This window comes from Dipodomys merriami, unplaced genomic scaffold (genome assembly GCF_024711535.1).
Source record: "Dipodomys merriami isolate MVZ:Mamm:240054 unplaced genomic scaffold, mDipMer1.0.p SCAF_645, whole genome shotgun sequence".
Taxonomy (NCBI): Eukaryota; Metazoa; Chordata; class Mammalia; order Rodentia; family Heteromyidae; genus Dipodomys; species Dipodomys merriami.
In genome coordinates, this window is record NW_027206230.1 from 232,067 (window position 1) to 376,245 (window position 144,179).

The window sequence follows — 144,179 nt, forward strand, 5'->3', positions numbered from 1 at the left end:
TCATTTCTGTGTTAAGAGGAAATGGCTGTAGTTTTTCACCATTAATTATAATTCTGGCTGTAGGTTTTCCATATACAGCTTTTATTGTATTGAGGAATGTTCCATAGATACCTAATTTTTCCAGAACCCTTATCATAAAGGGGTTTTGGATCGGGTCCAATGCTTTTTCTGCAGCTGTTGAGATAACCATGTGGTTTTAATCCTTGCTCTTGTTGATATGATAAATTATATTAATTGATTTGTGTACATTGAACCAGGTTTGCATCCCTGAAATGAATCCTGTATGATAGTGGTGCATGATTTTTTGGATGAAGTGTTGAATTCGATTGGCCAAAATTTTGTTGAAAATTTTGTATCAATGTTCATCAAAGAAATGGGTCTATAGTTCTCTTTCTTTCATGATTCCTTGCTTGGTATTGGGATGAAGGTTATGATGGCTTCATGGAATGAGTTTGGTAGTGAACTTTCTCTTTCAATTTCATTGAAGATTTAGAGGAGTATTGGTGTGAGCTCTGTTTTGAAGGTCTTGTACAATTCTGCTGTAAAATCCATCTGGTCCTGGGATTTTCTTAGATGGGAGGTCTCTTATTGCTGTGTCTATTTCAACGCTTGATATGGGCCCCTTAAAATGTTTTAACCCATCTTGTTTTAGTATTTGCATGTTGATAATTGCTAGCAAAAGTTCCATTTCTGCCAAGTTTCAAACTTATTAGCATAAAGGTTTGAAAATATTCCCTTAAAATGTTCAGAATCTTGGTTGTTTCCGTGGTGATGTTTCCATTCTCATCTCTGACTTTATTTATTTGGGTGTGTTCCTTCATTTTCTGATAAGATTTGCTAAGGGTCTGTCAATTTTGTTAATTTTTTCAAAGAACCAACTCTTTGTTTTGTTGATTCTTTCTGTTTTTTGTTTATTCTAATTCTTTTAACTCTGATTTAATGTTAATTATTTCTTTCTATCTATTGAATTGGAGTTTATCTTGCTGCTCTTTGTCAAGGTGGTTCAGATGTCTCATTAAATGGTTGGTTTCAGATATCTCTAATTTGTTGGTGTAGGAACTCAGAGCTATAAACTTGCCTCTGAGTACTGCCTTTTCTGTGTCCCAGAGGAGCTGGTAATTTGTGTGTTCATTTTTGTTGAATATCATGGACATTTGAATTTCCTTTCTAATCTCTTCCATGACCCCCTGTTTATTCAACAGTGTGTTGTTCAACCTCCATTTGTTACAAGACTTTTTTGGTGGCTTTTGGTGTTGAGTTCTAATTTTATTCCCTTGTGGTCTGACAAAATGTAAGGTGTAACTTCAGTGTTTCTGAATTTGGACAAGTTTGTTTTGTGACCTAAAATGTGATTTCTTTTGGAAAATGTTCCATGTGCTGCAGAGTAAAACCTGTATTCTGATGTCTGTTAAATCTAGTTGATCTATGCAGTTGTTTAGATCTGTGGTTTCTCTGTTGATTTTTTGCCGATTTGATCTATATAGTGGGGATAGCGGTGTGTTAAAATTCTCAACAATTAATGCCTTTGGATCTATGTGAGATCTGAGGGAAAATAGTGTTTCTTGGATAAATTTGGGTGCTCCATTGTTTGGCGATTCCATATTTAAGATTGTAATATCCTCCTGAAGTAGAGAACCCATAAGTCGTATGTAGCCACCTTCTTTAACTCTTTACACGAATTTTAATTTGAAGCATATTTTATCTGATATTATTATTGCAACTCCTTCCTGTTTATGGCAGCTGTTTGCTTGGTAGATTTTATTCTAGCCTTTCATTACCAAAATGTGTTTGTTTTTATGGGCAAGGTGTGACTCCTAAAGGCAAGAGATAGAATTATCTTGCTTTTTAATCCAACTAGACAGATTGTTTCGCTAAATTGGAGCTTTAAGTCCATTAATGTTGAGAGCTAGGACTGAGAGGTGTTTGGTAGCTCCTGCCATGCTATCCACCTCTGTGGGGGCTGTGGAAACTTGGTTCTTCCTATGGTTTTCGATTCTCAGTTTGGGTGTGGTTTCTTAGCCATTATTGTGGTCTTGTTGGTTTTCTATGTGTAGGTCATCTTTAAGTATTTTTTGTAGGGCTGGTTTGGTAGAGATATATTTTTCAGTTTTTCTTTGCTATGGAAGGTTTTTATTTGACCTTCGGTTATGAAGGAGAATTTAGCTGGGTACAGTATTCTTGGTTGAAAATTGTTGGTCTTCAGGGCATGACATACAGCCTTCCAGGCTCTTCTTGCTTTAATTATCTCTGCTGAAAAATATGAGATGATTCTAATTGGTTTTCCTTTATAGGTGATTGATCTTTTCTCCTTGACATCTTTTAGGAACTTATTCTTGGTCTTAATTGATCCTGAGTGGATTATAATGTGACAATGGGAAGTGTTGTTCTGGTGTGGTCTATTTGGGGTTCTACAAGCATCTTGTATCTGAATAGGCCTAACTTTTTGTATGTTTGGAAAGTTCTCTGCTTGGATCCTGATAAACAAATTTCCTAGACAATTAACTTCTGTCTCTAGCTGTTCCTCTACACCAATTGTCCTCAGAGTAGGCCTACTGATTGTCTATTCCAAATGTTGAATAGATCTATCATGTTTCTTCGATTTGTCTTGGATAGTTGTATGTTCTTTTTAATACCTAGGCTCTCTTCAATCCCTGAGATTCGATCTACTGCATTAAATATCCTACTTTTTTTTTTGATTCTCTACATTCTTTTTTTATTTTTTTATTTTTTTTTAAATTTTATATTATTTTATTTGTGAACATACTGTACAGAGGGGTTACAATTACATGGGCAGGATAATGCGTACATTACTTACCAAGCATTGCAGCCTCCTCCTTTGATTTACCCTTCACATCCCTTCCCCGCCTACCCTCTCCCCCCCAATCTCAATCCTTCTCCTTCTCCCCACTTCCCCACCCCACCATTCTCTACATTCTTTTTTTTTAATTTAATTTTATTTTATTTGAGAACATACTGTATAGATGGGCTACAATTACATGGGCAGGATAATGCATACATTTCTTACCAAGCATTGCAGCCTCCTCCTTTGTTTACCCTTCACCTCCCTTCCCAGCCTCCCCCCTTCCCCCACTCAATTATACCCCCCTCCCCCCCCCACAGACATTGTAAAGTTGGTTTTGACATGACATTTTGTACTTCTCATGGTTGCAACAGGTCCACCTGAATCCTTAAACGACTTGTTTGTCCCCATCTCCTCCACATGTTATACTGACATCAAATATAGTGAAAGCGGGGGTTACACTGTGGGGGAGGGACATACAAAGCAACAAAGAAATAATCTTATAAATGCGTTAGAAACACATGCATGAAAGAAACGAAAACATTAAAATACATATTTAAGGGTTCATTTTCCTAACATCACATTATTTGACCTTTTCCGCTTGACTCATACCTATACTACATATTGCAAATAAGGGAAACCATGGGACCTATGCTACTTTGGGCCTGGCTTACTTCACTTAATATAATTTTTTCCAAACCTTTCCATTTCCTAACAAATGGGGAAATGTCATTCTTTATGATGGAGTCATAGAATTCCATTGTGTATATATACCACATTTTCTTGATCCATTCATCTACTGAGGGGCATCTGGGTTGGTTCCATATCTTAGCTATGGTAAATAATGCTGCAAAAAACAAAGTTGTGCTGGTAGCTTTAGTGTGGTCTTGTTTGTAAACATTTGGGTAAATGCCCAAAAGTGGGATTGCTGGATCATAGGGGAGATCTATGTGAAGTATTTTGAGGAACCTCCATACTGCTTTCCCAAGCGGTTGAACAAATTTACATTCCCACCAACAATGAAGTAAGGTTCCTGTCTGTCCACATTCCCTCCAGCATCTGTTGTTGTTAGAGTTCTTGATTTTTGCTGTTCTAACTGGAGTGAGGTGATATCTCAATGTTGTTTTGATTTACATTTCTTTTATGGCTAGGGATGTTGAACATTTCTTCATGTGTCTATTGGCCATCCTTCTTTCTTCTTCAGAGAAGCTTCTCTTTAAGTCTTTCGCCCACTTATTTATTGGGCAGTTGTTTCTTTGAGGATTTGTTGTTGGGTGGTTCAATTTTTTGAGTTCCAAGTATATTTTAGATATGAGACCCTTGTCCGTTGTATGGCTAGTAAAGATCTTCTCCCAATCCGTGGGCTTTCTATTGATCTTGCTAGCTATGTCATTTGCCATGCAGAAGCTCTGCAACCTTATGCAATCCCATTTGTCCAACCTTTCTTTGATTTGTTGTGCTTCCAGGTCTCTATTCAGAAAATTTCGGCCTGAGCCAAGGAGACCTAGGGTTTCTCCTATTCCATCCTGTAATGTTTTCAGAGTGTCTGCTTTGAGTTCAAGGTCTTTGATCCATTTGGAGTTGATTCTGGTGCAGGGTGATATATAAGGATCTAGCTTTAGTTTTCTACATGTAGTTAACCAATTTTGCCAGCACCATTTACTGAAGAGGCTGTCTTTCTTCCATTCTATTGTTTTAGCTTCCTTATCGAAGATTAGATGGCTATAGGTCTGTAGGTTCATTTCTGGGTTTTCAATTCTATTCCATTGGTCCTGAGGTCTGTTCTTATGCCAATACCAAGCTGTTTTGATTACTATGGCTTTATAGTAGAGTTTGAAATTTGGTATTGATATTCCTCCAGCAGTGTTCTTTCCATTGAGGAGCGTTTTTGCTATTTGGAGTCTTTTATTGTTCCATATGAATTTTTGGATTGACTCTTCTATTTCCTTGAAGAAGGAGTGTGGAATTTTGATAGGTATCGCGTTGAATTTGTAGATAGTCTTGGGAAGTATTGCCATTTTCACGATGTTAATCTTGCCAATCCAGGAGCATAGGAGGTTTTGCCATTTTTTAAGTTCTGTGTTGATTTCCTTTTTCAAGATTTGAAATTTTCATAATATAGGTCCTTTACTTCTTTGGTTAAGTTAATTCCTAGGTATTTTATTTTTTGTGGGACTATTACAAATGGAGTTGCTTTCCTAATTTCAGCCACACTTTTCTCATTGTTGGCATATAGAAAAGCCATTGATTTTGGGGGGTTAATTTTATAACCTGCTACTTTGCCAAAGTTTTGAATCAGCTTGAGTAATTTGGGAGTGGAGTCTATGGGATTCTTTAAATACAAGATCATGTCATCTGCAAAGAGGGAGTGTTTTATTTCTTCTTTCCCTATTTGGATCCGCTTTATGTCTGCATCTTGTCTTATTGCTGTAGCTAGGCATTCTAATACTAGATTGAAGAGAAGTGGAGAGAGTGGGCATCCTTGTCTTGTTCCTGAGTTAAGAGGAAATGGCTTTAGTTTTTCACCATTGAGTATAATGCTGGCTGTAGGTTTGTCATATACAGCCTTTATTGTATTGAGGAATGATCCATGGATTCCTAATTTTTCCAGAACCTTCATCATCAAGGGGTGTTGGATCTTGTCAAATGCTTTTTCTGCATCTATTGAGATAACCATGTGGTTCTTATTCTTGCTCCTATTGATGTGATGAATAATATTATTTGATTTGTGTATATTGAACCAGCTTTGCATCCCTGAAATGAATCCTGTTTGATCATGGTGTATGATTTTCTGGATGAATTGTTGAAGTCGATTGGCCAAAATTTTGTTGAGAAGTTTTGTATCAATGTTCATCAAAGAAATGGGCCTATAGTTCTCTTTCTTTGAAGAGTCCCTGCCTGGTTTTGGGATGAGGGTTATGATGGCTTCATAGAATGTGTTCAGTAGTGAGCTTTCTCTTTCAATTTCATTGAAGAGTTGCAGGAGTATTGGTGTGAGCTCTGCTTTGAAGGCCTTGTAGAATTCCGCTGTAAAACCATCTGGTCCTGGACTTTTCTTAGCTGGGAGGTTTCTTATTGCTGTTTCTATTTCAATGCTTGATATGGGCCTGTTAAGCTGGTTTAACTCATCTTGGTTTAGTTTTGGCATGTCAATATTTACTAGGAAAAGGTCCATTTCTGTCAAGTTCTCAAACTTATTAGCATAAAGTTTTGAGAAGTATTCCCTTATAATGTTCTGAATCTTGGTTGTTTCCGTGGTGATGTTTCCATTCTCATCTCTGAGTTTATTAATTTGGTGTGTTCTCTCCTTTTTCTGATAAGGTTTGCTAAGGGTCTGTCAATTTTGTTAATTTTTTCGAAGAACCAACTCTTTGTTTTGTTGATTCTTTCTATAGTTTTTTTGGGATTCTAATTCATTTAATTCTGTTTTAATTTTGATTATTTCTTTCCGTCTACTGGATTGGGGTTTATCTAGCTGCTCTTTTTCAAGGAGGTTTAGATGTGTCATTAAATTGTTAGTTTCAGATCTCTCCAATTTGTTGATGCAGGATCTCAGGGCTATAAACTTGCCTCTGAGTACTGCCTTTGCTGTGTCCCAGAGGAGCTGGTAATTTGTGTGTTCATTTTTGTTGAATAGCATGAACATTTGAATTTCCTTTCTAATCTCTTCCATGACCCACTCATGATTCAGCAGTGGGTTGTTCAGCCTCCATGTGATACCGGACTTTCTTTGGTGGCTTTTGGTGTTGAGTTCTAATTTTATTCCCTTGTTGTCAGAGAGAATGCAAGTTATAACTTCAATGTTTCTGAATTTAGACAAGTTTGCTTTGTGGCCTAAAATGTGGTCTATTTTAGAAAACGTTCCATGTGCTGCTGAGAAGAACGTGTATTCTGATGCTGCTGGGTGAAATGTTCGGTAAATGTCTGTTTAGTCTAGTTGATCTATGCAGCTGTTTAGATCTGCGGTTTTTCTGGTGAGTTTTTGCCGAGTTGATATATCTAGTGGGGAGAGTGGTGTGTTAAAATCCCCAACAATTAATGTCTTTGGATCTATATGAGATTTGAGGGAAAGTCGTGTTTCTTTGATAAATTTGGGTGTTCCATTGTTTGGCGAATAGATATTTAGAATTGTAATATCCTCCTGAAGGAGAGATCCTTTAATTAGTATGTAGCGACCTTCTTTATCTCTTCTCACGAATTTTAATTTGAATCTATTTTATCTGATATTAGGATTGCAACTCCCGCCTGTTTATCAGGGACGTTTGCTTGGTAGATTTTGTTCCAGCCTTTTACATTGAAAATGTGTTTGTTTTTATGGGCAAGATGTGACTCCTGCAGGCAGCAGATAGAAGGGTCTTGTTTTTTAATCCAACTCGACAGTCTATGTCGCTTAATTGGAGAGTTCAGTCCGTTAACGTTAAGAGATAGGACTGAGAGGTATTTGGGAGTTCCTGCCATGTTATCCACCTTCTTGGGGGCTGCAAAAACTGGGTTCTTCCTAAGGTTCTTGGATTCTCAGTTTGGGTGCAGTTTCTTGGCCTTTGTTGCGTTCTTGTTGGTTTTCTATGTGTAGGACATCTTTAAGAATCTTTTGTAGGGCTGGTTTGGTGGAGATGTATTGTTTCAATTTTTCTTTGCTATGGAAGGTTTTTATTTGGCCTTCAGTTATGAAGGAGAGTTTAACTGGGTACAGTATTCTTGGTTGATAGTTGTTTGTTTTTAGGGCATGGCATAGGTCATTCCAGGCTCTTCTTGCTTTGATTGTCTCTGCTGAGAAATCTGAGGTAATTCTAATTGGTTTCCCTTTATAGGTGATTACCCTTTTCTCCTTGACAGCTTTAAGGATCTTTTCCTTGGTCTGGGTTGATCCTGTGTGGAGTATAATGTGACGGTGTGATGTCCTATTCTGGTCTGGTCTATTTGGGGTTCTAAAAGCTTCTTGTATCTGAATAGGCCTATCTTTTTGTATGTTTGGGAAGTTCTCTGCTAGGATCCTGGTAAACAAATTTCCTAGACCATTAACTTCTGTTTCTAGGTGCTCCTCTACACCCATTATCCTTAGATTGGGCCTTCTGATGGTGTCTTGCAGGTGTTGGATAGACCTCTCATATTTCTTTGACTTGTCTTGGATGGTTGTATGTTCTTTCTCTATAATATCTAGGCTGTCTTCAATCCCTGAGATTCGATCTTCTGCATGGTCTAACCTGCTGTCAAGACTCTCTACTTTGTTTTTTATCTCTTTTCCTTCTAATTGGTCAGCTTGATGGCTTCAAGTTCTTTGTTGAAGCTCTGTTTTAGGTCTTATATGAATTTCTTTACTTCCTTAATTTGGTGTTCAGTGTTTGTTCTCAAATCACTTAGTTGATTGGTTATGGTTTCTTTGGACTGCCATTCCTTCTGTTGGGTTCCATTCAACATTCCCTTTGTGGTCTCCCTGACTTCCTTCAGCTCTTTGTTAATGGATTCCATGAATGCCTTTAGTGATCTTTGTGTATTCTCTACCTGGTCTCTCAATTCCAGAATTACTCTTTGATTAGCTTCCTCCCGTCTGTGGGATTCCTGCAGTTCTCTTTCTTCCCGTTTGTGGGATTCCTGCAGTTCTCTTTGAGTGTTCTCTGCCTGCTCACGCCATTCCTCCCTTTCTCTTTGAGTATTCTCAAGTTGTTCACGCAAATCATGTATCAGTTTTTGAGTGGCTTCCTCATGCTTATGATATTCCTGTATAAACTTCTGGGATGCCTCCTCTCTCCCTATCACGCTCATACAGAGTCCTTTGTACATTGTCAAACTCCTCATTTATCATGTTTGCTATTAGTGTTTGTATAGCTATTTTGGAACTCTCCTCTGGATTATTCTTTATGTGTTCTAATCCCTGATTATCAAGATTGGGAATTTAGATACCCGAATTTGCCATTTTTCTTGTGTTTTTCCGGCTTACTCGGCCCATTTGAGATGAAGATTGCAACAGTTCTGTGCTAGAACACTATCTTAAGGCAACCATCAACCAAAGTTTGTGTTTGTACAGTCAATAGTCTACAGATACAATCTAGTTCAACAGATACATCTATTCAACCTCAAACAACTATATGTTAAAGGACTTCGAACCACAAAAAAGAATTTGGAAAACCAGAAATTATTAGGATTAGGGAGAGATGTGGGTAAAAAATAGGAATAGATTGGTTTGGGGAGGCACAGGGAGAGTTAACTATGTCCTAATCACAATGCAGGAAATGGGTTGGGTAGGATGCAAGTAGACAGAGAGAGAAAAAAGAAGAGACGGAAAGGGGAATGAAGAGAGACCAGAAAAAAATAGAAACGTAAAAATTAATGTTATTATAGAGGTGAAAAGACCGTTTATTTAGAAAGGAATGTGAATATGTTCAGAGAAGGGGAGGGACATAGAGGAGATGTGAAAAACTTTAAGGATGGGAAAGGGAGAAGAAAAGATCAGTAGTTCAGTAGAGCTAGACAAAAAACAAAAAGATAATTAAGAAAGAAAGAAAAAGAGAAAGAAGACCAGAAAAGAAAGGAAAACGCTCATTCACATATTCCTAAAATAAAAATTATAAGATGAGAAAAAAACAGTTAGTGGAAAACAATTATTTTTTCAGAAGAGGCAAAAATTAAAGATTAATAAAAGTTTTAGAAGGGAAAAAAAAAAAAAATATATATATATATATATATATATATACGTATATATATATAAGGTAACAAAAAACAAAAAACAAGCAAAAAAAAAAGAAAAGAAGAAGAAGAAAAAAAAACAGAAAAACAGAAAAACAAGTCTTTTGTTTTTTTTTTGGGAGGGGAGGAGTGGGAAGAATCCTGTATCTCCTTTTGTCTGTAACCAGTCTCTTGTTGGAGTCTCTGGTCAGCTTGAGGTCCTGTGGCTTGATTGGTTTCTTAAGTCAGTTGGAACAGGCAGAAAAATGCTCTGCTTTACCCAAGATTTTGAGATCCCCCTCCCGGGTTAGTTTTCTGACAGGGTGATCTGATTTGAGAATCACAAAAGAGGGGGATGTGGTGATGAGGCTAGTTTCTGGGTAGAGTTGAGGCCTTTCAGCAAACAGTAGCTTTTCCCTGGGGCTATTTTGTGATAAAGCTCACAGCGCCCAGCCTGGAGCCATTCTCAGGGTTTCTGTTTTTCAATTGATTGTGGTGGCTGCTAGAGGGAGGGGCAGCCTCTGGCTGTGGTTACCCTGTGAGGCAAGGCACTCCAATGGCTGGCGCCTGAGCTGGGTGACTTTTCCCTGGATGGAGCTGAGTCTGGCAAGTCACTTCGCCGTTAAGTTCTTGTGACCTGCTAAATGACTCGTTTTATTCCAAGGCCTGAGCTGGAGCTAGCAGCTCCTCGGAGCTTTGTCGGTATCCAAGATGGAGATTACCGGTGCTGGGGGGGGAGGGGTGTCCTTCCCTCCTCTGCTCCCTGAGAAGAAGTGAGGACGTCGGGCTTGTACTCACGCCAAGTCTTGGATCCTGGGTTGTCGCTGGTCTGCAAACAGCACGATGAAGATGTCCGCTCCTTGTCGGTTCTTGTTGGTGTTGAGTAGAATCTGCTCGTCCGCTGCGTCTGGCTCCTTCGTCCCGGACTCTCTGTGTCTCAGGTATGACCCCGCGGCGGTGGTCGCTGCCGCGACCCTGCCGCCGCAGCGGCAGCTGATGTGTTTCCTTGGCTTTCCCTCTCTTGTCTAACTCTCTGTCCTGTGATGTGTGATGGCACACTTGGTGTGATTCTCTGGCTTAGGACTGTTCACTGGAACTCTAAAACTGCTTTCTATGCAAGAGCTTGTTCAGATTCCAGCTTCTCCTCCTCCATCTTCCCCCATTTATCTAACGTACTGTTAATCTTTCTACTTGGTTTTTTATTTCTTTTCCTTTTAATTGGTCAGCTTTGTAGGCTTCAGATTCTTTGTTGGAGCTTTGTTTTAGATCTTGTGTGAACTTGTTTACTTCCTTAATTTGGTGTTCTCAAATCACTTAGTTGATTGGTTATGGTTTACTTGGATTCCCATTCCTGCTGTCGGGCTCCATTCAGCATTCCCTTTGTGGTCTCTCTGAATTCCTTCAGATGTCTGTTTTTGGATTCCATGAATGCCTCTATTGATCTTTGTCTATTCTCATACTACTGTTACAATTCCTTTGCTACTCTTTGATTAGCTTCCTCACGTTCATGCAATTCCTGTAGTTCTCTTTGACTTCTCTCAGCCTGCTCACGCAATTCCTGTGTCTCTCTTCGTCTGTTCTCTTCCTGCTCACACAATTCCTTTCTTTCTCTTTGACTGTTCTCAGCCTGCTCACGTAATTCCTTTATTTCTCTTTGTTCTCAACCTGTTCACGCAATTACTGTATCAATCTTTGAGTAGTTTCCTCACAGTCACGAGATTCCTGTTGTTTGGTTTGCTTCCTCTCTCTCCCTATCAGGTTCAAACTGAGTCCTTTGCAAGCTTTCAGTCTTTTCATTCACCACGTTTACCAGTAGTGTTTTTAGTTCTTTGTGGGACGTCTGTCTAGATTATTCATTAACTGTTCTGTCACTGGATTATCATGAATGAGAGTTGATATACCCACACTTGCCATTTTTCTCCTGTTTTCCGGCTTGTTCTGCACACTTGATATGAAAGTGACACCAATTTTTTTCTAAAACACTATTTTAAGGCAAGCATCAACCAAAGTCCTGTAGTTGCACAGGCAAAATGGCTGTAGATTCAACCTAGTTCAACAGATACAATCTATTCAACATCAAACAACTATGCATTAATGGGCTAAGAACAGCAAAGACGAATTTTTCAAATCAGAAAAAATTATGTTTAGGGAGAAATGTGGGGTAAAATAGGATTAGAAATATGTGGAGAGGTTAAAGTAAATTTAACCAAGTCCTAATCTCAGAGAGGGAAAGGGCTTGGACAGAATGACAGGAGAGAAATTAAAAAGAAGAAAATCAAAAATGGAAAAAGAAAAATTTAAATTTAAAAAGTGAAACACTTAAAATTATGTGACTTTAAAAAGTGATATTGAGAGAAGAAAAGGATAGGATGACAAGAGTGGGATGATAGAAAGGAGACATGAAAAACTAAAAAATAAAAATTCTTAAAAGTATTTACTTGAAAATTATATGTTATAAAGATATAATACTTCTATTAAAATGTTAAGCCTGTTTCTGGGGGTTTAGCCCAGAGGAAGGGCACCTGCCCAGCGTGTGCAAGGCCCTGGGTTCGGTGCTCAGCCCTGGGGGAATAAAAAGACCAAAAAAAATTAAGCCTAAAAGTTTGTGAATTAAGTAATACATTTCTGGATTAATTATATACACAATAAGGGATAAGTTCTAATAAACGATGATGGGTATTTATCTGGGGATGAGGCAAAACAGCAATTAAGTCACGCAAAAAAAAGAAAGACAAAAAAATACAAAAATTTAAAAAGGACCAAAGGTCAATAGCGATTTTTTCAAAAAGCATACACACACAACACACACACACACACACACACACACACACACACACACACACACACACACACACACATACACACACACACACCTAAAATAAAGATTAGGAGAAGAAGAAAAAAATGATTAATAGAAAACAATTAAAAAATTTTAAAAAATGGTACCAAAAAGAGTTCTTTAATTTTTTGGGGGGCGAGGGGTGAGGAATGAGAAGATCCTGTGTCTCCCCTTTGTCTGTAACCAGTCTCTTCGTGGAGTGTCTGGTCTGCTTGTGGTGTTTGGTTTTCCTGTGGCTTGATTGATTTCTTACATCAGTTTGTTTAAGCAGTCAATAAAATGCTCTGCTTTATCTAGGATTTTGTGATCCTCCTTCAGGCTAGTTCAGTGGGAGGGAGATCTGCTTTGAGTATCACGAAAGAGAAAGATGGTGGTTTTCTCTAGTTTGGAGATGCTATGATGAGGCTAAGTTCTGTTTAGGGTTGGGGCATTTCAAGCAAACATTATCTTTTCCCTGAGGGGCTAGCTCCTGAGACACTCCCAGAACCCAGCCTAGATCCATTCTCAAGGAGTATGTTTACTGAATTTCAATTGATTGTCTAGGCTGCTGTAGGTAGGGGCATCCTCTGGTTCTGTTAACCCAGTGAAGATAGTCACTCCTCTGGGGGGGGGCAGAACTCTCTCTGCTTGCGCTAGGTGAGTTTCTCCTCAGTGCATCTGAGCCTGGAAGGTCAGGTTTGATTCCTGTGACCTGCTAAATGACTCTTTTCTTTCTTCCAAGGCCTGAGTTGTAGCTAGTTGCTCAGCCTGGCCATTCTCAGTATCAAAGATGATGTCTGGTGCGGGGGAGGGGCAGTCTTCCCTCCTCTGCTCCATGAGAAGGAGTGAGGATGTCAGGATTCTACTCAGACAGGAGTCTTTTTTTCCTGGGTATCACTGGTCTATGATCTGCAGGATGAATTTATCTGCTACTTGTCAGTTCTTGTTGGTGTTCAGTAGAATCCTCTCACCCACTGCATATTGCGCTTTTGTCCTGGACTCTCTGTTGTAGATATGGTGGCTATGGGTGCCATAGCTGCTGCCACAACCGCAACTACTGTCAAGTGCTCAGATCTGTCTTCTTGCCTGGATCTTCCCTCTCTAGCCAAACAATGTGTACAGTGATGGCACACTTGGTGTGATTATCTAGGCTAGTACTGTTCACTGGAACACTAAAGCTGCTTTGTATATGAGAGTTTGTTTAGCCTCCAGGTTCTCCTCTACCATCTTTCTCTGACCTCCATGAAAATCTTTATATTTTATGTTGATTGGTTATTATACAACAATTACTTTTAAATGTACATGTAGTATCTAAAGATAGCCATATGAATATTCTCATGCAGCTCTTATTTATCTGTTATGTACTTTCAGTATTATGATATTTCTCTCTCTCTTATACTTTCTCTCATTTCCTCACTTTCTCTTTCATGCTTCATATCTGCTACTTAGAATTTCTGGTGGTCTACTATTATCCTTCAGGATCCACTAGTTTGTGGGAACATGATAAAGACAATCAGTTACCCTTGACTTATTTAAGAGTTACAACAGTGATGTGATATTATTTGCCATTCTAAATGGTAAAACAACAGATCTAGGAATTCCTTTTCACTTTTATTACTATTATAAATTTTATCTCTCTAAGAATCATTGGTATGGATAAGATAATTTTAACCTGTAACCTAAAAGTACTTTTTCTTTTACAAACAACCTTTTGCTTTGAGTATCAGTGAGTAACTACATGTAATGAAACAAAGCTATCCTATCGAACGTAGACTGAAGTTGTTCACAGGGATGAAAAACAAGATAATGGAGAAGTGAGTACAAAGGATACCCATCATAGAGCACAGGTCCTCAGAGTAATTTACCATGTACACTTTGTGAGAATGACAATGTGTTAGGAACTATAGATTAAATCACTGAACACTTGATATATATGCAAATATGTGTATATATATTTATATTATTTATATAAGCATATATGTATTTGCCCTTATATATGTACACATGAATGTTACTATACTCACAAATACACACATACATATACCCATGTATAAATGCACACATGGAGAAAGAAACATAGTTATAGTCAACACAAGTTTCACTAGATGTTGAATATGCCTTAGACGGAATGCTTGGAACCAAATATGTTGAAGATGTATTTGTCTCTAAGAGTTCTTTTACCACTCCTCTTACCTCTTAAAACTGGTACGTTTTAAGACATGAGATTCGACTTGCAAAATGCAGTACAAGTGATAACAAGTCATTCAGAAATCTCAGTAATAAAGGTCATATGGTGTCTCCCTGCTCCCCACGGAATGCTTGCTCTTGTAGACACTCTCAACAACCAAAGTAGTAGGAGAATATCCTATCAGTGTATATACTATCAGAGGGGGTTGGAGGGAGGATTTGGGTGATGTGAAAGGGAGGGATGGTAGGGGAAAAACAAAGGATTGGGTAACAATGCTCAATAAGACATGTACTCAATACCTTCCTTATGTAACTGTAACCCCTGTGTACAGTGTCTTTACAATAAAAATATATATTAAAAAGATACAAGGAAAACTTCTGTACTTATGGGAAGTTGTATTTATCACTCAATATCAGTAAGGTATTGGTTTTAGGACCACAGGCATATTAAAATTTTGGATCCTCAAACATTTTACTTGAACACAGTATATTATTTACATTAGAATGTTTCCACAACCTAGTTCAGTGTAATTGCTATGAAACGTTTTACTACATTTTATGTTTGAAATGGAAAATAAAAGTATTTGCACTATCAAAAGAAACAATTTTTTTTCTTTTTTTTTGTCTTTTTTTCTGCATTTTGTGGATGGTATTGGGAGAGCAGTTTTGAAAAGCTCAAATTTCATCACCAAGAGCTGTCTGCAAAATGTAAAAGGATCTAATACAGCATCTTGAATAATATGGAACTCCAAGGAGAAGTACTTGAATTGAGACATTATCAGAAACTAACCACGCAAGGAATTTTTAGAAGCACAGCTGCTAGATTTCTAATGGAGAGCTTTCATAACCCTTTCTAAAACACAAGTCAGAACCTCATTGAAGTGTAGATGGTTTTCCCTCACCTTTCTGTCAAGCTCAGTCATTATCAATCAACATACAGCTAATATTGAATAATCCTCTGATAACAAAATGTTGATGGAATGTCCATCCAGTTTAGGTTAAGAGCGTTAACCTAGTAATGAACTAGCTGGTAAGTAAATCTGAAACTGTTATAGGCTATAGGGGTTCAAGAAAAGGTAGGATCAATGGATACTACAGTATTTTCCCTGATAAGAGAATTTGAGGGCAAGTTATTTTATAATGGTTCATGTTAGGGAACAAGATAACTTCAGAGGAAGAGTCAGAAAATTTGTGGGAATCAGGGCCATCTGAAACTCATTTCCAGAATGCAAACTGATTAAAACTAGAGTATTTTTCTTAAGCATTAGAATTGGACTCTCATTAGGGTGAAAGTTAGGTTTCATTTGCAGCTGTGGTTAGTGTTAGCATTAGGGCAATGGAAAGTTATGGTCAAACTCGAACTATCTTTGAATAACAAGTCATATTAGAATTAGGATGAATGTGAAATAGGAAACTGCTAATTATATTAAGATTAGGATATGGTTAGTGTGAGGGTTAGCCTCAATATTCCAGTTAAGGTTAGAGTTACAAAAATGGCAAGATAACGAGTAAAACTACAAATTATTTTTAGAGAGGTGAGTTGAATCAAAGTTAGGATGAATAAATCTAATGTATTTTTATGGCTTTTAGAATCCAAAGGCTATCAGTTCTATGGTTAGGGTTACTGTTCTAGTTCAGGTTAGATTTAGGCTTAGGTAAGGGTAAGCTATAAGGTAAAACTGAGATTTCTGCTAACATTTTCAAGTAAAATAAATGTGAAATTTAACAAAAATTACAGAGTTTTCCTAATTTTACTATTCAGGGTTCAATAGGGTTAAATTTAGAGTTAGGTTTCTAGTAAGGTTTAAATATATAGTTAGGGTTAGGAACTAGAGTATAATGTAAGTAAACCTGCAACTTCTTTTTGGAGATAGGGAAGTTCAGTAAAAGTTAAGATCAGTGGAAACTATGATAGCTTTCATGATATGAAGACTTGAGGTTAATATTCATAATAGGGTATGATTTCAGAGTCCAAGTCAGGGAATCTGTAGGATTTGGAAAAAAGTGCAAATCATTTCAAAGACCATGAGTATCTGTTAGGATATATTTTCCATTAATTTTAGGATTGGGTTTCTATTATCATCAAGGTTATTCTTAGGGTTCTGACCAGGATTAGAGTTAAGATTATGGAAATGGAAGGTTGAGAACTTGAGTGACTTACTTCCTTTGTGTCTGTATATGCAGTATTCTAAGGCTTGGACTCAAGGCTTGGGTTCTATCCATGAACATTTTGCTGTAGGTTAGCATTCTACCACTTGAGCCATGATTCCACTTCCATATATCTTTGGCAGTGAATTGGAGATGAGAGTCTCACAGATTTTCCTATCCAAGCTGACATTGAACTGAGATCCCAAGATCTCTGCCTTCTGATTAATGGTAGGATTAAACTCATGAGCTACCAGTGCCATGGAAAATGCCTGACTTTTATTGATTGTTTTTACTTTTGTTCAAGATCAACATTGAATTCAATATTTGATAGCATTGTTCACTAGGTAACAAGCTGCCACTTGAGCCATATCTCCAAAAATGATTATCTTAAATAGCTGGAAATCATTAAATTTTCTTCAGTTGATATGAATCATTAGTGCTGTTCTAAAACTTATCCTAAACATTTATAGACCCTAGAGGTGATCTGAGCAGATTCTCACGGTTTTCTTCTAATTGCATAATATTTTAGGAATATGATATTTTAATTATTATTTTAAGTAGCAAAGGAGTTATTAAACAAAGCAGTTTCTGTGTACAATATACCTTGTTCAATGCCAACCATTTCAACATTCGCATCTTTCCTCTATGCACCTCTTCCTTCACTCTTCTTAATTTTGTAGGATATTTACTGGATTACTCTCTGCACTTACCCCCTTTTCTCCTGGTCATTCTTGTACTTTTCCCCCTCCACCCCTGTTTTAACTAGCCACTTACATATGATGCAGCAACTCTAATCCTAGGCATTTACCTGAAAGATTACAAACCAGGATACAGTAAATATTTCAGCACAACCATGCTTACTGAATCAGCCCAGATACCCCTCAAGAGAGAAATGATTCAAGGAAATGTAATGCACACACACACACACACACACACACACACACACACACACACACACACACACACACACACACACACACACACACAGAGGAAATCCTACTTACCCTTCAGAAAGAGTATTGTACCCTTTGTATCTCTCATTTCTCATTTCTTCTGCCTGGTATCCAATTGTTGTCGTACTGTCCCTGTACTGCAGTAAGTGCCACATGCAAACTGATGTAAAAGATTTTCAGAGATTTGGCTAGCCATAGATTCCTAAATATGAGTTCTATGCTCATTCTCTTTGTTTATTCATGCCTTTGAGTAGTGATTGCACAGATTCATTTGTACTATTTGCTACACAGAAAAGAGATGAACGCACATACATGGATATTCATACATACATGGATATATGCACGCATATGGGTATATATTAAATACTTGAATTCATTTTATGTTTTTGAGAATTACTGAGCTAACAAAAATCACATGCATTTTACTTCCTAGTCAATTCTTTCAAAGCCTAAATAACTTTGTCTCCTTTGAATACATAATTTTAAAGAGAATATCACCATCTCTAATCTTTCAATGGCCTTGAAATTAGATGTTTCAATGGGAAAAAGTTATTTAGCCAGTCCCAAATTGTGCCTTTTCCAAGTTATCAGATATTCAATCTATCACATGCCCAAATAATAGAGAATGGGAACAGGTCTGCATTGAGTACTCACAGTAGACAGCTCTCTGGACTTTCTCAGGAAGAGCTTTCTGCCATTGTGGGATGGATAGGGCTGGATAATATACAAACAGACAACATAGATTGAAAGTATTGTGCTAAGTTGACACCTGAAATATTGTATGTTTCAACTGCATAGTATTGGTTTTCATGAATTAGTTAATCAGGTTCTTTACACCATATGATGTTACTAGACTGTGGAATGCATGTTTATTGCATTTACTTTGTAGAACTTATTTTGAAATTTGGTATAAAACGTTCACCATTTTTTTTAATATGGATTACTCCTAGTTGTCAATAGTGAGGAATTGCCCTGGAACTTTGTAATTTGAAGTCTTATGTTGCCATATGTCATATCCTATTTTCCTTTTACAGAGTTGGTAAAAAAAAATATGTAATTAATTTTATTTTATTTTATTTTGGGTCTGGTCGTGGGGCCTGAGCTTTTGGACTGCGTACTTTCCCTCAGCTCTTCAGCTCAAGGCTGGCACTCTACCACTTGAGCCACAGCGCCACTTCTGGCTTTTTTTGTGCTTATGTGGTGCTGAGGAATCGAACCCAGGGCCTTAAGCATGCAAGGCGAGCGCTCTACCACTGAGCCAACTTCCCAGCACTGTAATTTATTTTTTATTTTTATATATTATCTATTACAGAATTTGAACTCAGGGACTGGGCACTGCTCCTGAGGTCTTTTGCTCAAGGTTAGCTCTCTACAACTTCGAGCCACAGTATCAATTTTAGTTTTCAGTGATTAATTGGTGATAAGTGTCTCACAGTGACTTTTCTCAACCTGGCTTTGAACTGTGATCCTCATATACCAGCCTCCAGATTAGCGAATATCACAGGCATGAGCTACCTCCACCCAGTTATACGTAATTTAAACTGTAGTTTTCTGAAGTCTTTCATCCTACACTGAATATTTTTTCTTACGAGGTTTCTAATAAATATGTAATCAATTCAATTTTGAAAAGTACTGTGTACCTCACACTTATTTGTGGCATTTCTGAAATCCAAGTTTCTCTGTGTGTCAGGGTGGATACTTTTGCCTGTAACAAGTATGTTGAACACATAACCTCTGGCTACTTAAAGAACAAAGTATGAGAAGCTACAGTAGCCAGATAAAGAACTTCCAGGATAATTCAATGGCAACTCATGTACTCTCTCTGTAGGGGAACAGGCAGCATAGAAAAGAAATTCTTATATTTGAAAGTGATTGAGTGTGTGTGCACATAGGTGTTCACTTATTTATCTGTTATTATAGTTTTAGATATATTCACTAGTATAAAACAATATTTCATATATATATGCAATAACAGTTTCCAAAATCCAGGGAACCACCTCCATGGGCACCGCTTTCCTATGTTGCTCTCTGGGTAATAAGAATGAAACGTGGAATTGTCTTGTTGTAGAGAAATTGCTCAGAGATTCAAGCATTTTTCTTTTAATAGGTTGCTTGTTCCTAACCCTAAAATTAGGAAGTCTGTTGATATGTATGTTTAATTATAATATATTTAATATATTATTTAAAATGTATAATTATTGTATATTATAAAATATATTTCATATAATACCTGAGAATATTATATATTTATAAGAAAAAATACAACAAACGTATCAGTCCATACTTTCCTAGCCATGATTAGCTTCAGTACAGTTAAGCACATTACATCTCAACAGGAAAATTCTACTGAAGTTCTGATCCCCTTGAGCTAGATAAGGAGAATTCCTGTAAAAGAAGCCTCTCCTCAACTATGAGAAAAGATATGTTTGGAAGATTAGTTTAGTTTAGTGTTTTTTTTTATTTTTTGGCCAGTCATGTGGCCTGAACTCTGGGCCTGGGCCCTGTCCCTCAACTCTTCAGCTCAAGCTTTGTGCTCTATCACTCGAGCCATAGCGCCACTTCTGGCTTTTTCAGGTTATGTGGTACTGAGAAATCGAACCCAAGGCTTCATGCATATCAGGCAAGCATTCCACCACTGAGCCACTAATCCAGCCCAAGTTTGCAAGTTTTTGAGAAAAGGAATTTGGCATTTGCTTTGCATCCTTGATTAGTCATGAATAGATATTATTTGGCTCCAAATTTTGTCTCCTTGCAGGTTCCCTAAACAGTTATACATCAGCCTCATTCCATCACATATCTTTAAGTCCTTCTTTTATTTCTTTTTATCATTTTTGTTTCCTAAAGCTTGATTGTTGATACTAAAGCTTGAACTCATGGCCTAGACAGTGTCCCTGAGCTCAATGCTAGTGCTCTACCACTTGAGCCGTGCACCACTTCTGGCTTTTTCTGTCTGGACATGCTTTGAATCATAATATTCAGATCTCAGCCTCCAGGGTAGCTAGGATTACAGGTGTGAGCCACCAGTGCCAAGCAAGTCCCACTCTTTTAGATATTATTCTAAAAGCCTTCAATCCAAGGTCACTCCTAAGATTGTAAATGGAACTATGCCAATAGTTCCTTTAATTGTTCTGGCTATGGTGTTTCTTTTGCAAATTATATTGAAACTATTCACTGTTCTCTTCCTAATCCATGATTCTAGATGTGTTAGTAATAATTACTTAAATTTAGCTGCTATAAACCCTAAATCTCTCAATTATTAATTTCATTTAATTCTTTCAATATGATTGTTTTTCAATACAAATATGAACTTATACTCACTTTCTTGAATCTACCCCTTGGCATGAGCTGTGCCTGGGCCTATTCTACCTCAAATGCAAGAGGTTGGCAAAAGAATAGCCTACAGTATTCCTGCTTAAGTGTCAGGACAAGTAGTTGAGTGCCTAAAAGAAGCAATGCATTCCTGGCATGGGAAGGGGTGGGAGAGACAAGAGCCTAGAGAGCAAACTGGCAGTCACAACATTTAACAACTACTCCTTTGGAGACACTGATCTCCTGCAAAGTGGCAGTGATATAACTCACTTAGTGAATTTTCATATATGAAGGAAGTTGTCATATCTCACTACACAACTCACTTGTAGTCAAACAGAGGGCCATTCTTTTGTGTCCTCCTTAGGCCCAGTCTCATTTTATCACCATCTTAGACTTTGCCCAGACTCTATTCCTACCAGAAGGTCCCTGATGAGGAGGAATGTGTGGTATCTTGGCCTTTGATTAGCCCGATGGGGACTGAGGCCACTTTTAATTTTGTTCCTTTTCATTCTGACAAGGCTGTGGTAGGTGGTGGGAAAGCTCATTCTCTGAATTGTTCCCTATTACCAAATCCCTTCAGAGAAAGTCAAGGAATGACAAATTCTGCCTGAGGAAGTGAGTTTCTCCATTTCCAAAGAGGTCAATTAATATCTGATTATGAGGCCCACTTGGTGGTCCTTCCCCAGATCCTCTAAACAGGAGTGGATGTTACCTCAGACACCAGGCCATCCTCATATTTCTTCAGCTCTTTCTCATGAAAATAAAGGTCACAGGAATTGAGTTGAGAAACAAGGAGAAATGAGAGTAGCAGAAGAATCATTGGCATTGGGAGCAATTAGAAACACTGTGTGAAAAAAGGGCTCAGAAAATCTAGGATCACTCACATCATTTGGGAATCACATCACAGGATTTGGGAATAAAATAAATAAATTACTACCTACATTAGTAACTCCACTGCTCTGGCTACATTACAAGTGTTCTCTCAAATGGTAGCTGTACTAATTTGATGAGGAAAAAGGAGCACATAGTTTCCTCACCAAGTTCTACTAAGTATCTTCTTCCATAACCGAGGTTGTTCTTACCCTGTACTTGTCGGTTACTTTCCTTTGCTGGATTCAATCAATGACACTTGAAAGTGTTATCATCTTCAGACATGTAATTACATTTTGTTTTAATCCATTTGTTATAATATAAAACAAATTTTTGGGAAAATATGTCTATGCTATATTTTATTCCATGCCATATTTATTTGATGTTAAGTATTATTTTAATAGTTTCATTTTTAAAACCTGAAGAAAATATTTTGTTACTGTTAGCACCAATTAGTTGCACCTTTTTTTGTATTTTTTCATATTTGTATTTGTTATTAAGCTTCTAACAATGTCTTTTCCCCCTACTGTTGCGTTCTTTTTTTTTTTTAATTGTATTTTATTTTATTTGAGAACATACTGTACAGAGGGGCTACAATTACATGGGCAGGATAATGCATACATTTCTTACCAAGCATTGCAGCCTCCTCCTTTGTTTACCCTTCACTTCCCTTCCCCGCCTCCCCCCTCCCCCCACCCAATTATACCCCCCTCCCCCCCACACAGACATTGTAAAGCTGGTTTTGACATGACATTTTGTGCTTCTCATTGTTGCAACAGGTCCACCTGAATCCTTAAACGACTTGTTTGTCCCCATCTCCTCCACATGTTATACTGACATCAAATATAGTGAAAGCAGGGGTTACACTGTGGGGGAGGGACATACAAAGCAACAAAGAAATAATCTTATAAATGCGTTAGAAACACATGCATGAAAGAAACGAAAACATTAAAATACATATTTAAGGGTTCATTTTCCTGTTGCGTTCTTAAAAGTGCTTCAAATTATAAACTCTATATGATGATCTCTATGTGTTCATTTATAAATTTAAATTTTTATCTAATATGCACATTTTATATGATATTTTCATCCTATTGTAATTGCTCTGAAATCAATATGGAAGTCCTTCATTAACAAAAAAACGCAATGCCACAAAACCAGTGAAATTAAGATTAGGTATCTATCCAAAATATTTAGCAATGATATAGTAGAAACATCCACTTCTCTTATATACCAAAACATGTTTATAGCTATGAAAGGTGCATTTTCTTTATTCTCTCTTTATGGAACATCCAGGTTGATTACACAGCTTGGTTGCTATGAATATTGCTGCCATGAACATATATGTTCATATTGATTTATATTCTTTCAGTATGTATCCAATTTGCAATAATGGTCTTCAAGATATTTATGTTTTTTGTATCGTGTAAACTTCCATTATGATCTCCATATGGGTTTCACTAGTTTACAATGCCACACCACCAAACACAGTTCCTGATTTTTTCAACCTCTCCAGCAGTTTTTTTTATTTTCGTGGTGATAGCTCTTCTGGTGTGTAAGATGGGATCTCAGTGAATTTCCTATTTATTTTCCTATGTATTTCCTCTGTGGATAAGAATCTCAAACATTTCATTTATTTACTAAACATATTGGTATTTCGTTCTTGATCAGTGTCTTTCTTTGTCTTTTGGTATTTGATCAATTTTTAAGTTTATAATATTTGATTTTTTCCCATTCCAAATACTGACTTTAATAAAAAGATTTTTTTCATTACAGTGGTGTATTGCTTGGATATTTTGATTTTGTGAAGGCTAAGAGAATTTGATATTGTACTCTCAGTCAAATTATAAGCCTGTAAAAATGACGTGAACCTGATTAAATGAAGTTCTTTCTGCACATTTTCTCCCGTACAGATTTCTCTGATTCATGAAATGTGTATTTTGTGTCATGCTGGATGCCTATCTAAGTCTGTGTTTGGATGATTCAGTAAGAATTGCAGAATTCGCCACATAGATTTTGGAGCAAAGGCTTATAGCTGGTAACTGGGCAATGATTCATAAGGCAGCTGAGGCTGAATCTGTGATCCCTTCTACCTGTGTTCAGTTCCCAATCTCTTGTAATACACTCCTCACTTCCCATGCGGTGGTTTCCCATTCTATACAAAAGGTTTCTGGAGCTTCATGTTATTTTGGCCTCCTAGTAGGCCAACATGAGGGGAGTGAAAGCAAGCAAGGCAGATATGTCAGAGGAATTTACTTTTTTTAATTGTGTAAATGCCATACAGAGAGGTTACAATTACATGGGCAAGGTAATGAGTACATATCTTATCAAGCACTGTGGCCTCCTCCTTTGATTCCCCTTCCTATACCACCCCAACTCACCACCCCCACCCCGTGGTCCCTCCTCAGACCCCCCTCCCGCTAAAGTTGTAAAGTTCGTTTTTCAACATAACGTCTTTCACATCTCATTGTTGCAATGGATCCACCTGTACCCCAATTTAAACAATTTCTTTTTTCACTTCCCCTGCACAAAGTATTCCAATATCAAGTGCAGTGAACACAGGGGGCATACAGTGGGGTAGGGACATAAAAAGCAACAAAGAAATCAACTTATAAATATGATAGAAACAATCACAAGAAAGAAAAAAAATTGAATTCTTATCTTGGGGTTCATTTCGCCTAACATCAACTTATCTGACAGTTTCTTCTTGTCTCAGACATGTACTAGTTATTGAAAATAAGGGAAACCATGAGACCTATGCTTCTTTGGGCCTGGCTTACTTCATGTAAAAAAAATTTTTTGGTCGGTTTTGGGGCTTGAAATCTGGGCCTGGGCACTGTCCCTCAACTCTTCAGCACAAGGATAGCACTATCCCACTTGAGCCACAGTGTCACTTACAGCTTTTACTGCTTATGTGGGGCTGAGGAATCGAACCTAGGGCCTCATGCATGCAATGCACGCACTCTACCACTCTGCCACCTTCCCAGCCCTGGCAGAGGGTTTTTATCTGTAGATCCATCACACTTGGGAGCTTCTGGCTGAAAATTCCAGAAAGACAAAAGTGAAGAAACACTTAAGAGAAAATGTAAAACAGAAAGCCACAATGTTTAACCCTATAACAAATTTCTAGGATAAGGAGACTCACTAATTGGTGTCACCTGAGGAGAAAAAGGAAATATTCAGGAAGAATGAGAAGGAAGTGGGAGGGAATAGAGAGAAAGAGACCTAGACTACCTAGAGCTGGGACCTCAATGTGAGCTTAATTTTACTGGGGAAACCAACCCCAAGGACGCAATACCTTACAATTTTGATTACTCTCTCTCTCATGCTACAAAGCCTATTCCAGATCCACTTCCACTCAGCATGGTGTCCATTCTGGGAACCAGACTGAATGCTGAAGGTTCCCAGGGGATGGAAAGACTGAAAACCACAGGGTTAATGCTCAGAAAAGATACATGCCATCAATTCTCACATGTCATTTGTCAAAGTAAGTTCTACAACCAAGCCTGGTACCAATGGGGATGGGAATAGATATTGAAAGCATTATAATAATATCTACTATTATTATCATATAATAATCTAACATCTATTGTTTCATCAAAGGTACAGAGATAGCGTTTCTCCCTTTTTAGGTGTATGGGACAGGGCATTCTATAGAAAGTTTGTCCATTGGGGGCTCTCTGAATCTTTTCTCCCAAGATTGTGGCTATGAGGTTTCGGGGAGGAGAATTAGAGTAGAAAAGTGAGTTCTCAAGCTGGGTACTGATGGGTGACACGTATATACCAAGCCTGAGGTCTGAGGATTATGATTTGAAGTCAGTCTGGGCAGGAAAATCCATGAGACTCATCTCCAATTAAACAAAAAGAGCCCGAATTGGATCTGTGGGTCAAATGTTAGAGCATTATCTATGAGTGGGTGGGGGAGACAGATTCTTGACCCTGAATTTAAACCCAGGATTGGGGGATGGGTGGAAATGTATTCTCAGTGCATGAAATCAAAGGTGTATGGTCAACATCACTATTGATGTTAACTTTGGGGTAGAGTTGATCAGTTTTATTCTGGAAATGATTTGTTCCACTCTTCTCTGTCCTGTATTCTTTAAAAGAAACAGCTTTGAACAATCTATACCTAAGATGTGTGGATTGCACAGAAGCACTTGTTTCATTTTTTTCTACTTACAAAATGGTACATAAATAGTGTACAAAGGAGTTTTAATTTAATATGTCGGTTTGTGAGTACATCTTGATCGATGTCATCAATTTGATTATTCTTCTCTATCTCACACAACCCCACCCCCTCCATTTACGTGGTCACATTTTCACACCTGTGCATTGAATATTATAACTGGATTCTCCCACTGCACCAGTTTGGCAAAGAAATTTCTTCATTGTACAGGCAAGGAAGATGAAGCTGAGGACTACATGCCCAAGACACCATAGCTATTACTTTGCATCAAGATTATTTGACTTACAAAATCTTCACCAAAAGAAGCATGATAAAAAAGAACATGGCCAGGAACTATAAGCATCTATCTTTGTGTGTGTATGTGTGTGTGTGTTTGTTCTGGTGCCTGAGTGCTGTCCCTGAGCTGCTTTGCTGACTGTTAGCACTCTACCACTTGAGCCACAGTACCACTTCCAACTTTATGGTAGTTAATTGGAGGTAAGAATCTCATGAACTTTCTATCCTGGCCTCATTTTAACCCACAATCTTCAGACCTCAGTTTCCTGAGTAGCTAGGATTGCTGGTGTGAGCCACTGGCAGCTAGCAAAACATCTATTAGATAAACATGTGGGGCAATTGGTCATTTGATACTGGTGACACTCAACCTTGCTAATTAGGAGGCAGAGATTTACAAGAATGATATCATGACCAGTTTTGACAAAAAAATTCGTAAAAAAACTACAACAACAAAGAAAGCTAGATATAGTGTAATTTTCCTGTTAACTCACTATGTGGAAGCCATAGGTAAGAGATCATTGCTCAAGGGAGGCTTGACCTGAAAAATAATCTAAAGTGGTTAGAGCCTTAGCACCTTCAAGCACCAGTAGTGCCAAAAGAAAAAGAAAAGAAAAAAACAGAAAATGAAAGGAAAGTATAAAAAGGAACTATTTGCTCTTCATTCGTGGTTTCATTTCATTGGATACAAGAATTGAGAGTATTTTGTTTATTGTTTTAGGATTCAGGCCTCTCTAATATAAAAGCATTTATTTCAGGTAAATATTGTATTATTACTATTTATTAACTTATTATTAGACCTTTAGGTTTGGAGATTGAAATAATGGCTTTGTATATATTAGTCTAGATCTACAACTTAGCTGTACACAAGCTCTCTTGTATAGATTTGAAAATTGTTTATTATTAATTCTTCAATAGTTAGCTATTCTACTTTTCATCTTATATTTTCTCTCCCACCTTTTCCCCTATGTATTTTAGTTTATGTGTTCAAAACTCCTCAATTTTATCTTCTAAATTTAGAATTTTGCTTTTGAGTTTACAGAGAAGTCAGTTATTTGTGACATCTTTTAAAATTATATACAGACATATGTATTTCATATATATGATTGCTTCTTATAGTTCATTGCAATAGGCAACATTTATCTGACCCTGTGCACATAGCTATTGAGCCATTGTGATCCTCTCCTAAGATAGCTTCCCTTGTTCTTCCCATGTGAATGCTTAGAGTGCTGTTAATCATATTCAAGTGTAATTATTTGTCTTTTACTATCTATTAGATAAACTTGTGGATGTATGGGCATATCTAGTTATTAGAAATGAGGAAAACCATGCAGCATATATTTAATTGGATCTGGCTTATTTCATTTCATAGCATTCCCCCCCCCCCGTCTTTCCATTTCTTCAGAATGGGGTAATGACATTCTTTCCCATGGAAGCACAATACAACAGAATTGAAGATCCAGAAATGAATCTACTCCTATAGGCATATAATCTTTGATAAGGAAGTCAGAAACACAGGGTGGAAGAAAAACCGCCTCTTCAAAAAATTGTTTTAACTGGCTGTACAGAGAAAACTGAAATTAGATCATTTTATATCCTCCTGCACCAGAATCAATTCCAAATGTATTGAAGAGCTCAATTTAAATCCAGATGCCTTAGGAGTCTTACAGGAAGAGTTAGGGGAAACACGGGGGCTCCTTGGCATAAGTCAAATTTCCAAAGTACGTCTAGATAAATGGTATTACAGCAAACCAAATCAATCGTCAGGCTCAAAAGCCATGAAAAAAAGAGATAGTGTAGCACAGATTTATTAGGTAGCAAACCTACAGATGAGAGCCTCAGCCAATGATAAACCCTTTCTCCCGTTTCTAACTAGGTTAATTATTCTGGGTTTACATGAATATAAGTATTTTCTGATGGGGATTAGTCAGAAAACAACTAATGCTAAGACAGAGATAGTATGTAAAATGAGTTGTAGCTGGAGAAAGGGAGGGATTAAGGCAAGAGTGTCTAGTTCAAAGACTTGGCTTGGTGCCAGCTAAGTAAGGTATAGCTACACAAGGGAAGGGGAGTAAAACAGGAGTGGTTATAAACAAAAGCACTGGTCTGAAGCCTCAAAATAAGGACTGCAATCTGTGTGGACAAAACAGTCTCTAACAGTAAGTTTTATTTAAATTAACAAGCATGATTTTAATTTTTTGCAGAGTGGGATGGTGTATAGTCACAGGCAATTTCTCCTATGTCACGTAATCCAATCTACTCTTTCACATGTTACCCAGTAGCCAGGTTTCAACACAAATGACTACAATGAGATTGTACAAGTGACGCTGTGACTTTCCCTCTTATGAATTAAAATTCTGTCAAATGATTTATGTCTTCCAGATGTTTACACATTTCTCATGATCTTTTTTACTATTTTGTCTTCATTATTGATAATCATAGTACATTTTGTTGTTTTCTTGTGTGTATATGTCATTTTTAGTGCTTGAACTCGATGTTTAATGGTCTCCCTTGTATTTTTTGCTCATGGCTGATGACACTCTATCCTTGAGTCACATGCTCACCTTCTGTTTCTTGCTGGATAATTGGAGATAAGTTTTCACATTTTTGTCTGTTTGGACTGACATTGAACTAAAATATTCAGGTCTCAGCCCCCTGAGTTCTAGGATTGTACATATGAATGGCTGACACCAATCTTTGCTTTACTATTATTTTAATTATGTGGTAGAGGAAAGTGGAAGTATATTTGTGTTAAGTGTGCAATTTTCAAATACAAGTTTGAATCAACTTGATATAATATAACTGTTATCAATTTTACCAGTTAAATCATGAATATTACACATTACACAGAAATATAATGGAAAACAAAAGGCATAATTGTTTTCTTAAAACAGTCAATGAAACCATAAATTACTTTCACTTTACAAATTATGTTTTATTTAACTTAAATTAGATGGACCCATTGCACATTGAGATGTACAAGTCGTTATGTCCAAAAATGAACTTTACAACTTTGTTGGGGGGGGTAGCGGGGAGAATTAGAGGGGCAGGGGGAGGATGGGAAGGGATGGGAAGGGGAAACAAAGGAGGAGGTTAGTATTGATAAGAAATGTACTTATTATCTTGCCCATGTAATTGTGACCCCTCTGTACAGTATTTTCACAATAAAAAATAATATAAAAAATAAAAATAAATAAACTGCAAAAAATTTGGGCAGGGTGCTAATATACATATTTTTCCATCATCACCTACCACATCCTCCTTCTTCCTTCCTAGAAAAAACACCCAATCAAAAAAGGCATAGATATTTTGCTCTTGACCTTAGAAATGGAAGCAGAATGTTATGGATGTCTGAGATGTTCATTAATAGTGTTTTACATAGTAATGTCACATGCAACAACCTATGAGTTCTGCAGGTCTTAACACTACTTCCTTAGTGATGTAATTGGAGGTCAGCTTTATTGGACATAGTATTGTTTTCCACTTCCTTTCCTACCACCTGACCTAAATTATAATACATATTAACAGAAAGAAAAAGTAATGCCAACTTAAGAAAGTCCCATTGGAACAAGACGTTATGTCGAAAAGGGAACTTTACAACTTTATGGGTGGATGGGAGGATCGATGGGTAGGGATGGTAAGGGGAAACAAAGGAGGAGGCAACAATACTTGATAAGAAATGTACTCATTACCTTGCTCATGTAATTATAACCCATCTGTACTGTATTTTCACACAAAAATTATTAATATGAAAAAAATTCATTTAGGGCTCGGGGAATATGGCATCATTGCATGAAACCCTGGGTTCAATTCCTCAGCACCACATAAACAGAAAAAGAAACACTGGAAATGGTGCTTTTCCTCAAGTCATAGACTTCTAGCTCAAGAACAGTTCATGGTCCCTGAGTGCAAGCCCCAGGACAGGAAAAAGAGTCATTTAGCTAGTAAATGCAAAATAAAGAACCCATACTTGGAATATATTATTGCTCCTTCCAAGTGATACCTAACAATAGTTCTTAATTCATGTACATTACTTATATTAGAATACCGTGTTGAACAAAAAAAAGTATTGTTAATAGGTCATGGCAATTAATGCCAGGAATGTGCTTGGATGTCAGGGGAAGTTTAATTCTGGAAATTGAAAGATTCCAGGATTTTGTGTGCTCAGTGCTAATCAGAAAGGGAAAGGTATCTTTGTGGCCAGTCATGGCACCAAAAATGCATATGCTGGTTAACATTTGTGACAGAAGAGAAGGAATAACTCCAGATGGAAGGAATAAATTATAGTAACTAAGGTATAGCAGAAACCGTTCTAGGAAACCATTTTTGTTTTTTGAAGAACTAATTATAAACTAGGTTTATTCCTCATTGCTTTTATTATTCTAATCACTTAGGCTCTTCTTAATCTCTGTGTGATAAGTTGTATATCCTTCTATGCTGCTCTTTCATACCTGATCTCCTTTGCTTTCTAAAAATCTCAGTCTTTCTCTATTTCTCTATGAACAATTTCTGATACTAAATCCACATATACTAATGTAAGAGTCCCATAGCTCATGAGTCATTAATGTAACAACATGGAAAAAGAGGGCATATTTATTGCTACCTCAATTTTTCTGAAAAGCTGCAATATCACATCATTTGATTTAAATTTCCATTCTTTGTCTACATAGTGTCATTAAGTGCACATAAATGCAAATATGAGCCAGGTGCTGCTGGCTCATGCCTGTAATGCAAGCTACTCAGGAAGTTGAGACCAGAGGATTGTGGTTCAAAGCCAGCCTGTTCAGGAAAATCCATGAGACACTTATCTTCAATTAACCACCAGAAATCCGGAAGTGATGCTGTAACTCAAGTGGAAGAGCACTGGACTTGAGCTGAAGAGCTGAGGGACAGCACCCAGGATTAGAGTTCAAGCCACACGACGAACAGAACAGGTGTAAATATGAATTTAAGTTCCCTCAAAAGGAATGACAAAGTCAATAGTAATCTTCCCAAGCAGAGAAAATAATTGCAAAATGACTTTACACTCGCAAAAATGTTTCAAGTTTAAAAGTCGATACTCCTGGAAAGATAAAACATAAGAATATAAGGAAGTCTGGGAAGTTCAGGTTGCATCAAGCCTAGGCAGAACAGTCTTTGTGACATTATCTAAAATTAACCAGCCAAAAGCTGTATTGGAAGAATGGCTCAAGTAATTGAATACTAGTTATGAGCAAGATTGCTGAATAAGAGCTTGAGGTTTTTTCATACACACATACAAGCATGCATATACACACAGAGGCACTTATATGTGTAAACACACATAAGAAACAACTTTCAGAATGTGTAGAAAAGTTAGAAAATATATACTGAGTAAGACTAGAACAAGTGATAATTTTTAATATTAGAAAGTCCTCAAGTGAACTTTCCCCAAAAAAGGTTGAGACTATTACATAGGTAGGGACCAGAGATAATATAGTCAACTAATTATTATTAAAGTGATCAGATCCATGGAGGAACAAATCAGAGACCCCTGCAGGTGCATCTGAAAATGTTCATAACCTCTGTCAAATTCTAAAATGTCTTTGAAAATTGTACATAAACAGTTTAAGCACTTAGTCTAGTGGATAAGATTATCAGAGAAGTTCAGAATTGCTAGCCTGTTTCTAGATTAAATAAACCATCACACTATGGCAGGGCAATGTGATACAAGCCTGGAAATTTAGCACTCAGACTAAGACAGGAAATTAGAGAATGGAATTACATAGCGATATCTTCCCTGGAACAGGTAGTATAATTTTCTCTCAATAAAACAAGCCTAACAACAAGAAAGAAATATACAGTTTGAAGTTTGAGCTAATTTTGTCACTATGTTTTGAGAAGTCACGTTTCCTATTGAAATGCAACTCATATCATCCTCTGTTGTGTTTTAACTGCTCTCTTCATTTCAGAAAATCCCTAGATGCAAAATGGCTCATGATTCCCAACTAAAAATTTGAGAAAGTAAGCATTATTCTGTTGGATTCCAAAGAAATGATTAAGGATTACAAAAACTAAAGCCTGGAGAAATGGCAAAGCTCATCTAATGTAGGACTTTGTAGACCTGGCTAAATTAGAATTTAGATATAAAATAAATATATTTTGTTTGTAATTTCATATTCGATAGGATACTACAAAATGGTTTTCAAGTAGAAGGTTTAATTTAGAAATGCACAAATGATTCTGGCATTCTATTTGCCTGGAATATTCTTTCAATTGAGGTATAATTAGAACTTAATAGATAATACCAACAGTTCATGTATAACATGATAATGTGAATAATCTAGACAGTTGCCAACAAATGGATGCTATTAATTTATAAATTTAGAAAAAGCAATTTTTGAGACATTGGTGTAGCATGGTGTGAAGAAAGTAATTGTGTTACATCTTTTTTTCTTCTACCTATACATAACACAGGAAGACATTTCCTTAATTACGGACCTCTGTATACAATTAGAAAAATGCTAGGTTTGAGGTTTGTTTTTATTTTGTTTTTGTTGTTTAGTTTGTCCTAGGGCTTGACCTCTGGGTCTGGGCACTGCCCCTGATCCTGTTTTTGCTCAAGGCTACATCTCTTCCACTTGAAATTCAATGCCACTTTTGTCTGGCTTTTCCTGAGCAGTTTACTGGAGATAAGAATCTAAGAAAACTTCTTTCCTGGGTGAGCTTTGAACCATAAACTTCAGATCTTAATATTCAGATATTCAGATCTCCTGAATATCTATGATAGATAAAATAATAATAATTGTGGGGCAAGTGTGCAGCAAAGATGGTGCTGAGAGGGAGTTGAGTAGGCAGAGACCGATTTGTTTATATTCAGTGCATAAATAGCTCCTGGAAGCTTAGGTGCATGATAGGGTGTGACCATTATAGTGATTAGTTGGTTCCTTTTCCTCCCCATGCCACCTGCTCTTTTTTGCTTTTAAACAGTGCTTGCTGTGTGTTAATAAACGAGTTCCTTCTTGACTTGCTCCCTGCTGTGTCTGATTGTCTCCTGGGTTAAGGGAAGCTTGGGAACAGGCAAGCGGCGCACTTACCTTTCCTCAGACCCCGTCCATCTTTCATGGGATGAAGACCCGACATCAGGAGCCCAACTCGGGCAAGAAAGGAAAATATACCGGCTGACGCTAAGCGGTCTCTCAGGGTAAGTAAAACCCTTAGTATGGGTAATGCTATTTCACAGAAGAAGGAGGAAGAGGCAACATTAAGCCTAGAGGGAGTAAAGGGGGACTTGGGAAGTGAGAAGGTAAAGGAATGGGTCAAATTTGACTGAGAATGCACTGAAACATGCACAGTGGAAGTCAAAACAAGGGTGAAGGTTATCCCCTCTGACTTGGGTGCCCTGACTTTCCTAGGCTTCCACCCTATTCCCCCGATTGTGCCTTAGGAGACCTGTGAGAAGGAAATGCAAGACCCAGACCCATACCGACCTTCCATTGAGGGGCTGAGGGCTGCAGAAGAAACCTACTCGGAGGCCTGCCCAGTAAAGGAAGTCCCACCTGGGAGCCCAGAACTTGGGCCACAGGATTCATTTCCCCAACATATCCAGTCAATCTTTCACCAGGAGCTAACAGGCCCTTGGATCTTAAAGAGATCCGCAAGGTGGTGGTGGTGAATGGCCTGAACTCTCCTTGGGCCCATACCCAATTACAGGACATTGCTTATCACCCATGTGTCCCTAAGGACTGGCTGGATGTGGCCAAAGCCATCTTCACCAGTTCTCAATTTATTAAATGGTGTGCTTTCTTTAAGGAGCCATGCAGATTGTGGGCGGAGAATAACTGGCAAGTTCAAGCTGCAATACCTATTACTTATGCAGTTTTAACAGGGATGGGGGAAGGGTACTCCACTGGGGTCCAACAGGCCACAATATTTGTCCTGTACCATGACCAGGTGAGGCAGGCAGGACTTGCCGTGTGGTAAAAACTGGAGCTCATCAGGTTTTGAAACCTTTGACCTCTCCTTGTTGGGCCCTGGGTGGCTAGGTTTTGATCACAAGGCCTTTGTGCTGAGCAGGAGCACAGTGCAGAAGCCCAGTGCTTTAACATTTTGTGTAACAACATCACTTCTGGTCTGTGAGTGTGTGTGTTTGTGTGTGTTTGTGTGGGGGGGTGTGGGTGTGTGTGTGGGTGTGTGTGCATACACACACATGCATGAGTCCTGGCGCTTGAACTCAGGACCTGAGCATTGTACCTAGTTTCTCTTGTAGAAGGATAGCCTTCTCCCACTGGGACCACAGAGCCACTTCAGAGTTTTTCCTAATGATATGGTCCTGAGAAATCAAGCCCAGGGTTTCATAGATGCAAAGCACTCTATCCCTAATGCACTTTCCCAGGCCTCTACCTCAGGTTTGTTAGTGTTTTCTGTCCTTTATTCTTGTTGCTGTTGTTGTTGTTGTTGTCACTTGTAGGAGTTGAAGTCTGGGCCTGGGTGCTTTCCTTGAGCTCTTCAGCTCAAGTCTTGTGCTCTACCATTTGAGCCACAGCGCCACTTCAGGTTTTCTTGTGGTTCATTGGATCGAAGTGTCTCAAAGACTTTCCTGCCCAGGCTTGATTTGAACCATGATCCTCAGATCTCATTCTCCTGAGTAGCTAGGATTACCTGCTTCCACTTCAGGTTCTTAGTGGTGAATTGGAGATAATAGTCTCATGGGACCTTTTGTGTTTGGGAGATTTTGGAACCCAGATCTTCAGATCTCAGGTTCCTGAGAAGGCAGGATGACAGACCAGCTACTGACCCCTTGACCGTGGCTTCTGCTGCCAGGGGGTCCATGGTTCCAAGTGGTGAAGTGCTAGCCATGAACCCTAGAGGTAAGGGTCAGCACCTAGAACCCGAGTTCAAGGTTCATGACAAAAAAAAAAAAGAAAACATTTGTCCGCAGAAGACAACTCACACTAGTCTTCAGTAATACATAATTTTGTACTTGCCATGGAAACATATCTGAGCCTCAATATTCTTGTCTGCATAATCATCTCAGTTGTGGATCCCTTACAAGGGCACGATGTAAGAATGCACCCTGTGAAGGACACAGTACATGTCACTCTTTGCAGGACTCAGCACACAGCATCTTGTGAAACACTTAGCACCTAATGCAGGACTCAACACACTGCACCCTGTGAAGGACTCAGCACATAGCTCTGTTCCACAAGCTGTCATTAAAATTAGGGTGCTTTCATCAATATCACTCTTCTTTAAGGAAAATTTCACAAACCATACAAGTTCATATCTAATGGTTTAATGGGGTGGTTTTTTAATTGGGGGAGGTAGTCATGGGGCTTGAACTGAAAGCATGGGGATACTGTTCTAATAATATTTGCTCAAGGCTAGAGCTCTATGACTTGGAGACACATTTTGAAGAGTCTCATAGACATCCTGCCAGGACTGGGGTTTAAACACCCCGAGCAGCTAAGATGACGGGCATAAGCCAGGATGACATGTGTAACCCATGGAGCTGGTTTGCAGTGGTTTACATTTGGCTATGTCAGGTTAGGTGGCAGCTGTCAGTACCACACACCTAGCTTGCTCTGTAATGTGGTATTTGAAGTTCTGTCCTTCTATAATTACAGTTAGAACATCCTACCTTTTTTTGGTGGCAGTCCTGGGGCTTGAGTAAGAGTTTATACACTGTCCCTAAGAATTTGTGCTCAAGGCTAGCACTCAATTTGTTGAAAGATAGCAGAACTTCCTGTTTTTCTATTTATGTGGCACTGAGGAATTGAACACAGGGCTTCATGATTACTAGGTGAGCACTGAACCACCGAGCCCCAGGAGTGAACAAGGTATAAATAGATAGAGATTTCTGTATATAAATATTGTAGACACAAAAAGAGAGATATTTGCATATTATTAAATTATAGATAATATTAGTACTAATTCTTAGGTATTAAATTATATCTCCATTTAATGATGTGTCCCAGGTAACAATTAATAAAGCATCAATTAATAATTACTCAATATCAGTATTGTTTATCATATATGTACATATATCCATACATATAATTAATATTTCATAGAATGAGACAGATGTCCATATATTATTGAATTGTGCATCATGTGTTACTACCAATTATTAGGTATTTATGTCTCCATGTACTTTTTATTCTGTTAATGCTTAATAAAATATTAATTAAACTTAATGTACTTCCTATAATTATTGTGTCTAATTTTATCCTAGAATGATTCACTACTAATTCAATGTTTATCATTTACTGTAGTGACAATTCTTCCACCTATGACATTTTTATCTTTATTACATCCTATTACATAGCATATACATTTGCACACAAATTATACATCCTACCTAACACTGAGCACTTATACAGAAAAGGAAAACATGTGTCATACTCGGCTTCTCACTCCAAGATTACATTTTTGGCAGTGCTGGGATCTCAACTCACGGCCTAAAAGTCTCATTTCATGAATGGGTGACTGCCAGCACAGCAGCCTCTAGCCAAATCAGCTGCCAGGCGGTCCCCAGTCCCTGACATCCTGCCCCGTATGTTGACTCCAAATTGTGCTTAGTGTAGTTATACATTTTATTTTTTTGTTTTATTCATTTGCAATTTATTTTACTCACTGCTATTATGCATGGAATGTTTGCAGCATTTATTACATAGGATATAGATTTGCCTATGTATGAAACTTCATACCTGACACCCGGGACTTTTACAGAAAAGGAAAACGTGTCACCATGGGCTTCTTACTGCACAATTCAATTTTTGTGAGTGCTGGCATCTGATGTCATAGCCACAAAGCCCAATTCATGAATGGGTGAGTGTCAGCAAACCAGCCTGGGGCATATGGAACTGACAAGCAGTTCACAACTCCTGAGATTAAGCACCAAGGGTTGACAAAATAAGAAGAGACTGACATGCAGAAGGTAGTACACAAATAGATATAGATATTTATAGAGTGACAAAGATGTCTATAAATTATTTGGTTATATAGCCTACATTCCTACCAATTTTGGGGTATTTGTTAGGTCTCCATGTAATTAATATTATTCTTTTCATACTTACTGAATTATTAATAAATTAACCACTGTCCCTAAAACATTGCATCCATATAATTAATAGTATTCTCTTCTTTTTTTACTTATTTTATTTTATTTGTGAACATACTGTGCAGAGGGGTTACAATTACATGGGCAGGATAATACGTACATGTCTTACCAAGCATTGCAGCCTCCTCCTTTGTTTACTCTTCACATCCCTTCCCAGCCTCCGCTCTCCCCCTCGTCCCAATCCTTCTCCCCTCACCCGCCCCCCCAGAGCACCGACGTTGTAAAACTCATTTTGGACATGACAACTTGTACTTCTCATTATTGCAACAGGTCCACCTGTATCCTTAAACGACTTGTTTTTCCCGATTTCCTCCACAAGTTATACTGACATCAAATATAGTGAAAGCAGGGTTATACTGTGGGGTAGGGACATACAAAGCAACAAAGAAATAATCTTATAAATGCGTTAGACACACATGCATGAAAGAAAAAAAAACATAAAAATACATACCTAAGGGTTCATTTTCCTAACATCACATTATCGGAACTTTTCCGCTTGACTCATACATATACTAGATATTGCAAATAAGGGAAACCATGGGGCCTATGTTTCTTTGGGCCTGGCTTACTTCGCTTAATACAATTTTTTCCAAGTCTTTCCATTTCCTAACAAATGGGGCAATGTCATTCTTTCTGATGGAGGCCTAGAGTTCCATTGTGTATATATACCACATTTTCTTAATCCATTCATGTGCTGAGGGGCATCTGGGTTGGTTCCATATCTTAACTATGGTAAATAATGCTGCAATAAACATAGTTGTGCTGGTAGCTTTAGTGTGGACTTGTTTGTAAACATTTGGGTAAATGCCCCAAACTGGGATTTTTGGGTCATAGAGGAGTTCTATGTGGAGTCTTTTGAGGAACCTCCATACTGCTTTCCAAAGTGGTTGAACAAGATTACATTCCCACCAACAATGAAGTAAGGTTCCCTTCTATCCACATCCCCTACAGCATCTATTGTTGTTAGAGTTCTTGATTTTTGCCATTCAAACTTGAGTGAGGTGGTATCTCCATGTTGTTTTGATTTGCATTTCTTTTATGGCTAGGGAGGTTGAGCATTTCTTCATGTGTCTATTGGCCATCCTTCTTTCTTCTTCAGAGAAGTTTCTCTTTAAGTCTTTCACTCACTTGTTTATTGTTCAGTGGTTTCTTTGAGGATTTCTTGTTGGGGGATTTAATTTTTTGAGTTCCAAGTATATTTTAGATAGGAGACCCTTGTCCATTTTATGGCTAGTAAAGATCTCCCATTCCGTGGGCTTTCTATTGATCTTGCTAGCTATGTCCTTTGCCATGCAGAAGCTCTGCAACTTTATGCAATCCCATTTGTCCAACCTTTCTTTGATTTGTTGTGTTTCCGAGTCTCTATTCAGAAAATTTCGGGCCTGAAACAAGGAGACCTAGGGTTTCTCCTATTCCATCCTGTAATGTTTTCAGAGTGTCTGCTTTGGCTTCGAGGTCTTTGATCCATTTGGAATTGATTCTGGCGCAGGGTGATATGTAAGGATCTAGCTTTAGTTTTCTATAAGTAGTTAACCAATTTTGCCAGCACCATTTATTGAAGAGGCTGTCATTCTTCCATTCTATTGTTTTAGCTCCCTTATAGAAGATTAGATGGCTATAGGTCTGTAGGTTCATTTCTGGGTTTTCAATTCTATTCCACTGGTCCTGAGGTCTGTTCTTATGCCAATACCAAGCTGTTTTGATTACTATGGCTTTATAGTAGAGTTTGAAATTTGCTATTGATATTCCTCCAGCAGTGTTCTTTCCGTTGAGGAGCGTTTTTCCTATTCGGGATCTTTTATTGTTCCATATGAATTTTTGGATTGTCTCCTCTATTTCCTTGAAGAATGAGCTTGGAATTTTGATAGATATCGCGTTGAATTTGTAGATAGCCTTGGGAAGTATTGCCATTTTCACGATGTTAATCTTTCCAATCCAGGAGCATGAGAGGTTTTGCCATTTTTTAAGTTCTGTGTTGATTTCCTTTTTCAAGATTTTACATTTTTCATCATAGTGTTCCTTCACTTCTTTGCTTAAGTTAATTCCTAGGTATTTTATTCTTTGTGGGGCTATTACAAATGCAATTGTTTTCCTAATTTCAGCCACACTTTTCTATTTGTTGGCATACAAAAAAGCCATTGATTTTTGGGGGTTAATTTTATACCCTGATAATTTGCCAAAGTTTTGAATCAGCTTGAGTAAATTGGGAGTGGAATCTATGGGATTCTTTAAATACAAGATGATGTCGTCTGCAAAGAGGGACAGTTTTATTTCTTCTTTCCTTTTTTGGATCCCCTTTATGTCTGCATCATGTCTTATTGCTGTAGCTAGGCCTTCAAATACTACATTGACGAGAAGTGGAGAGATTGGACATCCTTGTCTTGTTCCTGAGTTAAGAGGAAATGGCTTTAATTTTTCACCATTAAGTATAATGCTGGCTGTAGGTTCGTCATATACAGCCTTTATTGTATTAAGGAATGTTCCATGGATTCCTAATTTTTCCAAAACCTTCATCATAATGGGTGTTGGATCTTGTCGAATGCTTTTTCTGCATCTATTGAGATAACCATGTGGTTCTTATTCTTGCTCCTGTTGATGTGATGAATAATATTAATTGATTTGTGTATATTGAACCAGCTTTGCATCCCTGACATGAATCCTGTTTGATCATTTTGTTTGATTTTTTTGTATGAATTGTTGAAGTCGGTTGGCCAATATTTTGTTGAGAAGTTTTACATCAAAGTTCATCAAAGAAATGGGTCTATAGTTCTCTTTCTTTGATGAGTCCCTGCCTGGTTTTGGGATGAGGGTTATGATGGCTTCATAGAATGTGTTCCGTAGTGAACTTTCTCTTTCAATTTCATTGAAGAGTTGGAGGAGTATTGTTGTGAGCTCTGCTTTGAAGGCCTTGTAGAATTCCACTGTAAAATCATCTGGTCCTGGACTTTTCTTAGCTGGAAGGTCTCTTATTGGTGTTTCTATTTCAAATCTTGATATTGGCCTGTTATGCTGGTTTAACTCATCTTTGGTTAGATTTGGCATGTCAATATTTGCTAGGAAAAGAGCCATTTATGTCAAGTTCTCAAACTTATTAGCTTAAAGTTTTAACCAGTATTCCCTTATAATATTTTGAATCTTGGTTGTTTCCGTGGTGATGTTTCCATTCTCAAATCTGAGTTCATTTATTTGGGTGTGTTCTCTTCTTTTTCTGATAAGATTTGCTAAGGGTCTGTCAATTTTGATAATTTTTTCGAAGAACCAACTGTTTGTTTTGTTGATTCTTTCTATATCTTTTTGGATTCTAATGCATTTAATTCTCATTTAATTTTTTTTAATTGTATTTTATTTTATTTGAGAACATACTGTACAGGGGGGCTACAATTACATGGGCAGGATAATGCATACATTTCTTACCAAGCATTGCAGCCTCCTCCTTTGTTTACCCTTCACTTCCCTTCCCCGCCTCCCCCCTCCCCCCACCCAATTTTACCCCCCTCCCCCCACCCAATTATACCCCCCTCCCCCCCCCCACACCGACATTGTAAAGCTGGTTTTGACATGACATTTTGTACTTCTCATTGTTGCAACAGGTCCACCTGAATCCTTAAACGACTTGTTTGTCCCCATCTCCTCCACAAGTTATACTGACATCAAATATAGTGAAAGCGGGGGTTACACTGTGGGGGAGGGACATACAAAGCAACAAAGAAATAATCTTATAAATGCGTTAGAAACACATGCATGAAAGAAACGAAAACATTAAAATACATATTTTAGGGTTCATTTTCCTAACATCACATTATCTGACCTTTTCCGCTTGACTCATACCTATACTAGATATTGCAAATAAGGGAAACCATGGGACCTATGCTTCTTTGGGCCTGGCTTACTTCACTTAATATAATTTTTTCCAAACCTTTCCATTTCCTAACAAATGGGGAAATGTCATTCTTTCTGATGGAGGCATAGAATTCCATTGTGTATATATACCACATTTTCTTGATCCATTCATCTACTGAGGGGCATCTGGGTTGGTTCCATATCTTAGCTATGGTAAATAATGCTGCAATAAACATAGTTGTGCTGGTAGCTTTAGTGTGGTCTTGTTTGTAAACATTTGGGTAAATGCCCAAAAGTGGGATTGCTGGATCATAGGGGAGATCTATGTGAAGTCTTCTGAGGAACCTCCATACTGCTTTCCAAAGTGGTTGAACAAGTTTACATTCCCACCAACAATGAAGTAAGGTTCCTTTCTGTCCACATCCCCTCCAGCATCTGTTGTTGTTAGAGTTCTTGATTTTTGCTGTTCTAACTGGAGTGAGGTGATATCTCAATGTTGTTTTGATTTGCATTTCTTTTATGGCTAGGGATGTTGAACATTTCTTCATGTGTCTATTGGCCATCCTTGTTTCTTCTTCAGAGTAGCTTCTCTTTAAGTCTTTCGCCCACTTATTTATTGGGCAGTTGATTCTTTGAGGATTTGTTGTTGGGTGGTTTAATTTTTTGAGTTCCAAGTATATTTTAGATATGAGACCCTTGTCCGTTGTATGGCTAGTAAAGATCTTCTCCCAATCGGTGGGCTTTCTATTGATCTTGCCAGCTATGTCATTTGCCCTGCAGAAGCTCTGCAATCTTATGCAATCCCATTTGTCCAACCTTTCTTTGATTTGTTGTGCTTCCGGGTCTCTATTCAGAAAATTTCGACCTGAGCCAAGGAGACCTAGGGTTTCTCCTATTTCATCCTGTAATGTTTTCAGAGTGTCTGCTTTGAGTTCAAGGTCTTTGATCCATTTGGAGTTGATTCTGGTACAGGGTGATATATAAGGATCTAGCTTTAGTTTTCTACATGTAGTTAACCAATTTTGCCAGCACCATTTACTGAAGAGGCTGTCTTTCTTCCATTCTATTGTTTTAGCTTCCTTATCGAAGATTAGATGGCTATAGGTCTGTAGGTTCATTTCTGGGTTTTCAATTCTATTCCATTGGTCCTGAGGTCTGTTCTTATGCCAATACCAAGCTGTTTTGATTACTATGGCTTTATAGTAGAGTTTGAAATTTGGTATTGATATTCCTCCAGCAGTGTTCTTTCCATTGAGGAGCGTTTTTGCTATTCGGGGTCTTTTATTGTTCCATATGAATTTTTGGATTGCCTCCTCTATTTCCTTGAAGAATGAGGGTGGAATTTTGATAGGTATCGCGTTGAATTTGTAGATAGCCTTGGGAAGTATTGCCATTTTCACGATGTTAATCTTGCCAATCCAGGAGCATGGGAGGTTTTGCCATTTTTTAAGTTCTGTGTTGATTTCCTTTTTCAAGATTTTAAAGTTTTCATCATAGAGGTCCTTCACTTCTTTGGTTAAGTTAATTCCTAGGTATTTTATTTTTTGTGGGGCTATTACAAATGGAGTTGCTTTCCTAATTTCAGCCACACTTTTCTCATTGTTGGCATATAGAAAAGCCATTGATTTTTGGGGGTTAATTTTATAACCTGCTACTTTGCCAAAGTTTTGAATCAGCTTGAGTAATTTGGGAGTGGAGTCTATGGGATTCTTTAAATACAAGATCATGTCATCTGCAAAGAGGGAGAGTTTTATTTCTTCTTTCCCTATTTGGATCCCCTTTATGTCTGCATCTTGTCTTATTGCTGTACCTAGGCATTCTAATACTAGATTGAAGAGAAGTGGAGAGAGTGGGCATCCTTGTCTTGTTCCTGAGTTAAGAGGAAATGGCTTTAGTTTTTCACCATTGAGTATAATGCTGGCTGTAGGTTTGTCATATACAGCCTTTATTGTATTGAGGAATGTTCCATGGATTCCTAATTTTTCCAGAACCTTCATCATAAAGGGGTGTTGGATCTTGTCAAATGCTTTTTCTGCATCTATTGAGATAACCATGTGGTTCTTATTCTTGCTCCTGTTGATGTGATGAATAATATTAATTGATTTGCGTATATTGAACCAGCTTTGCATCCCTGAAATGAATCCTGTTTGATCATGGTGTATGATTTTTTGGATGAATTGTTGAAGTCGATTGGCCAAAATTTTGTTGAGAAGTTTTGCATCAATGTTCATCAAAGAAATGGGTCTATAGTTCTCTTTCTTTGAAGAGTCCCTGCCTGGTTTTGGGATGAGGGTTATGATGGCTTCATAGAATGTGTTCGGTAGTGAGCTTTCTCTTTCAATTTCATTGAAGAGTTGGAGGAGTATTGGTGTGAGCTCTGCTTTGAAGGCCTTGTAAAATTCCGCTGTAAAACCATCTGGTCCTGGACTTTTCTTAGCTGGGAGGTCTCTTATTGCTGTTTCTATTTCAATGCTTGATATGGGCCTGTTAAGCTGGTTTAACTCATCTTGGTTTAGTTTTGGCATGTCAATATTTGCTAGGAAAAGGTCCATTTCTGTCAAGTTCTCAAACTTATTAGCATAAAGTTTTGAGAAGTATCCCCTAATAATGTTCTGAATCTTGGTTGTTTCCGTGGTGATGTTTCCATTCTCATCTCTGAGTTTATTAATTTGGGTGTGTTCTCTCCTTTTTCTGATAAGGTTTGCTAAGGGTCTGTCAATTTGTTAAGTTTTTCGAAGAACCAACTCTTTGTTTTGTTGATTCTTTCTATAGTTTTTTTGGATTCTAATTCATTTAATTCTGATTAATTTTGATTATTTCTTTCCTTCTACTGGATTGGGGTTTATCTTGCTGCTCTTTTTCAAGGAGGTTTAGATGTGTCATTAAATTGTTAGTTTCAGATCTCTCCAATTTGTTGATGTAGGAGCTCAGAGCTATAAACTTGCCTCTGAGTACTGCCTTTGCTGTGTCCCAGAGGAGCTGGTAATTTGTGTGTTCATTTTTGTTGATTAGCATGAACATTTGAATTTCCTTTCTAATCTCTTCCATGACCCACTCATGATTCAGCAGTGTGTTGTTCAGCCTCCATGTGATACCGGACTTTCTTTGGTGGCTTTTGGTGTTGAGATCTAATTTTATTCCCTTGTGGTCAGAGAGAATGCAAGGTATAACTTCAATGTTTCTGAATTTGGACAAGTTTGCTTTGTGGCCTAAAATGTGGTCTATTTTAGAAAACGTTCCATGTGTTGCTGAGAAAAACGTGTATTCTGATGCTGCTGGGTGAAATATTCGGTAAATGTCTGTTAAGTCTAGTTGATCTATGCAGCTGTTTAGATCTGCGGTTTCTCTGTTGAGTTTTTGCCGAGTTGATCTATCTAGTGGGGAGAGTGGTGTGTTAAAATCCCCAACAATTAATGTCTTTGGATCTATATGGGATTTGAGGGAAAGTAGTGTTTCTTTGATAAATTTGGGTGCTCCATTGTTTGGCGAATAGATATTTAGAATTGTAATATCCTCCTGGAGGAGAGATCCTTTAATTAGTATGTAGCGACCTTCTTTATCTCTTCTCACGAATTTTAGTTTGAAGTCTATTTTATCTGATATTAGGATTGCAACTCCCGCCTGGTTATAGGGGCCCTGTGCTTGGTAGATTTTGTTCCAGCCTTTAACTTTGAGAATATGTTTGTTTTTACCGGCAAGATGTGACTCCTGCAGGCAGCAGATAGAGGGGTCTTGTTTTTTAATCCAATTAGACAGTCAATGTCGCTTAATTGGAGAGTTCAGTCCGTTAACGTTAAGAGAAAGGACTGAGAGTTGTTGGGTAGTTCCTGCCATGTTATCCACCTTCTTGGGGTTTGCGAAAACTGGGTTCTTCCTATGGTTCTTGGATTCTCAGTTTGGGTGCAGTTTCTTGACCTTTATTATGGTCTTGTTGGTTTTTTATGTGTAGGACATCTTTAAGAATCTTTTGTAGGGCTAATTTGGTGGAGATGTATTGTTTCAATTTTTCTTTGTTTGGAAGTTTTTTATTTGGCCTTCACTTATGAAGGAGGGTTTAGCTGGGCACAGTATTCTTGGTTGATAGTTGCTTGTTTTTAGGACATGGCATACATCATTCCAGGCTCTTCTTGGTTTCATTGTTTCTGCTGAGAAATCTGAGGTGATTCTAATTGGTTTCCCTTTATAGGAGATTAATCTTTTCTCCTGGATCGCTTTAAGGATCTTTTCCTTAGACTGAGTTGATCCTGTGTGTATTATAATGTGACGGTGGGATGTCCTATTCTGGTCTGGTCTATTTGGAGTTCTAAAAGCTTCTTGTATCTCAATAGGCCTATCTTTTTGCAAGTTTAGGAAGTTCTCTGCCCAGATCCTGTTAAACAAATTTCCTAGACCATTCACTTCTGTTTCTAGGTGAGCCTCTACACCCATTATCCTTAGATTAGGCCTTCTGTTGATGTCTACCAAGTGTTGGATAGATCTATCATATTTCTTGTACTTGTCTTGGATGGTTGTATGTCCTTTCTCTATAATATCTAGGCTGTCTTCAATCCCTGAGATTCGATCTTCTGTCAAGACTTTATAATATGTTTTTTATCTCTTTTCCTTCTACTTGGTCAGCTTTGATGCCTTCAAGTTATTTGTTGAAGCTTTGTTTTAGATCTTGTATGACCTTTTTTACTTCCTTAATTTGATGTTCCGTGTTTATTCTCAGATCACTTAGTTGAATGCTTATGGTTTCCTTGGACTCCCATTCCTTCTGTTGGGTTCCATTCAGCATTCCATTTGTGGTCTCCCTGACTTCCTTCAGCTCTTTGTTAATGGATTCCATGAATGCCTTTAGTGATCTTTGTGTATTCTCTTCCTGCTCTCTCAATTCCTGTATTACTCTTTGATTAGCTTCCTCCCATTCGTGGGATTCCTGTAGTTATCTTAGAGTGTTTTCAGCCTGTTCACGCCATTCCTGCCTTTCTCTTTGAATATTCTCAAGCTGCTTATGCAAATCGTTTGTCAGTTTTCGAGTAGCTTCCTCATGCTTATGATATTCCTGTATAAACTTTTGGAATGCCTCTTCTCTCTCCCTATCACGCTCATACAGAGACCTTTGTATGCTTTCAGTCTTTTGATTTATCATGTTTGCCAGCAGTGTTTGTAGAGCTATTTGCGAATTCTCCTCTGGATTATTCATTATCTGTTCTGTCCCCTGATTATCGGTATTGGGAATTGAGATACCCGGATTTGCCATTTTTGTTGTGTTTTTCCGGCTTACTCTGCCCATTTGAGATGAAAATAGCACCAGTTTTGTGCTAGAACACTATCTTAATGCAAGCATCAACCCAAGTCTGAATTTGCACAGACAATAGTCTACAGATACAATCTAGTTCAACAGATACATCTATTCAACATCAAACAACTATACGTTAATGGGCTATGAACCGCAAAGAAGAATTTGGAAGACCAGAAATTATTAGGGTTAGGGAGAGATGTGGGTAAAAACATAGGAATAGATTGATGTGAGGAGGCTCAGGGAGTGTTAACTAAGTCTTAATTTCAAAGCAGGAAAGTAGACAGAGAAAAAAAGAAAGGGAATGGGAAAAGAAAAGAGACCAAAAAAAAATAGAAAGGTAGAAATTAATCAAAATATGTAGATTCGATAACAATCTATTTAGATAAGAACATGAATTTATTGAGAGAAGGGGAGGGATATAAAGAAGATGTGAAAAACTTAAAATTGCTTAAAATATTATATAGGTATAAAGAGTTAGTACTGCTATTAAGGAATTTAAGTCTTAGAGGTTTTGACTTGAGTAATAAATTTGTGGATTAAGTGTGTTCACAATGGGGGATAGGGTCTAATAGTCAACTAAGGGTTTATCTGAAGATGTGCAGGACAAGAATTAAGTCACATAAAGAAGAATGAAAGAGAGGAGAAGGTGAAAAGGATAAGAAAGGAAGAAGTAAAAATGAGAAGTTCAGTAGAGCTAAACAAAAAACAAAAAGATAATTAAAAAAAAAAAAAAAAGGAGAAAGAAGACCAAAAGGAAAAGCAAAAACGCACACTCCCGTATCCCCAAAATAAAAATTATAAAAGGACAAGAAATTTCTGGAAAACAATTTTTTTATGAAAAAGGCAAAGATTAAAGATTGAAAAAAGTTTTAGAAAAGAAAAAAAATTTTTATATAAGGTACCAAAAATAAAAACTAAAAAAAAAAGAAGACGAAGAAGAAGAGATAAAAGAAAAAAAATCTTCTTTGCTTTTTTGTTGGGGAGGAGTGGGAAAAATCCTGTATCTCCCTTGTGTCTGTAACCAGCCTCTTGTTGGAGTCTCTGGTCTGCTCGTGGTCCTGTGGCTTGGTTGGTTTCTTAAGCCATTTTGTTAGAACAGGCAGGAAAATGCTCTTCTTTACCCAAGATTTGGCGATCCTCCTCCCAGGCTAGTTCATTGGGAGACAGATCTGCTTTGAGTATCACAAAAGAGGGGGATGCAGTGTTGAGGTTAGGTTCTGGTAGCTTTTCCGGGGCTGGTTTGTGAGAACCTCAGAGAGCCCAGGCTGGAGCCATTCTCAGGGTTTCTGTTTACTGATTTTCAATTGCTTGTCGAGGCTGCTAGAGGGAGTGGCAGCCTCTGGCTCTGATTACCCAGTGATGAAACCCACTCCTGGGGCTGGCGCCCAAGCTGGGTGACTTTTCCCTGGGTGGAGCTGAGTCTGGCAGGTCACGCAGCCGTTAAGTTCTTGTGACCTGCTAAATGACTCATTTTATTCCAAGGCCTGAGCTGGAGCTAGGAGCTCCTCCGAGCTTTGTTGGTCTACAAAATGGAGATCACAGGTGTTGGGGGGGGAGGGGTGGCCTTCCCTCCTCTGCTCCCTGAGAAGGAGTGAGGACGTCAGGCTTCTACTCACGCCATCTTAGTTCCTGGGTCGTCTCTGGTCTGCGAACTGCAGGATGAAGATGTCTGCTCCTTGTCGGTTCTTGTTGGTGTTGAGTAGAATCTGCTCACCTGCTGCGTCTGGCTCCTTCATCCCGGACTCTCTGTTGCTCAGGTATGGCGCCTGCGCTCTCCCGCCACCGCCACAGCTGCTGCCGCCGCAGCGGCTGTTGGCAAGGGCTCAGAAGTGTCTCCTTGCCTGGGTTTCCTTCTCTGGCCTAACTGTCTGTCCTGTGATAGCACACTTGGTGTAATTCTCTGACTTAGGACTGTTCACTGGAACTCTAAAACTGCTTTCTATGCGAGAGCTTACTTAGACTCCAGCTTCTCCTCTGCCATCTTCCCGGACTCTAATAGTATTCTCTTAATGTGTCAAAAAATATTCATTAAAATCCATCAGCCTCCTAAAATCAGTCTCTAATTTTATAGTAGTATCATTCAGGAACAACAAATTCAACCTTGACATTAATTTCCATCAGTATTCCTGTGAATAGGAATGAGACTCTTAGGATCTCACTCCATTGGTAGGGGTCAGAACTGGGCTTCGAACACAGAGCCTATTTTGCCGTGTTGGCCTATGGCTTCCCTGAAAGCCCATCAGACTTCAGCAATGCCAGGTTACAAACACTTTTCAGCTGTGTCATTCAGACCCAGGATGATCACCTTGAAAAGAAAAATGTTGCCGGGTGTTTTTTTTTTTTCTTGTCAGCCTTTGAGGACCCAGGTTCGGCTGTGTGTCCAGTGGCTGCAACCCAGCGTAGAGTGATCAAAGCTGAGGCAGAGTTGACATGCCCTGAGTTCAAGCCCTGTCCTTGACAAAATAAAAATACACACACACATACAGACAGACAGATACAGACATACATTAAAAATATTTTAAAATTTATGAAGCTCCTTGGAATTCAGGCCATTTTTCTGCCAGGCCTGGGATTTGAACTCAGGGTTTTGGTAAATCTGCATCAATGTGGGGGAAGGGGAAGTTCACCGAGCTGGAAGACAAGAAATTCTGGCCTGATCCCAGGGGCTGAATTCAAGCCCTAGCAATCAAAAAAATAATATTCGTATACATTTTAAATACATGATTTATATTTACATACACATGTTTTCTGCATATGGCAGTTACTGTAGTTATTCATTTTATTTTGTGTTTTATTTATTTATTATATATTTTAGAGAGTATGATTACATGTATAACATTTTTTACATCCTATTACATAGGACACAGATTTGCTTATGTATTATACATCATTCCTTAGACCCAGCACTTTCACTGATAAGGAAAACAAGTGGGACAATTGGCTTCTTCCACCAGGATTAAGTTTGGGGGCAGTTCTGTGATTTGAACATCGGGCCTAGAAGGCCCACTTCATGAATCGGTCAATGTTAGCACACCAGTCTGATTCAAATGAAGATGTAGGGCAAATTTGAGGACCTGAGATCAAGCCCTAGGAGTGGTCAATATATAAACAGATAGATGTGTAGATTCAAGTGTGTGTGTGTGTGTGTGTTTGTGTATGTGTGTGTGTATTTACATATGTATATGCATCTATAAATAAATTTATACAGAGACAGATAGACATTTATGTAGATTCTAATGTATAATTCTATATAAAGAGTGATGTCCCTATCTTATTTTTATATATTCTATTACTACCAATTATTTAGTCTAAAATTATGCCTCCATTAATTAATCACGGTAGGAAACTCAATAAAGAATTAAATTAATCAATGACCTATATTTATTTCATACAATCTTATACTAGAATGACTAGCTAATTAGTAATTTAATTAGTACGTTACAAACATTCTATTATTGTTCCTATAGATAGGAACGAGTTCTCTAGGATCTTCAGCCCTGTAGGTGGCAGTCCCAGGATCGAACTCAGGGCCTAGGTTTCTGGGTTGGGCTCAGGCTTCACTGACAGCCCACCAGCCTTCGGCCATGCAAGGTCTCGTACAATTTTCAAGCCGAGTCATTAAGACTGAGGATGGTCACAGTGCTAAGGAAACAAAGGTAAAACTGTTGTGTAAAACTTCCTGGTTTTTCTTCTTCCATCTTGTTTTTTTTTTTTTTTTTTGCCAAAGCTGGGAGTTGAACTCTGGTCCTAGGATCCCTGGATCATCTGTGGGTGTAAAAGCTGCACCCCAGCCTAGGGTAATCAAGGCTGAGGCAGAGTTGTGATGACCTGAATTCAAGCCCCATGCTTGCACCACCAATAAAGTTAAGGTCCTGGCTAGGAATTTGGGCCATTTTATCTGCCAGACCTGGGATTTGAACTCAGGGACTGGGTAACTCTATTTTGCTCTGGGTGAAGTGGAAGCTAACCTCCTGGAAGAAAAAAATTCAGGAGCATTTCCCAGGGTGTGAATTCCAGCCCCAGAATAGGCAAAAATAATATTTATATACATGTATAATGTATATCATATATATGTGTTTGCATAGATATTGCATATTGTACCTAGGACACAATATTTCCACAAAAAGGAAAACAGGACAATATTGGCTTCTTACTCACCTATTGTCTTCGGCACTGCTGGGATTTGAACTCAGGGCATGGAATGCCCAATTAATCAAGGTGTCATTGTAAGCACAGCAGTCTCAAACAAATTCACTGCCAGGCAGTTCCCAGGACCTGAGTTCTAGCTCCAGGAGTGGCCAATATATAAATAGGTAGATTTGTAAATTGCTGCAAATAAATATATATATATATATATGTATATATTTAGAGAGAGAGATGTATATATATATATATATATATATTCCACTGTATATTTAAACATATAAGTATAATGATAGAATGTGAGATGTCTGTATATTATTAAATTACATGTAATATATTACTAATAATTATTAGGTATTACATTATTGTTAAATTACTAGGTATTAGGAATTAAATTATGCCTCAATTTAATGATGTACATGGATTAAGGCACAATAAAGTGCTACCTTGTGTAAAAGGATCTCAGGGACAATGTCTAGGCTCATAGTTCAAGTCTCAGGACCTGCACCAAACATAAAAAAGAGCCAGTAACTCCATGTGTCTATGTATGTATGCATGTAATTCTATCGGTGAACATACAGTCGTTACGAAGAAAGGCAAACAACTAAGACATTTGCTTTGAATAGAATGATATCATAGAACAGAGAGTGATTCTTAATGCATGATCCTGGTCAAACAAAATTAAGACCCAGGCTTGGAATTTGCACCATTTTTCTGGAAGGCCTGGGATTTCAATTCAGGGTATGATTAACTCTCTGGCACTGTGGGGAAGGGGAAACTCACCGTCGTGGAAGACAAGAATTTCACATCAGTTTCCAGGGACGGAATTCAAGCCCCAGCATTGTTAAAAATAATATTCATACATGAGATCTATTTACATACATGGGTTTACTCCATATGACATTTGTTACCCTTATTTATTTTTATTTATTTTATTTAGTATTATTACATATATAACATTTATTTCATTTATTACATCTTATCACATGGATTTATTTGCATATGGATTATACATCATATTGAGACCCAGGACTTTCACCAAGAAGAGAAATAAATGCATCAAAATTGGCTTCTGACTCCACATATAAACTTTTGGCCATGCTGGAACTTGAACTCACAGCCCACAATGCCCAATTCATGAATGGGTCAGTTGTAGAACAAAAGCCTTTGGCAAACTGAGCTGCCAGTCAGTTCTGAGGACCTTCGATGAAGCAATAGCAGTGGTGAATACATAGATAGATAGATAGATAGATAGATAGATAGATAGATAGATAGATAGATAGATAGATAGATAGATAGATAGATAGATAGATAGATAGATAGATAGATAGATAGAAGGACAGACAGACAGATAAATAGATAGAAAGATAAATAGACAGACAGACAGATGTGTAGTTTGCTATATATTTGAGAGAGACAATGTAAGGATATTAAATTATATATATATTATGAATTATTAGTTATTGAATTATGCTTCCACTTAATGAAGTATCATGGTTGAATACTTATTAAAGCGTCAGTATTCCTTAATTAGGAGAATCATACCATTGTGCTAGTATGGAAGACATAATCCAATAGTTTTTGTGTGGCATTCTATAAGAGAATCATGAAATAACTTCAAATTTAATAGTTGCTTTTATAACATTCCAGTAAGCATTCCTATAGATAGGAATGATTTTCTCAAGATCTCCCGCCATTTGTAGGTGGCAGTCCTGGCATTTGAACTACAGACCTGAGTAGTTTACTTTGAAATGCAAACCATTAGAATGACACTGTGAAGATTTCAGATTTCCGATGAAAGAAAAGTATGAGAAGAAAAAAACTCAGGTTTCAGCAATCCTGCCTGTAATCCTAGATCTTCAGGAGGCTGAGACGTAGGGAATGCCGGTTTGAATTCAGCCAGGACAGGAAAGTCCACCACATTCTCATTTCTGAGGGATCACAGGAATACAAAATCTCCATGAGTGGGGAGAACACTATCCTTGAGCAAAAGGAGCTCAGGGACAGTGCCTAGGCTCATAGTACAACCCCCGCAACAGCCAAAAAAAAAAAAAAGCCAGTAACTCTATGTCTCCCCATGTATGTATGCATATATTTCTATCAGTGAAGATCCAGAGTCCCTATGATGAAAGGCATCCAGCTAGGAAATTTGCTTTGAATAGAATGATTCCATAACACAGAAATTGCTTTCAAGACAGTGCGTGTTCCGGGGCTCCCTTTGCTGTTCCCATTTTAGCCTGAGGTTTTCTCCTCACCAGGGACTGCTGGAGGAAGTCTGCCTCATTGTTGGAACAGGCAGACAAAAGCCCTCACTCCTGTACTGCTGTGTAACAAAAAACTCCATCAAGGCCAATTATTGAGGAGGAGTGTGGGCTGGCTCTGAAGGCCAGGAGAAAAAGGCCTCTTTGTACCCCCGAGCTGTCTCTCTCTCCAGTGCTGTTTTGACAGGAAGTCTTTATTTGTGCCACCTCCCATAATAGGCCAAGTTCCCTGCACTTATCCTGTCTTTGTTAGACTATGTTCTAGTTTTAAAATAACCTGCTACAATTAATTCAAGGGTCCTTCTGGCAGACAACTAAGGAGCTGAACCTAATGAAATGACTCATTATTGGCAATGGTGCCTCCCTAGGTTTCTGGAAGCTTGCTAAATCTAAGCACATGTGTAATATCACAATGCTTCCTGTCATCTAGGGCTGGTGAAGCTCATCAGATTTTGAAACCTTTGACCTCTCCTAGTTGGGCCCTGGGTGGCTGTGTTTCAGGGTTGAACACAGGACCTGGGTGCTGACCATGAGCTCAGAACAGGAGCTCAGTTCTTTACCATTTGGTGTCACAGTTTCACTTCTGGCATCAGTGTGTGTGTGTGTGTGTGTGTGTGTGTGTACATGTATGTGTGTTCATTCACTTGTCCTGGAGCTTGAACTCAGAACCTGAGCACAGTACCTGAGTTTCTCCTGTACAAGGATAGCATTCTACCACTTGAGCCACACAGCGACTTCAGGCTTTTTTCTAGTGATATGGTACTAAGGAATCAAACCCAGGGATTCATACATGAAAAACACTCTACCACTAAGACACATTCTCAGTACACCACTGCAGGTTTCTTTCTTTCTTTTCTTGGAAGTTGGAAGAAATGAAATCTAGGCCTGGGTGCTGTCCTTGAGCTCTTCAGCTAAAGCCAATTGCTTGAGCTACAGCACCCCTTCTGGTTTTTGGTGGGTCAATGGAGAGAAGTGTCTCAAGGAATTTTCTGCCCAGGCTGGTTTTGGACCCATGATCCTCAGCTCTCTGCCACCTGAGTAGCTTGCATGACAGGCGCGAGGCTTCCACTTCAAGTTTCTAAATGGTGAATAGGAGATAAAAGTCTCATGGGACCATTTGTGTCTGGGATAGTTTTGAACCCAGATCGTCAGATCTCAGCATCCTGAGTAGGCAGCATGACAGTCCTTAGCTACTATACGCCTAGACCCTAACACTCTGTTGCAAGGGGTCCTTGGCTTCACGTGGTAGGGCACTAGCCATTATCCCAACAGGTAAGTGTCAGTGGCTAGGTCCTGAGTTCAAGGTTCATGACTGAGAAACTTAAACCAAAAAAATTGTCTGCAGGAGACAACCACTATAGTTAGGTACATACATAATTTTGGCCCTGACAGGGGCAAATCATTATCTTACTTGTGGAGCTCTTACAAGAACCAGATGAAAAAATGCACCGCGTGAATGACTCAACACACAACATCTCATGAAGGACTCATCACATAGCTGTATCGCACATGCTGTCATTAAATTAAGGTGCTTTCATCAGTATCACCATTCCTTCAGAAACACCTCACAAACAGTCCAAATTTAGATTTTAGAGGGATGGGGTTTTGGGGGGAGGGCATCAGCCATGGAGTTGCACTGAAAGTTTGGGCGTACTGTCCTAAGATCTTTTGCTCAAGACTAGAGCTCTACCACTTTGAGCCACAGCTCAGAGATTCACAGACATCCTGACAGGGCTGGATTTTAAACCCACCAGTGTCAGATCTCAGTTCCTGAGTATCTTGGATGACAGGGGTAAGTAAGCCAGCAGCATCCGCTTCTGTGGAGCTGGGTTGCAGTGGTTTACCTCTGGCTAAGTCAGGTTAGACAGCAGCTGTCAGCATTAGACTCCCTCCTTTCTCTGTGATGAGGTATTTGCAGCCCTATCCTTATATAGTTGCAGTCAGAACATTCTATCTTTTCCTTTTTATTTTTTGTTTTGGTGCCAGTCATGGGTCTAGAGGAAGGGTCTAGACACAGTCCCTAATTTTTTATGCTCAAAGTTCGTGCTCAACTGTTTGAGCGACAGCACAACTTCTGGATTTCCTATGCACACAGTAGTGAGGAATCGAAACCAGGGCTTTCTACATACTAGGCGAGCACTCTATCACTCAGCCCCATTAGTGACAAGTGTATAAACAGATAAATGTTTAGACTTGTAGATAGATAGATAGATAGATAGATGGATGGATAGATGTATATAACGTGAGATGTCTCTATATTATGAAATTGCATATACAATATTACTACCAATTATTGGAAATTAATTATTCCTTCCTTTTTTAAGCATCATGATTGAATACATAATAAAATATTAATTGAAAATCATTCAATGTTGTATAATTGTGTATAATTTTACAATTTAATCATACACTAACTACTAATGTAATTGTTACTTTTACAAAATTCCATTCGCACAGATGTATATTGGAAAGTGTTTCTTAGAATCTCCTGCCATACCGGCAGTCCAGGATTCGATTTCCAGGCTTAAGTTACCGGTTTCAGCTTGGCTTCCCTAATAGTCATCCAAATATCAGCAATGTAAGGTCATGTACACTTTCTGGGCATTGTCATTTAGACCCAGGATAGTCACAATGCAAAGAAAAAAAAAAGTAAAACCACCTCTTTGAACTTCTCAGTTTTATCCTTCTCCTTTTTATTTTTATTTTTGCCAGCCCTGAAATTTGAACTCGGGACCTATGATCCAAGGATCGGCTGTGGCAGAGATACCAAGACCTGAGTTCAAGCCCGGTGCTTGGCCCAAAACATCATCCTCATCCTCATCCTCATCCTCCTCCTCCTCCTCCTCCTCCTCATCATCATCATCATAATGCCCTGGCTTGGAGTTTGCACCATTTTTCTGGCAGGCCTGGGATTTAAACTCAGGGTCTGGGGAATTCTGAGGCACTGTGGGTGAAGGGGAAGATCACCGTCCTTGAAGACAAGCAATTCAGACAAGTTCCCAGGGCCTGAATTGAAGCCCCACCACTATAAAATATAATAGTCATATATTAGATCTATGTCATATGGGTTTACTCCATATGGTATTTATTACCCCTATTTATTTAGTATTATTGTACACATAACATTTATTTTATTACATCATATCACATATACTGAGACCCAGGACTTTCACAGAGAAGGAAAAAAATGTGTGAAAATTGGCTTCTTACTCCATGAATAAATTTTTGGCCATGCGAGGATTTCAACTCACAGCCTACAATGCCCAATTCATCAATGGGGTCACAGTCTTAGCACACCAGCCTCCAGCAAGCTGAGCTGCCAGGAAGTTCTGATGACCTATAATCAAGGCACAGTACCAATATAAACATGTATATATATATATATATATTTATATATATACATATATATACATACATATATATGTGTATATATACAGAGGGAATATGATATTATAAAATTATACATATAATTACCAATTATTAGTTATTAAATTATGCCTCCATTTAATGAAGAATCATCGTAGAATACTTACAAAAGCATTAAGAAAGTATCAGTCAATATTCTTAATCATACCGTGGTTCTAGAATGGAAGATATAAATTCAATAATTTTTGTGTGGCATTCTAAAATAGAATCATGAATTAATTTCAAATTTACTTTTTACTTTTATGACATTCCATTAGCATTCAAATGAATAGGAATGAGTTTGCAGGATCTCCCTCTATTTGTGGGTGCCAGTCCTAGCATTCGAATTCCAGGCCTGGGAAGTTTTCTTCTAATGCAAACCATTGGAATGACACCGTTAAGATTTCAGATTGTCACGAAAAAAAAGAACAACAAGAACAGTAAGCCAGGTTGTCAGTGGTTCCTCCCTGTGATCCTAGCTCCTCAGAAGGCTGAGATGCCAATTTGAATGCAGCCTGGGCATGAAAGTCAGCGACACTTGTATTTCTTAAGAGATCACAGGAAAACAAAAGAAATAAACAAATAAAATCCCTGAGTGGTTCAAGTTGCAGAGCACTACCGTTGAGCAAAAGGAGCTCAGGGACAAGGCCTGTATGATGGGCTTTCAGCAGGTTGCCCATGCCCAGCCCCCCAACCTGGGCAAGTTGGAACAAGCCCTCAGAGAGCACTAAGTCTGCAGCTTGAACAAAGCATCCTTCCCTGCCATTTAAGAACTGAAGCCACGAAGGCTTTGCCTGGGCTAGTGTGTGCAACTGGTGTTGAGAAACCTAAGCAACTCTATTTTACTGAAGACCCCAACTCAGTTCTGCCACCCTTGACCTATTCCAGCCACAGACAGTCCTGGGAACACTAGATGCCAGGATGTGGAGATATCTGAAATAGCCTTGCACAGACAATTTTGGGAAACACGTGGTGTTTGCTTAAGGCAGGATGTCAAGGTATCAGAAACTCCAGAACAGCCCCTTCTGGGGTTTGGTGACCATTATCTAAACCAGACACCCTGCAGTTTAGCACATATCCTCTTGAGACTTCCCTGTGGCACAAGCCAACCAGTTTAAAGTATGTCAGCCCCCTTGATTTAACCAACAACTTGTTTCTGTAGTTCTCCAATCAAAATATAGAATTGTTTTCTGATTTTCCCACAGTGTGTAGTGATTTGTTAGAAAACGCTATGGTGTACGCAAAGTCCCTGCCTTCCCTAAAAATATATAAAAGGTGCTGTAAACCTCGGTTGCTGCTATGTAAGTCTGAGGGGACCAAGCTTGAGCTTGCAATAAAGACTACTTTGCTTTTACATTGGTGGTGGTCTCTGGTGGTCTTTTGGTTAAGGATTTCTGAATTCAGCTTTACAGTGTGTGCAATGGTTGCATTATGTTCTGGCTGAGATGTCCCTTCAGAACACCTAGCAGCCAGCCACTGCCTCCAGGGAAACCACAGTTCCTAGGCTGTAGGAGTTGTCAAAGGTTGTGTCTCCATTTCCTCTATCTCCCTGTAGGATGTTAGCCCAGACCTCTGGGGCCTGGTGGCCATCACTCATTCATTATTCCTTATTGCAGAGTCTCAGGCTGGTCCCAAATTCTGACAAAGATAGGAAAGAGTCAGCGATTTCTGTGTCAAAAGGGGTAATCCAATAAATCCCACCGTCATAGCTTCTTTTAGAAATGAGCCTTGGTATGCGAATGTGGCTTACTTGTAGAGTGCTTACTTAGCACACACAAAGCCCTGAGTTTGATTCCTCACTACCACAGAAAGAGAAAAAGCCAAAAGAGACACTGTGCTTAAGTGATAAAAGTGCTAGTCTTGAAAAAAAGCAACTCAGGAACATCCCCAGACCCTGAGTTCAAGCCCCAAGATTGACAAAAAAAAAAAAAGTCAGCAGAGTGAGACATATTCTTCTGGGACTCAGAGGAGGGCCGTTATGGGTAAGAGATAGAGGGCAGGTGCTGGTGGCTCACACATGTAATCTTAACTACTCAGGAGGCTGAGTTCTGAGGATGCCAATTGCATGCAGGAACGGATATATGAGGCTCTTTTCTCCAGTTAAACCCCAAAAGCCAGAACTAGAACTGTGGTTCAAGTAGTACAGTGCTAGTCTTGAGCACAAAAGCTCAGGGATAGCGTCCAGGCCATGAATTCAAACCCCAGGACTGGCGTGCGTCTTTATGCGCATGCACATGCGTGGATGCACATGCACGCATGCACACATGCACACATGCACACACACACACACACACACACACACACACACACCACCACCACCACCACCACCACCACCACCACCACCACCACCACCACCACCACCACCACCACCCCCACCACCACCACAATAGAGCATTTTCCAGTCAGCCTGCACAAGTTCCATCTGTAGGAACTCAATATTTGTTTTAAAAGGGGGAGAAGGGAAGGAAAAGCTTGCTCCAGGAGGTGATATAACCAGTGCCAAAATTCCACAGGAGCTCTAAGATGTGGAACAAGACAGAGAGCCTCAGGCAATAAGTACAGCTTGGGCAAAGGTCCTGAGGTGTGTTGTAGAGCTGGTGGTGTGGGTGGAATGAAGGTTCCGTGGCTTCAGACAAGTCTGGCAGAACACTCAAATCTGGGACAAGATTTACACTTGAGTCACCGTTAGGGCAGAATGGGGTCCAGGGGAAGATTAGCATGTCTTTTCACCAAGGACCCCAGCCATTTTCTTTGACCAAAAGCCTATTTTTCACAGCTCCTGACCTTCAGGCCTCCTTTGCATGGAGGAATCAGGGCAAATCCAAGGAAGAATGCTTGCTTAAGTAAAGGTTCTAGCCCAGTGTCACCAGTGGCCTAACCCCTGTAAATCCTAGCTACTCAGGACACTGAGATCAGAGATCGTGGGTCAAAGCCAGCTCATGGGAGGAAAGTTAGTGAGACTTTTTTGCCAATGAACTACCAAAAGCCAGAAATGGAGCTGTGGCTCAAGTGGTAGATTGCCAGCCTTGAGGGAAAAAATTAAGAGACCACAGGCTAGACCCTGATTTCAGGCACCAGTACTAGCACAGAGAAAATAAAGAAAAGCTTTCAGGAGCTCCTAGTCCACTGTGGTGAAAAGCCAGATCAGCTGGGCACTGGTGGCTCATGCCTGTCCTCCTAGCTCCTCAGGTGGCTGAGATTGGAGGATTGCCATTCAAAGCCAGCCTGGGCAGGAAAGTTCGGGGGACTCTGTTCTCCAAGAACCACCAGAAAACCGGAAGTGGTGCTGTGGCTCAAGTGGTAAGATGAAGAGCTGGGGAACAGCAACCAGGCCCAGAGTTTGAGCTACATGACCTATACCTGGCCTGCTTTGACCTCATGCTCTGGCTCTAAGCAGAGTATTTTCCAGTGGGCTCCTGAGGGTCTCCCAATGTCTAGCTGTCCTACATTTCTTTAGAGCAGCCTCCTTGGAGGCCTTTGCATACAGAGTGGGCCACAGTACCAGAGAAGGATCGACCCTTGTGACACGGAGGTCATTGACCTGGTCATCAGAATGGCATCTATCATGAGAGCAGTGTGGATCTGAGCACTAAATCAATGTCTCAGACCACAGTTCTGGTCCAGGAGGGGTAAAACAGTAAATGCCCGCTCATATGGATATCACAAGAATGCACATTTGTCAGGCACACCTTGGGCGGTGTTGAGTTGGACTCATGAAAGACTTGTAGGCTCAGGAATCCAGAGCCTGCTGGGTGCTGATTGTAGTAAACGCTATATCCCAGGAGTCCCACGGCTGGGAACCCTGCTTTCCTCCCCAGTGCTTAGATGGAGGCACAGGTTCCATGGAACTCACTGCCATGGCCCAGATCCCTCAGCCCAAGAAGGACTTAGGGAGAAACAACTGATGTGGTTTAAGAGTTTACTATGATTATGCCTCAGGACTGCCCCCAGTTCTAGCTCTGCTTATCATTACCACCTCCCTCTGTGTTTGTGTTTGTGTTTGTGTGTGTGTGTGTGTGTGTGTGTGTGTGTGTGTGTGTGTGTGTGTGTGTGCACATGCGCATGAGTGCATCTTGGTAGTAGGACTTGAACTCAGGGCCCGGGTTCTGGCCTTCAGTTTTTTTCATTCAAGGATAGCACTGTACCACTTGAGCCAGAGCTTTTCTTCCAGCTTTCAGGTGGTATTTTGGGAAAGGACAGTCTCACAGATATTTTTGCTGGGTTGCCTCTGAATGTCAATCCTCAGATCTCAGCCTCCTGAGGGAGCTAGGAATATAAGAGCATGAGCCATTAGCATCTGGCCATGCTTTCCTTCTTGGATAAGACAGAATACCTGTCTTCTTCTTTTTTTTTTTTTTTTTTTTAGGTCCGGTCATGGGGCCTGAGCTCTGGGCCTTGGTGCTGTCCCTCAGCTCTTCAGCTCAAGGCTAGTGCTCTACCACTTGAGCCACAGCGCCACTTCCGGCTTTTTTCTTTTTGCTTATGTGGTGCTGAGGAATCAAACCCAGGGCCTCAGGCATGCAAGGCAAGCGCTCTACCACTGAGCTACCTTCCCAGTCCAGAATACCTGTCTTCTAGTTGAGCACACATCTACAGCTATCCCACCTATCTCTACCCCTACCCCTACCCCTCCAGGTTTCAGAGGAATCATTCCTTCCCCTGAGGACAAAGAAATAGGATGCATTGACAGGTTTGAGCTTTATGTTCTCCACACAGTCAGGGGCTGCTGGGAGCTGCTGTAGAGGCCAGAGATCTAGGCCAGAGCAAGTAGATAGCTGTTAGAACAGAAGAGACTATGAAAAGACATCCATGCAGCTGGATGCCAGTTGCTCATGCCTATAATCCTAGCTCCTCAAGGCAGACACTTGAGAATAAATCAAGATTCAAAGCTAACCTGGGAAGACTCTTATCTCCAATGAATCACCAAAAAGCTGGGAAGTGGAGCTACTATAGTTCAAGTGGTAGAGCACCAACTTTGTGCAAACAGGCTAAAGGTTACCATCTAGGCTCTGAGTTCAAGACCCGGTAAACACACACACACACACACACACACACACACACACACACACACACACACACACACACGCTATGTGCATGCAAAATCAGAGATTTCTACATTGAAATTTTTAGTTATTCTCTACCTTTTCTGCATTAAGCCTGGTGGTTGTTGGCCTAGGAGTTTGATGCATACAACACCACTTGGCATCTTTAATTTTGGGGAACAGAATGGCTAGAAAGTCAGCATTTCCCATCCCAGGTCCTTGACTGGGTCGTGATCTATCCCGGCCCTTTGGGGCTCCGTTTACACACTCACCAAGATTCTTTTAAAAAGCATCACATTCTGGGCACTGGTGGTTCACACCTGTCATCCTAGCTACTCAAGAAGCTGAGATCTGGAGGATCATGGTGACAAGCCAGCCTGGGCAGGAAAGTGTATGAGACTTTTATCCTTGATGAAACATCAGAAAACAAGAAGTGACCCTGTAGCTCAAGTAGTAGAGTGCCAGCCTTGAGAAACAGAGCTCAGGGACAGCGCTCATGGAAAACAACAATGAGAGGAATTGCATGTTGGCTCTGGGATTGACATGTGCTGAATATAATTGGAATTGTCAAGTGCACCAAGATAAAGCATTACCTCCTTTAGTCTTGTGCTCCTCCATCTGTCTCACCGCCTGACCTTGGCATGCTTCGGGTCACCATGGCCCTAGTTGGACGGGAGGGCTCCGAGGAGGAAGGTACCAGAGCAATCACCCACCTCCCTCTTCCATGCTCACCCTGCTGCTTCTGCAATAGACCTACTTCCTGGAATCCGTCCATGAGATCATGGCCGCCACATTGTGGTGAGTGGTGGGTCTAGCCAAACTCGGGGAAGTTAGGGGTGGAAGTCGGTCTGGGACTAGGAGTTTCCACCCTGGGTGTGGGCTGAGTCCAGGGCTGACATTTATTTCATCCTGAGCCTTGCAGGGGTGCGGAGACAATGTAGACTCCACATTGAGTCAGGTAAGATCAGAATCTGGAGGACTACTTTTATGGGGGAGGCTGTGGTGCTCAGGGGGCCACTGTTCTTGGTACTCCTCTCTCGGGACTCCCCTCTCCCTCTCTCATCCCTCAATGGTAAAAGAGAAACTTTAAATAAGGGTGTCAAAGAGGGGGCAGTGGAGGATTTCTGTGTGAACCAGATTTGTGCTTCATATTCATCCTAGCCCCTACTTCCAATTTATCTGAGTAATGACTATATGTGTTTGGGGCCAGGGGATCATCTTAGCTGAGAATGTGGCTCAGTGGTAGAGTGGTTGCCTAGCATGCCTGAAGCATTGGGTTCAATTCCATACAGAAAAAGCTGGAAGGAGAGGTGGGGCTCAACTGGTAGAGCACCGGTCTTGATCAAAAAGAGCTCAGGGACAGTGACCAGGCCCTGAGTTCAAGCCCCATGACTGGAAGAACAAATCTTTGTGGAGGCTTTGTTTCCCTTTGAAAACAATTTATTCTTTGTGATAAGCATAACATGGGCCTCTTCCCAGGTCACCAATGGGCCATTATATGTCCCTTGAATTTTGTCTCCTCCCAGCAGCCTCTGCTCTACCCAGCCCACAGTTTACCCTTCCCATCACCAGGCAGATAGAGACCTATAGAAGGACACCTGGCCACCAAGTTCTGGTGGCTGCCGAGGATTTTGAGACTCAATATGTCACATAGGGAGTCATCATCCCCATCAGACTACAGAAAAAAGGGACAGAGTGCTGCAAGCCTGAGTTCGCCAGCTGTGGGTGGCTCTGGATGTGGGACATCTGTGGCAGGATGTGCTCTGTGGGAGAGTCCTCTACGGGGTAAGGAACCCCGACCTCTCCTCTGGCAGTTTCCACACGGTCTTGAAGTTGCAATTCTTCAAAACCTTTCTGCTCCTCCATCATTTTGCCCATCCAGGATCCTGAGGCCTCTAAAGCAGCAACACAGATGGGGGCTCAGAATGGACCGACATCTGGAGCCCTTGAGAAGAGAGACAGCAGCTCCTGCAGCTCTTTCCTCTTCTCTATCTTCTCCTGGGACAGCTGGCACATGCCCTTGGCTTTCTCCCGACACAGTTGATCCAGGATGAACATCTGTCCTTTACACACCAGGAGCAACTCATGGACGGTGTGGATATGTGCCAACAGCTGGCTGCATGGATGGTGGAGTTCATTCGCTGGACCATGGAAGTGCACCTCATCAGGCAGGTCGTAGATTAAGCAGATTTTCTTTTTGGACTCCCACGTGTCCCACTTCCCATCCTCACACATGCTGTGGTGGCAGCTCAGGGGGTGGGTACCTGTGGATCCAGCTCTATCTGGCACTGAGCTGTCGGGTGGATCAAGTGCCTGCAACAGCCCCGCCGCTCCTGCGGCAGGAGTTTCCCCTTGAGGATGTCAGCCTCAAAGAGTGCTCACAGAGTCACATCCTTCTTACTTTGGGGGATGTCTCTATCCTCTGCGATGGGCACATCAGGGGGAGTCGCTTTCTCACCTTTTCTTCTCCAGGGCTCACGCTTTCCCCTTCCCCAGGGAAAGCCAGGAAGATCAGCTGGGCCTGCAGGCACTCATCCTGTGTTCTGATTACTTCCAGGCACTTGAGAGTGTCCTGCCACTTTGGGGGCATCACTAGTCCCCACAGTTTGTCGGGCCCTGCACTTGCTAAAGCTGCTCCAGCAGCTGAGTCTGCCTCTGCAGGTGCTGCTGCAAGGCCTACTTCTTGGAGCTCAGCCGTTCATTGGAGGTGATGTGATGCTCACAGGTGGCTCTGAGCTCCTGCAGCTAGGCCAGGGACTGCTCCTGCTGCTCCTGCAGCTCCCAAGCCACTTGGGTCTCTCTCTCATCCATCTCTTACCATTCCTCTATCTTCTCCTCTGAATGGTCCATCTGTTCCTGCAGATGTTTCTTCACCTGCTGCTCAGAGTCCAAGATGTTAGCAAACTCCTCCTTCTCACCGCTCACCCTATGGAGAGCAACCCACAAAAAGGCCAGCTGTTCTTCTATCTGTGGGTTGCACAGACATGTGCATCATGGCGTCTCAGGGATCCCTTGCCAACCCTCCACCTTCTCCTCCAGTCTCTGCAGTTGTTCCCACTGCTCTGCATTCTGGAGATTGGGCCTCTGGTTTTCCTGGACCTGGATATGAAGTTGCTCCTCCAGGTTTTTCAACTTCATCTGCATGCGGTAAGCCTGGGTCTGCAGCTGCTGCTTGGCCTGAGATAGTCCTGTGGGGGGCCGTGGCTCTGCCAGCTTCCTTCTCAGTTCCCCCAGCTCTTTCTCAAAATCCAGCACCTGCCTAGCCCCTCCCTCCTTCTGCTCTGTCAGTTGGTTTACCTGCTTGGTCAGCGGCCGGGCCTCCTCCTTCGCTTGGACCTCTCAATCCTCAGGTCCTTCACGAAGGTGTCTGTGTCCAGATTCGCTGCTGTCACCATCCAGCTCAGGTTGTCCAGTAGTCTTGTCAGTACCTCATGCCCTGCCAGTGCTTGTTGGAGCTTGCAGATTCTGTTATTCCTGCGGCTCCTCTATGTCCAGAGTGTTTCCAGCTTCTCCTGCAACTCTGTGTTCACTTGCTCCAGGTCATAGAAGCTTCTGATCTTTTACTCGAGCTGAAGTGTTACATCATTCAGCTGTTCGAAGAATATTTCAGTCTCCTTCTGTGCAGCAGTGACTGCAGAAGCCTCCATCTCCAACTCTGCCATGCCTGCAGGCAGCTGGTGAGAGTTTTGTGCTCCATTACTCTGTTATCGGCCACGTGCTGCATGTGGGCCGGTGATGATTGTAAATCGCTTTCTGTCAAAACCAACTTCTGTATGAGTGGCTTGTGGATTTCTAGCTCTATTTTCAGTTCTCTGTGCCCCTGGGCTATCTTCTCCCTTTCTTTCTCCCGTTGATACTGCAGGTCTGTCTTTTCCTGATTCAGTGGTTAGATACTGGCACAGAGCACCTGGTTTCTTCTTTTGCTGCGGTTCAGGGCAGGCACCACGTGTTGGTAGCACCTCTGAAGATCTTTGGTGGTATCGGGACCCTTGACACTCTGGACCCTGAAGGCTGTAACAGTCTCCAAAGGCAGGGGTGGCCCGGGGTTGGCATCACCTTTGGCTGGACCTTCCTTTGAATCATGCTCTCCAATGTTGTTTGTCTTGGGGATCCCTCCCTTTTTGGTGTCCTTTGTTTTCTTGAATGTTGCAGGTCCGATGGCAGAATTCTGTCGGTGATCTGGCAGTTGTTTCTTGCCCACAGCTCTCTCACGGAGTCTGGTTGTTAAAGACATCTGAGCACTAGGATGGGAGAGATGGGCTGGCCACATTCCCAGGCTCTGGGTAATCCTCTATTCTCCCACTCACTGACTAGGCTGTAAGTTTCCTAATCCACTCCAAAGGCGCCTCAAGACTCTTGCTCACCACCCAGCCACCTCTAACTTCCTCAACTGCTGGTAGTGGTGTCAACCAACAGAGGAAATCTGGGTGCTACTGGACAGCATGGAATATGGGAGTGGCCACAATTCTTGTATCCCATTAGTTAGAAAGAACCATGAAAGAATGGGGGTGCAGTCAGAATCCTGTGATGCAGGCTGCAATAGGTGGAGTCAAGATGACAGCGGCTCCCCAGCCCCTTTCCAAGGAAACTCTGTCCAATTCAGTTGGAGACAAGAGGATGACTTGCTTTAGCCGGATGGCTGCACAGATTGTTCTGTATGAGTGTTTCTTGCCAATCTCGGAACTTGAATTCAAGGTCTGGGCACAGTCCATGAGCTGCTTTTGATCAAGGCTAGCCCTCTACCATACGGGTCTACTTATGGCTTTGTTGACACTGAACTTGGACAAGCGTTTCAAGGACTTTCCTGCCTACGGTGACTTTGACCATAATCCTCCTATACAGGCTTGTATCAAGGAGGACTGCTGAGAGCCATTGGTGCCTGCCTAATCATTGGTCTTGCTGATGTTTTGGGACAGACCAGTGAGTTCCCTATCCATAGGTTTAAGTGGTGGGAGCTGGAGCCCACAGTTCAAATCCTGGTCCTGCCACCTCCAAATGGCAGGAGATCCTAAGACACTCATTCATATCCATATGAATACAAATGGAATGGGATATATGTATGATTGAATAGGCAGTTCTTGAATGATTCCAGGATAAAACTATACACTATTATAGGACACTGATCAATTTTAATCAATACTTTATGAAGCACTTACACAATCACATTCATTTAATGAAGGAATATTGAAATACCTAAGAATTGGGCATCACATAGTATAGAGATGCCATTTTTCTCTGCCAGGACTGGGATTGGAACTCATGGTCTGGGTAACTCTGTTGCACTGTATGGGAAGGGGAAGCTCGCTTCCCTGAAGTGAAGAAATTCAATTCTGTTCCTTAGGCCTGAAACTGATCCTCAACACTAGAAAACATCCTATTCGTGTACATTTTAGATATATGATTTATATTTAAATACATATGTTGATTCTATATTACATTCAGTGTAGTTATTCATTTTATTTTTCATTTTGTTCATGTATTGACTATTTTATTGATTATTTTGACACATAGAACATTGATTACTTTGATTACATAGGATATAGGACTGCATATGTTTTCCACTTCATACCTGACACCCAAGACTTTTGCAGAAAAGTAAAACATGTGTCACCATCAGCTTCTTACTCCACGATTATTGTTTGGGAGTGCTGGCATGTGAATTCATGGCCTACAGGTCCAAATTCATGAATGGGTGAGTGTCAGCATGCCATCCTCGGGCAAAATGAGCTGACACAAACTATGCAGGACCTGAGATTGAGCCCCTGGGGTTGAGAAAATAAGAACAGATTGACACGCAGATGGTAGTGAAAGACCCCCTAGGCCCCTGGGGTACTTTCTTTAACGGGAGGGCACCCCAAGAACCAAGACTCCAAGCCAGCAGCTGCAATATGCAAGAGGAGTTTATTTGGCGTTTGTGCAAATGGGCTCTCTGTCCGAGGCCAGCAGGGAGCCCTGTCCAGCGGTTACAGGCATTTTTAAAGACAAAGACCACAGGATTAGCATATAACACCAGGTGTCCCTGGGATTGGCCCGTTTAAAAGGTCACTATGTACTTTAGCAATTATTTTTTTACTACCTGGGGAAGTTTATAACACTCTTTGCAATAAGACAATTAGTGCAGACTGAGGTAGTCACTCTGGGGGATAAGGGTTAGGAGATTTACAGTGTTTACAGGTTTGTGATTGATTAACAATTTGGCCTAGTCTGCAGAGCCCACCAGATGGTCCTTATCTTGAGCCCCCTAAACCAGGAATTTCTGCACAGGAATGCGGAGGAACATACTCTTTGTTCCTTATCTGGGGTCCCATTGAGCCATTTGGGGAATTTATTGTTAGCTCTTTATTTAGGACGACAGAGCTTGTCTCAGGGCCGACACCTAGACTCCGAAGCTTTTTATTTATTTCCAGCGAGGGGAAGGGTCAGGGCTAGCGCAACCAAGTTTACAGAAGCTAAACCAGCAGTTAGTATTTGTAAAAATATAACTCTAATTTTTAATCTTTCAGTAGTACATTAATAATATATGTTTTCACAAGTCAATACCTGACAAACATTAGACACTTATCTGGGCATTATGAAACTGAATGATGTTTTTAACCAATGTGATCATTAACACCCTCATTACTAGAAGGCAATCCTTCTCCCACTAGAAGGGAAAATTGCATTCCTGCTAGATAAAAATCCACCAAACTCCCTCGTTCTCGGTAGGAAACTCTCTGTTCCTCTTGGTAGGAAACTCTTTATGTGTAGCTTGCATTTTGATTTTTCATTTTTGGTCAGTCTTGGGACTGAACTCTGGGCCTCGACACTCTTCCTCAGCTCTTCATCTCAAGGATAGCGCTCTACCACTTGAACCACAGCAACACTTCTGGCTTTCTCTGCTTATGTGGTGCTGAGGAATCGAACCCAGAGGCTCAAGCATGCAAGGCAAACACTACTGCTGAGCTACCTTCTCAACCCTTCATCTGAGTTTTTAGTTCACTCACTTGCCAATGTTGAATTCTTCTAAGTCCTTTGTACAGCTTTGGCCTTCAATCACCACACAAAATCTCCCCTTTATAGATAATGTTGCTAGAATTAATTTTCCCATGCCATCCTACTAGAGCACTTAATTTATGGGTTTAAAAAATCTTTTAGTATAATTAACAAATCTCTGTTGATCTTATTCTACTCTACATTTTATTTTTGCCAGTCCTGGTGCTCCCTGAGCTTCTTTTGCTCAAAGCTAGCACTCTACCAGTTGAGCCACAGTGCCACTTCCAGCCTTTTCTGTTTATCTGGTGCTGAGGAATAAAACCCAGGGCTTCATGCATGCTAGGAAAACAATTTAAAACTAAGCCATATTCCTAGCCTCCAAACTACATTTTATTTATACTAATTATACTAATTAATTTATACTAATTATACTGATTCCTAAGCTGCTATCTGGGGCCTGGCTTGAATTTTTGGAAACTTTTGGGGGAGGATCCTGAATAGTACCTATGTAAATATGAAATGAATGATCCTTTAGGGAAGGAGTCTCTCCTAACTAGTATAAAATGTTTGAGAATGGACAGGTGGATGAAATGCTAGGATGTAAGTGATGGCAAATTAAACCAAAGCACAGGTTCTACTCTAGTTGGCCAGAAAGGTCTCCAGCACTGGTCCTCCACAATACCATCAGACATTTCCCCTGGCTATGTGTAGTGCTTACTGCTCAACTCTTCACAGGTTCGGCCTTCACTGCATCTTGATAAGTTTCCCAAAAATGCCAGTTGTCCCCCGTACCTACAGAGGCAAGGGGTATAGATGGCCTTAGGAAGATATGATTTTTGTCTTAGATCCTCCTCTTGCAAACAGCAACAGCAGGGTCTTTCGAGTTTCCCCAAGCTGTGTTTGGCCAACAGATCATGCACTCCATGCCCTTGGGGGTCTGAGGTTCATTACAGTGGGAAGTGTACCACTTGTTTTTCTGGTCTCTGTGCCACACAATCTTTACAGTAATGGTGAGCAGAATATTTAATCCATTTCACCCAAGCATTAATTTTTGTTGGTCATAGGACTTGAACTCTGGGCCTGGGCTCTGTCCCTGAGCTCTTCAGATCAAGGTGAAATAAAGTCCTACTAGTTGAGCCCATAGCCAATTCCAGTTTTTTGGTGATTAATTGGAGATAAGAGTCTCAAGGACTTTTCTGCTCTGTCTGTATTTGAACCCCAATCCTCAGATCCTGAGTAGCTTGGATTGCAGGTGCATGTCACTGGCACCCAGATTTGGACTTGAATTTTAAGTTTACCCAGAAAGTTTGCTTCTTAAACTGAGGCTTCAATGCCATACATCCTTCAATCAGCTAGAGGATCAATCCAGGCTTCAGAGTCAAAGTAAGCAGCTGAAGGATTTTAGTGAATAGGACTTTTTTGAGTTCCCCTTTCCGCATATAAGATTTAAAACACACACATTCAAGCACTTATGTATAACAAATTTTTGTTTGGACAAGTGCACAGTATGGATCTCAATAATAAAAATTATCCATTATTTAATACTGTTCTGAGATCTTTTTCACCATTCTCCCAGTGGATTATCAGAAGCAGGTCCTTTGATCAATTTTCTTTGGTTCCTTAGGCCTAGAATTCTTATTCCCCATTTTAGCAGGTATCTTGAGATTTCAGTTTTTGGTGCACTAAATCCTATCTATTGTAAGTTTCTTGTGTTCCCCTCTCATATTCAACTCTCCCCTTACTGGAGATTTCTCAAATATGGCTTCCTTCAGCTCCCACATTTTTATTCCTGGGCCAGAGAATGAAAACAAACATCAAGACTCAAGTTTTCTTTGTGCCTAAGACTCACTCAGCACATGAAAGTACCAACCAACAAGGTAATGTGCACTAGTCCAATTTTTCCTCTCATGGCCAATGCATGAGGTAACTTTTTATTGGGGTGCTTCCATCGGCCCTTTCCTGACATTGCTGATACACTTTCCATCATTAACCGCAATGGGTGGGTTTAACCCAACCTTGAGCTACCTCAACAAGGCAGGATGTGTCTCCTTCTAAAGGGTTCCCGCCTTGCATAACAAAGATTGTGGACAATACCCCAGATTATTGGGAATACTCCCATAGTGTAAGCCAATATCCCTAGAAAGACCAGCAAGTTGAAAGAAACTTAGCACGGCAAAGTTTAGTTCTGTTGAAGGGCATGTTATTGGCAGGAAGCCAATGAAGCAACCGTTCTGAGTAGGAAGTCTGAGTAGGAAGTAGGTTTTACCACTAATGAGTTACTACTTCTGGTATTTATCAGAAGTTGTGTTCACAATCTTGCTCAATTGGCTCTTTTGAAGCTCAGCTGGCTAGTTTGAAAGGGGATCAGTTTCAGAGCAATCAATGAAACCAGGACAACCAATGCCAGAAATTGTTAGAAAATTCTTACTATGCTTGTGCTCTATGAATTAAATTATGCCTATGAGTTGAACCATGTCCCTAGAACGATTTTACTTACAGGATATACTTTAGTTAAAATAGCTTTTTGTAAGATTATGGCTACGTGTAGTCAATGCTTTCCTTCAAGCAATCACTTTCACAGAAAAATATTCTATCTCCTACACAGTCCCTTCCCAGACAGAATTTATTATCAGCAGCTTCCTCTTGGGAATGGAGGCTTATGAGCTTCCAGTTGAAAACACCTTATTCACATATTGCTTTGGCTCCCTTAGGCAAACTCACCTCAGCAAGTGGTTATGAAACCAACCGCTGTGTGTGGCTGCTTTATTATAAAGAACCTATCTGGTACTTCTGCTCCTAATGCTAATAGAAAGAGGAAAGCCTGCTCTCTCTGGAGGCACGTAGCTATGGATTTAAGCACACATATTGAACCCTGAGCACAGGACACAGATTAGACTGCAGTATTTTCAGAGCCATAGATGAATCAGCCAGATCCCAGATGCTTGGCTGAGCATAGGGCACACTTCTGGTGCCACATTTCTGAAGTAAAGCAGTTCTAAGCAGCCAAGACACTATGGTAGGAAGAGGCCTGAGAGAGAATTCTTGGTGGGAAGGAGAAGGGGAAAGTTTGGATTTAGGTTTTAGAAAATGCAAGCCACTTTCTGAATTGCTTGAGGCATCGAGCAGATCAACATGTTTACTAGCCCTCTAGATGCAGAGTATGAGAACACTTCCCACAGTTTACACTCAATCCTTCCTGTCTGGCAGCCTTCAATTCCCTCTTGCAGGAGTTAAGCAGTTTTTAAGAAAGCAAAAGTCAGTGAACGTGATCTAGCTAGTGAAGGAAGCATATCCTTTGGCTGTAGAATAGATCGATTTCTATCTCAGAACAAGAGGAAGAGAAGAAACTGGTAATGACATTTTGATGAACAAATGAAAGAAAAATTATAAAAGGAGTGATATTGATCAAGTTGCATTGTATTTATTTTCTGACTTGTTGAATGATGACCCTTGCTACAACTACTTAAAGGAATATATATATATGTATATGTATATATATATATATATGCAATACTATGTATTTTTTGTGAGTGCATCTCAATCCACAGTGTAAGTATCTTAAAGATAGGAGAACTCCAATGATCATAAAAATGCAACTAGTAATGGTTTAGTCTCTTATCTGTTGAAAGCCCAGAGGAAGACAGTATAGGCATGAAGATTCCAAGAAGATTGAGGCATACCCCAGCATTAGGATATAGCCCTCACTGTCTTGGCCCAAAGTGACCCCTAAATTGCCAGTAATCACTTCCAAGTTCCAGGAAGTGAGATGAACGAACAGAAAGAAGGAAATCAAGAAATACAGAACATGTGAAGACTAGCCTTAAAGCAATGTCCTAGATGTTATCAGGTAACATTTTTATCTGTATTATCTAAATATTATCACTATTGGGAAATGTTATCACTATTTTACTTACCCTAGACTTCAGTTAAATCTATTGATTCAGAAAGAAGGGTGGATATTATGGTAAGCACCTGAGGTGTTTTGCTATGTATATCAAGGGCTCTAGAACTCGTGTGTAATGTTTTACTATTTTGTATGAGGAATAGTTGATGCATTTTATCTGCAACTAGAAACTGCTTTCAAGCATAAGAAAAAGAAGAAACATATTTCATATGCTACATATGCTCTTATATATTGAAAATGTGTATGAAAACATCCAAATTAAGGCACATTGACAATCTATTTTGAACTAACGGGGTGATTTCCCTGAGCATACTCTCATTACATTAAAAAAAATCTGCACTCAATGGAGGGAAGCCAGAAGGAGGAACACAATGAGTGGAACTCAGAACAACACACAACAAGAGGCCCATCAGCTCCACTGGTCATAGAAGGAAAAGAACTAAGCAATCCAAAGACAGTGATTGGAAGGGAGGAATAAGAGGGAAAGCGGGAATAATTTACACTATACAAAAGGCAAGAAATGTAAACATCACCTGATATGGAAGAAATACTTGGTATTGTCAAAGCTGATAGAATTCACAAACTTTATAGACCATGAAAATGATAATTTTCCTTGTATGGTTAAAATATGTTTGTGACTTTTACTAAGTATCATGATTCCACAATGCTGTGAATTATGTGAGTATTATGTAATCACCTATCTCAATTTTTTCTAAAAGTGGGAGAAGGGTTGGGTTGAGAGGGATGGGTGATTATGTTGTCAGATACATCGTATTCATATACTGTTGTGCAGAATGGGAACTTGTTTGTACAACTACTTAAAAATAATACTAATAAAAACATGTTTAAAAAACAACCTCACAGGGGCTAGGAAGGTGGCTCAGTGGTAGAGTGCTTGTCTTGCATGCATGAGGCCCTCGGTTTGATTCCCCAGCACCACAGAAGCAAAAAGAAAAAAAGCCAGAAGTAGTGCTGTGGCTCAAGTTGTAGAGCACTAGCCTTGAGCTGAAATGCTGAGGGAAAATGCCCAGGCCCAGAGTTCAGGACCCACGACTGAAGCCCCCCCCAAAAAAAATAAACCCTCACATACTTAAATGAGATATAGTTTTGAACACAGGTTTATAGAATGCTGACAATTTAAATTGTTTCTCAGCCTGTTGTTGTTTTTTCCTTTTTTTCAATAATTGTGTTCAAATGCAAACAACTTAAAATGTGAATGTATTATCTTTTTTAAATTCTGTATTAGCTTTACCTAGTTAAATAAGTGTATTTCATTTTGATATATCCACATAGGCATACAATGTCCGTTGATTATACTTACCTCTTCATCATTCTCCTTCTCCTCTCCCAGGTTTGTTTTTTATTATTTTAATCATTTTAAGAATACAACATAGTTGTAGTAAGTACATTTACAATATTGTATACGATCAGTGTTCACACTTTTCATCCTCCAAAATTCAAATTGTATATTCAGTAAAACAATTTTCCACTCTCCTCTGCTTCAAGATATGCATCAAGTACGATTTTGCTTCCTGTCTCTATCAATTTGACTGTTCTAAATAACTGATGTAAGTAGAATCATGTAATATTAGATCTTTTTATGACTGGCTTATTTCACTTAGCACAGTGTCCCAAAGATTCATGCATAATATAGCAGTTGTCAAAACATAATTCTATTTAAAGTTGAAATAATATACTTCTGTGGGTATAAGCCACATTTGCCTTAGCTATTCATTAGTTGATGGCCACTTGGATTGCCTCCAGGTTTTGAGTATTGTACAAAATGAATATGAGAGTACAAGGATCTCTTCCAGACCTTGCTTTTAGATCTTTAGAGTATATACCCAGAAATGGAGTAATTGGATCATATCAAAATTCTCTTTTCTTCTTTTTTTATTTTCTGTCATGGGGCTTTAACTCAGGTCACGGCCACTGTCCCTGAACTTTTCCTCAAGACTAGTGTTTTACCACTTTAAACCACAGATCCACTTCCAGTTTTCTCCCCAGGCTGGCTTTGAACCACTATCCTTTTATTTCAGCCCCTGTCCTGAGTGGTTAGGATGACAAGTATGAATAATCCTGTTATAAATTGTTTGAAGAGTTGCTCTACTTTTCCCATAGAGAGGTTATAATTTTACCACACTTTTGTCAACATTGTTATTTTATTTTCTTGTAGTTATCCTGCCTAATTCATATGAAGCGGTAATTTTCTTCATTATGTTGACTAACACTTTCTGGTGATTAGTGATATTAAACACCTTCTTCGTGGGCTGGTTAACACTTTGACTTTCTACCATTCTGTGTTGTTTTATGGACACTGTTGATTGCATCCTTTGTTGCCTCCCGATTTGTGTTTTCCCACAATGAATGACCCTACTCTGATGTCAGTTTCCAGTATGTCTTCTGGTCCTGTATCTACAAACCATCATATTGATTTGTACCCCTGTTATTGTAACAGTGAACTAAAGATACAAAGTTATGCTCTGGTCACCTATCTACTTCCACTTTTGGATCTCTCTCCCTCAGCTTTTAGTAATGGCCTTGGGGCATATCCAAAACTTACTAGGTCCTTAAAACCTGTAGAAACTTAAAGCCCCTATATTTAGTTATTTCTAATGGAAATACGTGACATCCAATTTCCCTTTTTTTTCCTTTTTGTACGTTTTTGATTGTAAAAATAGTGTACAGGTGTTACAGTTACATGAGTAAGGTACTGAGTACATTACCTATCGAGCACTGTTGCCTCTTCCAGGCAAATAAGATGAAAATTGAGAGCTTTTTAATATAAAAGCACACCAAAACTCTAGATATATATTTTTATTCATATGAGTATTTAGAATTGTGTGAAGCTAGAGATATAACCTACTTGCAAGTTAATAATGAACTTGTCACATTTTCGTGTATGCTAGAAGATTTATGATACTCTTGGGTTAGAGGCAAAAAGGAGTTAATTTGTATGAAAATTGTGAAAGCCAGTGAGATATGTGTGGGTATGTGTGTGTATTTATATATTTGAAGTGAATCTCCCAGCCCTCAGTGCCACGGAGTGAAGTAAAGATAGCCATGTGAAACCTATACAAACAATAGGTTCTGACTTTGAGCAACTTCAATCTATATAATGAGACATAGGCATACCTGAACTTTACTCTGGAGGATGACAATAGCTTAGAAATAGCTTATGAAAATATTCTTGCAAATATACTATAGAATATAGAACAGCTAGTGTTCACTTGAAGGTATGCAAATACTTGAGACTGCCATGAAATTATTCTTTTTCTTTTGTTTCTTGAAGGTTCCTAGCTACCAAGACAGATACATATTTCTCCTAATAAGTACATAGCTCTCCTTAAAAATGAGGCTTGACAATTTGTCGAGAATACTTATTTTTTTTCTAGCTCTAAGCCTTAAGATGAAATAGAGATTTCAATCCTATCTAGAGTACAATTCAACAAAAGAAATAGATGGAGTTCAAATTTTACACATCTAGAAGTTTTTCTTTTAAAGACATTTCTTAATGCAGGTGTGGAAGAAATTAAGGAAAAAATAGGTCCATGAATATATTTTAAGAAGATAGTTTATGTATTTTAACAGTACTAAAGGATTACATTTCTGTTTTTTAGTGTGTAAATATCTATAGTATGTGCAAAGAACCAAAGTTCATTCCAGGGCCTATCATGGAATAGAATGTAGCAAATTTTGTATATATTATTTGTATATTTATAGAATTCACCTGTCTCACTTCTCTCCCATTTTCATAAACAGAGCACCTCTTTGACATAATGAAAAACAAACATTATATTTCTACCTACTACAGGATTCTACACACTTTGCTGTCTGCTAAATATAGAAAAGACTCCTGCACAATCCTCATTTTCAAGGAACAATTTTCAGAAACCCAAGTAGCTTATGTATATCTCATACCCCTTTCTTCCCAGCTGTCAAACTAGGTGAGTGATGACTGAATTCTATAAGACATAAAAGCTCAGATAATTCAGAGGCATGAAGTTAGTATCCAATAGAATCTTCTTCACTTAGATATAGATTATCACCATCTTTGTGAGAACTTCAGCTTCCTTATTTGAAAACTGCACTGTCCAGTTAACAGAGTAGATGAATCTCATTATTTAAAATTTCATTTAACTGAAATTGGAAGGATTAATTTCTCAGACACTATTAAAGTTTGAGATTCTGTAGCCACATATAGCCAGTGGCTAGTCTGTTAGAAAACGCATATATAGAATATTTCTGTTATCAAAGATGTTTCTGTTAAAACTGTTTTAGAGTGTGTTTCCGCTTGTTAAGAAATAGTCCATCTTCCTAAACTACATATGCTCCATAGCTGGTACTCAGACTGAAGATCAGACCAGAAATTCTAGAAACCCATCAAGTTAAGATATAGATATAAATTGTTCTACATAGGCACATTCATTTGTGAGGAGGAAGAGGATCAAACAGTCAACGTCAGCATAATCAACTCTCTCAACTCTAGGAATGAATAGATGAAAAATTTAGCAATTCTTTGCAGCATTGCTTCTGTGATTGGAATTGGCTGTGGTATTCTCAATGGTGATTTTGTTGGAAAGTATAAATGTGTTAATTATCACATTAGCTTACAGAAGAATTAGGATCTGTGCTTGTAAATGTCATTTGGTATTTACACATGACATTTTAATTTTGCCTGGTATCAGTACACCACAAATATCTTCATATGGTTTCTGAGGTGTTATTTTTTATTGTGAAAATACCGTACAGAGGTTTTACAATTACTTGAGCAAGGTAATGAGCTCATTTCTTATCAAGCACTGTTGCCTCCTCCTTTGTTTCCCCTTATGATCCCTTCTCATCTCCCCCTTCCCCAACCCCATGTCTCCCCTTGCACCAAAGTTGTAAAGGTCGTTTTTTGACATAACGTCTTGTACATCTCAGTGTTGCAATGAATCCACTTGTAACCCTAATAAACAATTTTTCCCTTCCCCTCCACATACTATACCAACATCAATTACAGTGAAAACAGGTGTTGTACCAGGGGAGAGGACATACAAAGCAACAAAGGAATCATCTTAATTATGTTAGAAACAATAACAAGAAAGAAAAAGCATTTGAGTACTTATCTGGGATTCATTTCACCTAATATCAACTTATCTGACCGTTTCTGCTTGTCTGAGACATGTGCTAGTTATTGTAAATAAGGGAAACCATGGGACCTATGTTTCTTTGGGCCTGGCTTACTTTACTTAATATAATTTTTTCCAAGTCTTTCTATTTCCTAACAAATGGGACAATGCCATTCAATCAACTCCAAATTTATCAAAGACCCCGGAGTCAAAGCAGACACCCTGAAAACATTACAGGACGGAATAGGAGATACCCTTGGTCTGAGTTGTTTTTTTAATTAATTTTTATTCTTCTTACAGCAGGCATTTAAGAAATGAGTGGAAAACTTAAGACTTTCTTGTGTTTTATAGTCCCATTATTACTCAGTAAGCTTAATAAAGAAAGAGAATCCATAAACTATGTGAACAAATTGTATCTCCAACCACCCTTTTGTTAATTACAGGAGCTAAGAGAACTGGCTCCCCAGAATCTAAACTTCAGAATTCAAGAATGAGATGGGAATAAGACAAGGAAAGAGAGACATAGTAATTCACACTGGAGTTGCTTTGCTGTCACAATGAACACCTGTTCTCAGACAATTTTTTGATTCCCACAGTTAGCTTTTATTTGTGCTTTTTTATTAGCATGACAAATATAACTGACTTTCCCAGATTTAGAGTTGGAAATTTTGGGGACACATTCCTTTATTATGTAATCTTTCTTAAAATTGTGTATCATTACTTTGGCTTTTGGTGCCTTTTCCATCCTTGTTGCAAGTATGTATTTCTACAAATGGAGACTTTGGTTCATCATCATGATTAAATTATGAGGATTTGAGAGATTGTGTGATTTGTTATAGAAGTAAGGTATTATGAGTAGGACCCTTTGGTCCATGTTTACATTTCTTCGTGGAATTTTTATTGGGGTCCTTACTCATGGACTCATGTGTAAGTAATTCTTCCAATATTCCAGTATAATCCAGTAGAGTGGGACAATGAATTGGAAATTTAAAACATGCCTATAATTCTTTTAAAATATACTTTTAAATGTAATATCATAAATAAAAGCTTTGTTTTGTTTTTTTGTAATTTTAATATTATAGTCAAGGTTATGTACAGATTGGTTACACTTACATAAGTAAAGCAGTTATAACATTTCTTGTGTAACTTGTTACACCCTCCCTCATTTTCTTCCTCTTTCCCTGGCTCTCTCAATCCCACCACCCAAGTTGTACAGATCATTTCCAACATATTGTCACTTTTGATTTCCATTAAGTAAATTTTTGTGCTGTTCCCATCCTGGATCTCCACAATGTGAACACTGGAACATCATGGTTATACTCCTCTGCCTTGCATATATGCATATATATATATATATATATATATATATATGCCTACAATTTGGGTTTATATATCTGTTTGATTATTCATTTGTTTATTGCCAAAACTGGAGTTTGAATTCAGAGCCTGCACATTGTTCTCTGTGTTTTTTCCACCTCAGTGCTAGCCACAGTTCCACTTCTGGCATTTTGGTAGTTGAATGGACTTTCTCTGGGAGCTGCCTTTGAACCATGATCCTCAAATCTCACCCTTGTGAGTAGGTAGGATTACAGGTGTGAGCGTACTTTATACTTTGACTTTTCATCTCGTTGTATCATGCATATATTTCCTACCCAATAACATCCTTAGAAATTTCATACTGTTCTAAGAGCATCACTTATAATGATTACATGGGAGTCCAATGTTTATAAATTCCATAATTAATTGAACTGTTTTTATTACTGAAAATCTTTGCTGTCTCCAAAATATTATATGTATCATCAAAGTTCTTTTGGATTTTTCACTCTAGTATTCATTTTTTATAGAAAAGTATCTGCTCGTTAGAAAGAACCAAATACAAACTTTCTTCTTACATAATGATCCATCTTAACTTGGCTCATCTAAAACAGTAAGTTACTCCTCCCTGTGAATTTATTCTTTTTCCCAGCATGTAGTTCCAATTTTGTAAGTTTTACCCAACTTACCCACTATTAACTTTGTCTGAAATGACTCTTGCTATCATCCAGTTTTTGTAAAAACCTTTTCCATGGTATTTCTTCAATAGGAAGCCATATTTAAATAATAGCAACTTATTGTCATCATTTCCATGGGTATCTGCATTTCAGTCTGGAACAGGATTTTATTTTAATGGAAGAATCAGAGCATCATTTGGAAGGTAGAGATTACACTTATGAACAGAATTTGATCTTTCATTGCTTATTTTTTTTTTGGAATTTGAAGGCTAAAGATTACCAACTCATATATCCTCTGTTGTCACTGTATTTGATTCCGGTTCCCTGCATCTTGTATATACAGTTTTCTAATTTGGGGAGGGGAAGATAACAAAATGCTGAAACAAGGATAGTGGTTGACCAATTGTAACAGTGAGATGTACAATACACTATGATGAAACTGAACTTCACAACTTCAGGATACGGAGAAGGAAGAGTTAGGGAAGTAAGGAGAAAGAGGAATGTAGGAGGAAAACAAAGGATGGAGTAACAATGCTCAACGGGAAATGTACTCATTACCTTACTCATGTAACTGTAACCCCTCTATACAATATTTTACAATAAAAAAATTTTAAAAGATTACCAGCTCATACTCCCACAGTTTACTTGCTTCATATGGCTGAAAAGGGGAAACCAAAAAGACAGCAACTTTCAATATATATTGTCTATTTTTGTAATACCAAGATGCCAAATGCAGTACCACGTGACCAGGAACCCAGAGTACAGTCATTAAGCTTTAGAATTCTGAGTTGTTCGCTTTGGCTAGAAATCTCTTAATTTTATTATACACAATATGCAGAAATGTCCTGAAAATTATTCATGCAGAAAAACCTTTCCTACAAAATCAGGAAAATTTGACCAAGTCAAAAAAGTAAAATAACACAAGAAGAATTCTATTCCTGTTTATATAACAGCTAGGATTCAACATGGGTCTACTAATATTCTGAAGAAGACAAACAATTATTTAAGTGAGTTGTTATTATAAATGTAATGATATATGAACTCTGCCTGGGGAGTTGAAAAAAATCCTTCCTGCACAGTGTCTTTATACATAGGAATGGAGAAAACAAATATTCTGTAAAATGATGAAAAACTTAGGAAGTTCAGTATTCTCCAAATATTATGACCAAGGAATGTAAGGTATCAGGAACAAGGTGAGTTTGAGAGTGAAATTGGAGAGATGGAAATGGCCATATAGCTTGGTGTTATGGCAATTTCTTAATATACACAGGGCCCTGGGTTCAATCCCCAGCAATAAAAATGAAGGAAGGAAGAGACCAAGAAAGATTTGTGAGGTAGGCCTAGCATCATCATAGAAGTTTTATTCTCTTCTCTTTTTTTATTTTTTGGTTGTTCATGGGGTTGAACTCTGGGTTTTGGGGCTTTCCATGTGCTCTTCAGCTCAAGGCTAGGGCTCTACGACTTCAGCCACAATGCCACTTCCGTTTTATAATGGTTTATTGGAGATAAGAAACTCATGAACTTTCCTGCTTGGGCTGGCTTTGAATGATGATCCTCAGATCTCAGCCTCCTGACAAGCTAGGATTACATGCTTGAGCCACTGGTGCCTGTCTACAAGTTTTATTCTCTAGCCCAGGATTTCATACTGTTAATTACACATTATTACTGCATGGGAGATTTTAAAAGTACCGTTGCCCAATTCTCAGCTGTTTTATCTGAGTGGGAACAGACGTATCAACTTCAGCTGATATGACATGGTGGCACCAGTAAAGCACCCAGGATAAAGATATCATGGTAGCATATAAGAGTGTAGAACTTGAAAAAATTTCTGTGAGCAGAAAAATAAGTGCACATAGTATGTTAGCCTAAGTATGATTATAGATCAGTCTGAGTTTAAATGAACCAATATACCAGTTTTGCAACCTCTTTTTAAACCTCAGTTTCCTATTTTGGACATGGAAGCCCATGAGACTAGTGCAAGAGTGTTCATAAAGTGTTTTCTGGCTATGCATTTTAAAATTTATTATAACTACCATTAGTTGATTTGTTGATATAGTGTAAATTTGCACTAGGTGCTGATGAGCAAAGCAGAAGACGATGAAGTGTCCTGTCTTAGGTCTCTTGGGTACTTGATGTCATTCCTTACACTCCAAAATTTGTGAAGTCAGAATTGGACAAAAGGGTACTTTTAAACGTTTCTCTATGGAGATTTAGCCTTTTTCAATATCAGAAGGACTCTGGAAAGATGGAAAAATGAAATAGAGAAACTGGCGCTGGGAAGGTGTCTCAGTAGTAGAGTGCTTGCCTTGCAAGCATGAGGCGCTGGGTTCAATTCCTCAGCACCACATAATTAGAAAAAGCCGGATTTGGGGCCTAGGCTTAAGTGATAAAGCGTTGGTCTACAGCTGAAGAACTGGGGGACAGTGCCCTGGCCCAGATTTGAGGCCGCACAACCAAAAGAAAGAAAGGAAGAAAGAAAGAAAGAAAGAAAGAAAGAAAGAAAGAAAGAAAGAAAGAAAGAAAGAAAGAAAGAAAGAAAGAAAGAAAGAAAGAAAGAAAGAAAAAAGAAACCACAACAGTCCTTTTCAGCTGGCTTACTGTCAGTCCTTTTGACGTATGATGACAAATTACCAGACACTGAATTGCTTATAAACAACAAATTTATTTCTCCAATCTGGAGCCTGTAGGTCCAAGATTACAATGCCAGCATAGTCAGGATTTTTTAATTCTGAGTGAGGCCCTGTTTTAAAGTTCAGGAGTGAAATCTATTTGGTTTTGTTTATTTAAATCCAATTCATGAAGTTTTGCTTGCATGACTTAATTACCATCCATGTACACACAAAGGCCCACTTCTATAACATTACATTTGAGATAGAATTTCGATATGTGAAACTGGATGAAGGGAGTAAATAAATGTATTGTACATATACATTCTTTTCTTTTCCTATAAGATTGTGGATCTAAGAACAGTAAGATCCAGACATTGAATGATCTCAAAGCTGAATCTTAGCCATTCTATGATTCTGGAATTTTATATTGATCTGGATTATTTAATTCTCTGCCTTCACTACAAGTTTATTTGGAGAATACATATGATAATTACACTAAATGAGAAATTTAGAGAATTATTTCATATTGTTCACTTTTAATTTTTTGGTAAATACTTGGATTCAAATTCAGAGCCTGGCATTTGCCAAGCAGGCACCATACCACTTGATTCATGCCACATCCAGAAATTATTGCTTCGATTATTTTTGAGATAGAACCTTGCATTTGTTTATTCCTAGGATAACTGGATAGTGAACTTCCTAGTTGTATGTCCAACATAGGTAGGATGACAGCCACACATTGGCACAACCAGCTTTTATTGTTTGAGAAGAAGGTCTCTTGTATGTCTTCCAGCTTGACCTTGAACAGTGACTATCCATATTTCCATTTTCAGAGTAGCTAGGATTATAGGTATAAACCACCTCATTTGGTTTGTCTTATTTATGTTTATGAAAGTTCGGACAGTATGAGAAAATTCTCAAAAAGTTTACTAACCATTCCCAGATTCTAGATGATCCACTTATATTTATTCTGTCACAAACACAGTTTGTGATATTGCACATCAAGAATACAAATATGTATTGCTAATCCCAATTTAAAGAGTTGTGATGATCTAATTTCTATGTGTGGATTTTTTTCCTGGCAAAACATCCTGAGTACATAGGCCAAAAATTTAATAGTCCTACAAGCAAAAATTACTTCTAGTAATTTTTTTCTAGTTTGCAAATAAGGGTTCCATGCCTGTAGAGGAGACAGATCACAGGGCAATTCCCTGCTGTGACCCTATAATAAATCTGCACTTTTCAAAATAGCAGAATGGTGAATTTTATCAAAATTATTATATGGGAACTATCTTGACCTGATAAAGATTACTGCATTAGAATGAAAATATTCCCAGTTGTTCTGAAGTCAGGCAAAGATGTCATCCATTTGTATTCAAACACATAGCAGGCATTTTTGCTAATATAATGAAGAAAAATATAAAGTTCTTCACAGATAGCTTATATATATATATATATATATATATATATATATATATATATATATATATATGACTCTTAAACACACGGATAAGACAATAAATAACCCAATTAAGAAGATACAGAGAGAAGGCAAATAAGCACACCCAAAACCCATACATTACAAGAATATTATAGAAATTCTTCTCAAATGTGTTCAGATAATGTTTTCTGGAATGTAAGGAATGTAAATAATTTCACTATCTTGATTCTTCCAATAATAATTTTCAAAAATGCATAAAGAACTTCAGAATTCATGGAATTTTTATTTCATGTTCTGTGCATAGCACTTTACAAAAGGTATAATCTTTATTTCTAGAAAACACCAATATTTTTACCTGTTTACAGGAATAAAACAACACATGACAAGTCTAAGAAACATGTCCAATATCACCCAGCTAGCACAAAAATTTAAGTGTTAGTATAGTCACCGGGTTTGGAAATCATGAATTGAATTTCAGCCATGATTCTGGTTTCTGCTCAGTCTCAGTTGTCATTTACACATCAGCCTTCAGCAACACACGAAGTCTCCCCATGCCTCCATTTCTGTATTTTGAAAATGAAGATAACATCCTCCTAACGCTAGATGATGAGATATGTAACACCATCAGATGAAACAGAACACACATTTGCATTGTTGGAATTTATCCAACAATTGTTGAATAGCTTCTATAAAATCTATGAAACAATTGTCTTACAGCTTTTATCAAAATAACAACCATAATTTTACTGTCTAAAAATCTTGCTTAAAAGTGTATCCCAAATTCTAAAAGAATTTACCCTAATTTTTAAAATTGATATAAAATCAAGTCAATCATTCCTCACATTCTGACGCATAGCTATGAAGTGCATTTTCATGAAACCATTACCTCTCCTTTTGAGCTCATTGAATTCAGATTTACAGAGTTGTTCTTTAACAAAACGAGTTGTAAAGAATTTCTTGTGAATTCCCCAAATAATGGTATTCGTCTGTGTAAATGACTTCACAAAACTTTTAAGGCAATTGAAGAAGGAAATTGTAGCCAAAAAATGCATAGAAAATATCTTGAAAATTGTATCATAATCTTTTTCCTTTTCTTGTTTCTTTTTTTTTCAGGAGAAGGGATTGAACTCAGGGTCTCAAACTTCCTGGATAATTGCTCTTGATCCATACACCTAGCACTTTGTTGAGCTTTAGATTTCTTTTCAGATAGTTTATTATTAACTGCCTAGACTGGCCTCAAAACATTATCCTCCTACTTTTGCCTCTCTTATAAACATGTGGCACCAGTTTGTTTTAAATATTGAAGTACCTGTATCACATTTTTACCATACAAACAGCAAACCTCCTATACTTTCCACTGTCTAGCTCTTAAGTAGTTAGAATTGTAGGCATGTACCACTATATCAAGCTGAATTTTTCTAAAAAGAAATCTTTAGTAGCTCTGATAACAAAGAAATATTCACTAACTTCTATTTAGTCTCCAATTGTCTGCCTCTGTAACTTCTTTCTCATTTTTCTCCTCACTGAAGACAGTAAGTTTGTGATAAGTTCAGTTTTGTTAATGCTTTCAAAATATTCCTTTTTATTTTATTTTATTTTTTTATATTTTATTTTATTTTATTTGAGAACATACTGTACAGAGGGGTTACAATTACATGGGCAGGATAATGCATACATTTCTTACCAAGCATTGCAGCCTCCTCCTTTGTTTACCCTTCACCTCCCTTACCAGCCTCCCCCCTCCCTCCCACCCAATCATACCCCCTCCCCCCCAACACCGACATTGTAAAGCTGGTTTTGACATGACATTTTGTACTTCTCATTGTTGCAACAGGTCCACATGAATCCTTAAACGACTTGTTTGTCCCCATCTCCTCCACATGTTATACTGACATCAAATATAGTGAAAGCGGGGGTTACACTGTGGAGGAGGGACATACAAAGCAACAATGAAATAATCTTATAAATGCGTTAGAAACACATGCATGAAAGAAACGAAAACATTAAAATACATATTCTACATTCTTCATGCCTCATGTTCCATATCATAGTGATTTTCCTTAGCAAAAATATTTGTCTCAGCCTGGAGAGGTGACTGATGCCTACATCCCGAGATACTCTGGAGGCTGAGATGCAAAGATTTTAGTTGGAAGCCAGCCAAATATTTTCTATCTAAAAGGAAACTGGATGCATCCTAGTATCATAAAAATCATTATCTCATATTTGTTATAATAACATTTTACAAATTTAAGGTTATTCATTTGATAACTTTAATAGAAACAAGAAATACACATCAATTTCTCTCAGGAAATCCAAGTCATTCATTACAACCCTAACTTGTTTCAGGAAAGAGATAAAATCTCGTTCAGAGAACATAACTAGGTGCCATTGTTACATTCTCCTTTCTGTCCCTATCAAAGATGCTTCAGAGGAAACAGACCTAAACAGATATGAGTCCTGGAACATATTATAAATGCCAGCATTGAATGATCTCTCTATGGTAAGAAAGACAATCCACAAATTTTCACGCACCTAAACAACCCATCATGTTGCTTTGCTCTGAGCCTGGATGAGTTTTCTTATTTGTCCTTCTGTGGCACTGAAGGTGTGTATCTTTTTCTACATTCGGTCTATATGGAGTCCTATTTCCTCTTGCAAACATTCTGAGAAGCTCTTCCCAGGCCACAAGAAGTACAGATAAATTATTCATCCCTCACAGCTCTCCTGTCCTGAAAAACTGTTTACTGAACAAAATGGAACAATGATTGCACAATGATATAAACCTGAGTGAGCATTATCACACTAGTCATAACACCAGAAAAGAACAAGGGTGTTTTCTCATAAGATCAAAATATGCTAGTTTTATATGCATGATTTATGCGTTCAAAATACAATTACGTAATTCACTATCCTGGAAATGATTGGCCAGACCTAAGAGTTAAATGTCTTAAAAGCTAAAGACAAGGTTTTTGTGAGTTTTATCCAAAGGGAGGGAAGAAAGTTAAAATCCATAGTTTATTTTGTAGAATCAAAGTGGTAATACAAAATGAGAATCACAAAAAAATCTCTGCCCAGTCTAGATCTCCGGTGTTTCCCTCAGCATGGTACTTTCTGTCTTTTCTGGACGTGGTTAGGTCCACCTGCCCAGTGGATCAGTTGTCTTCAAGTCATCTTGGTCCTGAATTGGGACTTGTATTACCCAGTGGTGGTTGGGACCTGGCCAAGGACAGGACACAGACCACGTCCATGGAATGACTTCTTTGCCAAGCATGTAAGTAGGATTACAAGTGGAATTTCTCTGAATTTGTCTCCAGAAGGCAATCACTGAACCAAAAGGAAAGGCCAAACAAACTCCTTCTCCCCTCCTCCATTCCTCCCTTCCTCCCTCCTTGGGAAAGAGCAAAATAATTTTGCAGATTTTGGTACACACACAAATCACCCACCATCTCCCCTGGTAAACTAGGTTGCAAGTGACTAAGTTATGTAATTCCATTATGCCCCACTCATTATTCTGGACAACATCTTCAGGTTGTTTGGTGCTTTCTTTTTTTTTTCTTTTTGTTGGTCGTTGGGTTGAATTTCAGCTCAAGCCAAGCTCTCTACCACTTGAGCCACAGTGCCACTCCCTGTTTTCTCGTGGTTAGTTGGAGATCAGTATCTGACAGACTTTCCTGCTAGGGCTTGCTTTGAATCATGAATTATTTTTTGTAAGCTTTTTACTGTAAAAATGCTGTACATAGGGGTTACAGTTACATGAACAAGGCAATGAGTGCATTTCCTATTGAGCATTGTTGCCTTCTTCTTTGTTTTCCCCCTACCACTCCTTCCCTCCCACCTCTACAACTAAACCCCCTCCCCTACTGAAGTTGTAAAGTTCATTTTCCTTTAAAAATATATGTATGTAGATACATATATATGCGAATATATAGGTATATATATATATAATAAAAATGCTGTAGAGAGGGGTTACAGGTACATAAGTACGGTAATGAGTACATTCCATAGCAAGCATTTAACTCTTCCTTTGTTTTCCCCCTACCATCATTTCCCTCCCCCCTCCCCAACACCTCCTGACCCCCCCCTACATTGTAAAGTTCATTTTTTAACTTAGTGTCCTGTACATCTTGTCATCACAATAGGTCAGCCTGCATCCTCATTTAAACGTTCCCCAATATCCTTTCCACTCCCCACATTACAAAAATGTATGTACAAGGTGCAGAACACCAGTATCAGATCCAGTGAAAACAGGGGTTACACGGGCGGGGAAGAACATACAAAAGAAACAAAAGATTCACATAGTGCATTTTAAGTACATTATAAAACACTAGCAATAAAGACAAAACCACTCTGTCCCTGTCTTGGGTTACATTTTGCTTCACATTATCTCATGTGTTTGTGTGTACATAGCGACCTGTGCTAGTAATTGCAAACAAGGGAAACCATGGAAACTATGTTTCTTTGGGCCTGGCTTACTTAAGTAAATATAATTTTTTCCAAGTCTTTTCAATTCCTAACAAATGAGGCAATGTCATTCTTTCTGATGGAGGCATAGAATTTCATTGTATATATTTATACCACATTTTCTTGATCCATTCATATACTGAGGGGCATTTGGGTTGGTTCCCTATCTTAGCTATGGTAAATAATGCTGTGATAAACATGATTGTGCTGGTAGCTTTGGTATTACCCTGTTTGTGATTGTTTGGGTAAAATCCCAAAAGTGGGATTGCTGGGCCAAATTGGAGCTCTACATGGAGTCTTTTTTTTTTTTTTTTTTTTTGTTTGTGAGGCTTGAACTCTGGGCCTGGGCTCTGTCCCACAACTCTTCAGCTCAAGGCAGGGCTCTACCATTTGAATGACAGCGCCACTTCCAGTTTTCTAGTGGTTTATTGGAGATAGGATTCTCATGGTCTTTCCTGCACGGGCTGGCTTTGAACCACGATCCTCAGATCTCAGCCTCAGTAGGTAGGATTACAGGCGTAAGCCACCAGTGCCCTGCAATATGAAGTCTTTTGAGGAACCTCCATACTGCTTTCCAGAGTGTTTCAACAAGTTTACACTCCCACCAAAATGCAGTAGGGTTCTCCTCTAGCAACATGGCCACCAGCATCTGTTACTAAATTTCCTGATTATAGCCATTCTAATTGGGATGAAGTGGAATCTCAGTGTTATCTTGATTTGTATTTCCTTTTGGGGGGGGGTAACTTAATTTAATTTTTTTTGTGAACATATTCTACAGAGGGGTTACAATTACATGGGCAGGATAATGTGTACATTTCTTATCAAGCATTGCAGCCTCCTCCTTTGTTTACCCTTCACATCCCTTCCCTACCTCCCCCCAACCCCCCCAATCCCCCCCCCCCGCACCAACGTTGTAAAGCTCATTTTTGACTTGTCCTTGTTGCAAATTATCTCTTTGTTTATTTGTATTTCTTTTATGGCTAGAGGAGCTAAGCATTTCATCATGTGTCTATAGGCTATTCTTATTTCCTTTTCAGAGTAGTCTCTCTTTAAGTATTTAGCCCATTTGTTAATTGGGCAGTTGTTTGAGGATTTGTTTTTAGGAGATTTCGTTTTTTGAGTTCTAAGTATATTTTAAACATGAGACCCTTGTCCATTGTTTGGCTAGTGAAGATTTTCTCCCAGTCCGTGGGATTTCTGTTGATCTTGTGAGCGATGTCTTTTGCCTTGCAGAAGCTCTCAGTTTCATGCAATACCATTTGCCTAACCTTTCCTTGATCTGTTGTGCTTCTGGGTATCTATTAAGAAACTTTTGGCTTGTGCAAAAGAACCCTAGAGTTTCTCCTATTCCTTCCTGTCATGTTTTCTTGGACTCTGCTTTTCTTTAGAGGTCTTTGATCCATTTGGAGTTGATTCTGGTGCAGGGTGTTATATACGGTCCTATCTTTAGTTTTCTACAAGTTTTTGACCAATTTTACCAACACCATTTACTAAAAAAGCTGTTTTTTCTTTCCATTCAATTTCTTTTTTTTTTGGGGGGGGAGTCCGATTGTGGGCCTGAACTAAGGGCCTGGGTACTGTCCCTCAGCTCTTCAGCTCAAAGCTAGAGCTCTTCCACTTGAACCACAACACCACTTCTGGGTTTTTAACTGCTTATGTGGTGCTGAGGAATAGAACCTAAGGCCTCATGCATGCAAGGCAAGCACTTTACCACTGAGCCACCTTCCCAGCCCCCATTCAATTTCATTAGCACCCTTATCAAAGATTGGGTAGCTATAGGTCTTTGGATTCATTTCTGGGTCTTCATTCCTAAACAATTCATCCTCGGGTCTGTTCTTGTGTCAGTACCAAGCTGTTTTGATTACTATGGCTTTTAATTAGAGTTTTGAAATTTTGAATTGATATTCCTCCAGTGATGCTCTTTTAACTAAGGATTGTTTTTGTTATTTGGGGTTTTTATTGTTCCATATGAATTTTTGGATTGCTTCCTCTATTTCATTGAAGAATGAAGTTGGGATATTGATAGGTATCGCAATGAATTTGTAGGTAGCCTTGGGCAATATTGCCATTTTCACGATGTTACTCTTCCCAATCCAGGAGCATGGGAGGTTTTTCCACTTGCTTAGTTCTCCTTTAATTTCTTTTTTTAAAAAGTTTTTAAAGTTTTTGTCATAGAGGTCCTTCATCCATTTGGTTAACTCCTAAGTATTTTATTCTTTTGTGGGGCTATTGTAAAAGGGGTTGCTTTCCTAATTTCAGCTGCCCTCTTCTCATTATTGGAATACAAGAAAGCTATTGATTTCTGAGGGTTAATTTTATACCTTTCTTTTTTGCCAACGTTTCCGATCAGCTCAAGTAATTAGGAGTTGAATCTATAGGTTTCTGTAAATACAAGATCATATCTTCTGCCAAGAGGAAGAGTTTTACTTCATTTTCCCCTATTTGGATCCCCTTTATGTCAGCGTCTTCTCTTATTTCCCTAGCTAGGCATTCTAATACTAGTTTGAAGAGGACTGAAGGGATTGGACATCCTTGTCATGTTCCCGGAATTTAGAGGAAATGGTTTTATCTTTTCACCATTAAGTATAATGCTGGCTGTAAGTTTGTCATATACAGCCTTTATTGTATTGAGGAATGTTCCATGGATTCCTAGTTTATACAGAGCCTTCATCATAAGTGTTGGATCTTGTAAAAGTTTTTTCCACATCTATTGAGATAATCATGTGGTTCTTATTCTTGCTCTTGTTGATGAGATGAATTATATCGTTTTGTTTATGTTCAACCAGTTTTGCATCACTGAAATGAATCCTGTTTGATCTCAGTGTATGATTTTTTTGATGAGTTGTTGTAGTTGATTGGCCAAGATTTTATTGAGAAATTTTGCATCGAAATTCATCAAAGAAATGGGTCTATAGTGCTCTTTCTTTGATGAGTTCCTGGTTTTGGGAGGAGGATTATGCTGAATTCATAAAAAGAGTGTGGTAGGTATGTTTTACTTTTAATTTCATTGAAGAGATGGAGGAGTATTGGTGTGAGTTCTGCCTTGAAGGCTTTGTAGAATCCAGATGTAAATCCATCTAGCCCTGGACTTTTCTTTGGTGGGGGGTCTTTTTTCTTGTTTTGCGGTCATGGGACTTAAACTCTGGGCCTGGGTGCTGTCCCTACACTTCAGATCAAGGAGAGCACTGTACCGCTTGAGCCACAGCACCACTTCTGTTTTTTTCTAGTGATTTATTGGAGATTCACGGACTTTTCTGCCCAGGCTGGTTTTGAACTGTGATCCTTAGATCTCAGCCTCCTGAGTAGCTAGGATTACAGGCATGAGCCACCGGCACCTGGGAAAAGTTGGAGGTCTTTTATTGCTGCTTCTATTTTGATGCTTGATATGGCTTTGTTAAGTTGGTTTAAATCATCTTGGTTTAGTTTGGGCATGTCAATGTTTGCTAGAAATTTGTCCATACCTTTAAGATTCTCAAACTTACTAGCATAAAGTTTGGAGAATTATCCGCTTAGTATATCTTGAATCTTGGTTATTTCTTTTTTTGTTTTTTTTTTTTTGGGGGGGGGGTCTGGTCGTGGGGCCTGAACTCTGGGCCTGGGCGCTGTCCCTCAGATCTTCAGCTCAAGGCTAGTTCTCTAACACTTGAGCCACAGTGCCACTTCTGGCTTTTTTCTTTTTGCTTAAGTGATGCTGAGGAATCTAACCCAGGGCCTCAAATATGCAAGGCAGGTGCTCTACCACTGAGCCACCTTCTCAGCCCCTGAATCTTGGCTATTTCTACAGTGATGTTTCCATTCTAATCTCTGAGTTTGTTTATTTGGGTGTGTACTATTTTTTCTGATTAGATTTAGTAGGGGTCTGTCAATTCTATTAATTTTTTCGAAGAATCAACTCATTGTTTTGTCAGTTCTTTCTATAGTTTTTCTTTAAATGTAATTTATTTAATTTGGATTTAATTTTAATTATTTGTTCCCATCTACTGAATTTGGGTTTAGCTTGTTCTTTTTCAAGGAGCTTTCAGTGACTCATTAAATTTTTAGTTTCAGATCTCTCCAATTTGTTAATGGAGGAAGTCAGAGCTATAAACTTTCCTCTGTGTACTGCCTTTCTGTGTCCCAGAGAAGCTGGTAATTTGTGTGTTCATTTTTGTTGAATGTCATGAACAGTTGTGTTTACTTTCTAATCTCTTCCTTCCACTGATGATTCAAGAGTGTGTTGTTCAGTCTTCATGTGTTACAGTATTTCCTCTGGTGGCTTTTGATGTTGAATTCTAATTTTATTCCCTTGTGGTCTGAGAGATTACAGGGCATAATTTCAATGTTTTAAAATTTGGACAGATTTGCTAAATGGCCTAGAATGATGTCTATTTTGGAGAATGTCCCATGTGCCGCTGAGCAGAAGGTGTAATCTGATGCTGCTAGGTGGCATATTCGTTAAATGTCTGTTAAGTCTAGTTGATCTATGCATATTTTAAGATCCGAGGTTTCTCTCTTGAGTTTATGCCAGATTGTTCTCTCTATTGAAAGGAATGGTGTGTTAAAGTCCCCAACAATTAATGTCTTTGACTCTATGTGAGACTGGAGTGAAAGTAGTGCTTATTAGATAAATTTTGGTGCTTTATTATTCGGTGAGTTGATATTTAGGATCATAATATCCTCCTGAAGAAGGGATCCCTTAATTAGTATGTAGTGACCTTCTTTATCAGTTCTCATTGATTTTAATTTGAAGTCTATTTATCTGATATTAGGATTGCAAATCCTGCCTGTTTATGGGCTCCATTTGCTTGATATATTTTATTTCAGCCTTTCACTTTCAGAATGTTTATTTTTGTGGGCAAGGTGTGTCTCTTGAAGACAGCAGATAGAAGAATCTTGCTTTATGATCCAACTGGACAATATATGTCGCTTAATTGGAGAGTTAAGTCCATTAATATTGAGGTTTAAGACACAGAGGTGTTTGTCTGTCCAGACCATTTTATCCAATTTTTGGGGGGGAAGCTGTGCCTTGGCTGTTCTTGTGATTACATATTTCTGTGTTTGTGGACCGCTTCATTGACTATATTCTTTTCTAGGTGGTTTTCTATATGTAGAAGCTCTTTGAGGAACTTTTGAAGAGCTGGTTTGGTAGCGGTATATTGCATCAGATTTAACGTGCTGTGGAAGGTTTTTATTTGTCCTTCTGCTGTGAATGAGAGGTTAGCTGGGTAGATTATTCTTGGTTGGTAGTTATTTGACTTTAAGACATGGCATACCTCTTTCTAGGACATTCTTGCTTTTATAGTGTCTTCTGTGAAATCTGAGGTAATTCTGATTGGGTTACCTTTATATGTGATTGATCTCTTCTCCCTGGCAGCTTTAAGAATTCTTTCTTTAGTGGCTATTGAGCGGTGTGGATTGTAATGTAGAGGTGGGATGTCCTATTCTGGTCTATTTGGGTTTCTAAAACTTTTTGCATGTGTATGGGCCTGTCCTTTTGTATATTTGGGAAGTTCTCTGCTAGGATTTTGCTGAATGCATTTCTAATCAATTGGCTTCCCTCTCCAGCCCCTCTTGTATTCCTATTATTCTCAAATTAAGCTTTCTGAACATTTCCTGTATTTCCTGCATTGATCTGTCATGCTTAATTTTGTTATTAAAAATGGTGTGCTCTTTCTCTATGGAGTCTAAACTGTCTGCAGCTACTTATATTCTTTCTTCGGCTTCTTCCATTGTAGGTTGAAGACTTTGTACTTTGGTGTTTAACTCCTTTCCTTCTTGCTGGTCTTTCTTAATGGTGCCCAGCTCTTTATTAAGGTTCTCTTTCAAGTATTGAATAGATTGCCTTACCTCCTGGAGTTGGTTATCAGACTTTTCTTTCCACTCCATAATTAGATTCTTTTCATTAGATTCTTTCTCCCTCTGCTGGAGTTTCTCTACCTTTTTATTTGTGGAGCCCATGAAGTCATCTATTAACTTCTGGTTGGCCTCTTTGCACTCTCTGATAACCCCATGTAGGGTTTCCAATTTTTCATTCAGCAGGTTTACCAGCCATGCTTTTAATCTATCTTGATCATTATCTTCTATGTCATACTGGGACTGCTATGTAGCTTTTTTATGTGGAGATGGTGGTGGGATTTGTTTATTTGCTATTTTTCTTGTGTTTCTGCAGTTAGTTCTGCCCATTTAGAGACAAGAACCACATTGCTACAAGAGTAGGACAGTCTTTTAGGACCGGAGCCAACCCGATGTCGTGTAAATGGGTAGATCTTAGGGTTTCAGTGGTAAGGTTAGGTGTTTTCCTGTTTAGCTCTCTTTTTCTTTGCTTGCAGAGGGATATTTTGGCTTTGGGGTCGAGATTGCATATAGTTGTAACTTTTGAGGCAATCTAGGTTTGATTAATAAGAGTCTGCTCTTTAGAGTTAACAAGATGGGCCCCCTGTACTCAAAGTTGTCAAATGGAACCAATTTTGTAGTCAAATATAGAACCAACTGTAAGTTGGGTCACTTATAAATCATTAAGTATCAGTGGGCTGGATTAGATGGAGAAATGAAGGGTTAAGATTAGAGAGATATAAATTTAATTTCAGAAGTGAACTTGGGTATAATGATAGTAGAGGGGTAAGGACAGCTTAGGAGAGAGGTATATGTAGTAGGAAGAGAATAAATACCTTGTTACTGAATGTAACAGGTTGAAAAGATTTTGAAGAAATGTTATGTAGGGAGTAGCTTAGAGATCAAGATGAAAATAAGAAAATGTATTGGGGAGACTTGCTGAGATTAGAAAAATATCAGTCAGATATTATTGAAAAGTTGCTTACTGTAAGTTAACTCCTGTAATTATTGTTTACTCACATAGAAGGAGGCCTTATTTGTGCATAGAACTAGAAAGGGGAGCCCTGATGGAGTAATAGTGTAAGGTAGAGAGAGAGAGAGAGAGAGGTGAAGGGGGAGTGAGAAGAAAAGAAAGAAGAAAAACCTTACAAATTCGCAAATTGTAAAGTAGAAGCAGATACCAAATAATAATGAAAAACAGAAGTTTTAAGTGGTATAGCAAATCCTAAATCACAATACACCTAAGTAACACATAGAAATACAAATGAACAACAAATGATCAGACATTTCAACTAACAACATAAAACAAAAACAAGAAGAAAATACTAAAGAATGGATTTTTCGGGTTCTTTGGGGAGTTTATTCTCCCTGTAGTCCTCAGAGCAGATTCCTGATGGAACCTTGTGTGCCTTGCTGTAGTCCACTTTCCTTGTGGCCACTTTCCTTGTGGCTTGGTTGGGAGCAGATGGCTTTTTTGATTGGGGAGGGTGCCTGCTATCAAGAGTTCCATTCTCACGCCTGGTGGCAGGCAGTTTTGGGGGTTTCAGGTTTGTAGACTGCTATCATCGGCCTGGAGTTGGGTTCCCAGGGTTTCCCAGGTAGACACAGGAGCCTTAGGAACAGAGCTTATGTCTGTGTTAGGTTTTGGTGTGATCCATCCCTTTTGGAAGGGGGCTTGTGTCAGGGGGCTTTGGGATCCCTCAGAGAATTACCAACCCCAGGGCATGGACCCAGTTGTGTTACTCACAAGTCTGTAGTTGGTGGTGCCCTGGACCACAGAGCCTGTGCTATGGTGGCTAAGATGGAGTTGGCAGGTTCTAAATCAGAGGGTCTCTGTGTTAGCAGATCTAGGTGGGGAGATGGCTTTGCTGATGCTGAAGGGTCTCTCTCCTATGTGGTGGTGTGAGGAGTCCTGGCACTGGGAGGACTGGGTAGAGGTTGGAGTGGCCAGGGGTCTGTGCAGGGCAGCAGGAGGGAGCAGTCCCATCAGAAAGCTCAATCGGCTGCGCAATTGGCCCATAGAGCATAGAGCGATTAGCTGCAGCTGTGGTTTCCTGGAGATCTTGTGCAGGGTTGACAGGAGCCCTCTGGGATCCTGCCAGTGCTGCAGGTATGGGCTGATTTTGGGGGCTTACCCGGTGGTGCCAATTTCTGGCAATTGTAATGGTGGCGGTAATACTAAGTTTGCTCCTTCCCCATAGGCTGGGCGGGGGGGGGGGGAATGGGGGAGGCATTCACCAACTCGGAGATCTTCACCAGATTCCCTTCTAACATTTCACAGGTATAGTATTGAGCACTTTCTTCAGCTTTTGGGTGCTCCTCTGCTAAAACTCTGCAGGAAATCCTAGTGCAGCATTGCATAGACCTATGTGGTACAGGTGCTCCACAAGAGTCCCATTCACTTTTTCTCTTTTGCCTTTTCTTGTTTGCCTGCTAGGATAGTCCTTTTGTAGTAGAAAAATACTTTAGGTATTTAAAGTTTGATTGGAGTGGATCTCTTGAGGTAATGGGTGGCTGTGGCACTAGATCTTCTTTTGGTCAGAGATACTTAGTGGGCTGCCTCTGAGAACATTACCATTTTCCCACAACCCGTTTGGATATTTAAATTATATTTCTTCTTAGTGTTTATTGGAGCATTGCAGTTTTTCTGGAATTTAAGGTTTTCTGTGAAACTTTTTCTTCAAGTAATCCAACAGCATTAAATATTATATTTAAAAGATGTCCTGTAGCACCTAGATTTTGTAATTATAATATTAAGATGAAATTCTTATTGTTTGTACAAAAATCCTTTTTAAGTCCAAACAGGAAATATGCTCATTTCATCAGCCTTAGGTCTACTTCCTCTTTTTTTCTCCAGTGTCTTTCTTGTTTTGGAACAAGTGTCATGGATGTCTGTCCATTCCAAAGTGAGATTACTCCATTAATTCATTAGAAAAGGAATACAATATTCTTGCCTCTAAAGACAGCTTTGAGGATAATGATAATCTGATAATTCACATATGTGAATTTTCAAAATTATATTGATTATTTTTTCGGTCGGTCATGGGGCTTGAACTCGGCCTGGGCGTTGTCCCTTAGCTCTTCAGCTTAAGGCGAGCGCTCTACCACTTGAGCTACAGCACCACTTCCTCCTTCACTTCTTTAGTTAAGTTAATTCCTAGGTATTTTATTTTTTGTGGGGCTATTACAAATGGAGTTGCTTTCCTAATTTCAGCCACACTTTTCTCATTGTTGGCATACAGAAAAGCCATTGATTTTGGGGGGTTAATTTTATAACCTGCTACTTTGCCAAAGTTTTGAATCAGCTTGAGTAATTTGGGAGTGGAGCCTATGGGATTCTTTAAATACAAGATCATGTCATCTGCAAAGAGGGAGAGTTTTATTTCTTCTTTCCCTATTTGGATCCCCTTTATGTCTGCATCTTGTCTTATTGCTGTAGCTAGGCATTCTAATACTAGATTGAAGAGAAGTGGAGAGAGTGGGCATCCTTGTCTTGTTCCTGAGTTAAGAGGAAATGGCTTTAGTTTTTCACCATTGAGTATAATGCTGGCTGTAGGTTTGTCATATACAGCCTTTATTGTATTGAGGAATAACCCCTGCTTTCACTATATTTGATGTCAGTATAACTTGTGGAGGAGATGGGGAAAAAACAGTTGTTTAAGGATACAGGTGGACCTGTTGCAACAATGAGAAGTACAAGTTGTCATGTCCAAAACGAGCTTTACAACATCGGTGCGGGGGGGGGGGGAAGGGGGGGAAGGAGAAGGATTGGGATTGGGGGGAGGGGGGAGGCTGGGAAGGGATGTAAAGGGTAAACAAAGGAGGAGGCTGCAATGCTTGGTAAGAAATATACTCATTATCCTGCCCATGTAATTGTAACTCCTCTGTACAGTATGTTCACAAATAAAATTAAATTAAATTAAAAAAAAAAAGACAGCAGTACCCAAGTCAACTAGCTCCGACCATTCTACCCTTGCTATGTTAGGGAAAGTGGTATCAGCCACAGGGGTGTCAGGGATCATGTGGCTGGAACAATGGTGTTATGAATTATAGGTAGCAGAACAGAGTAGCAGAGAATAGGATACCTGGGAAAGGGGAATTGTGACTGTATTCGCTAAGTTGCAGTGCCAAGAAATTGTGTAGCAGCAACAGCATTGCAGGGATTGGAGTAGTTAACAAAGGTATCCAGACAGTTTAGCAGGGATAAGGAGGAAAAGAGAAAGTGAAAGAGTAAAAGTTGTGAGGGATTAAGGAGGCACAATCAGGGTAACAATGTCATGGGTGTGCAAACTGGTTAGCCAGTACTAGGATAGAAGCAATTTGCATGGTATACTGATGTGGTGCAGAGCTCAGTGTTTCCCTCTCCAGTTTTGGCTGTCAGATCTTTAGGTAACTACTGCTAGCAACTCATTATCAGTATGTTGGGTTCAGGCATGTTCCATGCATAAATGTCTAATCCAAATAGATTGCAATGTTTGACAGTGGCTTTGGGGTCTTTTCCCTAAGCATCCTGAGAGAGGACACTCCACAATCCTGCAGAACAGGCTCCACATAGTGAGCTTCAATCACCTTTTACAAATCTCACTGCTTCTCTCCAACGTCAATTATCATGGTAGCAAGGGATCTGAGGACTGCTCAGCAGCAGTGCTCTGGGAAGGTACCAGTTCTTACCCTGGCATTTTGGGAGCTCCCTTGAAATGGGCAAGAGCACTTGCTGCTGCTCTTCCAACATCTCTGTGGCTCTGGAAAGCCAGACTGTTCTACCTCAGATGGGTTACTTTGATCTACAGGACCAAATGTGGCTTCAAACTTTCTCTGTCTCCTCTAGGTGATCATCACCTTCAACTGTCTCTCCTTTTCCTCCCAGGTAGTTGCTTCATCTCCACATCCTTTGATTTCTGCTTTGGATCAACCTGTGGCTTTCACACCAAACCCTTCCAATTTCTCATCTGCCTCTCTAGGTGTGAATTGGGCATAGCAAGCTACATGTAACTTCTATATCTATTTATCAAGATTAACTCTGGAATCCAAGGTAGTACTAGGCAACTAAGAACATGGGTAGCATCTTAAATACTCCCCTCCCTATCACTGCTCATTGACAAACGTGCAAATGTGCTGTGATCAGTCTCTACATTTCCATTACGACAGTACAAATAGTTTCCATCAAACAATTTAGTTTATTTACAAAATTCCAGACCAGTCTTGGGCTCTGCCCTAGATCTTCCTGTTCTGAAGGCACTGAGTACCCCTAGATACAACTCAGACCTAATGACATGGGTGAATAGAAATATTGGTGAGTATTGCTTAGTGTTCTGAAGTTGCGCTAAATTGTTGTCATGTTATGGCTGTAGTCTAATCAATGTCCTTTCCTGATCTTCACCACATCTCTTTATTTGGTATTAGTAGCAGGTGGGAAGATCTAAGAAGCTCACCTAGAGTTTGGGCCTGGGTTTAAAACCTCCATTTTGTGATCATAAAAACTCCACCACTTCCTGAAACTAGATTTAAGAGGAAGCAAGGAAGTTGGTTTAAGAATTCAAAAACTTATAAATACTTCATAGATTAATATCTGAAATCTTCCCTTCCCCCCTCAGAATATTATTTCCCATCTGTGTAGACATCAATACACTCTTTTCTCCTGGAGCGTTTGAGTGTGGCACATCATCTGCTTCTTATGTGTACTGCTTTACACAGGGAGATTTTTCTCCTAAGCTTAAAATGACTTCAGTGCTTGGTGTACTGTGCAATAGGCTAAACATGCCTACTCATTTGTTCACACCCCTAAGTAGAACTGTCAAGGACTAAGGACTAGTCAGGGCTCACTTGTTGTCAGTGGTATTGCTCTGAGGAATTGCTGTCAATGTTGCCCACAGTGCCTAGGCTAAGGCCTCTCAGAAAGGCTCCAAATTCAACCTGCATGAGTCTCTGAGTTGATCACCATAGAGCAACTATGTTCCACAGTCTGTGACTCACTCACTTCTGTGGATATATGCACATGAGGTCTCAAGTTCCCTGGAAGGAAGGTCCTGGAATGCAAAACATCTACTAGGACAATGGAAACCTGCGGTTGGGTGTTCTTAATATGCAATGAAGTAACAAGAAAGAAAGACACACTGTCAAACCCTAAAGCAAAGGGTCAGAAGGACTGAGGGGAAGGGAGTCCCATGATCTGGAATATAAATGGAACTTACAAGCCCCTTCAGGCTCTGACTTTCTAGGTTGAAAGGAATGTAACAGGCAGACTGAGTTTCTAAGAACTCAGTGTCTAGGCTATATGGCTCATTCAGAAATTCTTTTCCTTCCTCCTGTGTTCTGAGAGCAACAGTTAGTGCAGTGCTTCTGTCTCCTAGAGGCAATCATTCTCTTCACACAATGCTTAAAGTAAACCATGGATGGAAATCTGTTAGTAAATCAAAAATATGAAGTAGCACACAGTGCTTCCCCTGAATTCCTGGCCCTAAAAATTCCCAATTCTGAGCACAGAATGATCATGGGTGAGTGCTAACAACCTCAACTGAATAGTGAACTTTGAACACTTTTCCCAAGTCACATACAGTCCAGTACAATAGTTGCCACCTATAATCCTGCTTATTAAGACAGGAAAGTCTAAGATATTGAGTCCCAAAGTGGAAACTGGGCCAAGGAAAGACAATTTATCATTGCTAGAAAGGAGGAACACTTAAATAGGAGAATGTTTCTCTGACCCCGGATATGGGTAGTCATTTCAACAGTTTTCAAATTGTGGCTCATCAGCAGAGACTACCAAGGCAAATCTCACTAAAACTAATTCTAAAACATATGAAAATAAAAAAATAAACTATTTGGATTTAATTACTAACATCTTTTCTAAAGTGTGTGTGTGTTTGTGTGTGTGTGTGTGTGTGTGTGTGGTGTCAGATTTTGTATGGGACAGCATTGGTTGTTAAAAAAACAACGTATTGGCAGTGTCCTTTATGTTCCCCATTCAAGACTAGTGGCATTCTAACTCTACCACTTGAAACACACAAGTCTGCTGGTTATCTGGAGATCAACATGTAATGGATATGCCAATCTAGGTTGGTTTCAAACTGTGGTTTTAAGATCTCACTTTCTGGATTAGGTACGCTATAAGAGTGAGCTTCAATGCTCAACCCAGTATTTCCAGTCAGTTACTTACCCTTTCTGAATCTCAGCTTCTTCCTGTGTGGAAATAGAAAAGAAATACTTTCTGGATCTTAGAATCTGGTGGGAATTATGAATTGTTGCTTGAAGTATAAGTGTTCGGGATGTGTGGACAGACCTTGACACTCTCATAAAACTACTGATGTTTATATTGAAATGAATTCCAGGAATTGGAAACAAGAGGGATTTTTTTGTTCTTTTTTATCCATTTATGGGCAGTGAGGAAGCCACAGAAGTTCATGGAGAACAGGGAAACAAATGCAGCGATGGTTCTCTGTATGTATTATTTTTACAATGAACTATACCATTTGTGAACAGGGACAGGAGGGAAAAGCAGAGAGAGAGAGCAAAGGAAGTGATGAGACTGTCCAATAAGAAATGAACTCATTACGTGACTTACAAAATAGTGACCCATGTATACACTATCTTAACAATAACAATTTTAAAAATTAGGGTTGATGATTCTCTCCTCTGGTTTTTGTTAGAGGCCCTTAAGACTCAGACCCATCTGTGGAGTTTTTAAAGGTTAATTTATATGATAATTAATATAGAGCCAGAATCTCTTAAGAAATATTATAAAAAGTACTCCATTCTTAGTAACTGTTTATGTTTGAGTGCAGATTCTCTATGTTGTTGGCAGAGCTCTTTTTTTTTTTACTTTTTTTCAGTAATTGTCAGGTGTTGAAATCCTTCTGAAAGCTTTGGGACAGAGGTATATTATGTCTTGACACCCTGCCCCTAAGTAACATGATAATCAACATTTGAAATTAATGTTTTTGATTTGAGTTTTATTCATTTATTTTTTGTTGCTGGTGGTGAACTCTGGGCCTAGTTGCTGTCCCTCAGCTTTTCAGCCGAAGGCTAGTGCTCTACTACTTGAGCCACAACACCCCTTCTGGCCTTTTCTGCTTTACATGGTGCTTAAGAATCCAACCCAGGGCCTTATGCATGCAAGGTAAGCAGTCTATTACTGAGGCACCTTCCCAGTCCCTACAAGTGGTATTTTTGTGCATGGATTTATCAAGCAAATCTATTGAGCAAATATATTCCTTTGCCACTAGACATATTCAAAATTATGAATTATCTGATATTTTAACAAATAAAACTGCTGTCATTGTTACCAGTAATTGTTTGTCTCCTCCTGCCAAAATCACAAAGGAGGGTATTTTAAACTAAAACTACAAAAAATTCAAGATCTTGATGCTAACAAGAGAATTAAAGAGAAATTTCAAAATGGTTTTTCATCATGAATACAGAGCTCAAAGGTCTTATAATACATATTTCTGAATGCAAATTAAAGGGGAAAATCAACTAGGAAATAAAATTTATATTAATTGTTAATTTTTAAAGAGGAAAATATGATCACTGATGGCAGACTAAAGACAAAGTAATACTATAGCCGTATATGCTCAATAAGAAGCTTTTATTGAAAAATTGAGCTGGAAAGTGCACATCAGGCAAAGGCAAGCAGTCGGAGCCTACTATCAACAAAGAAACACCACAATATATATCTCAGAAAAAGGACACAAGTTCAGAACAACGCTCATCATCTATATCTGTGATTTCAATAATACATGTACACTCCCCCCCCCACACACATACATACACACACAGGAATGTATACAACAGCTCCACCTACTCACAAACATCCACTCAACATGAATCAAAGATCTTCCTGTAATATTTGAAATTTAAAAGTTTTAAGTATTGTAAATAATTAATAACAGATGCACAAGCAATAATTTCTGAATAGCACTCTGCTATGGAAATGAGAAATCATTATTATTATGACTACCTAAAACATCTCTGAATCTGGAAAGAATTCAACAGACAATCTGCATTTTGGGACCATATTTCTTCCAGCTATTCTGCAAAGGATTAATGAAATGATACTTATAAGATCCAAAAATTAAATACTAAATTAATAATGAATACATGAGTAAGTAAAGTGAAAGACACTGCTGCCTTCAGCTCTCAGCCAGCCACACACTGTGGCACCCTTGATGCTACCTGGGGCACGCAGTTGGCTTTCCCAGAGCAGTGGCCATGCTGGGGTTGGAGCTAGGGGTGGGGGTGAGGAGAGGAGGGTAGGACACTGGGGAGCTGCACTGGGGTTGGTGCTGGGGGTGGTGGGGAGGGGAAGGTAGACCCCGACAGAGGCTGGTGAGGGGAGGAAGGAGGGGCAGGTCAGTGGCTCCGGCAGCAGCCACCCCTATGATAGCTAGGTCTGGGGAGTGTCTTTGAGGTGGGATGTTTGGGGCAGATCCCCTGCAGTCTGGCAGTCTAGTGAGGAGAGGAAGGAGTCTCAAGTGCTGGCAAAGCAGACAATGAGAAAGGAGACAACCAGTGGATGAAGAATTTCAACAACAAAGGCGGGAACTTGGAGGCAAACTCTGGGGGTGTGGAGGGTCGACGCCACAGGATTCAAGCTGCAGTGTCCCTCTTTTGACGCCTCCTGGAAGTTTGTGATGGGCAGCTCCAATGCTGTGGGCTCAGTCTATGACTGGTCTCGGACCTGGCACCAGGAATGGCCAGCACAGCCTCGGCCTGCCCCACAGAGCAGTGTCTGGGAGGCCATGCACAGCGGTGTGGAGGAAACATTCTTGGCTGGTGCTGTTCCAGCCCAGCCAGGACAAGGGCCACTGGGGACGTTCCACCTGTAGATCTGGATTTCTGCCATTGACAAGACTAGGTGTGTGCTCTGGGGACCAGCATGGTGGCTGTCATGTGTGAGCTGGGAACTTCCTTAGCTTGCCTTAGGATTCTCCATAGAAAGGCCCATTCACTCCTGTTCCTCTTCCACCTTCTGGATTCCAGCTGTCCTCCTGCCTCCTGCCACATCCAAGTACAGTGTCAACTCCATGCCATTGAGAGGTCATTATGGAGATGCTCACAGGGCTTCCCACAACTGGTTCGCCATGCATGCAAGGCTCATGGTGTGCCATCCTCCAGACAAAGTGTACACCTATTTCACCTTGGCCAGCCATGCCTATGGGACCACGAACTTCATTCTTACACAGAAAGCCAGGGATACACAAGGCTGTGCTGCAGTCTAAGGCATCCTTTCCCTCCTCCTGCTCAAATGTAGGGTGGCTGTGGAGCCAACTGCACTATCATGTTTGATTATCTGATAGCAGGAAGAAAAAAGCTTTGTTGTCCCAGATACAGCTGCTCCTGGATTTCTATGTGTACACGAGGTGTGTGTGTGTGTGTGTGTGTGTGTGTGTGTGTGTGTGTGTGTGTGTGTGTATGTGTGTGTGTGTGTGTGTGTGTGTGTTTGTGTTTGTGTGTGTGTGTGTGTGTGTGTGGTGTGAGAGAAACAGACACACCTGAGTTTTAGGGTAAAACACTTCTTCCTTTCAGCATTGAGATTTTGTATCTAGTGGTTTTCCCCCCTCCACAAATTCTTAGTCAACGTTCTAAAGTTGTCCTTCTGTATACTTTTATCCCTTCATCTTCTTGATGACCAGATTCCTATGGTCTGCTTGTGAACTTCACCATTTGCTTGATGAAGTTGGTGCCTTTTTAAAACATCTTTTATGAAGTCTTTTGATCTCTTTAAATGCAATTTGTGCTGTGTTAATGTGTTTTACTTTGCCCAATTGTTAGGGCCTACGCAGTGACTGTTATTTGAGATTATCTTAGCACTAATATGAGATACTATCCTTTCAATCTACTTTTCTAGTGAAAGAAGTTCAACATCTTTATTGAAATAATTGCCTGGGTGTAAACAAACAAACAAACAAAAAACCAGTGTTATAAATGTACAATCACTTGATTTTAGTAAATTGTGCACCACTGTAATAATTTTTTAACTAATGTTAATAGTTGGAATGGGAAAAAATCACAAATTATAAAACTTAAAATTTGATCAAATACCAAAAAGGACACTGATCAGGAATGAAGTACAAATGTAAATGTTTAATAAATAAATGAAATATTTGAAATTCTTATCCACATATCAAAAATTACTGAGCTCCAATCTTACACATCAGAATATTTATAACCACTCAAACAAATAAACACAAATCCTGGAGAGGTTGAAATAAATCAGGAACTGTGGTTAGTTGTGTGGCAATTGTAAACTAGTGCAAGCCATATGGAGCTCAGAATGGAGATTTACAAAATACCAAAAAAAACCCCACATATTTTATTGACCTTTACAAATAACTTGGATACATATTGAAGGAATATGATTCAACATGAACATCCGTGTTTATGGCAGCAGTATTCATAACAACCAAGATCTGCAATCAGCCTAGGTGTACCAGTAAAGGGAATAAAGAAAATGTGCTGTTCATAGCTATAAACATATTCTCAGATGTAAGAGAAGTGAATTCTTCTACTGTTTCATTGCAACGTATTTTTGGATATACACCTAATACTAATTTCATGGGCTTTTATGGCATTATGCTTTTGCATTTGTGAGGAACATCCCTATTGATTTTCAGAGCAGTTACAACAGGTTAAAGATATCCTATAATAGATGAATATTAGACCAAAATTTAAATATATTAGTGAACACATACAGGACGATCATATATTTTATAATTTGAAGCAATGTTAAGAAGGCAACAATTGGGAAAAAGATAATGTTAGAAGCTTAATAAGAAATTATCTTGAAAAGCTAAATGAAGAAAGTATAAAATAAGACACATCAGAAACTGTTGAATGGTAGAAGATGGATGAATGTTAGAAAAACATTCATCTGCATGGTCAAGTTGAATGAAGTATATGCATATTTGGTGTACACTGATGAAACTCATTCCAAAACATAAAATACACTTAAAATGTTTATGAAAAGACAAAACAGGATCTGTATTTTGTATATGTAATAGCAGGAATTCACAGAAGGATCAGAACTGTGAAGGAGAGAGAATATGGCCAAAAATGTTGATGTGATTGAAGATATCTGTGTTTGTGTGGGAAGGGAGGAAAGAAGATGAAGAAAACATATGGGGTGCTGATCAAGATATATTTTCACATATACAGACACGGAAAAAATACGAAAAATGTGCAACTGATTTGTGTTAATTTAACAAAACATTTTGCTCAAATTTTAAAAAATGAAACTATAAAAATAATACTTAATAATATCAAATAAGTAGGTCATGGAAGAAAATTTACCATAGAAAGATTTTCCTCATAATTTGTTTAATTTCATAACAAATGGATTAAAATAAAATATAGTTATATCTGAAGATGTTATCACTGTCAGATATCATTGATAGAATCCAACAAAGAAAAGTAACAAAAAAGTAGAGAGTAAGAACAACCTGTGCTATGGATGAAGATACTCAGTAGAAGTTTGTGAGGAAAGAATGTGCTTTCTTTTCCTTATCAACTTAGATCTAGGACACCTAGCTTTTAAAAGAACACTTGTAGTCAGAACAATAGAGTGACTAATTTAGACAGTGATTTATTATGTTTATTCTCTAATCTTATGATGTGATTCCCGAATTACGTGAGTGATCCTAGGAGATTTTGTGACCTCAATTTTACCCAGAATTTCTAATTCCTCCCACTGGGCATGATTTTTCTACTACTATCATTTTTCCATGTTTATGAACTCAACTCCTGTAAATCTTTTTGTTCATAAGAGATGGAGAAATGTGAGGGTGGCCTGGAGTCTGTGCTAACTTTCACTCCAGCTTAGAGGATCTAGTGAAGGACTTCCACCTAGGCCTCAGAATCAGATATTAATTGATCTCTTTTGAAATGGAGAAACTCACTCCCTCAGGCAGAATCTGTTATTCCTTGACTTTCTCTGAAGAGATTTGGAACTAGGGCACAATTCAGAGGATGAGCTTTCCCACCACCCACCACAGCCTTAACAGAAGGAACAGATCCAAAACTGATAGTGGTTTCAGTTCCCACAGGACCTCATCTGGGACCTTCTGGTGGGAATAGAAACTGGACAAAGTCTAAGATGGAGATTAACTGAGACTGGGCCTAAGATGGACACTAAAGAATTTCCCTTTCTTCGACTATAAGTGAGTTGTTTAGTGAGACATGACACCTTCCTTCATATCAGAAAATGCAGTAGGTTAATTGTGTTACTGCCACTTTGTAGGAGGTCATTTTCCTCGAAGGAGAAGGGGTTAAATGTTGTGTCCACCAGTTTTCTCTCTAGTCTGTTGTCTCTCCCACGCTTTCCTATGCCAGGAACATATTGCTTCATTCCTGCATTCAACTACTTGTCCTGACTCCTAAGCAGAAATACCATAGGCTATCCTTTTGCTAGTCTTTTACATTTGTGATAGAATAGACCCAGGCTCTGCTGATGCCAAGAGGTGACAACAAGATATGATTTGTACTGAAGATCAATCATATTGAAAGAACCATTCTATGAAGTCTTTCCTGACCACACTTTTTGAGGTTTTCACTGAAAATTGATTGAACTCACTAGAAGCTCAAAAGTTTCAGTTTGTGGGGTGGTGGATACTAGTGATTCACGTCTATAATCCTAGTTAGTCATGAGGCTGAAATCTGAGAATTATGGTTCTAAACATGCCTGGGAAGAAAGACTATGAGATTTGTCTGTAGCTAATCAACGAAAAACCCGAAGTGATACTCTGCCCCAAAGAGGTAAAGTGCTAGCCTTGAACCAAAGAGCTGAGAGACAGTACTCAGGCCCTGACTTCATGCCCTGTGACCAACAAAAAGTAAGTTTCATTTTCCTACCATGGTTTCCTCTTCTATCACACTATGTCCTTTATCTATAAGTCTTTCTTAAGATTCCTGTGTCTCACTCAAGCAATTTTTGTCTGTCAACAATAAGAAAGTCTACCAAGAATACAATCAGTAAGTTTACAATAAATATTTGTTAAGTGTGAGTGTGCAGACATTAGACTAATTCTTACTTTAAATAAACCATGTTGGTCTTTATTCCGTTGGAACAATTGTATGGAAAATAGATGTATCTCTGGATTCCTTTGGTTCTTTGTAGAATCTATATTCTCTAGATTGTTTTTACATTGATATGAATATTGCTATGTCAACATCCCTATCTTTCCTCTTTCTCAACAGTATACAAACTATGCTACAAACATATATCTTCAAGAAAGCTCTCCTTTGTAATCACATATGCACCTTCAAATATTCTCCCTATCGCTATAAACAACCTCTAAGATTGGCTACACTTATCCACTAGAGTCATCCTACTACAACAACCACTGTAATACTTTCTGGATAAAGTTGCTCCTCCTCATCTTCATCAACTTCTAGTAATTTCAGTGAAGAGCATTTTCTCCTGCTTTGCCTTAGACGATATCATCCTTTGTTATTTCCCAGCAAAGAAATTGTGGCTTGCAGGCTTGAATATTTATACATTCAGAGCATCTTTGGTTGTGAATTTTTCCTTTCCTTTCTTGGTAAGAGAGCTGGAATAACAAAAAACATTTAAGGCAATGTGTTTTGGTGTAAATGAAAACATACTGATTTGAAAATATTAGAAATATTCATTCTTTTTTATTGTGAAAATACTGTACAGAGGGGTTACAATTAGATGGGCAAGATAATGAGTACATTTCTTATCAAGCATTGTAGCCTCCTCCTTTGTTTCCCCTTCCCATCCCTTCCCAGCCTCTCCCCACCCCCTATCTAATCCTCCCCCCCTTAAAAGATGTAAAGTTCGTTTTCGACATGACAACTTGTACTTCTCATTGTTGGAACGGGTCCACCTTTATCCTTATTTAAACGACTTGTTTTTCCCTTTCCCCTCCACAAATTATACTGATATCAAATACAGTGAAAGCAGAGGTTATACTGTGGGGGAGGGATATAAAAAGCAACAAAGAAATAATCATATAAATGCGATAGAAACAAATGCATGAAAGAAAAAAAAAACATTTGAATACATATCTTAGGGTTCATTTTCCTAACATCACCTTATCTGACCTTTTCTGCTTGACTCATACATATACTAGATATTGCAAATAAGGGAAACCATGGGATGCCTCTCAGTAGATGAATGGATCAAGAAAATGTGGTATATATACACAATGGAATTCTATGCCTCTATCAGAAAGAATGACATTGCCTCATTTGTTAGGAAATGGAAAGATGGAAAAAATTATATTAAGTGAAGTTAGCCAAGCCCAAAGAAACATAGGTCCCATGAAATATTCATTCTTTAAATTTATTTTTCATTCAAATATAATAGGGGTGGTTTTAGTGGTGCATGCCTTTAAATCTAGCTATTTAGAAAGCTGAAAACAGAGGATCAGAGTTTCAAGCTAGACTAGTTAAATGGACCACGACACACTTATCTTCAACTAAGAACCAAAAAGCTAAAAGTTGAGCTGTGGTTCAAATGGAAGCCTGCCAGCCTAAGCAAAAAAGAAAAGTAAAAGAACCTAGGCTCTGAATTTAATTCATAGTACTAGCACACATATTTTATGTATGTATGGTTCCTAAAATATTCTGTGAGTTAATTTGTTGAAACCTGGTCATAGATTAAATATGACGTGTGAAAAGTATGTAAGTCTGAAATGACTGCCAGGTATTTTGACAAGACAACTAGAAGAGTTATCACTTAATTAAATAGTAATGAGGAATAGGTATGTATATAAAGATCAAAGCTCACTTTGGGTTCTTTTTAGTTTGATAAAATCAGTGGCTAGTTGTCAGTAGACAGGATGCTATTAAGGACTTGAATTAAAGAAAAAACAGAGCTGGAGAGAAAAAACAGAAATAATTACACGTATTCAGTGATAACAACCATGAGAATGAATATTACAGAACAAACACTGGGATACACAAATATGTAAAACATGACAAATGAAGAAAAACAGTAATAAGTATGTAATGCAGACTTATATGGATAGGTATTTTTAATGTTTAAGGGCTACGAAGTGAGTATGTGATGACCTAAAATTTAAGAAATTGGTAAGGTCAATTATCCCTTGGCCCAAACATAGCTGGAAGCCAGTCCCAAATTGTGCCTTTTCCAAGTTATCAGATATTCAGTCTATCACATGCCCAAATAATAGAGAATGGAAACTGGTCTACATTGAGCACTCACAGTAGACAGGTCTCTGGACTTTCTCAGGAAGAGCTTTCTGCCATTGTGGGATGGATAGGGCTGGAAAATATACAAAACAGACATCATAGATTGAAAGTATTTTGCAAAGTTGACACCTGAGATATTGGATGTTTTAACTGCATAGTATTGGTTTTCATGAATCAGTTAATCAGATTCTTTATACAATATGATGTTACTAGACTGTGGAATGCATGTTTATTGCATTTACTTTGTATAATATATTTTGAAATTTGGTATAAATTGTTTATCTTTTTTCTTGATATGGATTACTCCTAGTTTTCAAGAGTGAGGAAATGCCCTGGAACTTTGTAATTTGAAGTCTTATGTTGCCTTGTGTCATATCCTATTTTCCTTTTACAGAGTTGGTAAAAAATTATATGTAATTTATTTTTTATTTTATTTCTTATCTATTTCAGAATTTGAACTCAGAGCCTGGGCACTAATCCTGATGTCTTTTGCTCAAGGTTAGCTCTCTACAACTTCGAGCCACAGAATCAATTTTAGTTTTCAATGATTAATTGGTGATAAGTGTCCCGCGGGGACTTTTCTCAACCTGGCTTTGAACTGTGATCCTCATATTCCAGCCTCCAGATTAGCAAATATTACAGGCATGAGCTACCTCCACCCAGTTATACGTAATTTAAACTGTAGTTTTCTGAAGTGTTTCATCCTACACTGAATATTTTTTCTTATGAGCTTTCTAATAAATATGTAATCAATTCAATTATGAAAAGTGCTGTGTACCTCACACTTATTTGTGGCATTTCTGAAATCCATGTTTCTCTGTATGTCAGGGTGGATACTTTTGCCTGTAACAAGTATGTTGAACACATAACATCTGACTACTTACAGAACAAAGGATGTGAAGCTAGAGTAGCCAGATAAAGAACTTCCAGGACAATTCAATGGCAACTCATGTACTCTCTCTGTAGGTGAATAGGCAGCACAGAAAAGAAATTCTTATATTTGAAAGTGATTGAGTGTGTGTGCACATAGGTGTTCACTTATTTATCTGTTATTATAGTTTTAGATATATTCACTAGTATAAAACAATATTTCATGTATATATATATATATATATGCAATAACAGTTTCCAAAATCCAGGGAACCACCTCCATGGGCATCGCTTTCCTATGTTGGTCTTTGGGTAATAAGAATGAAACGTGGAATTGTCCTTTTGTAGAGAAATTACTCAGAGATTCAAGCATTTTTCTTTTAATATGTTGCTTGTTCCTAACTAAAATTAGGAAGTCTGTTAATATATATGTTATATTATAATATATTTAATATATTATATATAATGTATAATATATTGTTCATTATAAAATATATTTCATAAAATACCTGAGAATATTATATATTTATGAGGAAAAATACAACAAACATATCAGTCCATACTTTCCTAGCCATGATTAGCTTCAGTACAGTTAGGCACATTACATCTCAACAGGAAAATTCTACTGAAGTTCTGATCACCTTAAGCTACATAAGGAGAATTCCTATAAAAGAAGCCTCTCCTCAATTATGAGAAAAGTTATGTTTGGAAATTTAGTTTAGTTTTATTGTTTTGTTTTGTTTTGTTTTTTTTGGCCAGTCATGGGGCCTGAACTCTGGGCTTGGGCGCTGTCCCTCACCTCTTCAGCTCAAGGTTCTTGCTCTACCACTTGCGCCATAGCTCCACTTCTGGTTTTTCAACTTATGTGGCGCTGAGAAATAGAACCCAAGGCCTCATGCATGCCAGGCAAGCATTCTACCACTTAGCCACCAACCCAGCCCAAGTTTGAAGTTTTTGAGAAGAGTAATTTGACATTTGCTTTGCATCCTTGATTAGTCATAAATAGATATCATTTGCCTCCAAATTTTGTATTCTTGTAGGTTTCATAAACATTTACACATCAGCCTTATTCCATCACATATCTTTAAGTCATTCTTTTATTGCTTTTTATCATTATTGTATTGTTGTTGTTGTATTTCTGATCCAGAAGCTTGAACTCATGGCCTAGGCAGTGTCCCTGAGCTCAATGCTAGTGCTCTACAACTTGAGCCATATACCACTTCTGGCTTTTTCTGTCTGGACATGCTTTGAATCATAATACTCAGATCTCAGCCTCCAGGGTAGCTAGGATCACAGGGGTGAGCCACCAGTACCAAGCAAGTTCCTCTGTTTTAGATATTATTCTAAAAGCCTCCTATGCAATGTCACTCCTAAGATAGTTACTGGAACTATGCCAATAGTTCCTTCACACTCTCATCTCCTGTTATGACTATGGTGTATCTTTTGCAAATTATATTGAAACTATTCACTGTTCTCTTCCTAATCCATGATTCTAGATGTGTTAGTAATAATTACTTAAATTTAGCTGCTATAAACCCTAAATCTCTCAATTATTAATTTCATTTAATTCTTTCAATATGATTATTTTTCGATGCAAATATGAGCTTATACTCACCTTCTTGAATTTACTCTTTGGCATGAGCAGTGCATGGGCCTATTCTACCTCAAATGCAAGAGGTTGGCAAAAGAATAGCCTACAGTATTCCTGCTTAAGAGTCAGGACAAGTAGTTGAGTGCCTAAAAGAAGCAATGCATTCCTGACATGGGAAGGGGTGGGAGAGACAACAGCTTAGAGAGCAAACTGGCAGTCACAACATTTAACAACTTCTCCTTTGGGGACACTGATCTCCTGCAAAGTGGCAGTGATATAACTCACCTAGTGAATTTCATATATGAAGGAAGTTGTCATGTCTCACTACACAACTCACTTGTAGTCAAAGAGAGGGTCATTCTTTTGTGTCCTTCTTAGGCCCAGGCTCATTTTATCTCCATCTTAAACTTTGCCCAGATTCTATTCCTACCAGAAGATCCCTGATGAGGAGGAATGTATGATCTCTTGGCTTTTGAATAGCTCTATGGGAACTGAGGGCACTTTTAATTTTGATCCTGTTCATTCTAACAAGGCTGTGGTGGGTGATGGGAAAGCTCATTCTCTGAATTGTTCCCTATTACCAAATCCCTTCAGAGAAAGTCAAGGAATGACAGATTCTGCCTGAGGGAGTGAGTTTCTCCATTTCCAAAGCGGTCAATTAATATCTGATTATGAGGCCCACGTGGTGGTCCTTCCCCAGATCCTCCGAACAGGAGTGGATGTTACCTCAGACACCAGGCCATCCTCATAATTCTTCAGCTCTTTCTCATGAAACTAAAGGTCTCAGGATTTGAGTTGAGAAACAAAAAGAAATGAGAGTAGCAGAAGAATCATTGGCATGGGGAGCAATTAGAAACTCTAGGTGAAAAAGGGCTCAGAAAATCTAGGATCACTCACATAATTTGGGAATCATATCACAAGATTAGGGAATAAAAGTAGTAAATTACTACCTAAATTAGTAACTCCACTGCTCTGACTACATTACAAGTGTTCTCTCAAAAAGTAGCTGTCCTATTTTGATGAGGAAAAAGAACATTCTTTCCTCACCAAGTTCTACTAAGTATCTTCTTCCATAACCGAGGTTGTTCTTACCCTGTACTTGTCGGTTACTTTCCTTTGCTGGATTCAATCAATGACACTTGAAAGTGTTATCAACTTCAGACATGTAATTACATTTTGCTTTAATCCATTTGTTAAAAAATAAAACAAATATTGGGGAAAATATGTCTATGCTATATTTGCTTCCATGCCATAGTTATTTGATGTTATTAAGTATTATTTTAATAGTTTCATTTTTAAATCTTGAGGAAAATGTTGTGTTACTGTTAACACTAATTAGTTCCACCATTTTTTTTGTATTTTTACATATCTCTATATTTGTTATTAAGCTTCTAACATTGTCTTTTCCCCCTACTGTTGCATTCTTAAAATTGCTTAAAATTATAAACTCTATATGATGATCTGTATGTGGTCACTGATGTATTTAAATTTTTATCTAAAATGCACATTTTATATAATATTTTCATCCTATTGTTACTGCTCTGAAATCAATACGGAAGTCCTTCATTAAAGAAAAAACACAATACCACAAAACCCAGTGAAATTAGGATTAGGTATCTATCCAAAAATATTTATCAATGGTATAATAGGAACATCCACTTTTCTTATATACCAAAACATGTTTATAGCTATGAAAGGTGCATTTTTTTATTCTTTCCTTATGGAAGATCCACGTTGATTACACAGCTTAGTGGCTATGAATATTGCTGCCATGAACATGTATGTTCATATTGATTTATATTCTTTCAGTATGGATCCAATTTGCAATAATGGTCTTCAAGATATGTGTCTTTTTTGTAAATTTCCATCATGATCTCCATATGGGTTGCACTAGTTTATAATGCCACACCACCAAACACAGTTCCTGATTTATTTCAATCTCTCCAGGAGTTTGTTTATTTGCCTGGTGATAGCTATTCTGTTGTGTAAGATGGGATCTCAGTGACTTTCCTATTTACTTTCCTATGTATTTCCTATGTGGATAAGAATCTCAAACATTTTATTTATTTACTAAACAAATTGGTATTTCATTATTGATCAATGTATTTTTTTTCTTTTGGTATTTGATCAATTTTTAAGTTTTATAATATTTGAATTTTCCCATTCCAAATACTCACTTTAGTAAAACGTTTTTTTTTAAAATTACAGTGGTGCATTGCTTGGATATTTTGATTTTGTGAAGGCTAAGAGAATTTGATATTGTTCTCTCAGTCAAATTATAAGCATGTAAAAATGAAGTGAACCTGATTAAATGAAGTTCTTTCTTCACATTTTCTCTGGTACAGATTTCTCTGATTTAAGAAATGTATATTTTATGTCATACTGAATGCCTAACTAAGTCTCTGTGTGTGGATGATTCAGTAAGAATTGCAGAATTCGCCACATAGATTTTAGAGCAAAGGCTTACAGCTGGTAACAGGGCAATGATTCAGAAGACAGCTGAGGATGAAGCTGTGATACCTTCTACCTGTGTTCAGCTCCAATCTCTTGTAATACACCCTTCACTTCCCATGCGGTGGTTTCTTTTTCTATCCAAAATGTTTCTGGAGCTTCATGTTATTCTTGCCTCCTAGTATGCCAACATGAGGGGAGTGAAAGCAAACAAGGCAGACGTGGCAGAGGAATTTATTTTTTAAAATTGTGTAAATACCATACAGAAGGGTTACAAGTACATGGGCAAGGTAATGAGTACATACCTTATCAAGTATTGTGGCGGCCTCCTTTGATTCCCCTTCCTATCCCTTCCCAACTCCCCGACCCCACCCCATGGTTCCTCCTCAGACCCCCCTCCTACCAAAGTTGTAAAGTTCGTTTTTCAACATAACGTCTTGCACATCTCATTGCTGCAATGGATCCACCTGTATCCCAATTTAAATAATTTGTTTTTTTCACTTCCCCTGCACAAAGTATTCCAATATCAAGTGCAGTGAACACAGGGGGCATACCATGGGGGAGGGACATGCAAAGCAACAAAGAAATCATTTATAAATATGAAAAGAAAGAAAAAAATTGAATTCTTATCTTGGGGCTCATTTCACCTAACATCAACTTATCTGACAGATTCTGCTTGTCTCAGACATGTACTAATTATTGATAATAAGAGAAACCTATGCTTCTTTGGGCCAGGCTTACTTCGTGTAAAAATTTTTTTGGTCGGTTTTGGGGCTTGAACTTTGGGCCTGGGCCCTGTCCGTGAACTCTTCAGCTCAAGGCTAGCACTATCCCACTTGAGCCACAGTGTCACTTCCAGCTTTTACTGCTTATGTGGGGCTGAGGAATCGAACCTAGGGCCTCATGCATGCAAAGCAAACACTCTACCACTCTGCCACCTTCTCAGGCCTGGCAGAGGGGTTTGTTTTTTTTTTTTTTGTCGGTCGTGGGGCTTGAACTCTGGGCCTGGGCGCTGTACCTCAGCTCTTCAGCTCAAGGCGAGCGCTCTACCACTTGAGCTACAGCGCCACTTCCTGGCAGAGGGTTTTTATCTGAAGATCCATCACACTTGGGAGCTTCTGGCTGAAAACTCCAGAAATACAAAAGTGAAGAAACACTTAAGAGAAAATGTAAAACAGAAAGCCACAATGTTTAACCCTAAAACCAGGTTCTAGGATAAGGAGACTCAAGAATTGGTGTCACCTGAGGAGAAAGAGCAAATATTCAGGAAGAATGAGAAGGAAGTGGGAGGGAATAGAGAGAAAGAGACCTAGACTACCTAGAGCTGGGACCTCAATGTGAGCTTAATTTTATTGGGGAAACCAACCCCAAGGACGCAATACTTTACAATTTTGATTACTCTCTCTCATGCTACAAAGCCTATTCAATATCCACTTCCACTCAGCATGGTGTCCATTCTGTGATCCAGACTGACTGCTGGAGGTTCCCAGGGGATGCAAAGAGTGAAAAACACAGGGCTAAAGCTCAGAAAAGACACATGCCATCACTTCTCACATGTCATTTGTCAAAGTAAGTTCTACAACCAAGCCTGGTATCAATGGGGATGGGAATAGATATTGAGAGCATTATAATAAAATCTACTATTATTATCATATAATAATCTAACATCTATTTTTTCATCAAAGGGAGAGAGATAGCATTTCTCCCATTTTAGGTGTATGGGACAGGAGATTCTATAGAATATTCTTCAATTGGGGACTGTCTGAATCTTTTCTCCCAAGATTGGGGCTATGAAGTTTTGGGAAGGAGAATTACAGTGGAAAAGTGAGTTCTCAAGCTGGGTACTGATGGCTGACACCTATATACCGAGCCTGAGATCTGAGGATTATGATTTGAAGTCAGTCTGGGCAGGAAAATCCATGAGACTCATCTCTAATTAAACAAAAGGCCTGAATTGGATCTGTGGGTCAAATGTTAGAGCATTAGCTATGAGTGTGGGGGGGGGACAGAATCTTGGCCCTGAATTTAAACCCAGGATTGGGGGATGGGAGGATATGTATTCTCAGTGCATGAAATCAAGGGTGTATGAACAACATCACTATTGATGTCAACGTTGGGGTAGAGTTGATCAATTGTATTCTGGAATTTATTTGTTCCACTCTTCTCTGTCTTGTATACTTTAAAAGAAACAGCTTTGAGCAATCTATACCTAAGATGTGTGGGTTGCACAAAAGCACTGGTTTTATTTTTTTCTACTTACAAAATCATACATAAGTAGTGTACAAAGGAGTTTTAATTTAATATGTCGGTTTGTGAGTACATCTTGATCGATGTCATCAATTTGATCATTATTCTCTATCTCACCCAACCCCAACCCCTCCGTTTACGTATTCACATTTTCACGCATGTACATTGAATATTATGACTGGATTCTCCCACTGCACAAGTTTGGCAAAGAAATTTGTTCATTGTACAGGCAAGGAAGATGAAGCTGAGGACTACAAGCCCAAGACAGCATAGCTATTACTTTGCTTCAAGATTATTTGATTTACAAAATCTTCACCAAAAGAAGCATTATAAACAAGAACATGGCCAGGAACTAGAAGCATCTATCTTTGTGTGTGTGCTGGTTTTGGGACCTGAGTGCTGTCCCTGAGCTGCTTTGCTAAAGGTTAGCACTCTTCCACTTGAGCCACAGTATCACTTCCAGCTTTATGGTAGTTAATTGGAGGTAAGAATCTCATGGACTTTCTATCTTGGGCTCATTTTAAACCACAGTCTTTAGACCTCAGTCTCCTGAGTAACTATGATTGCTGGTGTGAGCCACTGGCAGCTAGCAAAACATCTATTAGTTGTCCCAATTAAACATGTGGAGCAATAGGTAATTTGATACTGGTGATACTCAGATAATGATTCCTCTACTTGTTCTTTTCTGGTGTTATGACTAGTGTGATAATGCTTGCTCAGGTTTATATCACTGTGCAATCATTGCTCCATTTTGTTCAGTAAACAGCTTTTCATGACAGGAGAACTGTGAGAGGAGAATATGGGATGAAAATTTTATCTGTAATACTTGTGGCCTGGCAAAAGCTTCTCAGAATGTTTGCAAGCAGAAATAAGAGTCCACTTCGGCCGAATAAAATGAAAGACACACACCTGACATAGAAGCAGTGCCAGAGAAGGACAAATGGGAAAACTCATCCAGGCTCAGAGTGAAGCAATAGTATGAGTTGTTCAGGTGCATGAAAATTTGTGAAGATTTTCTTTCTAACCATGGAGAGATCATTCAATGCTGGCATTTACAATATGTTCCAGGCTCATATCTGTTTAGGACTGTTTCCTCTGAATCATCTTGATAAAGACAGAAATGAGAATGTAACAATGGAACCTAGTTATGTTTTCTGAATGAGATTTCATCTCTTTCACAAATCAAGTAAGGGTTGTAATGAATGACTTGGATTTCCTGAGAGAAATTCATGTTTGCTTCCTTGTTTCTATTAAGCTTCTCAAGTGAATAACTTTAAATTTGTAAGCTGTTATTATAACAAATATGAAATATTTTTTTATGTTTCTAGGAGGCACCCAGGTTCCTTTTAGATAGAAAATATTATCTGGCTTCCAACCAAAATCTTTACATCTCAGCCTCCAGAGTAACTAGGATTGCAGGCATCAGTCACCTCTCCTAGCTGAGACAAATATTTTTGGTATGGAAAATCACTATGATATAGAACATGAGGAATGAAGAATTTAGACTAACAAGGAATATTTTGAAAACATTAACAAAACTGAAGTTATCACAAACTTGCCTGATTCAGTGAGGAGAAAAATGAGAAAGAAGTTACAGAGGCAGAGAAGTGGAGACTAAAGAGAAGTGAATGAATAGTTATTTGTTAGCAGAGCTACTGAAGATTACTTTTTAAGAAAATTCAGCTTGGTATACAGGTACATGTCAATAATTCTAACTACTTATGAGCTAGAATCTGGAATGTATAGGAGGTTTGCAGTTGGTATGGTAAAAGTATAATACTGGGACTTCAATACTTAAAACACAATGGTGCCACATGGTTATAAGAGAGGCAGTAGTAGGAGGGTCATGATTTGAGGCTAGCCTCGGCAGTTAATAAGAAACTATCTGAAAATCAATCTAAAGCTAAACAAAGTGCTAGGTATATGATTCAATAGCAATTATCCAGCAAGTTTGAGGCCTTGAGTTCAATCCCTTCTCCTGAGAAAAAGAGACAAGAAAAAGGAAGAAAGATTATAATACAAATTTCAAGATATTTCCTGTGGAACTTTCTGCTATAATTTCCTTCCTCAATTGCCTTAAAATGTTTACGAAGTCACTTACAGAAATGACTACCATCATTTGGGGAAATCACAGGAAAGTCTTTGCAACCAGCTTTGTAACAGGACAATTTTGTCAAGCAGATTTCAATGAGGTGAAAATGAGAGATAATGGGCTCATGAAATTGCACTTCATAGCTATGTGTCAGAATGTGAGGAGCTCATAAAGAGAATTTATTTCTCAAGAGAAGAGGAGGATTGAGTTGATTTATCAACTTGAAAAATTACGGTAAATTCTGTTGGTATTTGGGATACACTTTCAAGCAAGGTGTTAAGCCAATAAAATTATGGTTGAGATTTTTTAAATATTTTTTATTGTGAGTGGTTGAGATTTTTATAAAAGCTGTAAGATAATTTTTCATAGATTTTTATCGAAACTATTCAACAATTGTTGGATAAATCACAATAATGCAAATATGTGTTCTGTGTCATCTGATGGTGTTACCTATCTCATCATCTAGGGTTGGAAGAATGTTATCTTCATTTTAAAAATGCAGAAATGGAGGGACGAGGAGAATTGGTGTGTTTCTGAAGGGTGATGTGTAAATGACAATTGAGACTGAGCAGAACCAGAATCCAGGGCTCAGATTCAATTCATGATTTGGAAACCCCGTGACTATACTAATATCTAAAACTCTTGTGCTAGCTGGGTGACATTGGACATGTTTCTTAGAGTTGTCATGTGTTGTTGTTTTTCCTGTAAACACATAAAAATATTAGTGTTTTCTAGAATTAAAGAATATACCTTGGGAAGGTGGCTCAGTGTTAGAGCACTTGCCTTGCATGCCTGAGGCCCTGGGTTCTATTCTTCAGCACCACATAAGCAAAAAGAAAAAAAAAAGCTGGAAGTAGCATGTGGTTCAAGTGGTAGAGAGCTAGCCTTGAGCTAAAGAGCTGAGGGACAGCATCCAATCCCAGAGTTCAGGCCCCAAGAAAGGATCCCCCCCAAAAAATATACCTTTTGTGAAGTATTATGCACAGAACATGAAACAAGAATTCCATGAATTCTGAAGTTCTTTATGTATTTCCCTTTAAATTATTATTTTTAAGTCTCAAGATAGTGAAATTACTAACATTCGTTACATTGCAAAAAGCATTATCTGAACCCATTTGGAAGAATTTCTACAACAGTATTGTAATGTATGGGTTTTTGATGTGCTTATTTGCCTTTTCTATGTATCTGCTTAATTGGGTTATTTATTGTATGATTCATGTATTTAAGAGTTCTTTATATAATATGAATAAAAGCTATTTAACAAGAATTTTGTATTTTGCTTCATTATATTAGCAAAAATGCTTTCTATGTGTTTGAATAGAAATGGATGACATCTTTGCCTGATTTCGGAGCAACTGGGAATACTTTCATTCTAATGCAATACTCTTTATCAGATCAAGAAAGTTCCCATATAATAATTTTGACAAATTTTTACCATTCTGCTAGTTTGAAAAGAGCAGATTTATTTTAGGGTCACAGCAGGGAATTCCCCTGTGATCAGTGTCCTCTACAGTCATGGAACCACTCTTTGCAAACTGCTGATCATAATGGAAGCAAATTTTTGCTTGTTAGGACTATCAAATTTTTGGCCTATGTACTCAAGATGTTTTCCCAGGAAACAAATCCACACGTAGAAATTAGATCATCACAGCTGTTTGAAATGGCATTAGCAATATATATTTGCATTATTGATGTACCATACCGCTATATAATACAGTTTGTCACAAAACAGTTTGTGAAAGAACAACCAAATGTATAACCTAGAATCTGGGTATAGCAGTAAACTCTAGATGATTTTCTCATACTTTCAGATTTTTCGTAAACATAAATAATAAAAGCCAAATGAGGTGGTTTATACCTATAATCCTAGCTACTCTGAAAATAGAAACGTGGATAGTCGCAGTTCAAGGTCAAACTGGAAAACATACAAGACACCTCCATCTCAATCAATAAAATCTCGGTGTGCCAATGTGTGGATGTCATTCTACCTATTACTGGACATGCAACTAGGAAGTTCAGTATATAGGTAGCTTAGGAATAAACAATGCAAGATTCTATATCAAAAACAAAGCAAAAATTGCTTGATACGGCATGATTCAAGTGGTAAGGTGACTGCCTGACAAATGCAAGGCTCTGAATTTGAACCCAAGTACTTACCCAAAAATATTAAAAGTAAATAATATGAATTAATTCTCTAAATAATGTATCTGCAAATATTGTATATTCATATAGACTTGATAAAATTATATTGGTGTTAATATGTCACAAAATAAAGTAACTGAAGTCTCCGTACGATACTTGTGAAATATTAATGTCATATTTGTGATGTATAATAGAAATATTTAAATAAATTGGAAAAAGGTTTCAAGGGAATTATGTGTGTTCTTACAACATCATAAAGATCCATACTAACCGCAATATAATTTAATGATATCTAGAAAACAGAAGTAAATATTGAATGTTTACATTAAAATCTAGTCTGCTCCCAAGCTTAAGATGAAATATACCTTGCTAATTAGGAGGCAGAGATTTAGAAGACTGATATCATGGACGGTTTTGACAAAAAAATCGTAAAAAAACTACAAAAACAAAGAAAGCTAGATATTGTGTAATTTTCCTGTTATCTCACGATGTGGAAGCCATAGGTAAGAGATCATTGCTCAAGGGAGGCTTGGCCTGAAAAATAATCTAAAGTGGTTAGAGCCGTAGCAATTTCAAGCACCAGTAGTGCCAAAGGAAAAAGAAAAGTAGAAAACAGAAAATGAAAGGAATGGATAAAAAGAAACTATTTGCTCTTCATTCTTGGTTTCATTTCATTGGATACAAGAATTGACAGTATTTTGTTTACTGTTTTAGGATTCAGGCCTCTCTAATATAAAAGCATTTATTTCAAGTAAATATTGTATTATTACTATTTATTAACTTATTATTAGACCTTTAGGTTTGGAGATTGAAATCATGGCTTTGTATATATCAGTCTAGTTCTACAACTTAGCTGTACCCAAGCTCTTTTGTATAGTTTTGAAAATTGTTTATGAATTCTTCAATAGTTAGCTATTATACTTTTCATCTTATATTTTCTCCCACGTTTTCTCCTATGTATTTTGATTTGTGTTGAAAACTCCTCAATTTTATCTTCTGAACTTAGAATTTTGCTTTTGAATTTACAGAGAAGTCAGTTATTTGTGACATCTTTTAAAATTATATACAGATATATGTATTTCATATATATGATTAATTCTTAGAGTTCATTGCAATAAGCAACATTTGTCTGGTCATATGCATATAGCTATTGAGCCATTGTGATCCTCTCCTAAGAATAGCGTCCCTTGTTCTTGCCATGTGAATGCTTAGAGTGCTGTTAATCATATCCAAGTGTAATTATTTGTGTCTTACTATCTATCGGATTTACATGTAGATTTATGGGCATATCCAGTTATTAGAAAAGAGGAAAACCATGTAGCATATATTTAATTGGATCTGGCTTATTTCACTTAATAGCATTTCCCCCCCAGTCTTTCCATTTCTTCAGAATGGGGTAATGCCATTCTTTCCCATGGAAGCACATAATTCCATCAATACAACAGAATTGAAGTTCCAGAAATGAATCCACTCCTATAGGCACATAGTCTTTGATAAGGAAGCCAGAAACACAGGATGGAAGAAAAACAGCCTCTTCAAAAAATTGGTTTAACTGGCTGTACACAGAAAAATGAAATTAGATCATTTTATATCCTCCTGCACCAGAATCAATTCCAAATGGATTGAAGCGCTCAATGTAAGTCCAGATGCCTTAGGAATCTTACAGGAAGAGTTAGGGGAAACATGAGGGCTCCTTAGCATAGGTCAAAATTTCCAAAAGAAGTCTGGATAAATGGGATTACATCAAACCAAATCAATCATTTGTCAGACTCAAAAGCCATGAAAAAAAGAGATAGTGTAGCACAGATTTATTAGGTAACAAACCTACAGATGAGAGCCTCAGCCAATGGTAAACCCTTTCTCCCTTTTCTAACTAGGTTATTTATAGTGGGTTTACATGAATATAAGTGATTTCTGATGGGGATTAGTCAGAAAACAACTAATGCTAAGACAGAGATAGTATGTGAAATGAGTTGTAGCTGGAGAAAGGGAGGGATTAAGGCACGGGTGTCTAGTTAAAAGACTTGGCTTGGTGCCAGCTAAGTAAGGTATAGCTGCACAAGGGAAGGCGGGTAAAACCGAAGTGGTTATAAACAAAAGCATTGATCTGAAGCCTCAAAATAAGGATCTCAGTCTGTGTGGACCAAACAATCTCTAACAATAAGTTTTATTTAAATTAACAAACACGATTTTAAATTTTTGCAGAGTGGGATGGTTCATAGTCAAAGGCAATTTCTCCTGTGTCAGGTATGTCCAAGCTACTCTTTCACATGTTACCCAGTAGCCAGGTTTCAATGCAAATGACTACAATGAGATTGTACAAATGAGGCTGTGACTTTTCCCTCTCATGAATCAAAATTCTGTCAAATGATTTCTGTCTTCCAGAATGATCTTCTGTCTTTCTCAGGATCTTTTTTACTATTTTGTCTTCATTATTGATAATCATAGTACATTTTGTTGTTGTCTTGTGTGTATATGTCATTTGTAGGGCTTGAACTCGATGTTTAATGGTCTCCCTTGTACTTTTTGCTCATGGCTGATGATACTCTATTCTTGAGTCACATGCTCACCTTCTGTTTCTTGCTGGATAATTGGAGATAAGTTTTCACATTTTTGTCTGTTTGGACTGACATTGAACTAAAATATTCAGGTCTCAGCCCTCTGAGTTCTAGGATTGTACACATGAATGGCTAACACCAATCTTTGCTTTACTGTTATTTTAATTATGTGGTAGAGGAAAGTGGAAATATATTTGTGTTAAGTGTGCAATTTTCAAATACAAGTTTGTATCAACTTGATATAACTGTTATTAATTTTAACAGTTAAATCAATGAGTATCAAACATTCCCACAGAAATATAATTGAAAACAAAAGGCATAATTGTTTTCTTAAAAAATCAATGAAGCCAAAAATTACTTTCACTTTACAAATCATGTTTTATTTAACTTAAATTAGCAGACTTCTTTGAATAAAAGTAAATATATTAATTATATACCACAAGAAACAAAGTTATTATAGTTAAGAATAGATATTTCATCATACCCAGAAGATACGTTTTAGTGCATTCTCACTAAAAAGAAATGTTACATGCACAAATTAATGGATATGATGGAGCTTATCATTACACAATATAAATAAATGGGATTACCACTCAATACTTTATAAATATGTAAAAAATAATTATATATCTAGGAGCCAGTAGCTCATGCTTGTAACCCTACCTAGTAAGGAGGCTGAGAGCTTAGAATCATGGTTCAAAGCCAGCCTAAGCAGTCAAGTCGACGACTCTCTTATCTCCAATGAGCCACCAAAAAAACTGACAGTTGTTCAAGGGGTACAGCACTAGTCTTGAGCTAAAGAGCTGAGGGACAGTGTCCAGGCCCAGATTTCAAGCACCACAACCGACTAAAAATAAACAGTTAAAATAAATATTTTGACATAAATGTTAAACTATGTATTGTAAAAATTTTAAATCCTCACTAGATATACTAGTTTATATAAATATAGAGAAGGTTTTTCTGGACTTAGTTGTCATTGAATTTTGTAAATCACATATTTGTCACTCAATTCATATTTTTATGTTTATATACTTATATACCATAAGAATAATTAAATGATATGTTTTAGGCAGTGCTGTTTTAGGAATTTCCCTTGGCTTTTTAACATTAACCCTTCTACCATAAAATCGATATACCCTCCAACCTTATCAGAGTTTTCATCTCATTGGAGCAGAGAAGTATAAGCTATAATCATTGTTTGGAACAACTGTAACATTTTACATGAATTTCACTTAGTTTAAGATCCAAAACATTCAAGTCATCTTAACCATGCCAGTAATAGCAAAATGTCTTCTGGGCTTTGCAGTCTCTTCAGAGATGAAAATCTTTAATTATACATCTACTTTTTTTCTGCCTAACATCTTATATCTTAGCAAGATCTTTTGGGGTAACCCTCTGTTCCTGACTAGAAGACTGCAACAAAGGCAATAAGGAAAATACTTGAAAGCAATTAAAAAAGCCATCACAGACACTCCTGTAATCACGTTTCAATGAGAATATACATTAAAGTAACACGTTTTTGTTGCATTTAAAGAGCAATAATTAAACTTTAATTAGCAGTGAAGGAGGTAACAGAAAACTGTGAAGACATCTTGACTTTGAACAATTCAATATAAGCGTAATGGATTTATCTTGTTTTTCTACGGAGTTGCCAAAATAATAGAGAGCAACACCCTAAGGCAGGAAAACACCTAAGCCAAAGCAGCAATCTTTTGTCTATAAAATAATCGTGAGGGTTTGACTCTTCCAAAGTCTGGCTTGAAAAGAGGAAAGTGTATTTGCTTTGGAGTGAACAATAAAAAATATAAAAATCCTTTATTAATATTTTACATATCTTGACTAGGACCTCTCATGTTGGAGAAGAGGAAAGGTATGAAAAATTTCAAGATTGTTTGATTATTCCTGAAGATCATTCTTATTTATCAGCTGTAGCCTGGGTTACACTTAGTATCATGCTTGTTTAAATTTAGAAGCATTATTTGTTTCTGGGTTATAAGCTGCAAAGCCTTGGCTATTAATAAAGGGTCATTTCCTAAGAGGTGAAAGTTGCTGTGAAAACAAACCTAAAATATCAAAGACAGCATCGTGGAAACTATTTTCTAGCTATATGACAATATGTGGTGTAAATTTGTTTCGCATTGTTCCAGGGACTCATTTTTGTTACCTTCTTTTTCACCATCTAGTGTTGCAATAATATTCTATACCATCCTGGGATGACTATGACTTTACTGGATTCTCTAATTTCTCTGTTTCTGTTTTACCTTTTTTAATTACTTTAGAAACTCTAACTCAACATGACATAAATTATCTTTATAATATTAGCAAACAGATTTAATTTCCATAATCTTACCCTAGCCTTCTACATAACTTTGGTACTTAGTGATCCCCAAATGTGAAAATTAAGATAGGGAGCTTCTTATTTATATATTATTTAGTATTTCAAGACTTCATTAATGCAAGACCCTTAGTAGTATGTACATCATACAGGTGTACTAAGCTGGTGGCAATTTTTTCTTATTCTCAGAAATTAGGAAATGTGGTGTCCCTGTAGTTACATTAGGAAAAGGCTGTAGTTGAATTAATTTACTAAACCAAATCTGCTGTAAAGTATTTCTACAAGTTATTTGGCTTAAATAATCCGTATTTACCATTTTACAGTTCTAAAGGACAGAAATCTAAAAGAAGTCTCACTAGATTAAAATAGAGACACCTACCGAGCTAAAATATTTTTTTTTTTTTTTGTCGGTTGTGGGGCTTGAACTCTGGGCCTGGGCGTTGTCCCTTAGCTCTTCAGCTCAAGGCGAGCGCTCTACCACTTGAGCTACAGCGCCACTTCCGGTTTTCTGGTGGTTTATTGGAGATAGGAGTCTCACGGTCTCTCCTGCCCGGGCTGGCTTTGAACCGTGATCCTCAGATCTCAGCCTCCTGAGTAGCTAGGATTACAGGCGTGAGCCACCAGCGCCCGGCACCGAGCTAAAATATTTTTCAAATGATTCTAGTGGAAAAGGCATTTATCTCCTGTTCTGCTTCCCAGAAATTCAGAATCTGGGTTGTTATTTTTTCATTTATATTCTAATGTAGCATCTTTACATCTTTCTGGTAGTTTTTACCTAATCATGTCCCTTTTGAACTATACCTGGGACTTTTTCTTTTTTTCTTTTTTTCTTTTTTTTGGGGGTCCAGTCGTGGGGCCTGAACTCTGGGCCTGGGCGCTGTCCCTCAGCTCTTCAGCTCAAGGCTAGTGCTCTACCACTTGAGTCATAGCGCCCCCTCCGGCTACTTTCTTTTTGCTTATGTGGTGCTGAGGAATCGAACCCAGGGCCTCACGCATGCAAGGCAAGCGCTCTACCACTGAGCCACCTTCCCAGCCCCTATACCTGGGACTTTTAACTACCCATTTGAGTATACTTCCCTGGTTAGCTTTGAACCATGATCCTCAGATCTCAGCCTCCTGAATAGCTAGGATTACAGGCATGAGCCACCAGTGCCAGGCTGATGAAAACTTTCAAAACCTGAAAAACAAAATCAAAACAGTTCTTAAGAAGTGGGAAAACCTCCCATGCTCCTGAATTGGAAGGATCCACATCGTGAAAATGGCAGTAGTTGCCAAGGCTATCTACAAATTCAAAGCGATACCTATCAATATTCCAACCTCATTCTTCAAGGAAGTAGAAGAAGCAATCCAAAAAATCATGGGGAGCAATAAAAGACCCCAAATAGCAAAAATGATTAAGAACAGAAAGAAAAGTGCTGGAAAAATATCAATACCAAATTTCAAACACTACTACAACATCATTGTAATCAAAACAGCATGATACTGACACAAGAACAGACTTCAGGAACAATGGAATATAATTGAAAATCCAGAAATGAACCTACAGACCTATAGCCATCTAATCTTCGATAAGTGAGCTAAAAATTAGAATGGAAGAAAGACAGCCTCTTCAGTAAATGGTGCTGGCAAAATTGGTTAACTACTTTTAGAAAACTAAAGCTAGATCCTTATATATCACCCTGCAAAAGAATAAACTCCAAATGGATCAAAGACCTGGAGTCAAAGCAGACACTGAAAACATTACAGGATGGAATTGGAGAAACTCTAAGTCTCCTTGGTACAGGCCGAAATTTTCTTAAAAGACACCCAGAAACACAGCAAATCAAAGAAAGGTCGGACAAATGGGATTGCATGAAATTTCAGTTTCTGCATGGCAAAGGATGAAGCTAGCAAGATCAATAGAAAGCCCAAAGATTGGGAGAAGATCTTCACTAGCCATACAATGGACCAGGGTCTCATATCTAAAATATACCTGGAACTCAAAAAATAAATGTCCCAACAACAAATCCTCACAATAAATAAGTGGGCTAAAGACTTAAAGAGAAACTTCTCTGAAGAGGAAAGAAGGATGGCCAGTAGACACATGAAGGAATGCTCAACCTCCCTAGCTATAAAATAAAGGCAAATCAAAACATTCAGATTCCACCTCACCACAGTTAGTATGGCTATAATTAAGAATTCTAACAGCAGGTTGGTCTGTGGACAGAAAGGAGCCCTACTGCATTCTTGGTAGGCGTGTAAACTTCTTCAACCTCTTTGGAAAGTAGCATGGATATTCCTCAAAAGTCTCCACATAGAGCTCCCCTATTTCCCTGCAATCCCACTTTTGAGCATTTACCCAAATGATACAAACATGATTATTTTAAAGCTACCAGCACGAGTGTGTTTATTGCAGCATTATTTACCATAGGTAAGATATGGAACCAACCCAGATGCCCCTTAGTAGATGAATGGATTAAGAAAATATGGTATATATACACAATGGAATTCTATTACTCTATCAGAAAGAATGACATTGCCCTATTTCATAGGAAATGGAAAGACTTGGAAAAAATTAAGTGAAGTAAGCCAGGCCCAATGAAACATAGGTCCCATGGTTTCCCGTATTTGCAATAACGTATATTTTTGAGACAAGCAGAAACGGTCAGATAAGTTGATGTTAGGTGAAATGAACCCCAATATAAGTATTCAAATGTTTTTTTTTTCTTTCTTGTGATTGTGTCTAACATTTATAAGATGATTTCTTTGTTGCTTTGTATGTCCCTCCCCAACAGTATAACCCCTGTTTTCACTGTATTTGATGTTGGTATAATTTGTGGAGGGGAAGGGAAAAAACAAACAGTTTAAATAGGGATACAGATGGACCCATTGCAACAATGAGGTATAAAAGTCGTTATGTTGAAAAATGAACTTTACCACTTTGGCCTGGGGGGAGGTAGGGGGACACGTGGTGGGGGGATGAGAATGGATGTGAATGGGAAACAGAGGAGGAGGCAACAATGCTTAATAAGAAATGTACTCATTACTTTGTTCATGTAATTGTAACCCCTCTGTACAGTATTTTCACAAATAAGAAAAAGAAATATACTATTCAGAAAATCATATATAGAATTAGGGGCTGGGAAGGTGTTTCAGTAGTAGAGCGCTTGCCTTGCATGCTTGAGGCCCTGGGTTTCATTTCTCAGCACCACATAAGCCAAAATAAAAAATCAGCAAGTGGCGCTGTGGCTCAAGAGGTAGAGCACTAGCCTTGAGCTGAAGAGCTGAGGGACAGCACCCAGGTCCAGGGTTCAAGCCCCATGACCGGACCCCAAAGAAATATATATAGAGAGAATTATAAGATATAAAAATACTTAAGATTCAGGATCATTGTAGCATTAACATTGTAGCATTAAAAAAATATGTACCCTGTATCTGTTGGATATATTTTCACTTCTGTTATAATGTCTTTGAATTATGAAAGGTGATCATTTGATGTTATCTGGTTTATTCTTGCTTTTTTTTAGCCACTAATGAGCATCCTGAGCATCGAGGATTACAGGCATGACATATTGGTGCATGTTTGTCTTTCAATTTTTAAGGGTTTTCCTCTTTCCTTTGAATTCAAACATTGTCCTGTCAGTAATTCTGCACATTCTCAGACTGTTGTTCTCAAAGAAGATAAGTATCTGTTTGATGGGTGATTGTCCTGTTCATTGTATTTGACATAGTTTTCATTGTTTCTATTGATTTGCCCTTCCTAATTATTTCATTTGATGATTAGAATATTTAATATATAGACTTTAGTTTTGCCTCTATGGAGATTGTAGAAGTCATGTCAAAATAATGGTTTAAAAGATTCTTATAGAGACAGAATTGTGAACTTTATACATAAAAATGAAAAAAAATGGTCTTTGTTTCTATGAAGAAATTTTAAAAATAGGATTTAAATTATATGGTAATATATTTTAAATGCCATATGAACAAAAAATATGATAATCAGCAAAATTTTCTCTAGGTGACTGTCCCATTTATTCCCCCACCCCACCTTTCCCTGTTCTGGAGCCTAGAAAGGAAAAGGAAAATTTGTGTTGATTATTAAAGAGTGTGAATTTCTCAAACTAGCTTTTTAGAAGCTCTAGAGGGTTGGGATGTAGAACTGTGTTGGCCAAGAAGAAGAAGGAGGAGGAAGAGGAGGAGGAGGAGTGGGAGGAGGAGGAGGAAGAAGAGGAGGATGAAGAGGAGGAAGAAGAGGAGGACGAGGAGGAGGAGGAGGAGGAGGAGGAGGAGGAGGAGGAGGAGGAGGAGGAGGAGGAGGAGGAGAAGAAGGAGAAGAAGAAGAAGAAGAAGAAGAAGAAGAAGAAGAAGAAGAAGAAGAAGAAGAAGAAGAAGAAGAAGAAGAGGGAGAAGAAGAAGAAGAGGGAGAAGAGGAAGACAAAGAAGATGAAGAAGATGAAGAGGAGAAGGAGGAGAGGAAAAAGAGGAGCAAGGAGGAGGAAGAAAAAGAAAAGGAGGAGGAGGAAGAAGTACAGAATCAAATTTATCCAGATTTTATTTGATGAATATTTATGGCAAAATAAGAGGTTCAAGTTTCATTTTGATCTTTACAGTAGTTCCTGTTTAGCCTCTGGATATACATTTCAAGTGGATACGTGAAATCAATGAAGTACTTTAGAGAGTTAACCCTCATTATCCAGAATTTCCACATCTAGGTGATCAATCAACCAGAAATTTAAAATATTCAGGAAAAAATGTTCCCCAAACATTCAATATAGCAACTATTTATATATTGTTACATGTATGTTGGTAATAGATATAACCTTGACGTGATTTAAAGTGTAATTTACTTTGTATGACATACTATGATATTTTCTATATGGGACTGGAGCCTATGCTGATTTTAGTATACTCAATCAGTTCTGGAAGCAACACTGTAAATACCTAGATGACCATTTTATGATTTTACCCAAACAAATATAGCTACAATGAAGCTTCAGGTATAAATTAGGTACAGTAAGAGAATTATAACAGTAGCTAATAAAAATAGAAAATTTTTAACAATATACTGTAAAAAAAAAAAAGTAATGTGAAATGGATATGTAAATGCATACCTGTAATTCCAGGAAACAAGACTAGGCAGGAAAATAATCAAAGAAATATACAGTGAAACTTTAGCTCCAAAAGAACCCAAAAAACAAAATGAAGGTATTAAGTGAATGTGGTCTCTTTTAAATTATGAGATGTTTTTCCATTAATCTTTTCAGAGCACAGTTGAGAACTGGTAACTTGTTGGGTCTTTGTCCATCCCACGAAAGACAGACTGGGTCTGAGGAAAGGTAAGTGCGTTGCTTGCCCATTCTCCACACTCCCTCAGCCTGGGGGACAATCAGACACAGCGGGGAGCCAAGTCAAGAAGGAAGAGAACTCGTTTATTAACAGAGAGCAGCCCTTTTTAAAGCCAAAAATGCTGGTGGTATGGCAGGGGAGGAAGAGGAAACAATCAGTGTCAAAGTCACACCCTACCATGCACCTAAGCTTTCACGGGCGGATTACACACTGAATGTAAGGTAAATTGGGCTCTACCCACTCACCTCCCTCTCAGCACCATCTTTGTGCTCTGCAGTAACTAACTACAGAAGGGGGAATTACAGTGAAGGTGACTACTGTATAACTGTTTTGTGAAGAGAAAAATATACCTTATTTAAAGGTTCTTTTCTGACAAGAAAAACCATGCACAATTCTATTGCCTTTTTCTGAAACTCTAAGATATTTTTCCCCTCCCAACTAACCATCTTCCCACCTGGGTGCTGGAAAGGACAAGCACTCCCAAACTAGCTTAGCTGTGCCATCGAGTCTTTCCAGGGCAACAATGCTTGATAAGAAATGTACTCATTACTTTGCTCAGGTAATTGTAACCTCTCTGTATGGTACTTTCACAATTAAAAAGAAAAAGCAGAAGTACAAACATGATTTATTCCTGAACAACCAAGCTTTCTGTAGCCTATTTCACTCTTCCTATTTTGCTCCCAGACGCCCAGAAGACCCTGGTTTGAAGACATATTCTGTATTGTCAGGTGTATGAGATAAATGACTTCTTTAGAAGAAAATGTGAATTTGGAGATTGAAATTGAGAAGAGAAATCAAACTATTCCATCTTTTTTACTAAGGACTAGAAAAAAATGATATGTGCTTACATGCTGAGAGTAAGCAACTTTTGCCACCTGTGGTAATGAATTTAATTTTGATGCTGTTGTGAAATGTGTCCTGAATCCTAATTCCTTATTTTCTGAGAGCACCACCTCTTCAGAAATTCTGATTTGTACTGTGAATATTTACTTCCTGTAAAATGTAGTTGCTTGGATATTTTGATTTTGTGAAAGCTTGGTTAGTTTGATATTGTTCTCTCAGTTGAATTATAAGCAAGTAAAAATGAATTGAAACTGATTAAATGAAGTCCTTTCTGCCCATTTACTCTGGTACAGATTTCTTTGATTTAGGAAATCTACATTTTAAGTCATTCTGGATGACTAACTAGGTCTGTGTATTTGGATGAGTCAATAAGAATTGCAGACTTTGCCACATTGATTTTGGAGCAAAAAATTACAGCTGGTAACTGGGCAATGATTCAGAAGACAGCTGAGGCTGAAGCCATGAGCCCTCCTGATTGTGTTAAGCTCGCAATCTCTTCTAAAACACCCTTCACTCCCCATTGAGTGGTTTCATTGTCTATCCAAAAAGGTTTCTGGAGCTTCATCTTATGCTGACCTCCTAGTATGCCAACATAAGGGGAGTCAAAGCAAGCAAGCCAGATGTGGCAGAGGGATTTTTTTTGGTAGGTTGTGGGGCCTGAACTCTGGGACTGGGCATTGTCCCTCAGCTCTTCAGCTCAAATCTAAAACCGCTGATCTAAACAACTGCATAGATCAAGTAGATTTAACTGACATCTACCAAATAATTCACCCAGCAGCAACAGAACACAAGTTTTTCTCTGCAGCACATACAACATTTTCCAAAATAGACCACATTTTAGGTCACAAAGCAATCTTGTCCAAATTCAGAAACATTGAAGTTATACCTTGCATTCGCTCACACAACAAGGGAATAAAATTAGAACTCAACACCAAAAACCACCAAAGAAAGTCCTCTAACACATGGATGCTGAACAACACACTGTTGAATCACCAGTGGGTCAGGGAAGAGATTAAAAAGGAAATTCAAATGTTCATGCTATTCAACAAAAATGAGCACACAAATGAACAGCTCTTCTGGGAAAGAGCAAAGGCAGTACAGAGAGGAGAGTTTATAGCTTTGAGTTCCTATATCAACTAATTGGAGAGATCTAAAACCAATAATATAATGAGACATCTGAACCTCCATGAAAAAGAGCAGCAAGATAAACCCTAATACAGGAGATGGAAAGAAATAATTAAAATTAAATCAGAATTAAATGAATTAGGATCCAAGAAGGCCATAGAAAGAATCAACAAAAGAATGAGTTGGTTCTTCAAAAAAATTAACAAAATTGACAGGCCCTTAGCAAATCTTATCAGAAAAAGAAGAAAACTCACCCAAATATATAAACTCAGAGATGAGAATGGAAACATCACCACAGAAACAACCAAGATTCAGAACATTATAAGGGAATACTTCTCAAAACTATGCTAATAAGTTTGAGAACTTGGCAGAAATGGACCTTTTCATTGCAAATATTGACATGCCGAAACTAAACCAAGATGAGTTAAAACATTTTAACACGCCCATATGAAACATTGAGATAGAAACTTCAATAAGAGCAGTCCCATTTAAGAAGAGCCCAGGACCAAAAAGATGTGCAGCAGAATTTTATAAGGCTTTCAAAGAAGAGCTCACACCAATAGCCCCTCAATGAAATTGAAAGAGAAAGTGCACTACCGAACTCACTCTGTGAAGACATCATAACCCTCATCCCAAAACCAGTCAGGGACTCATAAAAAAAGAGAACTTATAGACCCATTTCTTTGATGAACATTGATGCAAAATTCTGAACAAAATTTTGGCCAATCGACTTCAGCAATTCATCCAAAAAATCATAAACCATGATCAAACAGGATTCATTTCAGGAATGCAAAGCTGGGCCAATATACGCAAATCAATTAATATAATTCATCACATCGACAAGAGCAAGGATAAAAACCACATAGTGATCTCAATAGACGCAGAAAAGGCATTTGAAAAGATTCAACACCCATTGATAATGAAGACTAGAAAAACTAGGAATCCAGTGAACATTCCTCAATACAATGAAGGCTGTATATGACAAACCTACAGCCAGCATTATACTTAATAGTGAAAAACTAAAGCCATTTCCTCTTAAATCAGGAACGAGGCAAGGATGTCCATTCTCGCCACTCCTCTTCAATCTAGTATTGGAATGCGTAGCTACAGCAATAAGACAAGATGCAAACATAAAATGGATCTAAATAGGGAAAGATGATGTAAAACACTCCCTCTTTTCAGATGTCATGATCTTGTATTTAAAGAATTCCACTGACTCCACTCCCAAATTATTCAAGCTTATTCAAAACTTGGGCAAAGTAACAGGGTATAAATTTAACCCTCAAAAATCAATGGCTTTTCTGTATGCCAAGAATGAGAAAAGTGTGGCTCGAATCAGGAAAGCAACTCCATTCATAATAGAGCCACAAAAAAAGAAAATACCTAGGAATTAACTTAACCAAAGAAGTGAAGGACGTCTATGATGAAAATTTTAAAAGCCTGAAAAAAGTAATCAAAACAGAACATAGAAAGTGGCAAAAACTCCCATGCTCCTGGATTGGAAGGATCAACATCATGAAAATGGCAATATTTCCCAAGGCTATCTACAAATTCAATGCAATATCTATCAATATCCCAGATTCATTCTTCAAGGAATACAAGAGACAATCCAAAAATTCATATAGAACAATAAAAAACCCTGGATAGCATCAAAGATCATTAACAGAAAGAAAAGGGCTGGAGGAATATCAAGACTAAATTTCAAACTCTACTACAACACAATAGTAATCAAAAAAACTTGGTAATGGCACAAGAACAGATTTCAGGACCAATGGAATAGAATTGAACCTAAAGATATATAGCCATCTAATCTTCGATAAGGAAGCTAAATAATTAGAATGGAAGAAAGACAGCCTCTTCAGTAAATGGTGCTGGCAAAATTGGTTAATCACTTGTAGAAAACTGAAGCTAGATCCTTATATATCACCCTGCACCAGAATCAACTCCAAATGGATCAAAGACTTCAGAGTATAAGCAGACACTCTGAAAACATTACAGGATGCAATAGGAAAAACCCTAGGTCTCCTTGGCACAAGAGAAACACAACAAATCAAACAAAAGTTGGACAAATGGGATTACATGAAATTGCAGAGCTTCTGCAAGGTAAAGGACATAGCAAGCAAGATCAATAGAAAGCCCACGGATTGGGAGATGATCTTCCATAGCCATAAAATGGACCAGGGTCTCATATCTAAAATATACCTGGAACTCAAAAAAAACAAATCCCCCAACAACAAATCCTCAGAGAAACAACTGCCCAATAAATAAGTGGGCTAAAGGCTTAAAGGGAAACTTCTTTGAAGAAGAAAGTAGGATGGCCGATAGACATATGAAGAAATGCTCAACCTCTCTAGCAATTCAACCCAACATTGAGATACCACCTCAGCCCAGTTAGAATTATATATCTTGATTATAGCCATAATCAAGAATTCTAATAACAACCGATGCTGGAGGGGATGTGGAGAAAAGGGAACCTTACTTCATTGTTGGTGGAAGTGTAAACTTGTTCAACCACTTTGGAAAGCAGTATGGAGGTTCCTCAAAATACTTCACATAGAGCTCCCCTATGACTCAGCAATCCCACTTTTGGGCATTTACCCAAATGCTTACAAACAAGACCACACTAAAGCTACCAGCATGACTATGTTTATTCCAGCATTATTTACCATAGCTAAGATCTGGAACCAACCCAGATGCCCCTCAGTAGATGAATGGATCTTGAAAATGTGGTATATATACACAATGGAATTCTATGCCTCCATCAGAAAGAATGACATTGCCCCATTTGTTAGGAAATGGAAAGGCTTGGAAAAATTATATTAAGTGAAGTAAGCCAAGATCAAAGAAGCATAGGTCCCATGGTTTCCCTTATTTGTAATATCTAGTATATGTATGAGTCAAGCAGAAAAGGTCAGATAATGTGATGCTAGGAAAATGAACCCTTAGATATGTAATTAAATGTTTTTTCTTTCATGCATTTGTTTCTAATACATTTATTAGATTATTTCTTATTTGCTTTGTATGTCCCTCCCCCACAATATAACCCCTGCTTTCACTATATTTGATGTTGGTACAATTTGTGGAGGAGAAGGGGAAAAACAAGTCGTTTAAGGATAACTGTGGACCCGTTACAAGAATGAGAAGTACAAGTTGTCATGTCGAAAACGAACTTTACAACTTTGGTGGGGGGGGGAGGATGGGGGAGGAGGCTGGGAAGGGATATGAAGGGTAAACAAAGGAGGAGGCTGCAATGCTTGATAAGAAATGTACTCATTATCTTGCCCATGTAATTGTAACCCCTCTGTACAGTATGTTCACAGAAAATTAAAATTAAAAAAAGAAGCACAAAAATGAAAATACACAATATATCAATGAATAAGACACAAAATAAAGAGAATGACTACAACAAATGCAAGATGCCATGTTTGGAAATATAGATCTTTTGTTTTTACTATGAATTTATGACTATATTGGCCCCCACCAGGACTCCATCTCTGGTCCCAGAAATGGCCTACCTCCTTAGTGGCTCATAGGCTGGTGTGCTCACCATGACCCATACACCAATTGGGCCTGCTAGGCCTTGAGTTCAAATTCCAGCATTACCAAAGATTCATTCTGATGTGAAAAGCCTAGGGTTGCACATGTTTTCCTGTTCGGTGAATGTCCTGGGTCTCTTTGAGGATCGAAAATACTATATAAGCAACTCAATAGCCATGGGAATAGGTTGTCATCCTATTCCCATGTCAACATATTCAATAAAATGCACAATACATCCATGAAGAAGATAAATAAAAATTAATAAAAAGTATAACTACACTGAATGCAAGATGCATACCACACCTGTAGGTAAAGAGAGATCCTGTGATTTAAAAAGGTGGGGTTGGGGAGTCCGGGAAGATGGCGGAGGAGAAGCTGGAGTCTAAGTAAGTTCTCTCATAGAAAGCAGTTTTAGAGTTCCACTGAAAAGTCCTAAGCCAGAGAATTACACCAAGTGTGCCATCACAGCACAGAGAATTAGGCCAGAGAAAGAAACCCGGGCAAGAAGACACTTCTGAGCTCTTGCCAGCAGCAGCCATGGGGGCGGCAGCTGTGGCAGTGGGCGAGCCCAGGAGCCATACCTAAGCAACAGAGAGTCCTGGACGTAGGAGCCAGACGCACAGAGGAGCGTATTATACTCAACATCAGCAAGAACCGACAAGGAGCAGACATCTTCATCCTGCAGTTCGCAGACCAGAGACGACCCAGGAACTAAGACTTGGAATGAGTAGAAGCCTGACATCCTCACTCCTTCTCAGGGAGTAGAGGAGGGAAGGCCACCCCTCCCCCCCCAGCACCGGTGTTCTCCATCTTGGATAGTGAAAAAGCTCGAAGGAGCTGCTAGCTCCAACTCAGGCCTTGGAATAAAACGAGTCATTTAGCAGGTCACAAGAACTTAACGGCGGCGTGACCTGCCAGACTCAGCTCCACCTCGGGAAAAGTCACCCAGCTCGGCACCAGCACTAGGAGTGGGTTTCTTCACTGGGTAATCAGAGCCAGAGGCTGCTCCTCCCTCTAGCAGCCTCGACAATCAATTGAAAATCAGTAAACAGAAACCCTGAGAATGGCTCCAGACTGGGCTCTGTGAGGTTATCACAAAGTAGCCCCAGAAAAGCTACTGTCTGTTGAAAGGCCTCAACTCTACCCAGAACCTAGCCTCATCACTGCATCCCCCTCTTTTGTGATACTCAAAGAAGATCTGCCTCCCAATGAACTAGCCTGGGAGGAGGATCGCCAAGTCCTGGGTAAAGCAGAGCATTTTTCTGCCTGTTGGAACAAACTGACTTAAGAAACCAACCAAGCGATAATCTTATAAATGTGTTAGAAACACATGCATGAAAGAAAAAAACATTAAAATACACATCTAAGGGTTCATTTTCCTGACATCATATTATCTGACCTTTTCCGCTTGACTCATACATATACTAGATATTACAAATAAGGGAAACCATGGGACCTATGTTTCTTTGGGCCTGGCTTACTTCACGTAATATAATTTTTTCCAAGTTTTTCCATTTCCTAACAAATGGGGCAATGCCATTCTTTCTAATGGAGGCATAGAATTCCATTGTGTATATATACCACATTTTCAAGATCCATTCATCTACTGAGGGGCATCTGGGTTGGTTCCATATCTTAGCTATGGTAAATAATGCTGCAATAAACATAGTTGTACTGGTAGCTTTAGTATGGAGGATATGGGGAAAAACCAGTTGTTTAAGGATACAGGTGGACCTATTGCAACAATGAGAAGTACAAGTTCTCATGTCCAAAACTAGCGTTACAACGTCGGTGGGGGGGGGGGAGGAGAAGGATTGGGATTGGGGGGAGGGGGGTGGCTGGGAAGGGATGTGAAGGGTAAACAAAGGAGCAGGCTGCAATGCTTGGTAAGAAATGTATGCATTATCCTTCCCATGTCATTGTAACACCTCTGTACAGTATGTTCACAAATAAAATAAAATTAAAAAAAAAAAAGTAACCAACCAAGCCACAGGACCACAACCAGACCACAGACTCCAACAAGAAGCTGGTTAAGGACACAAGGGAGATACAGGATTTTTCCCACTTCTACCAAAAAAAAATCAAAGAAGTTTTTTTTCTCTTCTTCTTCTTCGTCTTCTTTTTTTTTTATTTTTAATTTTTGGTATCATATAAAAATTTTTTTTTCTTTTCTAAAACTTTTTTTAATCTTTAATCTTTGTCTTTTTTGAAAAGAAAATTGTTTTCCAGAAATATTTTTTTTCCTCTTATACTTTTATTTTAGGGATACGTGAGTGTGCGTTTTTCTTTCTTTTTTGGTCTTCTTTCTCTTTTTTTTTCTTTTTTAATTATCTTTTTGTTTTTTGTTTAGCTCTACTTAACTTCTCATCTTTTTCTTCTTCCTTTCTTATCCTTTTCACCTTCTCCTCTCTTTCATTCTTCTTTATGTGACTTAATTCTTTTTTTTTTTAAATTTTATTTTTCTTTATTTGAGAACATACTGTACAGAGGGGCTACAATTACATGGGCAGGATAATGCATACATTTCTTACCAAGCATTGCAGCCTCCTCCTTTGTTTACCCTTCACCTCCCTTCAAAGCCTCCCCCTTCCCCCCACCCAATTATACTCCCCTCTCCCCCCACACCCACATTGTAAAGTTGGTTTTGACATGACATTTTGTACTTCTCATTGTTGCAACAGGTCCACCTGAATCCTTAAACGACTTGTTTGTCCCCATCTCCACCACATGTTATACTGACATCAAATATAGTGAAAGCGGGGGTTACACTGTGGGGGAGGGACATACAAAGCAACAAAGAAATAATCTTATAAATGCGTTAGAAACACATGCATGAAATAAACGAAAACATTAAAATACATATTTAAGGATTCATTTTCCTAACACCACATTATCTGACCTTTTCCGCTTGACTCATACCTATACTAGATATTGCAAATAAGGGAAACCATGGGACCTATGCTTCTTTGGGCCTGGCTTACTTCACTTAATATAATTTTTTCCAAACATTTCCAGTTCCTAACAAATGGGGCAATGTCATTTTTTCTGATGGAGGCATAGAATTCCATTGTGTATATATACCAGATTTTCAAGATCCATTCATCTACTGAGGGGCATCTGGGTTGGTTCCATATCTTAGCTATGGTAAATAATGCTGCAATAAACATAGTTGTGCTGGTAGCTTTAGCGTGGTCGTGTTTGTAAACATTTGGGTAAATGCCCAAAAGTGGGATTGCTGGATCATAGGGGAGATCTATGTGAAGTCTTTTGAGGAACCTCCATACTGCTTTCCAAAGTGGTTGAACAAGTTTACATTCTCACCAACAATGAAGTAACGTTCCTTTCTGTCCACATCTCTTCCAGCATCTGTTGTTGTTAGAGTTCTTGATTTTTGCTGTTCTAACTGGAGTGAGGTGATATCTCAATGTTGTTTTGATTTGCATTTCTTTTATGGCTAGGGATGTAGAACATTTCTTCATGTGTCTATTGGCCATCCTACTTTCTTATTCAGAGAAGCTTCTCTTTAAGTCTTTCGCCCACTTATTTATTGGGCAGTTGTTTCTTTGAGGATTTGTTCTTGGGGGGTTTAATTTTTTGAGTTCCAAGTATATTTTAGATATGAGACCCTTGTCCCTTATATGGATAGTAAAGATCTTCTGCCAGTCGATGGGCTTTCTACTGATGTTGCTAGCAATGTCATTTGCCCTGCAGAAGCTCTGCAACCTTATGCAATCCCATTTGTCCAACCTTTCTTTGATTTGTTGTGCTTCCGGGTCACTATTCAGAAAATTTCGGCCTGAGCCAAGGAGACCTAGGGTTTCTCCTATTCCATCCTGTAATGTTTCAGAGTGCCTGCTTTGAGTTCAAGGTCTTTGATTCATTTGGAGTTGATTCTGGTGCAGGGTGATATATAAGGATCTAGCTTTAGTTTTCTACATGTAGTTAACCAATTTTGCCAGCACCATTTACTGAAGAGGCTGTCTTTCTTCCATTCTGTTGTTTTAGCTTACTTATCAAAGATTAGATGGCTATAGGTCTGTAGGTTCATTTCTGGGTTTTCAATTCTATTCCATTGGTCCTGAGGTCTGTTCTTATGCCAATACCAAGCTGTTTTGATTACTATGGCTTTATAGTAGAGTTTGAAATTTGGTATTGATATTCCTCCAGCAGTGTTCTTTCCGTTGAGGAGCGTTTTTGCTATTCGGGGTCTTTTATTGTTCCATATGAATTTTTGGATTGCCTCTTCTATTTCCTTGAAGAATGAGGGTGGAATTTTGATAGGTATCGCGTTGAATTTGTAGATAGCCTTGGGAAGTATTGCCATTTTCACGATGTTAATCTTGCCAGTCCAGGAGTATGGGAGGTTTTGCCATTTTTTAAGTTCTGTGTTGATTTCCTTTTTCAGGATTTTAAAGTTTTCATCATAGAGGTCCTTCACTTCTTTGGTTAAGTTAATTCCTAGGTATTATATTTTTTGTGGGGCTATTACAAATGGAGTTGCTTTCCTAATTTCAGCCACACTTTTCTCATTGTTGGCATATAGAAAAGCCATTGATTTTTGGGGGTTAATTTTATAACCTGCTATTTGCCTAAGTTTTGAATCACCTTGAGTAATTTGGGAGTGGAGTCTACGGGATTCTTTAAATACAAGATCATGTCATCTGCAAAGAGGGAGAGTTTTATTTCTTCTTTCCCTATTTGGATCCCCTTTATGTCTGCATCTTGTCTTATTGCTGTAGCTAGGCATTGTAATACTAGATTGAAGAGAAGTGGAGAGAATGGGCATCCTTGTCTTTTTCCAGAGTTAAGAGGAAATGGCTTTAGTTTTTCACCATTAAGTATAATGCTGGCTGTAGGTTTGTCATATACAGCCTTTATTGTATTGAGGAATGATCCATGGATTCCTAATTTTTCCAAAACCTTCATCATAAAGGGGTGTTGGATCTTGTCAAATGCTTTTTCTGCATCTATTGAGATAACCATGTCATTCTTATTCTTGCTCCTGTTGATGTGATGAATAATATTAATTGATTTGCGTATATTGAACCAGCTTTGCATCCCTGAAATGAATCCTGTTTGATCATGGTGTATAATTTTTTGGATGAATTGTTGAAGTCGATTGGCCAAAATTTTGTTGAGAAGTTTTGCATCAATGTTCATCAAAGAAATGGGTCTATAGTTCTCTTTCTTTGATGAGTCCCTGCCTGGTTTTGGGATGAGGGTTATGATGGATTCATAGAATGTGTTCGGTAGTGAGCTTTCTCTTTCAATTTCATTGAAGAGTTGGAGGAGTATTGGTGTGAGCTCTGCTTTGAAGGCCTTGTAAAATTCCGCTGTAAAACCATCTGGTCCTGGACTTTTCTTAGCTGGGAGGTCTCTTATTGCTGTTTCTATTTCAATGCTTGATATGGGCCTGTTAAGCTGGTTTAACTCATCTTGGTTTAGTTTTGACATGTCAATATTTGCTAGGAAAAGGTCCATTTCTGTCAAGTTCTCAAAATTATTAGCATAAAGTTTTGAGAAATATTCCCTTATAATGTTCTGAATCTTGGTTGTTTCCGTGGTGATGTTTCCATTCTCATCTTTGAGTTTATTAATTTGGGTGTGTTCTCTCCTTTTTCTGATAAGGTTTGCTAAGGGTCTCTCAATTTTGTTAAGTTTTTTGAGGAACCAACTCTTTGTTTTGTTGATTCTTTCTATAGTTTTTTTGGATTCTAATTCATTTAATTCTGTTTTAATTTTGATTATTTCTTTCCGTCTACTGGATTGGGGTTTATCTTGCTGCTCTTTTTCAAGGAGGTTCAGATGTCTCATTAAATTGTTACTTTCAGATCTCTCCAATTTGTTGATGTAGGATCTCAGAGCTATAAACTTGCCTCTGAGTACTGCCTTTGCTGTGTCCCAGAGGAGCTGGTAATTTGTGTGTTCATTTTTGTTGAATAGCATGAACATTTGAATTTCCTTTCTAATCTCTTCCATGACCCACTCATGATTCAGCAGTGTGTTGTTCAGCCTCCATATGATACCGGACTTTCTTTTGTGGCTTTTGGTGTTGAGTTCTAATTTTATTCCCTTGTGGTCAGAGAGAATGCAAGGTATAACTTCAATGTTTCTGAATTTAGACAAGTTTGCTGTGTGGCCTAAAATGTGGTCTATTTTAGAAAACGTTCCATGTGCTGCTGAGAAGAACGTGTATTCTGATGCTGCTGGGTGAAATGTTCGGTAAATGTCTGTTAAGTCTAGTTGATCTATGCAGCTGTTTAGATCTGCGGTTTCTCTGTTGAGTTTTTGCCGAGTTGATCTATCTAGTGGGGAGAGTGGTGTGTTAAAATCCCCAACAATTAATGTCTTTGGATCTATGTGGGATTTGAGGGAAAGTAGGGTTTCTTTGATTAATTTGGGTGATTCATTGTTTGGCGAATAGATATTTAGAATTGCAATATCCTCCTGAAGGAGAGATCCTTTAATTAGTATGTAGCGACCTTCTTTATCTCTTCTCACGAATTTTAATTTGAAGTGTATTTTATCTGATATTAGGATTGCAACTCCCGCCTGTTTATGAGGGCCGTTTGCTTGGTAGAATTAGTTCCAGCCTTTAACCTTGAAAATATGTTTGTTTTTACGGGCAACATGTGACTCCTGAAGGCAGCAGTTAGAAGGGTCTTGTTTTTTAATCCAAAAAGACAGTCTATGTCGCTTAATTGGAGAGTTCAGTCCGTTAACGTTAAGAGATAGGACTGAGAGGTATTTGGGAGTTCCTGCCATGTTTTCCACCTTCTTGGGGACTGCGAAAACTGGGTTCTTCCTAAGGTTCTTGGATTCTCAGTTTGGGTGCAGTTTCTTGGCCTTTGTTGACGTCTTGTTGATTTTCTATGTGTAGAACATCTTTAAGAATCTTTTGTAGGGCTGGTTTGGTGGAGAAGTATTGTTTCAATTTTTCTTTGCTCTGGAAGGGTTTTATTTGGCCTTCAGTTATGAAGGAGAGTTTAGCTGGGTACAGTATTCTTGGTTGATAGTTGTTTGTTTTTAGGGCATGGCATACGTCATTTTAGGCTCTTCTTGCTTTGATTGTCTCTGCTGAGAAATCTGAGGTAATTCTAATTGTTTTCCCTTTATAGGTGATTACCCTTTTCTCCTTGACAGCTTTAAGGATCTTTTCCTTGGTCTGGGTTGATCCTGTGTGTATTATAATGTGACGGTGGGATGTCCTATTCTGGTCTGGTCTATTTGGGGTTCTAAAAGCTTCTTGTATCTGAATAGGCCTATCTTTTTGTATGTTTGGGAAGTTCTCTGCTAGGATCCTGGTAAACACATTTCCTAGACCA